This window comes from Lygodium microphyllum, chromosome 3, assembly GCF_053477565.2.
Source record: "Lygodium microphyllum isolate KBCC chromosome 3, Lygodium_microphyllum_v1.1.10, whole genome shotgun sequence".
NCBI lineage: Eukaryota > Viridiplantae > Streptophyta > Polypodiopsida > Schizaeales > Lygodiaceae > Lygodium > Lygodium microphyllum.
The window spans coordinates 74,199,997-74,344,175 of NC_141137.1; the positions used below are offsets into that span (position 1 = coordinate 74,199,997).

Sequence of the window (144,179 nt, forward strand, 5' to 3'; positions counted from 1 at the left end):
CAACATAATGGAAGGGAGGGAATGCTCTTGTATTTTTCATTGGGAGCAAAGTTTACAAAAGCATACCAAGAAATTAGTCACTACAGATAAACAAATGCATTACACTGAAATGTATGAAGCATGGAGGCTAGCAAAACAACAACTCATCAATAGGCCTCCCTTCATTCCTCTACTTCTATCAAAGCTTGGTGGGCAAAACATGTAAACAATGACAACATTAAGGCTTTGGAAGGGTGGTTGAAATGGTGGAAGTGAAGAATTGTCCACTACTGGGGAGGAATTGAATCTCATGTGGGTGTATCATTTTTCTTAGGTCATGTTTGGAAAAGCTAATAAATCTATTCTTGGATTTAACTTTGCATGATAAGAAAAGACCTTGGGAACGTGCTCAAATTCCAAGCATAAATGTTAGAAAGTGTCCATGCTAGTTGGTTAGCAAATGAAGGTGAAAAATGAAAGATATCACTTTATCATGCATGTGTTAGTGATGTTTTGAATGCATATATTCAATGTACAAAGAGATTGGGCTATACCATGGGCAGATTTACGGGATATGGGCCTTCTATGGACTCTTTGTTGGCTAATGCTAGGGAATCACCAAATCCTGCCTCTATTGCACATGCATTGCAAGGTGTTGTAGTTGGCAATCCTTTTTATGAGGAGCCCATAATGCAAGGTGATAGGGAGACCATGCATAGGGGAAAAAAGGGAAGTGGAGCAATTATAAGTTTTCACAAACCAAGATATGTGGTGGAGTCAATGCAATGCAAAATCAAGGGTCGCTGACCATGGAGTATACAATTTGATGATGGAAAGATGGAAGAGATATATATCCAAGATTATGATGAGGATGAAGAGATACCATCAAGCCCTTTACAAGCGAAGTAAGTGAGCCATGTGTAGGAACATTTAACCTATGTAGAAGAGGTAGAAGTGGCACGGGAGGAGTGGGCTTTATCAAGGTGCCACCTAGCTATGTGAGAAAGTACTTTGGTATGGAGGGTAGAAAGAATTACAGAAAACAAAATACAAAGTCATAAAGCAGGGTTAGGCATACCATGTTTTTGGTCTAAGAGGGTCTATAAGGACAAGGCCATTGCACAATGGATATGGTTCTGTAATCATGACGTCAGGCATGCAAATTTTGTGCAAAAACAAGTGATAGTATCACCAATTGTTCCATCTTTGTGGCCAGTTGATATAGGAACAAATATATTGAAGGAAGAGTGTAGTAGCCTAAAATAGGCTAGTTCAAGTTTTCCTTCTTTGCAACATCACCAAGGAATGAGAAGTGCAAACCTCCACCTTCTGCAAAAGGTGGTTCAAGATGAAGGAGATGCAAGTGGAGGCATAGAATCTCTAAAGATGCACAAAAGAGAATAGAGGCAGAGCTACTCATTGCATGGTTGGGACCTTCTTGGAGGAGAAAGTGTAGCTTGAGAGGCAGCATTCAATATTTTCAGTCTTGAACAGAGAGTTGTTATAATGTACACATCAAAGAAGAGCCTAGGTGCACTTGTCCTAATTTTCAAAAAAGAGAATCTACCCAAAAGGCATTTCTTGCATGTAAACATATGTATTATGTATATGTATACATACTTGGCCTTCAACCTAAGGAGCACATGGTCATACATTTGCATGCACTAACTCCCATTAACCTTGCCTTTGTGTTAGGACACACAGGTAAGATATGCCCCGTTATGTGTAGAAAGCCCAAAGTTAAGCTAACGCACTTATTGTTTTGGCCCACTTGTCATCATGCACATCAATAGGGTGTGACATGTCATTTTTATTGTAAGACCATTAGGGGGTAGCAATCTTGGAACCTTTCTAGATATTGTACTCTTTTTGGGTAATATAGAAGTTTGGAATATTTTCTTTTGTAGTGATTATTTAGTATTGTTACTTCCTCTATTTTGGATAGTGTATGAGTCATTGGGAGCTCCCAAATGGTGATTAGTTTCATTGACTAGATGCTCCATCGACTCTTTGTGGTTGTTTCAAAAAGCTCAAAAATTATTTTTAATTGCAAAAGCACAAAATTGTAAGCTCTCAAAAATAAGACACTTGGATGACGCTATAACTATGCCAGCTATAGGTAGATGCAACAAACTAAATATAATAAGTGATAAGTTAGTAGCCATGTGAGGATCATAATGACCACCAAGGTACTAAGTGTAGATGTGTGTACCTATCTAACTAGGTGATCCATCTATGTTTGCACATGTTGAGCTTCCCATCTCAACACTTCCCCTTAAGCTCAACTATATCTTTGCAACTCCAAGTAAGCTTTGAATTTTTTGAAGCTTCTATGCACCCAACTATCTGATCTTGTATACTAATATATGCCAAGTTAACCTCCTCTGCAAATACCTTCTCTCTCACAAAGTGCTAATAAACCTCAATGTGTTTTGTCCTAGCATGGAACATCGGGTTTCTAGCTAATTTTATGTTGCTCATGTTGTCACAATGAATTACCTCACATGCTTACATGATGCCATACCACCTCTGAATATGGCCATAGCAACACCTCTATACTCAGCTTTTGTACTTTAATAAAGCAATTTTAGGTTTCTTTTTACTACTCTACGTAATTGTTGCACTACTAATAAGTAAAGACATGAATCCACTGGTAGATCTTTTGTTGGACATACTACTAGCCCAATTTACATCTGTGTATCCAAACACATGTATATCCTTACCTACCTCATAAACAAGTCCATAATGAAAAGTGGGCTTCACTTACTCAATATACATCTAATAGCATCCAAATGAGGCTTTTTAGGCATCTGCATAAACTAACTGACAAGGCCAACAACATAACTCAAGTTTCTCCTTCTTATAGTCATGTAAAGTAGATCCCTACTATCCTTCTAAACATAGTAAAATATTCTACCTCATCCCCAATATTAGCACTAAACTTCATATTTTGCTCCAATGGCACTGAAAGAGGCTAATATATTGTCATACCATACTTGGACAACATATCCAATTCATACTACCTTTCGGATAGCCATATACCATTATCATATTTGATCATCTCAATACTAAGAAAGTACCTCACCCAAATCCTTCATCTCAAATATCTTCTTCAAAAGATCCTCGACTTTAGCAATCTCATTATCACTGTCACCTATAATAATCAAGTCATCCACATAGATGACTATGATGACCAAGCCAGCATCTCCTTTTCTCACATAAAGTGAGTGATCAGTATTAGAATCATATAATCCAATGTTGATAAGATACTCTCCGATATTGTTAGACCATGCCCTAAATGCTTGCTTTAGCCCATAGAGTGCCTTCTTTAGCCTGCATATATATGTGGGATGCTCTAAATCCTCATAACCTATTGGTTTATCCATATACATTTCACCATGCAAGAAGGCATTCTTGGTATTCATTTGCTGCAAACTCCAACCTTTGGCTTTTGTTGCCAAAGCAATCACACATCTCACAATTGCCATCCTAGCAACTAGACTGAATGTCTCTTGATAATATATGCCCTATGTTTGAGCATAGCCTTTTGCAACAAGCCTAGCCTTATACATGCTAACATAATCATTTTCACTATGCTTAATTTGTAGATCCACTTACAACCAATAGCTTTATTGGCCTTAGGAAATGGTACTAGAGCCCAAGTCTTATTGGCTTCTAATACAACCATCTCCTCATCCATTATTGTATCCCAATGAGCATGACCAATAGGGTCCTCAAAAAAAGTGAGCTCAACACCCTCAACCACCTTTATCATATAAGCATAATGGTGAGTTGCATAACCTTCAAAACCAAGTATTTTAGCATGCTCTCTAACCCCACTACACATGGTGTCCTGATTGAAGGAATACCAAGCTCATCATCCAAACTCTCTGAATCACTAGAATCTCCATCAAGTCCCAAATGACTAATAGATGCATCATTACTATCCGATACTTGCTTCTTCCCTTTGTCTTTACATGCGAAGATGTAGGGCTACTCCTTAGTCTCCCAAACCAAGGGCTAACTGTAGAGGTAGCATCAAATGATTTTTTTGATCCACAAAGGCTCCATGATTATTGTTTTTCTTTCTACACATAATAATTATGATCATCGTTATCATCTAATGCATGCATACCAACAACTACCCATCTCATAAAAAATAACATCCCTTCTCATTATGAACTCACTTGTGAGATATGGTTATAATAATGATACCCTTTCTACTCTAAAGAATATCCAAGAAAAATACATTTTTTAGCCTTTAGATCAAGCTTCTTTTCCAACTCATTTGGTACATGAATATATGTAATACAACCAAACACTCTCAAGTGCGACACATCTAGCTTCTTCCTTGTAAAGCATGCTTTGAGGGTCATTCCATTAACTATAGCTATGGGAGTTTTGTTCGTAATATAGATAGCAATATAAAGAGCCTTAGACCAAAAATATTTTGGTAATTTTTTTAAGGCACCAATACTCATGCAACTTCTATAATATGTCTATTTTTCATTTCTACAATCCCATTTTGTTATGAGATATACCTACAAATAAAATATCTTTTTATCCCGTGAGACCTCAAAAAGTCATTAACCTCATCAGAGAGGTCCTCTCCCTCTCCATCTTATCTCACCTTGAAAGTTTTGAAGTGCTCAAATATATCACTCTTTTTCTTCATGAAATATACCCACCACTTTCTTGAACAATCAATAAATGTGGCAAAATATATGTTGCTACCAAGAGATATGTTTTGTATAGGTCCCCCAAACATCTATATGCACAACATCAATTATATTTTTACTCACATCTCTATCATGTTAAAAAGGTTATTTAACCTACTTACTAAATTGACACGCTTCACACATTTTATGAAAATCTATAAATCTAAAAGTAGGCAACCCTGTAACCAACCCTTTGGACTGCATTAATTTCAACCTTTGCACATTTGCATATCCAATACATTTGTGCCATATTTCAAAGTCTGCAACCACTCTTTTTTCATTAGCATTCATATCAAGAATTTCATCATCTAAAGTGAATATGCAACTAACTCTACTTTCTTTTGTGGCCAACCTACGCTTATCATTAAATCTTCCACAAAGCATCCTTTTAAATTAAATCAAACCTACAATCCTTGCTCTACCGTTTGACCAATAGACACTAAATTCTTTATGATGGATGGCACATAAATATATCTCAGAGACTCTTTGTCTGCAGGATAAGAGAAATTTTTCGATGTGTAAACTTACGTTGTATGAATTATCACCCGTCTACATATAACCTAGATTTTGTAAATATTGCATCTCTCTAAGCTATTTAGTATGACTAGTTATATGATCAGATACACCTGAATCAACATACTATATATCATCATGTGTTTCCTTTCTTGTAACAACATTCATCATATGTTGTATAACAAACAGATGCTCGTTTTTATTTTCATTCTATTCTGAAGATGATGCATAGTTTCCTTGTTGTAATTTACAATTGCAGATATCATCTTTCTTAGCATAATAATGGGCTACAATATGATCTATTTTACCATAACAATTATAAATAATACCAAAATTTCCAGAACCATTGTTCTGCTATCCACCTCTTCCTCTAGAGTCTCCCCCCACCTCTAAAGTTTCCACAAACTCCTAAAACTTATATTTCATTGAACTACTAATTTAACATATTTAACTAGTTATCATCAACACATCCCATACCACTGCCTCTTGAAGAGGATCTACCATGTCCCCTTCCTAAACGAGTCCTAAAATTGAGTAAATTCTCTTCAATGATCATGAGAGAGACCAACTCATCAAAATCTGAAAATAACTTTCGTATATACACAAAAGTAACGAATGATTTCCAAGCCTTTTCATTGCTAAGACCACCCAAATTAGTGGATGATACCAAATCATCAGTATCAAGTATTACATCAATCATTACATCTACAGTGCTCCTCACCTTCAAAATATACTCATTGACAAACAATTTTTCTTACTTCAAAGTATTCAACTCTTACTTGAGCTAAATCTTCCATACCTTTGTATTCACAAAAAATATATTTTCAAATATGGTTTATACTACATGTGAAATTTTTACATTTGTTATATAACCTAGCATAGTATTATCAATGACTGCAAATAACTAATACATCATCTTTTTATCTTTTACATTGCATTCTTTCCGCACCTTTAATTCATCTGTAATCATAGGGTCACTCAGTTGTGGCTTCTTTTTCTCACATGAAGCAAACTCAAAAAGACATTTTCCAATAAGGAAGTTCATTTCCATGATGGATAGTTGTTCTTGTCCAATCTCAAGATGGGTTTTCACTATTCTCTGCCATGATCACAAAACGGATACAAAATAGCCAAGCAAGTCTTTTGTAACATTTCACAACAACTGCATAGCAATACACTAAGTAGCCTTTTTCACTAGTTGCTCAGTAGTACATGTAATCAGCAATCTATTTGCAAATAAAACTTGTGCTTTGTTCTTGATAAATATCTTAGAAATTACAAATTTAATATTATAATCTATGCACCCACTTTAGGTCAATACAACCAAAATCACAATATATTTTGAAAGTGTTATCCATAACCTTGTGGATCTAAGTCAAGGCGTAAAACAAAAAAGTAGCAGACAGCTCTAAATGGCCAATTTACAGAATTTATAGTGCTCTACTTATGCACCAAATCTCACTCAAGAGAAAGCTCACTCAAGAATACAAGAAGAGAGATGGTCCAGGCCAAAATGTTTTCTTGCTTGTTTCTTCTTTTTCTTTTACACACAATACAATGTACACAAAGTATAGATAAGATACATCATAAAGGAAAGTGGCCTATAGCTGATTATACTAATCGATTTTAGCACTATAACTATGCTAGCTATAGGTAGGTGAAACAAAATAAGTGATAAGTCAATGGCCATGTGAGGATCATAATGACCACCAACATGCTAAGTGTAGACATGTAGACAAATCTAACTAAGCGGTCCATCATCAATATCCACACATGTTGAGCTCGCTATCTCAACATTGATGGATATAAGTCTTCTCTAAGTCTGTTAATATCAAATGGTTGTATCAATTACAAGATGAATAAGAAACTCGACCCTTCATTCATACCAAAAAGTAGACCCAACCAAAATGCACTAATAGTTGGGTCTATAGAGAGGGAGGTTAAAGGCATTAGGCTCAAGCTAGAGCGCATTTATGTATGAAAACATACTATACACACACTTTTTTAATTGTCTTCTTAGAACTACCAAGCCTAAAAGATATTACTTTACCCTCCTGGCATGATAAAAAAGAGTTGGATATTAAGGATCTCTTTCACTTGTTTTACTACATGATTATCCAACTTCCCTTTGTTGTTATGGTCAAGGAAACCCATCTATCTTACTCATCAAGCCTATTATAATTTACTATAGACTCAATGGAAGCACCATGTATTTTGCACTAAGAAGATGCATCCATAGACTAGAAAGATGGAGAGCAAAAACATGTAGTGGAGCTGGAGAGTAAACAAAGAGAAAATCCAAGGGATGCAGAATGGAGGGAAAGGAGGAAGAAATGAACACTAAAAGATTTCAAACAAGAGGGTTCCACTACCTTTTTTTCCCTCAGTAAGAGAAAGGGCTAAAATGTGATAACAAAACATTACTATCTGGAAATGGTAATCACTCCAACCCATCTCAGCAAAACTAATAATTAATCCACTTTAGTACTAAAAAAGTGATAATTACTCTAGCCATTTCAATAAAATTTACCATTTTAAAAATGCTAAAATTATTTTTTTTAATATCAAAATATTTTTTATTATAAAGTTTTGTAACAAAAGTCGTATCCTCATTGGTGGAGCACACACTCTCTACATGCTAAAATAGTGAAAAGTGATCTCAAATTCTTACTAATGGAAAACTATGCAAGCAGATACTTGACATAAACTAGAAGTGGACAAAGACTTTCCTCAAATTAACCCAAGAAAAAGCTAAAATAAAATTACATGAAAAGTAGACAATATAGCATCAATAAGCATAGGGCCAAATGAAGGCACTAGGTAGCAATCTTTGCTAGCTTGATAGGAGCTATTTGGACTAGGTAAAGAATGAAACACAAAGATTATGCAAAACAAACCTATTAAAGCTCTCCAACAACCTAGGTGTGACATTACTCAAAGAAAGCAAGCACAAGGTGCAGTTGAAAGCATACAAGTTTTTCATAACCAAACAACATGAGCTCTTTAAAAAAGAAGTAGCACTAATGGCCCATACCCACACATATATGACTCCGAAGAACTCAAAGCTTAGCTAGGGTTAATCTCAAATCCTTTGAAAAGCATGGAGGAAATCAAAGAAATCATCCTAATGAACAAGAAACAACTAAGAAAAACCTACTCTATCACTTAAGGAAGAAGAGATACAAGAAGCATGAACTGAAAGGCATAGATCTCATACAGCATGGCACACCTGTGTCAACCTCTTCCATCACTCTAGAGCTATCTACTCTCATGACGCCCTCTATCGACATGCATGACCTACTAGAATTTGATACAAGGGAGCCAAAAGAGCAAGCAAAAGGAGACCTCGGGGATGTACCTGTAAGAAATCATCTGTATAATGTGTGTTCAAATGGTATTAAGAAATACCCTTTTTTACATGCTATAATACCATCAAATGATCTCTTTTACTATATTAAACTTACATATTTTCTCAAATTTGTTGGTATGTCTATTGTTGCTATATAGTGACAAATATACACTCACTTATTCGACATGCTTGTTCTAAAGAAATATTTCAACACATAATACTAATGATGTGGCAGGTTAACATCTATTAACATTCTCACATGTGCTTTTGTATAAGTGTTCGCTAGTATATTCCTCATTTATTGTAGTGTTAATAGCTAGACAAGGGACAAGCCTAGCATGCTTGTGTGCTAGTTTGTAACATGAATGTAGATTCTATTTGTTCTTCCAATATTCAATCTCCGAGCTAATTTTAAAAGTCGAATTTTAATTCCATCTTACATGTTCATGAAAATGGTCGAACAAAAGAAATATTGCATGGTTGATAGCAACAAGATGATCGAGAGAGAGAGAGAGAGAGAGAGAGAGAGAGAGAGAGAGAGAGAGAGAGAGAGAGAGAGAGTGTGTGTGTGTGTGTGTGTGTGTGGGAGATGTTTTAGGAAAGGGTATTTGCTCACAAGTAATATGGTTATTTCATTGCCTGTAGAGAGGTTGAGCCTCATGTCTAGAAACATTGTGCAATGCCAAACGCTTTACATGTTTGAACAAATATGTTCGATAATTGACCATGTAGAAAAGATTATTCTTAAATGTTTGGGAAAAACTCTCCAAGATCTTTTGTTTGTGACCATGCACGAGTATGGCAACCGTGTGTGTAAACAACATTGTTTGATCCAATTATCAATATCCTCCAGTCAAAGTGCGGGCAGCTGCACATTAAGACATGTGTGAGAAACTACAATGTAGTAGATAACAATACAAGTGCATGGTTAGAGGACTTATTAAAGAACTAACAATTGTGTTTTCTTAACGAAGGAATGTGTCGATTGCTAGAAGGACATGGTTAGAGGGCTAACATTAGGTGTATAATCACTAAATAATAGGTGTTAGGAATTTACCTTGTCTTGTGAGGGTGGCATTGGTATCGCCAGCTAGGTTCCAAAAGTTGTAACCTCTCAAGCCTTTGCCTTTGAGGTAAGAGACCTTGGAAGCAATGGTGGCAGCGTCATCAAAGCCGGCCCAGATTGTCTGCCCGGAGGCCGTCAACCAGAAGCAATAAGCAGACTTTGTGACTGCGTCTTGCTTGCAAGTGCCATGGTTCTGCTGGGATAAAAGCATGATCTGATCATATAGGTATACGGGCCCTGATGATGGGAGCAACCCAACACAAAAAAGAAAGAAATTCAGAATTCTTGTATTTCCGATATTGGAGTTCAAAATATAACAATAATAACCAGAATTATCTACAAATGGAGTCTGGCTGTACCTGAATTCGTCGAGGGCGCATTAACACCATTGACGGAGGGGTTGGTTAGATACCACGTGTAGCCATAGGCCGCCAGGCCCAGCACGCCGCGAGCTGGCGGCAATCCGGCGGCCAGCCAGTGGCGGACGCCGAAATTGACGGTCAGGATCTGCTGCGCCGTGGAGTCGAAGAGAGCCGTGTGCTCGCCCGTTTGGGCAGTCTCCCAGCTGCCATGCAGATCGTAGGCCATAATATTCACCCAGTCCAGATGGCGGCCCATGGCACGGGCGGGGTAGGTCCCGGCCCCGCCAAAAAGAATGGTGACGTTATACTTGACGGCGGCAGTCAGGAGGAGCGGCCGGCGGGGGCTCTCGGCGGTGACGGCGGCTCGCCACTCGGCGCACAAGAGGGCCAGGTGAGCCATGTCGGTGTCGGACTGCGGGAACTCCCAGTCGAGATCCAGGCCGTCAAAGCCGTAGGACCGGGCGGCGGAGATGCTGGCACGGATGAAGGCGGCGCGGGAGGCCGCGGAGGCGGCCATGGCGGAGAATGCGGTGGAGTTGGAGTTGCCGCCGCCGATGGACAGGAGCGTCTTCACGCGTGGGTTGCTGCGGTGCAGCGTCTTGGCGAACGTGGTGATGGCACCGCCGTCGTCTGCAAAGGGGGACACGGCGTACGTGGCCGGGTCCATCTGCGCGAAGGCGTAGAAGACGTGCGTGAGGGGCTTAGCGTCTATTGCTGAAGCGGCCAGCCCAGATCCGTAGAAGTAGTATGCAGCCTTTACGGGGTCGGAGGCAGCCGCGTCGGCTCCATGAGAGCTACAGTAGAGCAGCCAGGAGAACCAAGCCAGGAGAAGCAGCATCTCTCTCTCTCTCTCTCTCTTCTCTCTCTCTCTCTGAGACCGAATCTAAGCTATACGCCTCTCTGTGTGTGTCCCTCTCTCTCTCACTCTCTCTCGCTGCCGGGTAGTTATATAAACAAGCTCCTGAGTCGTCTCCCCGAGTGTTCTCTCTCGTGGACTCCGCGGCCTTTTATCGTCCCTCCCATTGAATCCTTCAACTCTTCGTAAGTCAACCAACCTGCTCTGCTGCCGGCCAGCAGTCATTGCTTTCAGCTTTGAAATATCATACTCGCTTTAGGGGCCGTGAAAGCATGGCAAATCAGCATCCACAGACATAAATAATATGGTAGAAGATTATATGACCACGCTCACATGTTTTGACTTTACCAACTAATAATAATTAGGGGAACTTGTGAGATTCATCAAAGTACCCTTCTTTCTGGAAAATAATCCCTTGACTTGGAGAGTCGGCATTTGTGGACTTACCATGCATGCTCTCTCACTCTCCTTCAGCAATGTGGAGTGTCAAGACTCTCTTCTACACACTCTTAATTTAGCTATTTGTACTTGCATCAATACTTTATTTACCTAAGCAGGATTGGGCTTTTGGAGCAAATGCATGCACATATCAATTGATTGTATGCCCCTCGGGACTATCGACTACAAGGTCTTTACGAATGCCTAAGAATTGGGATCAAGAGTCCCATTTCCACGTCCCATCATTTCGTGATGTTTTAAATCTTTTGCTCTAGTACAATATAGGAATTAAAAGCTTTAATTTTAGTTTCCAAGGCATAAATGACTACTATAACATGTGTAGAAGTGTATCTAGGTAAATGTCCATGGAGATAATTTAGTTTATAATCCCCAAAATCCTTACAATACATGACTAGTTTATCATGGCCCCACTTGCATGACTTACATCATGTTTGTTTTGAAACAAAACAAAACATTGTTGTTGTTTGCCAACAATATGTGACCCACGACCACCATATGGACACAATTACACAGCGAAACTTTTGTCTTTTTTGTTTCACTTGCTTTGATTCCTAATTTTCTTTTGATTAAATAAAGTTGCTTCTTATTAATAGTTTTAGTGCTTCTCGAGTTCATTTTGTAAGTAAGGCTATCTTTATTGAGGTTTTATATTTATGTGGTGTGTAAAAAGTATTCATCATGCTAGTTTACATTTTTATTTCTAATGTCAAAATACATTCGTCTAGACTTCCAAGCTCTAATTGACACTTTTATAGGATATTCTATAAAACAAAATGTGAATAATTTCTTAAAGTCATGGTTTACCATTAGATGAGAAGAATATTATTTGGAAAATGCCTCCTCAATGAACTCTAATGTACTACCTCTCCTTTCATCCAATTTTTTTATAGCAACATAGGTGCATTAGCGCGCGCACACACACACACACACAAATATGCAAGTTTTTATGTACTTGCCTATGTGTCATTGCATGTTTTGTTAACTTGGTCAAGTGACATCTCATTTTTTTCAATTGCTATCACTTTGTTTGATTTTTTCTTTATGGATTTATTCTCAAACTATGACAAAGAGTTATGTACAAATGGTTATCAATTGATCATGGAGTTCAAGCAAATAAAAGTAGACATAGGCTCATTGAAGAAAGAGGTAGAAAATCACTCCAAATCTTGTATAGAAAAGTCAATAACAACTCAATGCCATGGTTTTTTTTTTAATGGTAATGCATATTATATTCAAAGTAAATCAAATAAGTACCTACATAAAGCATCAATTAGATGCCACATGGCACTATGCCATGGAAACTTTGATGAGAGAAGATACAATTGTCAAGATGCATTGCATGCTATAAGGTACTTGCATATAGTTAAGATTATAAATAAGTGGGAAAGACATGTGCATAAAGTGAGCTTGGAATTAGGAAATGGGAAACTTCTACAACGTGAAATATATTTGATTTCTTCTTTTTCTTAGTTTTTGTTTTACTTCATCATGTATGATCATTTTATAAGTGGTGTGGTAAAATCTTGATGTGATCATCAAGATGGACTACTATAAGCTAATCAAAGCTAACAAATCTAATATCTCTAGCAAACATCTTTTCAACTAGTTCCTCTTCATCTTATCTAAGGGAGCCTCCTTGTCTAACACCTCTATGAACCTCATAAGCTTGGATTTCAAGGCTTCTTTACTTTTTAGGAGTGTGTGGCATTTTTAATTGTATCTCATTTGCATCTTAAAGCCACACCAATCCTAATGAATCATTTCCATCACTCTATCTACTCTCATGACGCCCTCTATCGACATGCATGACCTACTAGAATTTGATACAAGGGAGCCAAAAGAGCACTCTATACAAGAAGAGGAAGGCCTGAAGCAAAAGGAGACCTTGGGGATGTGCATGTAAGAAATCATCTGTATAATGTGTGTTCAAATGGTATTAAGAAATACCCTCTTTAGGAGTGTGTGGCATTTTTAATTGTATCTCATTTGCATCTTAAAGCCACACCAATCCTAATGAATCATTTCCATCACTCTAGAGCTATCTACTCTCATGACGCCCTCTATCGACATGCATGACCTACTAGAATTTGATACAAGGGAGCCAAAAGAGCACTCTATACAAGAAGAGGAAGGCCCAAAGCAAAAGGAGACCTTGGGAATCATATGTATAATGTGTGTTCAAATGGTATTAAGAAATGCCCTTTTTAGGAGTGTGTTCAAATGGTATTAAGAAATGCCATTTTTAGGAGTGTGTGGCAAGCCACACCAATCCTAATGAATCATTTCCATCACTCTAGAGCTATCTACTCTCATGATGCACTCTATCGACATGCATGACCTACTAGAATTTGATACAAGGGAGCCAAAAGAGCACTCTATACAAGAAGAGGAAGGCCCGAAGCAAAAGGAGACCTTGGGGATGTACCTGTAATAAATCATCTGTATAATGTGTGTTCAAATGGTATTAATAAATACCCTTTTTTACATGCTATAATACCATCAAATTATCCCTTTTACTATACTAAACTTACATATTTTCATTTACTTAGCAATACATGGTCTATTAACAAACATATCAACTCATAAAGCCACACCCATCCTAATGAATCAGAAGCACTAAGAGTCATTGTTTTGTTAACACATAAACTCATAGGGCCACACCAAACCTAACAAATTAAAAGCACTAAGATTCATTCTTCCATAGTAAGTTACCATGAGTCTAACATGTCTTAGAGAGTTGCATGCATGCTTTTTTGAGCATTTATCCAAAAATTGACCACCAAATGTATACTTAGTAGCTCCATGAATCCTAGATTATATCTAGTGAAAAGGCTCTTCAAGCCTAATAAATGCATGGGGGAGGGGAGGGCACTCCCTTTGAACTCTTGTAGAGAGGGGCTCCACCCCCCTTTTCTCCTCCCTCTAAGAAGTCAAGTTGGAAAAAGTCACAGCATGAAAAGCCCTCCAAATAATAATGTAGTGTAGTAATGACTCCAAACATGTATTGTAGCCAAGTTGGTAACACATCATCCTCCTCTAGGATTTTTCTCAAGGTATTTAGCCACATTTGACCACCGTCCAATGTTGAGATTACTAGTTCTTAGTAACTGTGCTACTCATCATAAATTCATTTTTCTCATTGGGGGGGCAGGGGTGTGGTGTCATGAAGAAAGAGTTAGCTAGTACGTCTATAGTCAGTTAAGGGTGTAGCATTGATCTCCAACACTCCTACTTAATGTTTACCCCGAAGATGAAGTACTCCTTTGGTTTAGTACCAAGCTAATGAAGATGTCACCTCACGGTATTTCTCCCAAGAGCTTTTGAAAATGTCTAGAGAATTGTCTTTGGTATCAAAGTATTGCAAATAAACATCTCCATCAATGATAAGGTCTCACAAGAATGCTACTAAACTTCAATGTGGTTTGTGTGGGCATAAAACACAAGGTTTTTGGCAATTGCCAACCAATTCCAATCATCGTATAGGAATTTTGTAGCCTCCTTCTAAACTGTCTTGAAATTTTTCAAAATCCTTCTTAACCATAAGGCCTCATATGAGGTAAAACATGATATACTTAACTCTAATCAAAGAAAGAGAAATTATAGGTTTCTTATTATTAATCCATGACATGAGACAATATCCTAGTTAGAAGCATTAAGTTGTCACTCATCTCCTACCATCTATGTTGCTTCTTATTAATCCATGACATGAGTCTAGATCCTAGTTAGAAGCATTAACTTGTCACTCATTTCTTGCCATCTATGTCTCCTATCCCATTTGAGTGACAATAGTCAATCAAAGTGCTCTTAGAACCTCTACATAGCTTCTACCTCACATCCCACCATTGCTTCCCTCTCACTAAGGTATATTGTAGGGACTTTGGAGTATGCAATAGGGTAGAGAGAGAGAGAGAGAGAGAGAGAGTTATGTGGGTACAAAATGAATGACACCCATATTCTTTGTTATCTTCACTTATATATGACTGTACATTATGTACATATACAAGGGGTGTTTCCCAACTATAGACTATTGTGCTTTACCCCAAGAACCCTCATGTAGAGGCCAATGTCCCTTTATGGAAGCATGAAAAGAAAGTGAATATACGATCCAATGCCATCAAAACTCTATAGTGTGAAAAGTACTTAGAGTGTTAACTTTTCATGAGAAGATCTATAAGGTTATCATTTGTATGAAACTTGGCAAGTCCAATGCACTTATCCTCAAGCATTTTTCTAATGAAATTGTATCTTATCTCAATTGAATGGCACTTTGATTATCACAATGCAACGTAATTGTTGGGGGTACAAGTACCTATGAATATGCTACCTTGTATTTACTTCACACACCATGACCGCACACCTGTAAACTATAGATGGGATGGGTGCCCATCATTATCACTTAATTTTTAATTCTTTCAATGACTATTGAAGAAGGGAAGGCTAATCATACATTGTGACTATTGGAGTTTCCACATATGGTGTCTCGCTCTCTTGCTTTCTTGCTCCATCCACCATAAATCTTGCTTTGCTCTTTCTTGCATAAAATCAACTCTATACTCGGATGGTATGGTTTATGCTTTTGGAATGCTATTTGGATTTTTTTTAAATAGCTTGATTATTTTAGTTTTACGAAGCTTTATTGCTATCATAATAGTTTGGATAGCAAGCATACAATAGTGAGATTCATGCTTTAAACGCCTATTGTGTCTACATGATATTTTGGGTATGCTACATGTCTATGATGATGTCTAGCATTGTTGTATAAGCCTAGATATGGGTATGACATGCTTTGACACTTGCATTTGAGCTAAATTTGATGTAATTGGGTTTTCCTCAGTTGCTTTGAGCTTTTATGCTTACTCACTTATAGATATTCAAGCTTCATTTGACACTTATGCTCTCAGATGTATTTGTGATATGGTTGGGCTTTTTGAATGCTTTGATATATATGCCTTGAGCTTTGCATTCTAGATTTTCTTCTATTGGGATACACTTGTACTTACTTGGCAAAGCTTAGTTCTTTGAGACAATGGGACTCTTGGTTCATGTATATGCTCTCTTGTATGCTATTGGATGCAATTACTTCCACTAGTGGGCTGATTTGATTGTGTATGCTTTGGACACTAACACTTATCTTTGTCAATAGTTTTTCAATGATGTATATACTTATGGGATGTATGATTTACTGACATTTTAAGCTCGTGACCATCTTTAGTACTAGTGGTCTATCCTTAGTAGAAAAAGGTGAGGGCTTTGAAAACCAAGAGTTTAAAGCCCAGTGAAATTGATCGAGATACTTGGGATGAGTTGGATGAGCTATGTAAATCCACTCTTATATTGTCATTATCTAAATAAGTTTATTTCAATATTGTGACACCTGAGGATAATGCTTGCTAGTTATGGGAGAAGATATGTAATCTTTATGAAAGCAAAGTCTTGCTTCACAAACATATTGGTTAAAACAACTCCTCATAAACCTTTCAATGGTGGAAGGGACTAGTGTATTTGTGAATTTGAATGAGCCACATTTGATTTTCAGCTGGTTAACTTTGCAAAGCATTGAGTTCAAAGATAATTAGAGAATTAAAAAATAAATGTAGAAAAAGAAAATATCAAGAGTTTGGAAAGCAAAAAGCATGAAAAGCAACAATAAAGAGCAGGGTTGAACTACTATAAATGGTTATAAATAGAGTTCTTAGCCTATGTTACAATCCTCAATAAGTAAAAAAGTGATTTACTACTATGATTAACAAGGCTAAATTAAAAGAAAAGTGATTCTACCTCTTTATGGGTGCCTTTAGCCTAGAAAGGCCTACTTGTAAGAAGTCATTTTTGGGATAGATCTAAAAAAGTATTTACTTACTACTATAGGTGCAGACTGAGAGGTGTTTTATGTGGCTATAATTGAAGAGATCACACAAGGATTTACTAAAGAAGAAGGAATAAAGTGATTCTGAGTTGTTCTATGCATATCTGAGCTATTTTAGTAAGAGTATCCTACAGTATTTTCAAGTTTTCCTCTATTCTTACTGTTGGAATTTCTTTCAGATTGAAAGAGTGGTGCTAAGCTATCATCTTAGATAGAGTTTACCCAAGCTATTATCTTAGGCACTATGTATTCATCTTGAAGGAATTTATTGCAATTATACACAGTTTCCAAGAGTAATACAATTTGTTGTTGGGTTTATATGTTTCTTGTGCTCTACAATATATTCAAGAGTTCTTATTCCAATATTTCTTTATTTCATATTTGTTCTATGCTCCTTGGCCCCTAGATTATGTAGGCCTAGACCTTTGCAACCACTAACATTTGGTGAACTCACGGATTTAAGCCTATCTCATTATCTACAAGATGAGAGAACTAGTTGAAGATGAAATTGTTGTCAAGAAAATAGATATCAAACATTTCACGAGGACTTATGAATTGATTAAATGTGAACATGTTGTTACCAAGGCTTTATAAGAAGTGATTGTAGAGCTGAAGAAGTTTGATAGTAGAATTAGTTCTAGGTATCTTTGCTTCTATGTGGAGAAGCTAGAGTTAGCAAGTGTACCAGCGATGATATGCCAAGATGTTTTACCAAGGTTGTTTCTTATCAAGTTTGGAGCTGCATAGAGTCCATTTATATAGATTATGGAAATATATGTGCTAGTTTCAAGAGAGCCCTAAAAGAGAAGTATTTCATAAAGAATGTAGATGGAGTAACCAAGCAACTTTCCTAGCGTAGACTCATAAACCTACAAAGGGCTTTTCCACTCTAGAGCTATAAAGAGAGTTTCAGATGAAGTTTGATCAATTGAAAGGTAGAGAAATTATCTTTGCTTATAAAGAAAGTTCTTTTGTTTTTATAGGCTAGAGAACTTCCACTGTAGCTAGAGCTAGAGAAGTTGTTAGATTGTGAGAGTGGGATATAAAGAGTGAATGGAAAGGAATACAAGATGATGTATCTAAACTAGTGAAGAGGTAGAGAAGAAGAAAGCTATTGGCCATGCTTAGGCCTATGCCTGGTCAATCATGGGTGTCAGAGCCAATGATTAGACAATTGCCTCCCATGCCTTCTTTTGATTCTTCAAAATACAATGCCATGGATAAACTTATTAAAAAATATGTAGGATTTATAGATCAAGCTTGATGAGTTAGAAAAATCTTGTACTTTGAAGGCCCCACCTAAGGAAGATTTTATCTGCCATTGCATATTGTGTGATATAGAGCATGATTGAAACAAAGACTATCAATCATATAAAGGTTCTTTAAGAAAGAATTTGATCTTTGGAAGGATGGGAAGATTCATGGAAATGAAATTGGTATGCTCTTTTCTACAAACTTTGGGAAGGAAGGTATGTAAAAGATTCCTAAAGATCTTGCAATGTACATATGTAGCTTTAGATGTTGCTACCTACAGACTACAAATAGATAGAGCTCCAATTCCTAGTATATGAAAGAAAGTAGAGTTATAGACCCATACCATATAGACGATAGATAAGGGTAAAGTATTGAAGATTGAGCTAAATGATGTAGGTCAGAGTATTAGAGAGAAGACTAGATGGGATTTCCAAATGGATTCCTATTCTATTTATATTTATTTGGTAAAGCAACAAAACACAGATATAATAGTGGAAGATAAAGAAAAAGAGATGATGAGAACACAATGACCTCAAAGAGAGTTACAAGAAGGTGTGGCATGGTAGAGCCTAACCAGCCTATGCATCGTACTAGGCCCAGTCCAAAAGCAGAACATGGAAGATGTAGAGAATAAGAAAGAGAAGAAAGAAAAAAAAAAGGGAAAACAACTAGGATACAAGCTACTCAAGAGCAATGGACTTGCTTTTTAATGGTTAAATAAGGACCTGTTCATCAAAAAAGAAAAAGAAAATCAGATGGCTACCATCAATTTTGAAATTTTTCATCAATTTTAATTTTGTCGGTCAACATTACCATCCAGTTTGAAAATCCCATCATCATAGCCCTATTTGCTCCATGGTCAACTTTGAAAATCCCTTCGATGTGGTCTAGATTGCATCCAATGCCAACTATAGTGCTCTCCTCGTGCTTTGAACTTTTAGCCCCATGCCTATGGCAAGCTTTCCACTTCCAAGTTTCCACAAATTAGAGCTTTGAGGACGTTAAGCAAAGCTGGTGGGGTTTTCTGTCAAAAGATTTGGGTAGATTTCAAGTTGAATGGCGATCATAGACTTCATTGAAACAATGAGGAAAGGTCCCGTGTACTATAATGGAGGATTGTGCCAAGAAAGGAGTATTTTCCTCTTGAGAGGCACATGGGGAAAGTGAAGAGGAAGCAAATAAGAAAGTGGTGAGGTAGCAATGGATCTCAATGCAAGGGAGTAGATAATCAACCAAGATGGGATCTTGTGTGTTAGTGATAAGGAGTAGATATGGAAGGGCACATTCCAAGGTGTAGCTCGAGTAAACTACTAGCCCACTTCCTCCTCTTTCTCTAGGGCCATAAAGAAGATCCACTTGAGCTTAGTTAGCATTGTTTTGATGTGCGATCCCAATAGGAAGACGGCCTTTATGCCATTCAATACATAATTAAGCCTTTGCCAAATCCATCGTTAAAATGGTCCTTGAATCTATCATTACTCCTTTTGTCAAATATAATTTGTTTTGATGTGCAATCCCAATAGGAAGATGGCCTTTATGCCATTCAATACATCATTAAGCCTTTGCCAAATCCATCATTAAAATGGACATTGAATCTATCATTACTCCTTTTGTCAAATATAATTTTTAATTTGCTACCTTTTCCTTTCTTTGTCTTGTTCATTTTTTTTCTGCTTTGCTTCCTTTTGCAAGTATAAGGATGGGTTCAAATGGTGGGGGGGGGAGTTGTCGAAGTTGATGGTTGGGAAATGTATTTCCGAGTGGATAAGATCCACCTAGAAATGGTTGGGATGGGTTCAGAAGTTGATGGTCAAGAAATGCATTTCTAGAAAGGGTTGGGATGGGCTCAAATTGTTGGGGAAAGAATTTTTGGGTTGATAAGATCCCAAAGTATCATTGTGATTGGCCTTAAGTTCACACGACATAGGTGAAAAAGACTTTGTTTACTATTCTGTCACCCTTATGTTCACATGATGGTAGTGGAACATCAAAGACTTGATTTACTTTTTTTCTTCCATATTCTCTATACATTGATCTTGAAATCTTGTTGCGCCAATTATCCTAGAACCAATGTCATTTGGCACAGCTCTACCACCACCTTCGTCACCTCTTTGTGTTCGCTCCATTGCATCTTCTACTTGGATCTACTTGGACGATGAATTGCTTGTATCTCAACCATTTAGTTTGTTGTTATTCTTTGTTCCTCTTCCATTGAGCTACCAAGTTGCACACTTGCCTCAACCTTACGTAACCATTCCATGTCAAAAGAGTCACCATGGCGCATATGCAGTTATATGTCACATCTCTTTAACAATCATTAGGGGAGTTTTGAGGTCTTGAAAATGCCCTGTAAGTGATCCTAGAGAGAGAAAATATTTTAGGAAATAAAATTCATTTTTTATTTTTAAAAACTTTTATATAGATTGCTAAAAAAAATTAGTCAAAACCTATAAGGCACTGCTTTTGTAATTTGACAAATTCAGCATGTTTGTTATGTAAGATATTAAGAAATGTAAGATAAATGAAATGAATTAAAACTTTATGCAATAGAGAAAGCATGAAATTCCAAGTCTCATCCATCAAACTTTGTTTAACATTCACAACTCATGAAACACAAAAACAATGATTCAGACTACCTCACAGTCCACAAAACCGTGTTTCACACGTCACCTATACTAAAAAACTTGATGAATTCATGTTTTATACATCCTGAAAATTTGAACAAAACAATGAGTCAAGAACATCAAAACCCCATCGTTTAACATGTGTACCAGACCAATATTGATAGAAAAACAAAGTAAAACCATTATAGAATTTCTCTTTCTCCTCTTAAACCAACTAATATCTTCAATGCCTCGAAAATTACAAAGAAAATTATTAAGAAAAGTTTGATACCTGATATTTGCAAGCCTTGCTCCTGAGAATAAATGGTTTCTTATTAGAATATGCTTGGTTTGTCTTGTGATCCTCACAAGATAAATAGCTAACTGAAAATAAGACAAGATATGCGAAAGAAATAGTAACCAAAACCCAAACCCAAGTGTTTATATATATATGCCAACGGTCACTGAACATCTGATCAAAAAGTACGTTGCACTAATTCGAAGGAGGTGCGCTTAAAATGAAAAATAAAATGGCAAAAACTTAAAAATCGAAGCCATAAAAGTACTATCATGCGGAAAAAGTAAGTGACACATGGCACAACTTCCCAGGCAAAGCGGTCTGCAGTTGCACATGTGAAATTAACTACGCATTACAGTAGCCGCACATATAAACCAACCTCCTTATAAACCCGATTTCTAAACCGCAAAAGAGTTTTTTCGAAGACAAAGCCCTCTCTATGCTCAACCACACCAACACAACGCTAATTTGATCACAATACAAAATCATTCTTCCACGCAAGACTACTAAAGAAGGTTTCATCACCTAGCATACGCACCGAACCCTCAAGAATGTAAGTTTTTTGCCCAAATATGAGTAAGCTCTTAATCACTTGAACAATCCTACCAAATCATCCCCAAAAATGTCAAATGTATGAAATGTGATGGGTGCTAGGTTTCTCTTGTCCATGTGAGGGCTCCTCATGTTTCATACGACTAAGGCATGCATTGTTTCTATTGTGACAATGGGTGTAAGCTTTCTCTTGTCCATGTTAGCCATACTCGTGTTTCATACGTCATGCACATGCACATGCAGGTTATAGAACTTTGAATATCCTATATGACCTTTAACTTCAAGCTTCAAGTAAATAAATGAGTTGAAGTGAAAGAATCTCTTTGAATCTTCCAAATGCATTTGTGTTTAGTGGAACAACATATATTACAAAGTCAAAAAAAAATTTAAAAATCAATGAAGAAGGATAGAGATGGTTAGGGTAAATATTGTTACCCAAAAAGTAGTCTAAAAGCTTAATGAAACAATAAAAGTTCAAATGTAAATTCCTTGAAATATAAATTTTGCTACCTGATAGTGAGATGGAAAATGTTGCTAGAAGGTACTAGGTGAAGATCCCTTGTAGAATAGATGTGTTGAATGTTTGTATGTCATTTTCGAATCTTATAGCTTTTGAGGACCTTTGCAAGAGAGAAGTATTATCATCCAATCATGGAGCTTTTAAGTAATTGGATACCACATATTGTTCTTTGAATGTTATAGCATGAACATGCATGTAGGAAACGCGATGGGTGTTAGGTTTCTTTTGTCCATGTGAGGCCTCCTCCTATTTCATATAACTAAGGCTTGCATTGTTTCTGTTGTGACGTATGAGACACGATTGGTGTTATGTTCTCTTTTCCATGTGAGGCCTCCTCGCCTTTCATACAACTTAGGCCTACATTGTTTCCCTTGTGTCATATGAAACACGATATGGTGTTAAGTTCCCTAGTCAAAAAGGCCTCCTCGTGTTTCATAAGTCTTGTACATTGTTTTATTGAAATTGGATTTAGACTATGTGATTAGTGTTTGCTTGCTACTTAGTGATTGTAGATAAATTGATATGAGAGACTTGGAGATCTTTCCTAATTTCTTTGTGTTATTTATTTTTTTGGATGTTTCACATGGCTAGAACTAAGGCCACTGCAAGGAAGTAGAAAATTAATCTTAGAGGTCTTACTTCAAAGATCCATCAGTCCTCCAAGCCTTCAAAACTTATAAGGAAATCAAAGCCAAGAAGAAGGTTCTCACAGCATGTAAGGTGCCTTAAGGAGATTAGAAGTGCAATGAAGGCTTTGAATAATGCAATTCCAAAGTTGCCTTTTCAGAGGCTTATCAAAGAAATTTGTGACAAGCATAGTCTACATAGTTTTAGATGGACAAGGGTAGGTCTCAACTGTATTCATGAGGCTACAAAGGATTTTTTGATTGAGTTTTTCCAAGATTCTTATATCTGTGCTGCTCAGGCACATAGGCTTACGCTTATGGATACAGACATGATAATTCTCACCAGATTGAGATATAGGTTTTCAAATGTCCTTGATCCAGTCCCTCTTTCTAATGTGAAGGCTTTCAATATTTTAAATGTGCCTCCATATAGAAAGAAGAAAAATGATCCTGGTTTGAAGGTTGAAGATGTTACGCATGTAAAGGACACAAGACAATGTGAGAAAGAGGAAAATGCCACAGTAGAGTAGGGAGATAAATGGAAGGAGTATAAAAGAAAGAAAGAAGAAGAAAAGGAAGCAGAACAACTCCCATCTTTTGAAGAGGAGTTATCTACCCTTCTTGAAAGGGCTAACCCTAAGGGCTTCAATGTTTGTTGTTTTTTACCTGGTGATATTAACAAAAGATCTAATATAGTATTTTTGGACTCTGATTGTGTTCAAATTCTCAAGAATAAAGTGAGAGAAGTAAATGACTCGATTATTCTTACTGGGATGAGGTATAGTACACCAAAATTTGTTTTTACTCACCATATTTTTCTAGCAATAGACTTTCATGTTGATACTTACTATCTCCATTCCTTTGTTGCTAGGTGTGTATTGCATGAGCTCCCCTTTGATATACAACAAAAGATTGAGGTTCTTGATCCATCTATCTCATACTATATGAGGAGTGAGCTTGATGCAAGTGCTTTTGACCATTGATTCAATTCAATTGACATTGAATCTTTGGAGCTTCTTCTAATTCCATACAATGAAAAGTAAGTAATTTGATATTTTGTTAGATTTTATGAGATCTCGTTTTACTAGATTATTGAAATATTTTTGTTTTCAATTCTCATTGGAACCTAATTGGAATAGACTGTGTGGAGAGGCAATGTTACCTCATCAATTCTATAAAAGAAAGCCATGGAAATGCCAAGGGTCTCCTTGATATTTTGATCTTTTTGTTGCAGGTACTCTAAATATTTTGACCTTTTTTTTGTAATAACTCTAAATTTTATTACCTTTTTTGTACAAAGTTGTAAAAGGATTGATTGAAGTGTTAGAGAAAAGGCCTCCCATGCCTTTTGACTTACTTGCAACAATGCAATATAGACAAGTTGCAGTAAGGTCCTGATTAATATGGTTGGAACATACTAAGAAAATTTATTCTAAAAACTACCTTAAACAAGTTTCATAGTTTTACTTTATATTGTTGATTGAAGTGTCCTCATCAGGATGATAGTTACTCTTGTGGCTGGAGAGTAATTGTAAATGCCAAAAGATTGGTTCAGTTTATTTATCTCAATAATGATAAACTTATAAAGGTAATGTGAAACATACTAAACTTTAAGATAGAGTTTTATTGCAAAAATAGTCCATTGTAAAAAATAACAATGAACTAAAAATATTTCTTACAAATGTATGACAGTTTACAAGGGATTGCTATACAAGCGAGCACGTTTGGTATATAAGAGCAAAGCTCATGAAGTACATAATAACCAATTGTATACAACTAACAATAATGGACAATAGTGGGGGTTTGGACATTGAAGGAGAGGAGGTGCATGTAACTACAGTAGGTGAAGCTATGCCTTCATCGACACCCAAGGTAACCAAAGCATCAAAGATAGACAAAAGGACTCCTAGAAAGGATGTCCCTTCTCCTAAGAAAAGTTCCCAAAAAAAAAAAGCTTTGCCTCAAATTGTAAGCCCTTGTATATAAGTCATGGAGATGGATGACAAAAATTTGTACATGTATTTTATATTAATAGTAAAGAGATATTTTCTTCAATATCCTTGCATTGTATATTCTACTCTCTCCTCATTGATATCTATAAAAAAAATGTTACAAATTTTTATTAATCAAATGAGTATGGTAGTTCAATATCTTCATTCTGTAAATCTATCCTCACTTGATGTAGCGTACATGATGATCTAACCCTTAGGATTGCAATAATGTCCTCATTGTACAAACATCAAGATCCACTCTAGGATCTTTGCTAAAATTATCAAGATTTTGGTCTAAAGCGACCAGACTACCGCCAACATAATGCCATCTACTATAATAAAAGCTAAGGATGAAATTTTGAGTAGCAATCATATATTTACAAGCTATAGAGTCTTGATCTATCTTACATATGATTTTCCCTTCTGTCCTAGTGTCCCATCCCGCATCAACAAATTGTATAACATAATCATATGTTAGTCTCTTCACTGAAAGCATAGCCTTTGATTTTCTTATCTCAACATTAGAAAAGAAGTCAACAAATATATTAATAGGCATGAACAAAGTAACTTTTCTTAGCCTACTTGAGATACTAGGTTTTAATGATCTTTGTATCTCAAAAAATATTTTACATCTATAGCCCTCACTAGTAGCTGGACTTGGCAAAGGCCACTTAAATCTTGAAAAATCTAGCAAAGGAAGGGGGGATATTGATCCCCATTGGCTACACTGCATGGGGACAATATAAGAATGGTCATAGAAGAATATTCCATTCTCTGCAAGCTCTGTCTTCTTTCTACCTTTGTACATATCTTCCCCAATCAAGCCATGCATCACATCAATCACATTAACAATAGACTCGACCGATTGCCATTCCTCAAGATTATAGAGATAGGCATCTACAAGACAAATGAACAAATGTTGTAATGGAAAACCTTAAACCAAGTTCAAGAAAAGAGAGTCTTTAAGAATCAAATCCTTACAATTTGGTTTATGCATTGGAAGAATTGAACTTCCAGGTTCCAAATATAGCTCTCTATGCATAAACACATGTTGCACCAAAACCTCTTTTATGCTATTCTTATTTACTCCAAGCTTGAAATCTCAGATTCTACCCTTCCAAGCAGAGATGAATGAGCTCTCATATCTTTGCCTTTTCCCGTGTTTTTCTTATTGCACGGTGATCCAACTGCCTTTGCTATTGATTGTAGGAATCCATCTTCCATCTTTTTGAACACTGATATCGATGTGATTTGGGAGCTTGGATGACTTGTTGAAGGTCGAATTTCTATATCCATAGCACACACAAACACACACAGAGAAGACTAAGCTACCACAAAGGAGGGAAAAACACGAGAGGGACAAAAGAAAGGAGGGAAAAAAATATGTGCCAAGATTTTTACTAATTTGAATTTAGAGTAAACATGTTATTATCATTTAATCCAGACATATCATTAAATAAAAGTGGCCAAGACTATATATCATTAATGCAAAGAATGTCATAATCATGGATATAAGAGGCTAAAAATAGATATTGATAATACAAATTCGTAATATTATTATATATGTATCTTTTTGTAAAATAAATTTTTGCCTTTTTTAAAATAGAAGTTTCGTTACGGAGGCTTTACTCCTATTGGTCTAGAGCACTCTCTTTCTATCTCCAAGGCTTTTTCGAGACCTCAAAACTCCCTTAATGATGTGAAACTTTTTCTTTAATATACCAAAAGCTTGCTCCACTAGCATTCTTGTACTAGATTGTATAATATTCCAATTATCTTTCATGTGTGATAAGCATTCTTTGCATCCTTTGAATGGCACTACCATGCATCAGGCTAGCTAAGCACAATCTCCTATCAAACACAGTAGTTACTCAAATTGCCCTTTGCACATCATTGATCTAGCTCACCTTTAATGAAGTTTAAGGAGTCATGGATTGACTCAACCCAACCTAAATCATAGTTCCATATATAGAACAATTTGCTACAACTATTAATTACAATAGAATTGAGTGGAACCCTTTACTATTAAAGTAATCTCCATGATTCTCATTTGTAGCAATGATAGGAATATGTAAGCCATGAATTGCCCCTATGACATAAGGGATACCTCTCAAGGCCTCGAATTCCCTAGCTAGCTTCTCAAACCAAGCTTGAAATGGCCACTTAATATACGCATCCCTTAAGTCCCAATGTGAGGATGGCCTTACAAAATTCTATGACTATGCCACAAACAATGCTCTTTGCACACCCATGCAAATATACTAGGACCTCTAATGATGTGCTAGATGCCAATTTATGAAGAGCAAGACAAACATGCATCCTAATACTAAGAGTGGCATGCACATTTGTAAGTTTCTTTTCTATTTGTAGAGAAAGCTTGCCACACAAGTAATGAAAAGTCTTTCTGTTGATGTGATGATGCTACTTGAACATACTTGTTGGGCAAGTAATGTTCAAGGAAATGTTGTGGACAAGGATAAGCCCAAGCCTTTCTATAGTCGCAGCCCTTGATATGGTTTAACATTTCTTGAATGGCCCATACACTAAATTAGATGCAACCATATTTTTAGCATGGCATTATCAATGTGCATGTGGGTTGGTGCAAGAAGCTCCATGATTGCAAGGAGCACAACCATGCACAAAACAAGGCCATTCTTTTGGAGATTGCCATTTATAACTTGCATACACACATCTATGTTACTGAGATAAATTATCTCCTTTTAGTAGATTTTTAATATTGTGAAATTTGTAATAAGTAAATAGATCACTTTGATAATGTAGTTTGATTATACAAAAAAAATTTGATAGCACAAGTCAGTAGCAGCAATAGATAGTTTCTAGTGATAACACATGTTAAAAGCATAAACTACTGTTGGTAGCACAATTTAGTAAAGATTCAAAATTTTAAGAAATATTAACTCATTTATCTTGATCAAGAAATCTAGCCATGGTGGCATGGAATTGTTCAAGGATATTTAGGTGGCTACTCTCTAAGGCCTCTTATCGAAGTGAGTCTCCTTGAGATAATCAAGAAGTGTTCGACCAGTTTTGGCCATGTTGGCCAAAGAGTCCTCACATTTGGGAGTGTTATAGCAAGATGAAGATCAAGAATATTGAACTTTGCTTTGATTAGTTTGGTAGTCTCCCTCAATAGGTGTCTCACCCCTCGTAGCACCCACATTATGGTTAGAGGTAGTAGATGTTGCATAGGACACACAGTTGTTAGATGCCATATTATGGTAGTACTCATCCACCATGTCATACCACTTGCAAGTGCAGCATCTTTCATTTTCAAAAATTGAATTGTGAGCCTTATCAATCCTATATTGGCCTAATACTACAACCCACTTTCTTTTATATGCTTCTACATCTTTGTCAAAGTCATTATAGGTAGAGGATAATTTTCCCGCTATTTTAGCCCAAAGGTTTACCCCTTATTTTTGGAGGTTTCCAAATTCCTCATTCATGCCACCCTAGACATAATCCTTTCACTTACCTTTCCCCTTGTTGTCATTATTGTCATCATTGATGAGGTCCACCACACCTTTCTTCTTTGTAGTACGTTGCTTCTTGGATGAAGCAACTTTTGGCACTTCATTGTTGAGGTCTTAAGCCTTTTCCTTTGAAGGTTTGGCATGGGATTTGTGAAAGGGATACAGGAGATACAGGAGAGAAGAGCACACACAATGTAGGTGCTATCAACAATGTTATGATAGCCTTATTGCACTTTCGTATATATATGAATAAAGAATACGGGCGGTCACTGTACACGGGCAGGCCAAGGGCCTTTTACCCCAACAACCTCCCACTAAAAGGCCAATGGACCAAGGAGTGAAAAAACAAAACAAAAGAAAAGAGACAGGGTGAGGAATCATGACATCTCACCCAACGCCCAATCGGAAAGCGAGCTGTGCAATAAGTGGCGGGAACCTCCTCACAAGAAGAGTCAAGCATCCCTGAGTCCATGACATCCAGGAGATAAGCGATCCCATAGCTCTAGACAATAGAGCAATCCATGATTGCTTCCCATGAAGCAAGCAACACAACTCATAAGTGCATGGCTGTAAAGCATCAGAGTGGTGCATAGCATCAGTGTAGCGCATAAAAGAAAGTGGAGAGCATACAAACTCTCCAAGGTCAATCATCGAAAGAGGGCCAGCATCCCAGACAAGTTAAACGGGGTCTCAAGACAGTATGCGGCCTCAACAAAGCGGAAGACTAATATACGGCTATAGAATCAGTCATAAAGTGCACTGAACGCGCATCAAGAGGCCTGAGAGGTGTCTGCATCTCATAAAAGACAGCATGATAGCTGCGTAGAACCTCCTGGACATCTAAATCCCAAAACTTGTAAGCCATAAAGTCACCATCTCCATAACCAAGGATTATGCATCTATGTGACATAGGCTCATGTGGCATACTGACAGATGCCTGGCAACCAAACATCCTCAAGTGATCATAGGAGGGTCTCATGCCACTCCATGCCTCATGCGGAGTAATAACATCCAAAGAGAAACATGACGTCTGATTAACCAAGTAGATTGTCATCATAAGGGCCTCATCCCAAAAGCCATAAGACAACCTAGTTGTGGTAAGCATAGAAGCAACCTTTGCCTGTAAAGGCAGGCACATGCCATGAGTAATCCCATAATATCGTGGGCATAAGAAATCAATGCCGTATTGCTGACAAGAGATCTGTAAGTTGGGAGAGATAGCATAACTCTCATAATCCATCTGCAAGCATCTAGGCCTGCTACCAGCAGAATCCATAAACCTGCAAGCATAGTAACAGCATCCTCAATCCGTACCAAAGGGTAAGCCCAAACACGATGGGTAGCATGATCCATGAGAGGTCAAAAATTACGACGCTCCACCAAGTGACTGGAAAGATAGGTCCATATACTGCAACATGGATTAGATCTAGAGGAGCATGCCTCACACGATTGCCATAAGCCAAAGAGGCTCTACACGGACCATGAGTACAATGAGGGCAAGTAGCATGGGGAAGAGCAGGCAATAAGCCCATATCACATATAGCATCCATCTCAGTGTGTCATACATGGCCTAGGCAACAATGCCATAACAATGCATGTGGTATCTGCATAACTACAACCATAGAATCTCCCACATGAGAGACATGCACTATATAATCACTGCCATATCTAGCACCTCTGGCCAATACCAAGCAACCATGATGGATTTTCCATGAAGTATCCCCAAGAGAAACATAATATATTGCACCATGCAACTAATCGAGCTCTTACTGAGCGTAGGTATATGCAAGACATCACGGAGCATAAGACAAGACCCATTTGGCAAAGCCAAGTGTATATCCCCTATACCAATAACATGACAATCCTGCTCAACGCCCAAAGAAATACATCCATCAACCTCCCTGTAAGAAGAGAACCAAGCTCTATGTGAAGTAACATGACAAGATGCCATATTTTCTAAAAGCCAATCAAAGGTATAGGCTGTATCAATGAGCAAGTAATCTGCAGGGTAACATGATGCCAGGAGCCTAGGCTCAGATGCATCATCATGGGTAACTACATACACCATACCGTTATCAACAGTGGTCTCACCTACTGTATCATTGACTTTGCTCTCATGTCTAGTGCAACGCAATCTTTTCTTCTCTCTAATCCACTTGAAGCATTTACGCTTCACATGCCCTGTCTTTCTGCAATGAAAGCAAACAGAACCTGTAAAACCTGTAGAAGAGGACAATTTGCTCAGTAATAGCATGAGTAGGAGCTCAAAGAATCAGGGGAAATCTCATCAGAGAGAACATGCTCATCAAGAGGACTATCTGCATGACTAGAAGAGCTAGAATTCATCATAGCATACTGCAAAGGGGACTCATCCAAACCAGAAGGGGAGAACACAAAGGCATCAACCACGGATGCAAAAGCTCCCACACGGACAAGCCTAGCAAACAAAAGCATGACATATCCAACCACTGTAGCTCACAGCCATAAAAGCATAAGCATGCCTCAGAGCCATAAATGCATAAGCATCTCCGAAACATAGGAGTATACATAACTTTGCAGTGTCTCATACCATGTACGTCACATACATGTCCAGCCAAGAACGGCAGGTGGCAAATAAACCTGCAAGAATCAAGCTCCAATAAAAGTCCAAATATCTATGTAAAAGAATCTAGTTAAGAGGCTCTGTAAAATACATGGCAGCAGACCATGTGCATACACGGGTGGCCATAAAGATCAACTGCTCCCTGATATACACGGGCAATAGCAGCCCAAATAGCATAGATGCCATACAACAGAGAAGCAGGACGGCCATAATTGTAAATCCCAAGCACTATCCAAGCCCACTGATCAATAAGTATCCCGCATATCAAATGCAAATGAGCAATCACAGCTCAATAGGCAACTGCCAAAACAAGGGAGTAGTTCACTACTCAATACCTGTAAGTGCATCCAAGTAATAGCCAAGATCTATAGTCAGAGCATCAAATCCCATATAGCATCCAAGGTCGTAACGGAAAAAGCCAAGTCAATGTCCAACTGCTCAAGGGAATACTCAAATGAATGTCAAGATGAGCTCAAACAACTGCCATCCACAGCCAAAGCATAAAGCATTCACCAAGACGTCATAACCCGTACTGGGTAGCCTAGGCATATACCATGTCATAGATGAAATGACAGCTACAAAGAAGTGACTGTCAAACCCAAATTGAGCTCTAATCTCAATTCAAAATCATTCTGAAGCATAAACAAGACCCAAATTGAGCTCTAATCTCAATTCAAAATCATTCTGACGTCATAACCCGTACTGGGTAGCCTAGGCATATACCATGTCATAGATGAAATGACAGCTACAAAGAAGTGACTGTCAAACCCAAATTGAGCTCTAATCTCAATTCAAAATCATTCTGAAGCATAAACAAGACATGTGGCATAGTCCAAATGCATCATGACATCATACCGAGTAGCTGGGAGCACATCGTGACCAATAGACATAACCCAACTGTAGCATAAATAGCTTCAGCCTTGAAGTTTCCAGCAAGAAATAACAGTCCAAAACTGAGTAAAATAATGCACAAACCAAGCTCAAATAAAGTGCCAACTCATAGGCATACATTCCCAGACATGTAGGCACCAACTGGGCATAATCGGGCATCAAATGACCATGTAGCATGAGCATAAAATGTAATGACAAGGGGCTACCCTATTTTCGACTGCCTCTGGACGATGTAAAATAATCAATGGATGAGCAAGATCAGCTCCAAAACCATCTCACATGATAGGCATACATTCCCACATCATTCGGGGAGCATTCCGGACCAACCGGGCAACCAATGTCAATGCCAATGTGGCCCAAACATAAAATGCTAATGTAGCTTGCTATAAACTATCTGTGAACAGTCCTAGACTGAGGTAAATCAGCCCACAAATCAATGCCAAGTCAAATGCCAAGTGTTAGGGGGTCCAATGGACCAAGATCAAGTGCCAATGAGTAGCCAAGTGGGTGGGGGAGCTAGAGAATGATCACGTGATGTCTAGGGCCTGCCAAAAAATGGTGCAAACTATCATGAAGGGGGCTGATCACGTTTTTTATGAAGGGGGGGCTCAAGGGAGCCACAAGGGGACTCAATAGGTGCCAATGAAGGCCCAAACTAATACCAGTTGAAAGGGATGCATGAGACATGGGAGAGAAGAGCACACACAATGTAGGTGCTGCCAACAATGTTATGACATCCTTATTGCACTTTCATATATATATGAATAAAGAATATGGGCGGTCACTGTACACGGCCAGGCCCAAGGGCCTTTTTCCCCAACAATTTGGAGGGTATATGACCATTCTCCATGCTTTAGGAAGTGAGTGGAAATCAAGCTTAATTTTAAATTTGAGCATCATGCCCCTTGTCTTCCCACAAGAGGGCTTCTGGAAATTCCTCCCACAAAGACACAAACTTTAAGTGTCAACATAATAGTAGAGCATGCTAGCTCATCCAATTCCTTCCATAGGTCTACTTCAATGTCCTTAGGCTTAATCTCACTACATTTGATTGGCTTCACCTGCTTCTTCTAGACAAATACCCAATTACAAGCTCAACATAGACCAACAAATTGCAAATGGAGTGCCTTGCAAAGCTAAGCAATGGATATCCACATATAAACTAGTATAAAATTGATGAAAAATGATATTTCAACACTCCTAAAGCCATATGAATTTGATGCAAGATTTCACAAGTATTCTCGCTATCTTTTGAGTATAAATTAACCATCAAAGATCAAGTATATGCAAATTGCCTTCACAAATCAATTTTAGGCTACATAATCTGTGCAAAATGATCATAAACTAGTGTAGTAAGTCCCTAAAGTTGATAAGTTCATCAAAGTCTATGTGCAACTTGAAGTGGAGAGTAATCCAAGAGTCTCTGAGTACAAACTAGTCATTGTCTATTAATGTTAAAACCTTACATAAATGTTCTTGTTATAAAATAGATACCATGTGGCTTCCAAAATATCAAAAGGCATGTAAAAATGGTGTGACTAGACTAATTGAGTAAAATGCATCGAGACAAGTTGATTTTAGCATAAACATCCTCTTTGTGCATCCAGATCAGTAACAGTCCATAGACATCCTGATCTCAACAAATCATTAAGTTTCTCTCCCTTTTATTTTCTCTTTACAAACACAAGTAGAGACTCTACTTAAGGCCCTATCTTGAGCCCTCTTCTTCAAGTCCCTTCTTGCAATAAGTAGGTCCCCCTATTTCCAAGAGATGAGTTGTCCCTCACACCTAAGCAAGCCATGTGCTTACATACATCAAAACAATGTACCAAGATCTCTTCCCAAGCATCCAAATCCAAGCTAATTTTCTTCAATTCCAACCACTAATAGCTACTTGATTCAATGTCAAATTGGGTTATTTCGCCTCAAATCTAGCCTCAATGGCTCTAGCACCTTTTGGACTTAGACATAGATCTCGATGGTGAGAACTAGTATCTTTATCAAGGTGTGGACAACAAGCATCAGTGCCAAAGAAGAAGCTTGAATCCTCAACCTTCATACGGTCAAGCTTCACTGCTCATACTCCTCACTCCATGCACAAGATCCCAAGAACATCAAACACTAATCTAATACTAGTTGAGAGGGCATCAATGGTAGGATGTGAGGTAGAGTCTATGGAGTATAAGGGGGCTGAGAGAGAAAGAGATAGAGAGAGAGAGAGAGTATACAAGTTATGTGGGTATAAAATGAGTGATACCCTTATATTTTGTTTTCTTCACTTATGTATGACTATATGGTTTGTGTATATACAAAGGGTCCTTGCTCAGTTATAGGACATTGGATTTTCTAAATAGATCACTATCAACAAATGCATGCGTGTCTTCTTGAAAGATTCAAGTTAACTTCAAATGGAGTATTATTGACTTATAGTCTGCCATTCCAAAAGCTTTAAGTAGCTCACCAACATACTTTCTCTAAGAGGTGAAAGTCCTATTTAGTTCTTTCCAAATGTCAATACCTAAAAGAAAGGGCATAAGTCCAAGTTGGGTCATGTCAAAATCATTATATAAAGCCTCCTTTTCTAGAAAAATATTCTCTCTATGATCCTAGAGAGAGTGATATCATCTACATATATTTTAATGAGCATGTACCTACCATTGTCTTCAAGCTAGCAAACAAACCTATTATATATTTTAATGAGCATCAACCTACCACTCTCTTCAAATACATACAAACTAGCATTAAAAATACCTATTTTATGACAAATACTTGTCAAGTACCTATCAATGGGCCAAGTATTGCCTTCTAAAGTCTAAAATCTTTGTTTGAGCAGATGGAACTTCAAAACTAGGTGATTGTTATATATACACTCCTTTCTTGAGATATCCATTCAAGAAGGTTGATTTTACATCCATTCATGTCATTGCCCATCCATACGTAGCAAGGCCTAGAATGGTATGAATAGTAGTCAATCTAGCTATGGAGGAAAATTTATCATTGTAGTCACAACCTTCTATTTGTGCAAATCTCTTTTCTACAAGTCCTACCTTGTAATTATCAAATGATCCATTGGCCTTGTAATTAGCTTTGAAAGCCCATTTGGTTACCAATCACCTTGTAATTCTTTGTTCAATCTACAAGATCATTGGTGTTATCACACATGATGATGGAATCATATTCCATTGCATAAGTTACATCCACTTTGGATCCTCCATAGATTCTTCTAGGCTACTGGACTTTTGTACTTTCTTCAATTTTGTCATCAATGCATAATTGATCAAGTATACTCAAGCTCTTCTTTTCTCCTCTATCCTTTGAGATTAGTGTGGCACACCTTGAGCTTCTTCATTTATCCTATTGTTAACTATAAGAAAAAATGATTAACACAGTTTTGAAAAAGGGAAAAGGTTTTGTAAAATTTATTCCATTATAGTGTTTAGTGTTGGGCTACCTCCCATGTAGATTGTAAAGGAACACATGAAGCTTTGATTTTACAGCTTGTATTTGTCAAATAATAAGGCCTAGAGCATGGAATAAGAGCTATGACAAGTCAAAATGTCACAAGGGGTAGGATGCCCATGGCACAAAGGAAAACCTAACCCTAAATTTCATGTAGGATGAGAAGTAATAAAATAAGATATTCATATGTGTTTAAACTTTGGTTTCTTGATTTCTTACAACCTGTTGCCTTGAGAAAGAGAGTGAAGGAGAGACAGTGTTGGGGATAAAATGCCATATGTGCTTAGCCACCTATATTTACTTGTACTTACCATCCACACTCCTACACACTGCACATGGTAGCCACCCACCATTACTATCACTCTATTATTTACTCTTATTGTGACAATAGAATAAGGGAAGGTAGGTCACACATTGTGACTATTGAAGTTTCCACACACACGTGTCTCTTTTTTCTACTTGAACATCCATAGCTCTTAGTTCTACTCATGCTTTCACTTCTAATCCTCCTTTCAACTAGTATTAAAGTGAGCATTCGAGGAGCTTCATCGGTATTTGCTTCAACCTAGAAAGAGAGCTTTACTTCAAGCTTAGATGGCAGCCATTCACTCATACTCCCCAAGGTATGCATTTACCTTCTCCATCTATTGACTCATTTCAACGTGTTCCTTCCTTGTAAAGAAGCTTCTCCAAGACTTTGTGAGCCTCTCTAGGTGGACATTAACCTCAAATATCAGCCAATGAGTAGTAGTAGGCTACAAGATTTACACATAATGTGTTGCCCCCAATCCTAGCTTGGATAATCACTTCCAACTCCTACTTGAGCTCTTGGGTACTTAGCAAACATCTTGGCATTGTTCCCCACATTGAAAACTTGGTTTAGTGCATCATTTGGAGTGACATTGGTTAGCCATTCACCTATCATTTGAAATAGGTCTAATATATATACTATGGACAACATGTATTCAAATGCTTGGGGTTCATATAATGCTTATGGGAAATTTTTGTAATTCCTGAATGTTGGTTTGATGCTTGGGTAAGCTTCTTGGATTGTTTACAGCTCGAATAGTTAGACATTTGGTTTGTTTGTTGTAGCAAAGTCTAGACAAAAAGCATTTACTATGAAGGTCTATTTATTGCATGCCTGCAAGCACTTCAAGAATTCTATATGTATGTATTGACGCTTGGCACTGATGTATATGACCAAATATGCTTATGATGAGCTCAAAGCTTCATATTTGAGCTTAATTGAATGCATTTTGGTAATGACTTATTGATACAGTGATCCTTTGCTTGCGGGTCAAAGGCCTATTTTGGTTTATGCTCCGAAATGTATTGACCCATGTCTTTGGACACTCAGATGCTATGTACTTGATGTATTGAGCCTTATTGTGCTCTTGGGTATTCCACATCCACTTCTAGTAGGAGACATTTGTACTACTTACATTGGCTATCTTGGTTCTTTCATTCAATGGGAGACTCATTATACAGTCTTAGTTTATGCATGCATTGTTCATAGTAAAGTTTAATTATTCTAGGCTAATTTTCTTTTGAGCTTGGATATCTTGTACCTATCATTGTTAGTGATTTGTCAATATTACACATTGTGGTATGCATCTATATATTTGACACCTTAATATTTTAATAGTTCTTAGTACTTGGCTACTACACTACTAGTTGCTTTTAGATCACGGTTGCTACTACCTGGATCTCCCTAACAGTGGGAGCCCATTCTTTTTTGTTATTTGCCTCCATATGTATATTCATTTACTATAGTTTCATGGACAACAATGCTAAAAATTGTTTTTGAGCAATTTCTTTGAGAGCAAACACTTTGTGTAAGCACTCTAATGCCTCCTAGTTGTGGATAGCTATATACTCTTTAGTTCCCACTTCTTGTCCCTCACTTTTGGATCAATTTTGGGACTATTTTTCTATGGTTATAGCAACTTATACTTGTGTACTTCATAGTCCTTTGCTAACATTAATAGCAAGTGATTTACATGCATCCAATGATAGTGCTATTTTCAACATCGAGAAGTTGGATGGTAATAACTTCTAGTATTGGAAGATGAAAATGGGCAAGTTTTGGTGCAAAAGAAGCAAGTTAGGCCATTGAAAGTTGAGGATATAAAGCCAAAAATTTGGGATAGAGATTATTGGGATGATCTTGATGAATTATGCAAGTCTACTATCATACTATCTTTGTCTAAGCAGACATATTTCAATGTTATTTTGACTGACAGTGGTGCCTATGATTTATTTAAAAATATATGTGATCTTTATGATAAGCTTGCATCTCAATTTGATTGGTTGAAGAAGCTTGTGGATCTTTGCATGAAGGAGGGCACTCTTATGTCTACTCATTTAAGAGAGCTCCACTCTATTTTCAACCAACTTATCTCACATGGCATTCAATTTGAGAATAGCATTAAGTCATTGTTCTTGCTTGTCATACTACCATAGTCATGGGATACATTCCAAATTGCTATGAGTGTTAGTTCTCTTAAAGATGGCTTTAAATGTGGTGATATAGAGCGTGCTTTATTACAGTGAACATGAAGAATATTGATACATCCTGCACTTCTCATGCACTTATAGTTAGAGTCAAGAATGGTAGAAATGGAAATAATAATTGTGGTAGAGACTCACAGAAGTCTCAATCCAAGTCTAATGGGTAGTCTTTGAGTAAGTCCCATAGTCATAAGTCCTCTTTGATGTGTCATTATTATGGGAATCAAGGTCACATTAGGCCATGGTGCCATAAAATATGCAATGCTAAGCATAATGAGAAAGGCAAAGGGAAAGCATAGGATAATGCCAAATCTTATGATGATCATAGCATTGTGCCCAAGTCCAATGTAAAGATAGAGGACATAAATGCCTTGGAGTATAGTTTCAATGATTACATACTTGTTGCTTCATCACTTGATGCTACTCAATTGACCCATGCTTCGTCTTTTTACTCTCAGTGTTAGCTTCTTGATTCGGGGGACTTCATTTCATGTTACCTAGAATCGTCATTGGTTTCATAGCTACCGTACTATTATGGGTTCCATTAGCCTAGGAGATAGACACTACATTGGATATTATTGGTATAGCTAATGTTAGATGCAATTTAATATCGGTACTCATTTTGTGCTTCATGATGTCTATCATGTCTTGACTTTGACTAAAAGTCTTATCTTAGATAGATAGTTAGACATAACATGTACCATGTCTGTTTTGGTGATTCTTCATGGAAGATCACTTGTGGTAGTCTTGTTTTTACTTAAAGTACCAAGGTTGGAAACATCTTGCTCATCTCTCGATTTTTTTACCATGTTTTCGATGTGATCAATCTTTCGCATGTCTTTATGGCATTGTTGCCTTGGGCACATGTCTTTGAAAGGAATGACAGTCAGTACTCATTTGTAGTATCTTTCACTTCTCGATTACTCATGTTTCGTGTGATCATTGTCTTTATGGTAGATAGACATATAACTCTCATAAAGACTTTGGCTCTTGTGCATTCAAATGTGTGCACCCATGCCTTATCAGTGTCATTGGATGGTGGCGCGAAGTACTTTGTTACATTCATAGATTATTATTTGCATAAGTTTTGTTCCTATCTTGTTAAGTAGAAATTGGATGTTTTGCCTAGTTTCAACACTTTCTTACTATAGTAGAGAACCAATCTAGGCATAGGATGAAATTCCTACAATTTGACAATAGGGGTGAATATGTCTCTAAGGTATTTGAGCAACTTTGTGATAAGAGGAATATTAAGCATCAATCGATCACCCCATACATCCCACCCTAGAATGGTGTTGCAAAGCACATGAATCATATTATTCAAGAAAGAATTCATAGTATCCTTGGTCATGTAGGCTTACCACAACATTTTTAGGTTGAGGCAATTACTACTATTATTCATCTCATATATAGATCCTCATACACTGCTCTTGGTGGTAGAGTTGTAGAGGAGATATAGTCTAGTAAATCTTCCTTGTATGCACTTTGTGAGTCTGTAAATGTGAGCCTTTTTTCCATATTCTGAAAGACAAGTATAGTAATTTGGATCCAAAGTCCATTAAATGCATCTTGCTTGGATATGGTGATATATATAAGATTGGCTATCATCTTTGAGATCCACAAGGAGTCCACAAGCTAGGAAGGTTATCCACCAATATTATATTCCATGAGGAAAAGATGCACATGAGACTAGAGCAGGTGAATGAGGTATATAAGGTGATCTTTCAACAGGAGCCTCCTATTGCAATGTAGCCAACCCTGGTTAGACAACCTACTATAGCTCTATTATTGATGTAGTGGCCCTCATGATGTTGGATAAAGAGGATAGGCCATACAAGCTCCATAACCAATTTTGAGATGCTCTACTAGAGCCTCATGTCCTTTTGATTTTTGAGCCCTTTATGATTATTCATGGTGATAGATATTAGTGAGCCTCTCACTTATGACAAGGCTATGCATAGAGGTGATAGTCACTCTTGTGAGAGGGCTATGTAGTTTAAGTATGAGAAAAATCATATATGAGATTTGGTTCCTTTTCTCAATGAGAAATATGCATTGCCATACAAGTGGGTGTACAAGTTAAAGAATATCCCTGGTCACCCCAAGCCAACATATAAGGCTAGATTGGTTGCTAAGGGTTTTAAGTGGGAGAAGGGGGCTGATATTGATGAGATATTCTCTCATGTGATCAAGATGACTACCCTACACTTGGTATTGGCCTTGGTTGTGCAAATGGATCCGGACTTGTACCAAATAAATGCAAAAATGGCTTTTCTTTATGGGGACTTGCATGAGGATAACTATATGTAGTAGTCTATGTGCTTTCATAAAAAGGGTAAGGAATACCTAGAGTAAAAGTTGAGGAAGAGTCTTTATGGACTTAAGCAAGCACCTAGGAAACACTATCATAAGTTTGATCCCTTTATGCATTCATAGGGTTATTCTCATAGTGATATAGATCTTTGTTTTTACATGAAGAAGGCCCATGATTGTAGCCTTATCATTTTGGTGCTATATGTTGATGACGTGATGATTGCTAGGAGTGCTCATGATGAGCTAGATACTTTGAAGAATTAGCTCAAGAAGAGCTTTGAGATGAAGGAAATGGGGTATGCCTCTCATATATTTGGTATGTGTATTACTCTAGAAAAGTAAAAATATTGAAAAAGTTATGTCCAACAATAAAATGTATTGCACTTGAAAACCAAGCAAAGGTGAAGAAGACACTCACCTCCCAAATCAACTCCATCCTCCACTTAGCTGCTCTCCAAAGCTTCCCACACTCCACACACACCAAAAAACTCACCCCCAACCTATGACCATGCCTCAAAATAGGTGGTATGATGATGAATGCAAAGAGCTATACAACCACCTCTAGATCCTCAGAGGACTAGGGTCTATCATAGAGGGAGAGAGAGAGAGAGAGAGAGAGAGAAACCTGCAGGAAAATGCAAAGCTTGACTCATCATAAACAATAGGCATATGAGGATCCTCAGAGGACTAGGGTCTATCATTGAGAGAGAGAGAGAGAGAGAGAGAGCTGCAGGAAAATGCAAAGCTTGACTCATCATAAACAACAGGCATATGAGGAGGCACATTATTGGGATCTATACCATTTGTTCATGAGTGAAGATGTAGCCACAACATGGTGCAAATTGCAAGAGCCACACCGAGATCCAAAGAGAGCTAGGGTCTATCACAGAGAGAGAGAGAGAGAGAGAGAGAGAGAGAGAGAGAGAGAGAGAGAGAGAGAGAGAGAGAGAGAGAGAGAGAGAGAGAGAGAGAGAGAGAGAGAGAGGCCTGCACAAGCAGATGCAGATCTCGACTCATCATAAACAATGGGCATATGCGAAGACGCATGTTAAAATGTACATGGTGCTAGAGGCACATGTAACCAACTCCCATAAGCAAAGAGAGTAGTGCATACCCAAGCTGAAAACCTATAAAGGGATGTACTTGCTCAACTATGAATCTATCAAGTTCTTCTCCATTCCATTATGGTCTCATTTTCGTCCTTCTTCTTCCCTTCTTAATCTCCTATCCTTCTTGTGCTCTACCATGTTTCTTAACATGGTATCAAAGCCAAGTTGTGGGAAGCTTTCCTAGCTATGTCTCAAGGTTTGGGGATCCAAGTATTGGTGGCATTGCTATCTAAGAAGCTCTTGGAGTGGAGATTGAAGGCAGGGAGCTACAAACCCCATCAAGGAAGGTCATCATCATCAAGGTATAACTCGTCATGTTATTTGGTTCAATTTGAAGGCATTTATTACTAAGAAGAAGGGGAGTGGCAGCCGTTACAAAAGTTGTATGTGGTCTACTTAATGGCCTTCTCTATTGACCATTAATTGAAAGGGGGTAGCTTGCTGAGGGCCTTCTCATAGAAGCCAAAGGGTTACTTCATTCGAGCTAGGGCTTTAAGGGGCTTGCTCAAACTGGGGCTTTAAGGGGTCTACTTAAGCTAGGGCTTTGAGGGGGTCTGCTTCATCAAAGATAAAGAAGAGAAAAGGAAGAGAAGAGAGAGAGCTTGAAAGCTCCAAAATTTGGGCGACAACTGCAAAGGAGGTCGCGTATCCATTTGGCATTTGCATCGATATATTATTGTCCTTGGCAGGTCAACATCGTTCAAAAAACAACCGTACTACATTCATTTTAAAGATAAGCCTTTTTTTTTTGAATTCTTAGCTACTAACGTTTTAAAACTTAAAACATAAAGCTTTATGTTTTAAACCTTAAACATGAAGCTCTTTTCACATTGCCTTCTCCACAAACCAGTTCTTCACTGATCCACATTCACTCTATGATGTTCCAAACTATTTTTATTAAAGCCCATTCACATTGTAGTTTTTGCAGTCGCATTCAAATTCTTTCTAGTGATCGATTTCTCTTAAAGGCTTGAGAATCATAAAAGCATAAAGAATTATTTGTATGCAAGTTTTTCCATTAATTGAACTCTCTTGTAATCTCAAAAAATATCATCTTCCCTATTTCTAAATCGAAGTTAGACAATGCTGATGTGAGTCACCATTAAGACCTCTTCATTCCCAAATGTTCAAAATCGAAGTAGTGGAAAAGTTCAATGGCAAAATGTTTCACACTTGGAAAATGAAAACCATGTATCATCTAATGAGAAAAGACGTTTAAGAGATTTTTCGAAGAACTTAAAGATCCTAATGAACCAACATGGAAGAGGAAAATTAATAAATCTCTCGAGAGAATAGCTTAGGGTCTATTTGATGATGTCCTACACCACATTTCAGGAATTAAAAATGCAAAAGATGCGTGGAATGAGCTAGATAAGATATTCAACTCTCAAGTAAAGAACTCTAAAATAAATCTATTAATGAAATTTTTAGGCTTGATCTAAACTAGTATGACTCCTTGACATCTTTAATGAACAAATTTAAAAGTCTAAAAGTGCAGCTTTCTTTAATAGGCAAAGATATAGAAGAGGATGAAGCAATTGTGGTACTACTCAACAATGTAGATAAGCTTAACAAAGGCTATGAACAGGTGATAGCAACACTAAGGATTGTACCTAATAGAAACTCAATGTAGTTGAAGCCGCCTTATATGAGCAAGAAGAAAAACTTAAGGAGAAAGCCCAAGACTATACACCGAGCTCTATAGTAATTGCACTTTACAACAAACGCTATTCTTCAAGAACTGTTTACAGGATCTACAAAAAAAATAAACACAAATAGAAAGATTGTTGGAACAAAGGGAAACCAAGGTGCAAAAGTTGCAACAAGTTTGGATACACCGAGAAAGAATGTTGGGGCCAGAAGGAAAATTTTGTAAGGGAAACAAACTCTGAAGAATCTACTAAAACTCTCTTTGAAATTGCCTACACTTTGTTTTTGCATGAGCCAGAGGTCTTGCAAGAATTTTGGGGGGGCAACCTACATCCTCAGGTGTAGTTATCTAGATGGTAAGCTAGCACCCAAGGGGGTATATGTTAAAATGTATGTGGTGCTAGAGGCACATGTAACCAACTCCCATAAGCAAAGAGAGCAATGTGTACCCAAGCTGAAAACCTAGAAAGAGATGTACTTGCTCAACTATGTCTATCAAGTTCTTCTCCATTCCATTATGGTCTCATTTCCGTTATTCTTCTTCCCTCCTTACTCTCCTATCCTTCTTGTGCTCTGCCATGTTTCTTAACACCACACTATTGGGTTTTATACCATTTGTTCATGAGTAGAGATGTAGCCACAACACGATGCAAATTGCAATAGCCACACCACCCCACACCCACGAGTGACCGAGAGACATGGCACTCCTATGCAGAGGGACTATATGATGTACCACACTAGCCACCAATTCCTCACCCACTAGTACCTCGCCCTACCACATCCACCTTTACACATGATATGGTGAGGAGAGTGATAGAGCACCTATAGCATGGATGATTGATGGATCACGCATGTATATAGGGTGAGCGCTTCATTTATGTAGTTGCCATTTTGGCTCCTCTCCTTGGTTTTATATTCAATAGGACCCTAGCAGAAGGCTTCTCGAATAAGTGGACCATGCATACCATCGTGCCCATCCACAAGTTTTGTGACCCCCTAGATCCAACTCCACGATGGCATAGGCAGCGAGGGATCGGCCCACATGAGGATACGAAACGTTGGCCATGATGGAGAGACAATGCCACCAAGCACACTTCCAGGAGCCTTGCACACAAAGGTGGCACACTAGTTACACCAGCCATGATGTATAGTGCACCTATTTGGACCCTTACTTGGCTACATACCTCTAGGCATAAATTGAGAGACCACGGATCATTATGCTCTCACGGACAAACCATTAATATCGCATGAGTTTATTAAAGTTGAGTTTGTTGCACCACCCATGAGGATGGAGACTCTTTTCCAAACTCTCACCTTCATACACAAAGTATGTGACATGCACCCATATAGGTACTACCTAGGAAAGACTTCAAGGCCTCTAGGCAACTAGCTAAGGTAGGACAAGAGACTTCATAGTATGCACAGGTCAAGCAATAGCTTATAGAATATGAGATTGACATGGACCATCTCCCTCGCTTTCAGTATGACCTTGACTCCCCCTTCATACACCTCTCCCACACACAAAGGAACTTGGTCATGTGGTAAGACTTTTACCAGTTGTACATACATCATACATGGACTTAATCTAGGCAACCCCTTCCCCCAAAGATGTACTACAAAGACCACTTCATGAAGACTACAACAAATGGCTTCATTGAGAGACCTAGATACCTAGACGTATACATGCCACATGAGGAACAAGTAGCCATTGGCCAAATCAAGGTATCCTCTCACCAACTTGAGATTGAGATCAGGAGGACAACCCACATTTCCCAAGCTGAGTGAATTTGCAAGCTATGTGAGGAGGTGGACATCAAGGAGCATTACATCATATGCAAAGCCTATAGCACAGTCCAAGCTAGGTACCCTCTACTGTTTGATCACCTGAATGTTTGGATACTCCCTCTATTGGAGTTGGGAAGGGGAACTGTTGAAGTGCAATCGATGCAAATACATTATTTATTTAGAGCAATGTATAACCTTAAGATACTCTTGGCTACGAAACTGTAGATGACTTCTTAAGGAACTACAAGTAGTGCACCATTGTGGCCTTAGAGAGTAAGGTATCTTGCAAGGTTTTCCTTTTTATAGGTGGAAGGTTGTTCCATTAGCAATATTTGTGTAAATAATGGGCGCCAAAAATTGAAGAAATGGTAATATATACATACCAACTAACCAAAATGTATACGTCTAAATAATGTATACATACCAAAAAATGGTAATATATACATACCAACTAACCAAAAATTTGAGGCATTTAAAGGCTAATCTCTATTAGCTTAATCACATTGGATCATTCAACGGCATGCGCCCCTATATCCAACCTTGGTAAGAATAGAAACCAATTTACTTGTTCGCATAAATGTTGGAGTTATTTGTCTAAATGTGATTCAAACCTCATCACATGCTATTGACTCTCACTTGTATTGGGCCCTAGGGCACCCTATATCATCATTGGCCTTGCTTATAGTGAAAAAAGGGAACTTTAGGAGCTATTAATTATGAAGTATAAGTTAGGACTGATTTAATGGCTACATAGATGCAAGGAGTATATTAAAACAATGGAGAGTTGTGCAAAACGCATACACAATGAGACCGGAAGTATAATTTCCATGCTTAACAGCTGAACTCCTAACGTCACAACATGCTTGCAAGCTAAAACTGAAAGATAACGGCTCATTAACTTTGCATTTGCTTTGAAAAGATCTTTGAGATCCAAAATAACGTCCTGGACTGCAAGACCGAATTCAGCCAACATGCTTGCATGAAAATGGCCAAGACTGAACATTAGACAGTTGATACAAATAATTCCTACCATTTGCGTTTGCATAAGAAAAGGATTATGGATGTAGGCATAGCTACAAATGAGCTCGGGGGAAAACATAGACCACCTTGGTTGGACCGACAGACTTGGTTGGACCGACTGACCATCTTTACACAACACCACAGAAGGTTCAACAGCATGCTTGAATGCATCGAACGATCTAGCATCCCCAGTCTATAAGCACCATCTTTTCTAAGACTCTGAAGAAGGGTCTGGATAACACCCGAACACATCTAACAATCCAGCACCTCCCAGTTTGAGTATTCTCTGAATCCAATTAATATACACCTTCTCTAACCCTTTGAAGGACTTTAATCGCACAAAATAAAAGGTCATATCTAATGATGCATTTATTCTCCAACAGTTGTGGATAACTTCGAGGTCAAAGTCTTTTTGCAAGATTAGTGCTTTATCAATCACCCTCTTCAACAGAGAAGTCTGGTTCGGATGGCTTCCGAAGTTTCAAGCTCGAAAGGCTATCCTCTGCTGCTTGCAACTCCCGCAGTCTGTAGACTCCACGCATAGCATTTGCCGCAAATCGAGATGCATAGAGGGCTGTCCCAAGGCTAGTATTAACTGAAGTATGACTTTCTTGCACTGCGGATTGAAGGTTCTGCTGCTCCTCTCGTCTGCGAAGTTCTGCAATCTTACGTTGCTTAAATCTGCGCCATGCCGCCTGAATAGAGCAAGCCGCCCAAGTTTGCCATTGTTGCGAATAGTGACGGAAAGTATGTTGTACTTGTTTACTGTGCAAACGTCTAAATTGAGTGGCAACAAACTTAAGATCCTCAGCTCGAAGTGCAAATGCCTCAACTTCAGTTTCAGCCCTCACAGATCTGGTTGAAGATGGAAGATTTTCTCCAGACTTTGGGTCCAATGCCCAGGTTAACAGCTCTTCACCACAAAAATGTCCAGGTTCCAATCTACCAACGTTTAAAAATCCTGTTCTGCCTCCATTTGTGGTCTCACTCTTCAAGTGCCCACGAATAACAAAAAGCATTTCATTAACCGGATCTCCTTCACAAACAACATCTGTACCAGGAGTAAAAAGAGTCGGTTGCAGGCGCTCACAAATAGCATCAAGTAGCCTGTCATCCATACTTGCAAACAAAGGGACCTGAGAGTAGTTGCAGTTCAGATCAAAGAAACTGTTAATACAAAGATGCCTCTTACAATAGAGTTTGGGGACCTGAGGTACTACTTACAATAGAGTTTGGGGATAAGTAGTACCTCTTTCACAAGGTTTATACAAAGATGCCTTTTGATATCTCGGCGAAGATCCTTGGGTAAGCTACTTACTAGCTCCTCCTCCTCAACACCCCTTGTTTCTTGCCACTTGTATTGTTCATAGCTACGAACACGTGAACGCAAATCTGTTGGTAGCTGACGATGCTGCATCCACTGCTCCATATCATGGCGTTTGAGCCTCATCTCCTCTAGTCTCACTGTCAAAGATTGCAAATATGTCTGAACAGAAGGAGAGCCATCAGTACCACAGAAACAATATCATCCTTAATGTAGCCTATAATAAATAAGAAGGGGAAGTATCACTCTTATACAACCACGCACATAAATGAGTTGTGCAACAATGCTACTTTTGTGGTCAAGGTGCATTACACTACAATGTTAAGTTCAAGGATAGACAAGACCATAAAACTAACATTTAAAAAACCAGATAAAGGGCTGGTTTGTAATTGAGAATGTATCCAATACTATCCAGTAAATATTAACTTGATTGTAATTGGTAAAATTACCTGCATATTACCAATTAAGCGAGCAAAGAGAGTAAGCCCAATTATAGCAATGAATATAGAGAAAACCACTTCCCACACATAGGAGCTCGTCGTCAGTCCCTGTCCAATTGTGCTGCAAGGAATTAAGACCAGTCTGAATGTCATACCAGTTTGAAATTTCAATTGATCTCTATACATGTTCAAACCTTGCTATGAGGCAGACCTCCCCAAAAGATTCTAATATGTAGAACAGAAATCTTAGGCAGGAGAGAATGTGAAGTTCTACCTTAGATTCCGCAAACCCCACCACAAGCAGTAGAAATACTTGATAAAGAACCTCTTTGTGGTAACAACGTCATTAGTTAAAGCATCTCCATAGATTCCATACTGGAAAAAGTTGTTATTTGGGTCGCATGAACTTTGAACAAATGAGCTGTTCCAGTTATTTCTCCCAGTTTCTTGTAAGCTTCTACAGTCCAAATAGACTGCTTGAAAACTGGTGGTATTTGCACTTGCTAATCGCCAGCATGTATCTTCCCGTTCCACAGCAAGCAGATACCAGCAAGCACCAAAAAGCTACAAAAACAGTGACAGGCTTTAACCTGAGGTCAAGCATATGTTGTACAGAGATTCAAATAAAATGTTCAATTTCTGGTGCAACCTCTCCCTTAAACTGTGCATTTTGGCCCTTCTGGGTACGTATTATCCCCACAGGGACTTCTTTATAACCTTTGGAAACCTCACTAATTTGCCAGTATTCATCCATTACTATTCTGGAGGCTGGTTTCCTTTTGAATTGAACACTATCTTGGTATTCACACATTATAGTGAGCCTTGCACTGCGGTGCTTAGTTCATGCATGCATTAGCATTATTAGGGATGGGAGTGAATACCACATGAATACAATCTAATAATAGGCACATTTTCATAGCAGGTATTCACCTATTTCAGGGTGCAGGTTGAGGGGAGCAATAGAGGCAGCAGTAAATCTACTTCAGTTGTCAGTACTAGAGGTAGTCGTCACTCTGTAACCAGTCCTGACCCTGCAACAGACGTCTTATCATGCACATAGACCTATTATACCTGTGCAAACTTGCTGTCCAGCAGACCTGCTATCAGGAGTGGGCAGCCTTCAGCACTCAGTCCCACTGCAAATAGTTACAGTCAGACAGATTCAGCAAATTTGCTGGGCAAAGTGGTCTGCAGTCCACTTGCATGACCTGCAGCAGTTCTGCATGCCCAGCAGACACTGTGCCTTGTGTGGCCTGAGGTGCGTTCATGCACGAGCCCACACACACACACATTCAGATCAATGCTGACAAAGAGATTGTGGGAAAAAAGAAATGGCTGACCTTGACGCAACCTTCATAGACAATGTAGTGGAAGCCCGTGGTCCAAACTCTGCAAACTATGGAACCATACGTGCCCTCTTATGCGCAGGCTACTTGTACTCATGATTAATCTCAGGACTTGGAGCACCTGTTGGAGTTCGCCAACACATTGTTGAGTGAGTAATAAAGAAGCATTTTCTAATCAGGATAAAGATTATGTCTTGGATGCTACTATGGATACAAAGACTATCTTGCAGTCTTTTTTTATTTTCCATGAAAGAGAAGTTATCCTCTTTTTCATAGGCAAGATCTGATGCTTTCTTGGATCCATCAGTGGCTACTATCGATACAAAGATTGTCTTGCAGTCTTTTTCGGTGTTCCTTGAAAGAGGAGTTCTCCTCTTCTTCACAAGCAGGATACTTCCTCTCGTAAAAGGCCTACTTGGCAATGTCTAACTGTCTTGGAATGCATCCTTTGTGTTTTCACTTGAAATGGGGCACTTTTGCCAGCCTTTGTTTCTCCTATGGGAAGTTGGGGGATTTGATGGCTGTGTGCCCAGAGAAAAATGCAGCTCTAGATGTGCATGGATTGCTTCGCCCATCAATGATGATCTGATGGTTAAAGGCTCTCAAGATGATGAGGTCCCTATATTGAAAACTTTGGATAAGGGGAAAGCTACTGCAACCTTCGGATCAACCTAAACATGGTTGGGTTGATGTTTGTTCTATAAGGGCCAAAAAGACTGATATTGACATAGCACCTACTATGCCTACCACTTTGCAAGACTCTTTACGTACCTATGTGCAGCAGAAGAAAAGGCCGTCTTTTGCACATGCTACTAATGACATGGTTTTTTCTACTCCTCAAAAGCCTGCCACTAAGAAGATATCGACTAATCACTCAAGGGATCCACCTGCCAGACTTGCTTTTGATATCAGAGGCAAGGTGATTACTCCCTAGGATTGTCATTATCCACAATCCGCTCCAAGGACGATGGCTATAGGCCTACAAGCCGCTTGAAGGCCCTAAAATCCATGAGAATTTTTCTAACCATGGTTGCAAATCTTTGACATATCATATAACTAGAACACCTAAGTGCTTTTTCCCTCTCGTTGGGCACATAATCCATGGCCTAGCTACATAATAAATCTTCCAACCACCAAATCAAGCAAGGTATAGTGAAAGCAAGTTTTTAGGCCAACCCATCCCGAAAGTTGATATATGGTCTCATGCAATGTATGCAACTCAGAAGAGCAAAGTTCCAAAGAATGAATTGATTCATGCAAGGAGAAGCGTCTATGACATGACTGATTGGGACTCACTAGTTGACCCTTAATGTATGTGTACCTAGCTAAAGTGCATAATACAATGAAAGATAAGAGATGAAGACACTACATGGACATCAAAGAGGGTGACACGAACAAGTTCTGAGTAGCCAAAGGCTTCAGTGGAGTAGGCCTATTCTTGAGCATGTAATGAAGGACGTAGCACAAGAAAGAAAGCAGCATGGGTAGTAGCATGGGAGGAAAAAGGGTCCACCTCTAAATCTAAGTGCCAGAGTCTAAATTCATTTGCAATGCTGGCTGATTTCCTTGATGAGAGTCTCCTTCACATTTTGGTTGAAAGAGTAAAATTGAGGCAAAATCAGCCTCGAACCTAATTTTATTCTCCTGATGCATATGAAGATCACCACTTGGAATGTGTGTGGAATTCGCTCTCGTAGCAAGCGACATGACATGTGGCATATTTTGCATAAGAACGAATGGGATGTACCATGTGCTCTTGAGCATAAGAGTCATGGTGAAGCAAGGAAAATTGTGGATTATCATGGGTTTCACTTGTTTTATGCTGGTGGTTGCAACAGCAAAAGCTGAAAAGGCAACAGTTTGTAGAGAGGGTGTGTAGTGATGGGTTAGGCACGGAGATCGAGACAGTCAACCGTTACGCGCAGTGAGAGATAGAGAGAGTGAGACAGAGCAGAGTAGAGAGTGAGCATGTTTGTAGCTACAATGACAAGTGTGTACCTTTAGGTTTTTAGATAGATATATATGTGTAAGTACAAGTGCTAAGGGTGTGTTCACACCCGAGTACATTAAAAGGTACGAGGGCCTTTATTCCCAACAACCTCCCACCGAAAGGCAATGTCCCTGAAGAGGAGAAAAGAATCAGCTAAGTCTAGGTATATACAAAGCTGAAATACATATATCTATCCAACTCCCATCATCTATCGGCAATGAGCAAACCGCTCTGCTGTGGAAGACCCTACGTGAGAAAGTCTGCAGGATTATCATCTATATGCACTTTGACAAGCTCAATGCTCTTGCTGTCAAGTACATCTCTAATGAAGTGGTACTTCACCTATATGCGCTTTGTCTTTGCATGAAAAACAAGATTCCATGATAGCACTCTAACTATCACAATGGAGAACAGGTAACTCTGTGATGCCAAGCTCTCCCACCAAACATGAAAGCCATAAAGCCTCCTTGCATGCCTCAATGCCAGCCACATACTCTGCCTCTGTAGTAGACAATGCAACACACTTTTGTAGCCTGGAGATCCAAGAGACTGCTCCTCTTGTCAAAGTAAACACATACCCAAAAGTAAACTTCCTGTAGTCCGCATGACCAGCATAGTCTGCATCTGTAAAGCCAACAACAGATGCCTTCTGCTTTCCAAAGTAGATGCATAACTCCTTTGTGCCTTTGAGGTATCTCATAGTACCTTTCACTGCATCCCAATACTTCTTGCCAGGGGTTGCCATGTATCTGCTAACCACTCCCACTGCAAAGGCAATGTCAAGACGTGTAGCAACCATAGCATACATCAAACTGCCAATAGCTAAAGCATATGGTATCTAGGCCATTTCAGCCTTCTCATCATCAGATAAGGATTGTCCTCTGCACTAAGTTTCACATATGGAGGTAATGGAACCCCAATTGTTTTCCCCCCCTCCATATTGAAATGCTACAAAACCTTGGAGATATACTCCTGTTGAGATAGAAAGAGTAAGAATTTCGATCTATCTCTGAGTATTCGCATGCCAAGAATGTGATTTGCATCACCAAGATCCTTCGTGTCAAAGCTACCATGAAGACTTTGCTTCAGTGAGTCCAAGGCATGAGTATCCCTGCCAACAATCAGCATGTCATCAACATACAAAACCAAGATAATCAGGCTGTCGTCTGCTACCTTCTTGGTGTACAAGCAATGATCCACATGACTTCTATGAAAGCCTTGGGACTGCATGAATGTATCAAACTTATGATACCATTCTCTTGGTGCTTGTTTCAGCCCATACAAACTCCTTTTGAGTTTACATACCATCTTTTCTTTCCCTTGTTCAACAAACCCTTCACGCTATTGCATATATATGTCCTCATGCAGAACACCATGTAAAAATTCAATCTTTGCATCCATCTATATAAGGTCCATATCCTCAACCGCAACCAAGCCCAAAATGGTTCTCAATGTAGTCATCTTGACTACAGGAGAGAAAATCTCATCAAAGTCAATTCCATGCTCCTGCTTGTACCCTTTGCAACCAATCTTGCTTTGTACTTTGGTGAGGAACCAGAAGTGACCTTCATCTTGTAAACCCATTTGCATGAAAGTGTTTTCCACCCCTTAGGCAACTGCACCAAGTCCCAATTGCCATTTTTCTCAAGAGATTCTATCTCTCACAACATGGCTTTATACCATTTCTTGTTGTCCTGTCTGTCTATTGCTTCCTTGAAGCAAGACGGTTCACCACAATCTGTCAACATGACATAATCAATCACATTGTTTGTACCAGGAACAAATCTGTCAGGTTGTCTAGTAGCCCTAGACGATCTCCTAATCCAATGGTCATTGTTTACTGATTGTTCCTATAAATTTCCATTTTCAGCATGTTGTCCTACCATTTCAATCTGCAAATCAGCATTAACAGCTTGTTGTCCTAGCTGTTCCTGCACGAATAGTGGCTCATTATCATGGGCAATAGCTAGCTGATCATTTCCAACATCATATCCTGCATTTACAGGTTTCTTTATAGGAGGTATTTGCTGCTGTACTGCGGACACATTTTGCTATCCAAAAGGTATTTCTACCCGAAATACAACCCTACGGACCTCCTCAGTCTTTTCGGGCTGTTTATGCATGCGATCTTCCCAAAAGATAACGTCATTGCTACGTATTACTTTCTTTTCTCGGGATCCCACAATTTATACCCCATTTCACCCTTGTCACCATATCCTAGGAAAATGCATTTACAGGACTTTGGCTCAAGTTTGCTGCATTTTTCTTTATGAATGTGCACAAAAGCCTCGCAGCCAAACACTTTTAGGTAAGCATACGAAGGTGGCTTGCCCAACCACGCTTCTTGGGGAACTCCCCCCCCCCCCCCCCCCCCAAAGACTTGTTTGGTGACCGATTAATTAAGTGAACAGCTGTCATAACAGCCTTTGCCCAAAAACCATGGGGTAATGCAGCATGAGACAACATCGTACGGACCTTATCCTGTATGGTCCAATTCATATGCTCTACAACTCCATTTTGGGGCAGATTATGAGGGGCAATGAGCTCCCTCTTTATCCCTTTGCTGTCACAAAATGCTTGAAAGGCCTTGGACACATATTTTCCACCATTATCAAAGCGAAGACACTTAAGTGTCTTATCTATCTGATTTTCAGCCAATGCCAAGAATTTTTTAAACTTGCCAAGCACTTCATCCTTGCTACGAATAAGGTAAACCCATACTTTCCGTGTAGCATCATCGACAAAGGTAACAAAATATTTCTTTCCCCCTAAAGATAATCCTAGCATTTGACATGCATCCGAATGTACTAACTCTAGAGGAGAAGATTTCAAAGAAAGAGACTTTTTATGAGACGTCTGTGTATGTTTGCCATAAATACAATGATCACAGTGCTCAAAATCAACATAACGAAGACAAGGCAAGTAACCCAAACAAGAAAGCACTTTCATTCATGTTTGACTCATGTGTCCAAACCAGCCATGCCACAAAGAAACGCTTGGCTACTCGGTCACAGCAACAACATGGTTACGCACACTAGATACATGAAGTGGATACAAAGTATCACTCTTGCAACCTCTAGCAATAACCCTAGATCCCTTACAAATCTTCCATTTTCCATCACCAAAGGTGGTATGAAAACCATCATCATCTAGCTGCCCTGTACTAATCAAGCTCTTCTTGAGCTGAGATACATGCCGTACATGCTGAAGTGTAAAGACAGAGCCATACTGAAACTGTAACTGCATACTGCCAATACCTGCAATCTCACATGCATAGTTGTTCCCAAGATGGACAATACCATGTCGACCCCCTGTATAGGCGGAGAACCACTCACGATGAGGGGTGACATGAAAGGAAGCACCTAAATCAAGAATCCAAGTATGCATGTCATCATCTGTATCTGCAAGTAAAGCATGTGCACCAAAGTATAAAGAGACAAAGAGTACGTCACTCCCACTATCGCTGTCATGAGTGACTACATTCACCTCTTCAGTTTTTACACTGCTCTTCTTAGGCTAACTGTCCTTCTCTTCCTTACTATCATCTGTCTTCTTACCTTTTCCTTTCTCTTTCTTCCATTTGTAGCAATCACGTTTAAAGTGACCCCTCTTGCCACAATGATGACATTCAACATCTTTGCCACGTGATTTGCTGTGTCCCTTGCTATCATATTTTCCCTTTTGTTGTGATCTGTCCTTAGTATGCAAAGCACTGGAAGACATACTGGATGCATTGTTCAGCCGATTCATCTCTTCCATAAATAGAGCACTCTCTACATCAGCATACAAAAGGATTACATTAGAATTACTCATAGCAGTCCTGAATGTATCACAACTCTCTGGTAGAGTGCAAAGCAAAAAAGTAGCCTTAAATTCCTCATCAATCATGAACTTCAAGGCAACCAACTGGCTGAAAATAGAGTTAAACTCACTCAAGTGAGTAGACATTGTTGTACCCTCTTTCATACGCAAATCCATAAGCTTTTTCAGCCAATACACTTTGCTTGCAGCACTCTTTTGTGCATACAGTTCTTCCAGTCTAGTCCATATAGCATATGCAAAATCCAAACCTTCAATGTTGAACAGCAAGGCATCAAAAATCCATAGCTCTATGGTTGAGCGTGCAAGCTCATTTAACTCATCCCAATCGTCCTGTTCCATGTCTGCGGGCTTTGCCCCTTTGGTTTTAATCGGCTTTGCCTGCTTCTTTTGCAACAGGATATTGTAGCACTGCTTTTGCCAAACTACAAAGTTATGTGCGCCTTCAGGCTTCTTTATGTGTATCAGATTACTGCTGTCATTGCTGCCAGCCATGATTTTCAGCCCAAATGTGACCAAAAAACCAAATGCAGGCCAAACTGTCACCCAAGTGACCAAGGTACAAACAAGTACCAACCAGCAATAAATAACCACGTAGAAGCACAGATTTCAGATCTGTAATTAAATTTTCAGAAGCCCCAAACCATGTGCTACAGCATTCCACAACTAATTACAGCTGTTCCAAGGGCATATGCATCACATTACATGAGAAATCCCAAATTTTAGCTGCAATTTCTGTTGTGCATGTACTCACGGGCATAAAATTTGACACGAACGATCAAAAGCCCCAAAATTTTTGTGCTCAAAGCATCAACCACACATCTGCATTTTCTCTATCATGCATAGAACAGGCCAATTTTGCCAAAATAGAGCAATTTCAGCAAAACCCCCAAATTTTACCAAGTGTTGATGTCCAAATTGCATGGAATTCAACCTGCATGTACATAAACTGACCAAATGCTGCACAGATTTTGCCCAAACTGCAAAAGCCCCAAATTGCATGGTGTCCAATGTGCATCAATGTCGAGAAATTGGGTAAACTTGAGCCCAATTTGTGCATGTACATGAAAAGCCCCGAATATCAGGGACAAAATGTCATAAATTCCTGCAATTTCTAAGACAGATCTGCTTGTCTTGCATCAAATTCCCCAAATTTTATGGGTCCAATGTTGAGAAATTTCACTCAAATGAGCAAAATTTCAATAATTGTGGCGAAACTCCCAATTCAAATGCGCACAATGTCTGCAATTTCTGATGCAGATGCCTCAATTTTGCATGAACAGTACTTAGTCTGGAGAAGCCCCAAATTTTTGGGCCTAAACCTACATAGATTTGCACACTGTGCTTGCGCGCGCGAACCCTTGTCGAGCCAAGGGAAAATTCCAAGAGAATTTTGAAGAAGAAAAAAAAACGAATTTGTGGCCCAAAATGATGTGACGAGGTCCGTCGACCTGCCAATCACGACCTATCCTTCGGCCCATCAGTCACGCAAGACTGTCGCCCGCCACGCAATCCTGTCGCCCAGGTCGTCGTGCAGCCCTGTCACATAGCACCGTCACGTCACCTACTCCGTCTGGCGCTTAGCTACCGTCTCGTCGGCACCCTGAACCTGTCGACTACCTCTTCTGCACCTGTCGACTGCCTCTCCCGCACACGAGCATGCCTGTGACTCTCCTGCTCGCCTGTGAGCTGTCTCGTCACCACGCTGGTCTTCTGCCTCAGCTGGTCTCGTCAAATCTCGGGAAGCGTGCAAAACCTGATGGCTCTAATACTAGTTTGTAGTGACGGGTTAGGCACAGAGATCGAGACAGTCAGCCATTACGCGCAACAAGAGACAAAGAGAGTGAGATAGAGCAAAGTAGAGAGTGAGCACGTTTTTAGGTACAATGACGAGCGTGTACCTTTAGGTTTTTAGATAGATATATATGTGTAAGTACAAGTAATAAGGGTGTGTTCACACCCGAGCACATTAAAAGGCACGAGGGCCTTTATTCCCAACAGGGTGAGGAAAGTCGAAGCCATATGCAGCATGATGGAGATGGCTGACTACTACCTCATCATGATAGAAGCTAAACAACAGTAAGAGTGAGGCTTGAAGTTGAAATACAGCAGTCAGCATACACAGCACTCTCACAGTCTTGGGATGGAGGGGCGGCAGCACCTGAGTGATAGAGACAGCAGGGTGGAAGCTTGAGACAAGAGAGAATGGTGTAATGACGGTGATGCTGATGTAGGCAGCACAAAGAGGTTGAATGGCTAGCACTAATGTGGTAAGATAAGGGATGAAAGTGGCAATGACCAAAGATCCCCTTCTAGGGAACTTTTTTAACCAATTCTCATACCAAGATCTAGATTCTTGTATTTAATGTAATGTATTGTTTTAGCCCACTCTAGCATTATCAAGTACAAAAGCAGAGTACATGGGTGCTGATATGGCAGCATATGCGGTAGCTTGGATATGAAAGCTACTTCATGATTCAAGAATACTAATAGACAGGAGATCTATCATTTATTTTGACAGTAGGAGTAGCATACAGTTGGCAAGGAACTTGTGTTTCCTGCACACACAAAACAAATTGAGGTTCATTATCATTTCATCAAAGAGTGATTCTTGGCAAGTAACATTGATCTCATATATGTAAGCATAGAGGAGTAGGGTGCAGATATTTTCACCAAGGCCCTAGGAGCAAAAATCTTTGAGGATTTTGAAGCTTTCTTGGAGTACAAGTCATGGAGTTAAGCTTGAGAGAGAGTGTTGAGATGTCAAACTCAACACAAGTTGACACTTACGTTCTTGGATGATCATTTCCGCATTCAGATGTGGTTGACACCTACATTGGCATATACTTCCAATGATACTTTAGAATTAGGCATTGGTTAGTTCACCTACACAACTTATGGGATATCTATCTAGTCATCTTTCTAGTTAGTGTGTTCGCACTATGGACTGTTTCTATATTATATATGTTGTACTTTCTCTTTATTTTGGGAGACTTCGTATGAAGAAGAAGAATTAGAAAAAATACTACGTTTTTCAACATAGTGGTCATGAGGTGATTTAGTGCAAATGCACTAAGGGCATTTCAAGGTTCGGGCAACCAAGTCCTATTTATAGGACTCAAGGCTCTATTGTGCACATTTTGTGTGATCACCACTCTTGGACTCTTGGCCCATAGGCAAACATGTCCATACACCAAGATGGTGTGGACTGGTGGTAGGGGATGCTAGTCCTTGGGCTGTGGTTGTGACCCGAAGTGCTGCTAGCTTCTATGCTCGGGGGTAAGCTCGTTTCGCTCTATGGCTAGGAGGTGAGTCTGATGTCCAATTCCTTTATATTCATGGATATAACTTGTCTCGTGTCTCGTGTGTAGGTTGGATCCTAGGAGGATGTTTCACCTTCAACTCCATTGGTAGATGGTGTTAGAGATCAGATCACTGTGCAGTCGGACAGGCAGAGTGCAGTCGGACTGCACAGTCGGACTGCCACGTGGCAGTTCGACCTGTACAGTCAGTCGGCTGCATTTAATGCAGCCGACAGGGCATTTCTGGCGCCCTATTTTCTGGCAGATCTCGGCTATTTATACCCGACACTTTCAGCAGTCTGGGACACACTTCTCTGACGCAGATTACAGACCGGTGACGCGCAGATTCTGTCTCTGTTCACAGATTTCAGACAGCAGACAGTGCAGACTGCAGCAGACTTCGAGGTGGACAGCAGGTTGCATCGTCGAGGTGGAGACACGCAGTCTAGCGCACTGCGCCCGTGTATATATCTGCATATCTTTGTATTCAGCATTCTTTATACAGCAGATCTTCATCGTCCACTGTCTCTTTCTCTCCCTTCTCTCTCTGCGTTCTCTCTCTCAGTCCTACGCTTCCGCACCGCTGCACTCTGACAGATGGTTATATAGGTTTTGTGGTACTCTAGAAACATCCCAATCATGGGAGCACGTATAGAGAGGTGGGTTTCTTGATAGACTGAACAGATTAAGATTGAGCACGTGATATAATCACTTGGAGATTCATTACAAGTTTCATCTTCACCTAGGGCACTAGTGCTCTTGCTTGGAGCAACAAGAGACAGCCTCTTGCTACTCTCTCCAACAAAGTATAGAGTTGCTTCTTTAGTAGCTAATTTAAGGGACTCCTTTCCTTTGCGATTTGCCAAAGTGTGTGGTTTACAAGACATAGGCTAATATGATGTTTGATTGAGGCAAATGTTAGGTCAAATCAACTTTTCACTGAGATGGCCAACAATTCTCCATTGTGACAGCACAAGTGGATTGAAGCCAATCTTGAAACTTGGTCATGAGAGGGAATGAACCATGATCCTATTGAAAAGACTACTAAAACATCACCCTAGGAAAGCCATATCCATAACAAAGAACATAAAAGAAATGGACATCACACTTGCCTCCCAACCATAGAGACAAAGAAACTCACCTCCAAGCCTAGGAGGTAGCAACAACTGGGCCACAACCATACATCTCAAGAGCTAGCATCTCATACCACCAACCCATACTATCCCAGTGTGCATACGCATTCACCTTTGAGCCAAGAGTCCAAGAGTGATGATCACATAATGATATGCGTAATAGATAAATAGGATTCAAGGTCCTAACCCTAAAGTGCACCTAGTGCATTCGCACTAAGTCACTTTATGACTATTGTGACCAATGCTACTAGCACCCATCCACAACTCCAAGGATGTAACACTTCCTCCCTTAAGATCAATTGCTTTCCTCAGCAATATCCTTAGGGATGAAGTGGAAAAAACGACTCTTCACTTCACGTATTGACTACCATGTAATCTCCACCTTGAGGCAACACTAAATATTTTGAGTAAACGGTCCAACGGATCCTTTTGTCCTATAGTTAGCAACCAACTTGAGTTCCAAGGAAATGTAACAAGCAATGTCTTCAAGTTGTGGAACTTCCTGAATCGGAAATATCAGTTCATCTTGCCTTAGCCGTTTTTTTAAATGACTCGCTGGAACAATGGAACACCAAGTGAACTTGGATATCTAGAGGTAAGTCCAACTCATAAGACATGCTATTATCTTCTCGGTAATCTAGAAAGCACTCCAATACCTCAAAGACAACTTATAGCACTTGATGGTAATTTTTGAATCGAAGTCCTTTGGGGCTATAAGGTAAACCCACGTGCCTTCCTAGAGTCTTTAAGGAGCACGATTCTGGTTAGCACACAATGTAGCACAATCCTTATTTGTTTTAATATGTTCTCTCTCAATTGTCAAGATCTCTTGCATATCGTGAAAAAGTTTACCATAGACTGCAATTTCACCCCCTTGAGCTCCACAAAAATCAGTGGTTTCGGCTCATAAACATACATCAACCTAAACAAGCTATAGTCAATAGCCAAATGCCAAGCACTATCATAAGCAAACTCAATCTAAGGAAAACAATACTCCCAACTAGATTATCTATAGGAGACATGCATATAGCATAATCCTTCATGGCCCAATTTTTCCTCTCGGTTTGTTCATCAATCTCAGGATGTTTCGAGGATGGCATGAACAATCAAGTCTCCAAATTTTAGAAGACTTTGAAAAGTGAAATCAAGTCATGGATGCTTGTCAAAAAAGGCCAATGAACTTGGGATCACGGTCATTGACTATTTCCTCGAGCAAAGAATAAAGTTTATATAAGTGCTTAAAGAGACTAGCCAATTTGCGACTTTTCACAGTTGTCTTTGTCACAAATTCCTAGCTTTTAACAATGGTCTTTAATGAAATGAATCAAGTCATTTTTGTCTATCAATCAACCACGACTCAAATTGCATCATGATCTCAATTCATACGAAAATCCTATTACAAAATCCATAGAAATGCTACTCCACTTCTTATCTGAAATTTGTAAAGGATGTAGCATCCCCACTTATTTGTGTATAGTTGCCTCCGTACATGGTATGAACGTCGTAACTCATAGTTACCAAGGGTTTTTGAAACAAGAGGTATGAAACGGGTTTCATAGATTTCATATGAGTTTCATCTGACATTAGAAACCGGTTTCATTCGAGATGACAAAGAACTACAAAAGTCTATCTACTTCTATTATATGAGTCATCTAACGTAGTAAACAAAGATTGATCATAATTCATGATTCTATACAATGCAAATGAGCACTCAACATAACTTCAATATTTACATACATCATGATCCATTATCCAAGACCAACATTAACTTTAGCTATAAAAGAAGCCATCATAAATGCAATTATCATGGATAACAACTCAAAGAAAATTCCACCAATCAATGTCAATATCCATGTCAACATGGCAAATGAATCCATGATAAACCATGATTACAAAGGTTTTAAGATATTTTTTAGGGTATGACTTTTTTGAAATTTTAAATAGGTGTTTCATACATTTATGAAATGCTTGGGTATGACATGAGTTTCCTAACCTTATCAAAAGTTGGCAATTATGCAACCATTTCAATATTTGAAACATTAATCAAGCTCACTAGTTCAAACAAACAGTTGACTAATGAGCTGCTTTTTGCTTCGGATATTCTTAAGGAAACATGACTGTACTAAGCAATTTGAGCACAGTCCTTGGCAAACTTTTGAAAGAAACTAGTAAAACCTAAGAAAGATGTCACTTGCCTTACAGTCCTCAAAATAGGCCAATCAAGCACTACTCGAACCTTTTCAAAATCAATTTGGATGCCATCACCTTAGATAACGTGTCCAAGGATGTAAAGTGACCAATGCTACTAGCACTTATCCAAATGTCCAAGGATGTAACAACTATAGTCTCAAGGATTCCTTCTACATTGTTTGAACTAATAAGAGCACCTTTGGAAAGACAATGTGCGAGGTCGAGGACTTCAGGAGCAACGGTAGGTTGCATCAGCATCGAATTGTCTCTTTCCATCGGGGGGGGGGGGGGGGGGGGGCGGGGGGAAAGAGAAGTAAATAGGAGGGCAAAGGCAGTGAAAGGAGGAGGGAGAAGATGGGAGGCAGCCTGACTGAGTGGCATGCCTTAGACAGCATGTAGCCAATGTGCTGGGCTAAGGAAAGATGGGGGAGCAGGAGCTGTGGCAAATGATGCACAGAAGGGCACTGAGGTCAAGCGGAGGCAGGCTCCAAGGCATGGGAGGCTAAGGAGGTGTGAGAGGCTGAGGAGAAGGCAGTGGCAGCAAAGCAGTCAAGGTAGGAGCAAGGGCAGCAATGGTGTGTTGTCACAATCTTCTCAGACCCAACGATGTCAATTTATTTTCTTCGAAGTCCTCATGAAGATTTCTAATAAATAAATTCTGCATCTTAATCCTAATTAGCAGAATAAATTTTCTGCTTCTTTCAGCATATGTCAATGTGTTGCCTTCAGAATTCATTGCTGTGTGCAAATGACCATTTCTAATAGCAGGGGCATATTCTCACAATCAGCAGAGCAGGTTACTTCCAGACTATGACAGCAGCCAATCTGCAAGACAGTTGGCATGTAGGCAAGCAGGCACGTCATACAGTAGGCAGGTTACACTCAGATTTGAAGCAGTCAAATCTGCAAGAATAGGAGTGGTCGTTCACATGCTGTGCGGGACACCAAATGGTAGTCACAACAGCAAAATGATAGGTCAGATGACAGTTGCAACAATTTACAAAACTATTCTTAAGGCAGGTATGACATGGCTGGGCAATATGATTCTCTATTCTCCATCAATCTCTTTCTGCACCCTCCAGACATTATATCAGGATGGAAGTGCAGCTAAGCATGAGCAGAGACAATACCAGATATACTTCAGATTTGCTCCTCAACTCCATGCAAATTGGAAACCTCTAGTGGGAAAATATAGGTCCGTGAGATCTTGTATAGTCTTGTAAGTCATTTTAGAGTCTTTGCTAAATGGATAGAGACACCTCCCTCCCTCTCCCACAGTTCGTCCCCCCTCTGACCCCCCTCTCTGTACCCAAGTGAACCCCCCTCTTCTCTTCCTCCTCTCCCATTCCATCCCTCCCTCTCTGTTCCCCCCCGCCCCCCCCCCCCCCCGGGAGGCCCCACCAGCAGCCGAGAAAGAGAACTTCCCTTTCTTCCCATAATTTGCCACCCTCCCTTCCCATCCATTATTTCCTGCACCCCTTTCGTCCCCTAAAACATATCGTTTACTCTATGAAATCAAAACAATACTTACATGGCTTATTAACATATAAAGAAGTAAGTTGTATGCAGCTCCTCCCCAAGCTGTCTCACGTGCCAAACCAGAGGGCTTGCTCCACTGTTTTACTATTATAGGAATGAGCCTTGGAAATAGTTGAAGTAGAACAATCAGACGCAATATATTTTTTGTACTATCTGGTGTTTCTTTCAAAGGAGGAAGGACTACCCATACAATAATCTGCACAGGGCCCACAAACATTGGACATGTTAAAAACTTTGTTCTTTTCACCACAACTATTGAAAGCACAATTTTTCCTGAAAAGTCTTAACAAGTCGAGTTAAGGTTTTTTCCTTTTTCCAAAAACAAAGGTAATAACCACCACAGTCAAAAGAAACCAATGTAAAATACACTACAAGCCCTCTGTAGGACATCAATGATGCACATGATACAGTAATTGACAATCTAATCCAAAGGCTGTGTGAAACACTAATCAGGATGCCTGCATTGCGAACTAGATAGAAGAAAATCCCAAAATCTGCAGCGTACTTGTCAATATTTTCTGAAACAGGTTTCATTCAACTTTTGTAAAACGTTAGAAATTCTCATTCGAGATAGGAAATAATCTACATATGGAATATCACTTGCCTGATGCTGCTTACACAGATTGATGATGATTCATGATTCTATACAATAAAGGTAAACATTCAACATAACATCCATATTTATGCATCATGGCCCATTATCCATGACCAACATTAAATTTATCTATAGAGGAAGCATAGATGGACAACAACTGAAACAGAATCCTTGCAATCAATACCAATGATTAATAATAATCATGTCAACATATCAAATGAATCCATGATAAATGTTAAACTTGTTGGGAATAAAGGCCCTCGTGCCTTTAAATGTGCTCGGGTGTGAACACACCCTTAGCACTTGTACTTACACATATATATCTATCTAAAAACCTAAAGGTACACACTCGTCATTGTACCTACAAACGTGCTCACTCTCTACTCTGCTCTATCTCACTCTCTCTGTCTCTCACTACGCATAACGACTGACTGTCTCGATCTCCGTGCCTAACCCATCACTACAAACTGGTATCAGAGCTACGGTTGAGTCGTTCGTGCTCCTCGGAGTCTGTGCGAGACATTTCTAGTGTTTCGCTTGCGCGAAATCATCAGGTCGCCACTGATCTCAGGCACCAGTGTGTTCTGCACTATCAGTCGACAGTCCAGAAACCTCAACAGGTCGTTTCTTAACCAGGCGACAGCAGGCAGTGGGCAGCGGCAGACGTGACGTGCAGGCAGTGGGCAGCGGCAGACGGCAGTCGATTGCAGCGAGATGGGCTGCGATGTTATTCCTAGTCAGACACAGTCCACGCGATCAGGCGATGGACTGCGACATCATTTCTGGTTAGACACGGGTCACGCGATCAGGCGACGAGCTGGAAGCTGTAAAAGGGAAAGATTCGTCATTTTTTCCTTTGCAAAAATTTTACATTTTTTCAAAGGTTCCCTGCAAACAAGGCCTTTGCTCACTGATGGGCATTCATGCGTGTAAGCACAGTCAAGATTTTGGGCAGATTTAGGCCCAGAAACTTGAGGCTTTTCCCAAATTTGGGGATACTAACGCAAAATTGGAAAATCTGACTCAGAAATTTCAAAGTCGGTGCACATTTGCCCGGGGATTTTGGGGTTTTTCACATTTTAGTGAAATTCTTTCAATTTCACTGAAATTAGTGCACACAGGACTTGGAAAATTTGGGGATTTGTCTAGATTTGGTGCGAGCAAGATGCAATATTGATATCTGTCTCAGAAATTGCAGGAATTTGTGACATTTTGTCCCCGACGTCTGGGGCTTTTCATGTATATGCACAAATTGGGCTGAAATTTACCCAATTTCTTGACATTGATGCACATTGGACCCCGTGCAATTCGGGGCTTTTGCAGTTTGGGCAAAATCTCTACAACATTTGGTGAGTTTATGTACATGTAGGTGAAATTCCACGCAATTTGGACATCAACACTAGGTAAAATTTGGGGGTTTTGCTGAAATTGCTCTATTTTGGCAAAATTGGCTTGTTCTATGCATGACAAAGAAAATGCAGATGTGTGGTTGATGCTTTGAGCACAAAAATTTTGGGGCTTTTGACAGTTCGAGTCAAATTTTATGCCCATGGGTACATGTACAACAAAAATTGCAGCTAAAATTTGGGATTTCTCATGTAATGTGATGTATATGCCCCTGAAACAGCTGTAATCAGTTGTGGAATGCTGTAGCACATGGTTTGGTGCTTCTGAAAAATTTATTTACGAATCTCAATTCCGTGCTTCTACGTGGTCATTTATTGCTGGTTGGTACTTGTTTGTACCTTGGTCACTTGGGTGACAGTTTTTGGGCCTGCATTTGCTGTTTTTTTTTTTGTCACATTTGGGCTGAAAATCATGGCTGGCAGCAATGACAGCAGTAATCTGATGCACATAAAGAAGCTTGAAGGAGAACATAACTTTGCAGTTTGGCAAAAGCAATGCTATAATATCCTGTTGCAAAAGAAGCACGCAAAGCCGATCAAAACCAAAGGGGCAAAGCCCGCAGACATGGAACACAATTATTGGGATGAGTTAAATGAGCTTGCATACTCAACCATAGAGCTATCGATTTCTAATGCCTTGATGTTCAACATTGAAGGTTTGGATTCTGCATATGCTATATGGACTAGACTGGAAGAATTGTATGCACAGAAGAGTATTGCAAGCAAAGTGTATTGGCTGAAAAAGCTTATGCATTTGCATATGAAAGAGGATACAGCAATGTCTACTCACTTGAGTGAGTTTAACTTCATTTTCAGCCAGTTGGTTGCCTTGAAGTTCATGATTGATGAGGAATTTAAGGCTATTTTCTTGCTTTGCACTCTACCAAAGAGTTGGGATACATTCAAGACTGCTATGAGCAATTCTAATGTAATCCTTTTGTATGCTGATGTAGAGAGTGCTCTACTTATGGAAGAGATGAATCGGCTGAAAAATGCATCCAGTATCTCTTCCAGTGCTTTGCATACTAGGGGCAGATCACAGCAAAAGGGAAAATATGATAGCAAGGGACACAGTAAATCATGTGGCAAAGATGTTGAATGTCATCATTGTGGCAAGAAGGGTCACTTTAAACGTGATTGCTACAAATGGAAGAAAGAGAAAGGAAAAGGCAAGAAGACAGATGATAGCAAGAAAGAGAAGAAGGACAGTCAGCCTAAGAAGAGTAGTGTAAAAATTGAAGAGGTGAATGTAGTCACTCATGAAAGTGATAGTGGGAGTGACGTACTCTTTGTCTCTTCACAAATTGGTACACATGCTTTACTTGTAGATACAAATGATGACATGCATACTTGGATTCTCAATTCAGGTGCTTCCTTTCATGTCACCCCTCATCGTGAGTGGTTCTCCGCCTATACAGGGGGTCGACATGGTGTTGTCCATCTTGGGGACAACTATGCATGTGAGATTTCTAGTATTGGCAGTGTGCAATTACAATTTCAGCATGGCTCTGTCTTTACACTTCAGCATGTACGGCATGTACCTCAGCTCAAGAAGAGCTTGATCAGCATAGGACAGCTAGATGATGATGGTTTTCATACCACCTTTCGTGATGGAAAATAGAAGATTTGTAAGGGATCTAGGGTTATTGCCAGAGGTTGCAAGAGTGATATTTTGTATCCACTTCATGTATCTAGTGTGCATGACCATGTTGTTGCCGTGACTGAGCAGCCAAGTGTTTCTTTGTGGCATGGCTAATTGGGACACATGAGTCAAACAGGAATGAAAGTGCTTTCTCGTTTGGGTTACTTGCCTTGTCTTCATTATGTTGATTTTGAGCATTGTGATCATTGTATCTATGATAAACATGCACAGACGTCTCATAAAAAGTCTCTTTCTTTGAAATCTTCTCCTCTAGAATTAGTACATTCGGATGTATGTCAAATGCCAGGATTATCTTTAGGGGGAAAGAAATATTTTGTCACCTTTGTCGATGATGCTACACGGAAGGTATAGATTTACCCTATTCGTAGCAAAGATAAAGTGCTTGACAAGTTTAAAAAATTCTTGGCATTGGCTGAAAATTAGACAGATAAGACACTTAAGTGTCTTTGCTCTGATAATGGTGGGAAATATGTGTCCAAGGCCTTTTAGGCAATTTGTGACAGCAAAGGGATAAAGAGGGAGCTCACAGCCCCTCATAATCCACCCCAAAATGGAGTCGCTGAGCGTATGAATCGGACCATACAAGATAAGGTCCGTACGATGCTGTCTCATGCTACATTACCCCATGGTTTTTGGGCAGAGGCTGTTATGACAGCCATTCACTTAATTGATCGGTCACCAAAAAGGTCTTTGGGGGAGGGAAGTTCCCCAAGAAGAGTGGTCGGGCAAACCATGTTCATATGCTCATCTCAAAGTGTTTGGCTGCGAGGCTTTTGTGCACATTCGTAAAGAAAAACGCAGCAAACTTGAGCCAAAGTCCTGTAAATGCATTTTCCTAGGATATGGTGACAAGGGTGAAATGGGGTATAAATTGTGGGATCACAAGAAAAGGAAAGTAGTACGTAACAATGGCGTTATCTTCCGGGAAGATTGCATGCACAAACAGCCCGAAAAAACTGAGAGGTCCGTGGGGTTGTATTCCGAGAAGAAAAACCTTTTGGACAGCAAAATGTATCCATTGTACAACAGCAAATACCTGCTGTAAATGAACTTGTAAATGCAGGAAATGATCAGCCAGCTATTGCCCATGATAATAAGCCACTACATGTGCAAGAACAGCTACGACAGCAAGCCGTTAATGTTGATTTGTAGGCTGAAATGCCAGGACAGCATACTTGAAATGGAAATTTGCAAGAACAGCCCGCAAGCAATAACCATTGGGTTAGGAGATCGTCTAAGGCTACTAGACAACCTGAGAGATTTGTTCCTGGTGCAAATAATGTGGCTGATTATGTTATGTTGACAGACTGTGGTGAACCGTCTTGCTTCAAGGAGGCAATGGACAGACAAGACAGCAAGAAATGGTGTAAAGCCATGTTATCAGAGATAGAATCTCTTGAGAAAAATAGCACTTGGGACTTGGTGCAGTTGCCTAAAGGGCAGAAAACCCTTTCATGCAAATGGGTTTACAAGATGAAGGTCACTTCTAGTTCCTCACCAAAGTACAAAGCAAGATTGGTTGCAAAGGGGTACAAGCAAGAGCATGGAATTGACTTTGATGAGATTTTCTCTCCTATAGCCAAGATGACTACATTGAGAACCATTTTGGGCTTGGTTGCAGTTGAGGATATGGAATTCATACAGATGGATGTAAAGACTGCATTTTTACATGGTGATCTGCATGAGGACATATATATGCAACAGCCTGAAGGGTTTGTTGAACAAGGGAAAGAGAAGATGGTATGTAAACTCAAAAGGAGTTTGTATGAGTTGAAACAAACACCAAGAGAATGGTATCATAAATTTGATACATTCATGCAGTCCCAAGGCTTTAATAGAAGTCAAGTGGATCATTGCTTGTACACCAAGAAGACAATACATAACAACCTGATTATCTTGGTTATGTATGTTGATGACATGCCGATTGCTGGCAGGGATACTCATGCCTTGGATTCATTGAAGCAAAGTCTTCATGGTAGCTTTGACATGAAGGATCTTGGTAATGCAAATCACATTCTTGGCATGCGAATACTCAGAGATAGGTCAACAGGCTTACTCTATCTATCTCAACAGGAGTATATCTTCAAGGTTTTGCAGCGTTTCAATATGGAGGGAGGGAAAACAATTGGGGTTCCATTGCCTCCATATGTGAAACTTAGTGCAAAGGATAGCCCTACATCTGATGATGAGAAGGCTGAAATGGCCAAGATACCCTATGCTTCAACTGTTGGCAGTTTGATGTATGCTATGGTTGCTACATGTCCTGACATTGCCTTTGCAATAGGTGTGGTTAGCAGATACATGGCAACCCCTGGCAAGAAGCATTGGGATGCAATGAAAGGTATTATGAGATACCTCAAAGGTACAAAGGAGTTGTGTATCTGCTTTGGGAAGCAAAAGGCATCTGTTGTTGGCTTTACGGATGCAGACTATGCTGGTCATGCAGACTGCAAAAAGTCCACTTCTGGGTATTTGTTTACTTTCACAGGAGGAGCAGTCTCTTGGATCTTCAGGCTACAAAAGTGTGCTGCATTGTCTACTACAGAGGCAAAGTATATGGCTGCCATTGAGGCATACAAGGAGGCTTTATGGCTTTCACGTCTAGTGGAAGAGCTTGGTATCACAGAGTTACCTATTCTCCATTGTGATAGTCAAAGTGCTATCATGCTAGCACGGCATGCTAGCACGGAATCCTGTCTTTCATGCAAAGATGAAACACATACAGGTAAAGTACCACTTCATTAGAGATGTACTTGACAGCAAGAGCATTGAGCCTGTCAAAGTGCATATAGATGATAACCCTGCAGACCTTCTCACGAATGGGCTTCCAATAGAACGGTTTGCTCATTGCCGACAGATGATGGGAGTTGGATAGATATATGTATTTCAGCTTTGTACATACCTAGACTTAGCTGATTCTTTTCTCCTCTTAAGGCATATTGCCTTTAGATGGGAGGTTGTTGGGAATAAAGACCCTCGTGCCTTTAAATGTGCTCGCATGTGAACACACCCTTAGCACTTGTACTTACACATATATATCTATCTAAAAACCTAAAGGTACACACTCATCATTGTAGCTACAAACGTGCTCACTCTCTACTCTGCTCTATCTCACTCTCTCTGTCTCTCACTGCGCGTAACGACTGACTATCTTGATCTTCGTGCCTAACCCGTCACTACAAAACTGCAACAGTTCAAAACCTGGGGAAGTTTAGAATAGGTATTTCACACATTTATGAAACACCCAAGTATGAAACAATTTTCCTAACCTTATGAAACATGTTTCTTGGCAACTATGCTCTGAAGTGTTGAGAAAAGCATCTCTCCTCCTCGTGCGCCTGGAGTTATCATATAGTTTCTCCCACCTCTTGTGGACCCTATGGATGATCTCAATTCATATCCTAGAGAGGGCCTATATTGTTCACACACAGAGATGAAACAAACCCCCTTTGGGTCATGGGTAACTAAACCCATGACACAACATAAGAAAATAGTGATGGGAAGGTCTTATCTCGAATAGAGGTAGTGTCTAATCCCATACAACAAATTCTAAGGAGATACATAAATAAGAGAGATGCAACATGAGCATGGTCATGACATGGTCTACCGATAGGCTCAAGTAATAGAGGTAGGACATGGTTTGGACAAATGGCTTAGAGGCTGATTTTGAGAAATTTGGGGTCAGATTTTGAAAAGCCCCAAAATTTGAGTTACAGTGCTATTCGTCTTTAATCCTTTGAGCACATGAACAACCTACTTGAACATGTCTCTAAAAGATGAATTATGAAGGTTTAATAACAAAGTCAATATCAAGCAACTTGTAAAGGCTGCATGTTGGGGTGCTTGCACAGTTGTGGGATGGCAAGGCCATGGAGAATGATGCATAGCTGCAAATTGGAAGAGAGACATGTCTGATACAAATGTCAGGACGAATGATTGTTGCGGAGGCAATTGACGTTCAAGTAGGTCAAGTTGTAAAAGGCATAGCTAATGTCATGGCAGATGCTGGTCAACAAACTAAAGACGGCGTGATCAAACTGTTAGCAATTCATGCAGTTAGCAAGTAGGTAAAATCAGAACAGGCCATTGCTGCAACTTAAGGCGGTAGTCAAAAGATGATGGTAGTGAGCTCGAGCAAAGCATTTAATCCTAGGCAATGAACGAGATGCTTGGCAAGTGGCACTCAATGAGGGTGGCGCTCAGTGAGAAAAGGCACGGAGGATGGGCGGTCATCATCATCCTCTTCTTCCTCCTCTTCTTTTGTTGCAATACCATGAGCAACAGGTGGCTTCACAACTGAGCTCCGATACCATTGTTGGGTGGAGGATCTTGTGAAGGATGGACAATCTCTAAGGCAGATATGGAAGTGAGAGAACAAAGAAAAAAAGATATGTAAGCATCTACTGAGGCCAAAGTCAACCTATGAGACATAACCATGTACAATGATGATTGTCACCAAATATCAAAGTGTGATGTGGTAAAATGCAATGAGTGATGGTGATATACATAATATAGGGCAAAATGAGACTAAAGTGGTATACAAGAGAGGATATAGGGGGTACAATAGAAGGATAGTAGGGGGATATGTGGAGTTGTGTACATCTAGTTGTGCAGCTGGGTATGAAGATACAATAATCACTAGCTTCACCTAGTCAAAACCAACGACCAAAAGCACCTACAATCAATCGAATCAAATCCTTTCCTAGCAAAGCTACATGATTTTCTTTTTCGGCATCAAATTAGAAGCCATTCCTTTGGCACCGCTAGCAAATTCTACCGCTTTTAATTGTGTTTTCGAGACAAAGGTGAGCAAAAAAAAAAAATTACAACAAAGATTGCTATAGCGACAAAAAACTCTAACCATTACATGGGAACAAGCTCGATGGAATTGACCTAAAACTTTTTATCCTCCCGGGTTGCTTGGATTCAAACCAAAGCAGCAACTCTTGGTACTATAGCCATGGGAACAATCCGGTTTCCTCCAAACAAATGCAAAACACAAGCAGTGTAATCCCAATGAATGCCACGAGCATTTATAATTAGTTGAGTCCCAAAAGCTAAAAAACACTTTTTTCCTCTTTTTTTTTTCTTTACTTTTAACAAATTTCATTTCAATAAAAGCGTGAATTCTATATCATGGTAAACATCACCTCCGATGTGTCCCAATAGCAAACAGCAGCTGGAATCTATCTCGAGATGCATGTCGGAGTCTCTAGGACAAAAAGCCCCGAATTTCTTGCACAAATGTCGATAAAATTGTCCAATGCCAACATTTCCAATGAAGATTCGCAAGTGGGACTGCAAATCAAGCAAAAGCCCCAAAATTTTTGGCGGGAATGTCAAAGAAATTGTGATTGGTTGTCAATTTGAACTCCAAGAGCAAAAATTAACAAAAGCCCCAAATTTTGGGTAGCATGATCTGAGATTTGCAAAGAGATGGCCAAAATGGATGGGAAATTGCAGAATTTTTTTTAAAAACGCCCCAAATCTGAAAATTAGGGTTTTTGCACTTTTTAGGATTCGCAAGAAATCGCAAGCAAGGCTGAGAATATGACAATCGGAGGTAAGAAATAAGGGGCAAAGCTGAAAACAGCAGCAGCTCCTTCAAAACAGTAGCTCCTTGGGCTGCAAGCAGCGGGCTGCGTGCGGGATGTGTGCAGGCCTGCACGTAGGACTGTGCATAGGGCTAAGCGCAGGCTGAAAACAGCAGCAGCTCATCCTTCTCTTCCTCAAGCAAAGAGCTAGTTGACAGCAACAAGACCTTAGGCGGGGCAGCACCGGCTAACAGTGGCTGAACTGAATCCACGTATAGAACTTGCTTTGATACCAAATGTTGGAAAATGACAACCAGCTATGAAGGAGAGAAAAGAGAGACAATGAAAGTGTGTTGAAGCAAAAGAGTAGAGTGTACTTGTTGAACTGAAAGAATGAGAATGAAAGGTACAAGATAGGCCTAAGATAGACCTAGCTCTAACTCAACTAGAGTTAACTGACTCTAACTCTAACTCTAAGAGTGGTGACATAACTTATAACTTTAGTTGTGTTCGCACTAAGAACTGAAAAAGAACTAAAGACACTAAAACATTGGGCACTACCCATAGAATTGGCAAATTCTAACACATGTGGCATCAAAGTGCCAGGCATGGTCACTCTGGATGTATGTCCCGAAGGAGATGACTGACTGGTGGATGGTCCAGATGCCACAAAGGTGTAGGATGGCCCACTATGTAATGACATGTTGGCAAATTGTATGGCCACCTATGAGATGGGAGAATAGGGTGGAGCTTGAGATGTGTGCAAAGGATACCTATACGTATAGGTCCCCATGGATGGTTGGATTGGAGGATAAACCCCCACTACTTTGTTGTCTTGTATAAGCAAATAGACCAAATCAATCTCCCCTATATGGAGTCTCTCTCTAACATAAAAATAATGCAGCTCAATGTACTTTTTTCAAGCATGAAATATTGGATTTCATGCAACTACCAATGCACTCTGACTGTCAATATAGATGCATATAGCTGATGGAAGTGCAATATGCAAGTCTAATGAAAGGCATCTAAGCCAAACACACTCAATTGTAGTTGTAAAAGCTGCCCTGTATTCAACTTCACAACTCGAAGTGGCCACTATAGATTCCTTCTTGCTAAGCCAAGAGATGCAAGCATCAGCAAGTAAGAAAAAGTTTCCACTAGTGGACACTCTTGAGTCAAGACATTTGCTCAATCACTATCTATAAACGCATGCAAGGAAGTAGAGGTACTGCAAGGGTAAAATAGCCCCAAAGCCTATGTGCGTTTCCAATATCGAAAGACGCGCTTAACTACTTGCCAATGCTATGAACCTAGGCTATGCATAAATCGTCTCAACTCGGATACAACATATTGAATGCTTGATCGTATATTGCACAAATAGATCAAACACCTAATCACCTACTAATAAAAAGAAGTGTCACAAGCATCACCAACATCCTCAAGAGAAAAACGAGAACCTGACTCAACTAGAGTAGAAACAAATCTGCAATCCTCAAACTGAAAGCATTGCAATAATTGTCCAATGTACTTGGACTGCCTCAAAACAACACCCCCCCTCAATAGTATCAAACTAGATACCAAGATAGTAGAGCATGTGGCCAAGATCTGTCATAGCAAATGCTTGCTGTAAATTAGTCTTCAACACTGAAATATTCTGCTCATCACCCCCAATCAAGAGCATATCATCAACATACAATATCAAAACAAGGGGAGCATGCCCCTTGTCTAATAAAAAGGGTACTCTTAGGTGGGCTGTTTTGAAAGCCTAGGCCAATCAAGTAAGAATGACCCTTCTCACACCATGCCTGTGGCGTTCGCATCAGCCTATACAAAGCTTTCCGCGAATGGCAGTCTTTCTTTTCCATAACCCCCTTGACAAACCCTGGTGGTGAGCTCACATACACTTCCTCATTCAAGTACTGGGTATGGAGCCCATGTGTGCGACCAACAAGCAATGGCAGATGGAACTCCGTGAAATTTGGGCGGGGGGGGGGGGGGGGGGGGGGGGAGAGAGAGAGAGAGAGAGAGAACTCTTGCAAATACACAAACTAAACAGATAGATTGATAGTAATAAGTGAGAGTTGTGTGATGAAAGTGCAAGTGATAGGTCCTGAATATATAGGCTAAGTTGTGTAGCTAACCCTTTCTGTCACGGGAACATGAAATTTTGAGATGCTTTAATCTTGCTGACAACATTTGATTAAGTTATTAATCAAATGTGCAAGGTTGTTTAAGCACATGTGATGCACATGGCAGTTTTTTCATGGTAACAGGCCAAGGACCCCGAGAATGCAGTGGGTGTCAAAGGCAAAAGTTATGATAAGTTATGTCGACTGGGTTTTGGTGGTTAGTTGGTATCAGATGTGACCCTAGAACAGTGGTTTGACCAATAAGTGTCAATGGTGACACTAGGGACTAGCATTAATCAATTCATTAATGCCAGTCTAAGGGTCAACAAACCACTTCAAGTTGCAAATGGCCTAGCCAATTAAATTATGGATGGACACATTTAATTTTAGGCAAGGTCAGAATGACTGAATTTAATTTTCAAAATTGTTTTATTTTGAAAATTAATTAAATGGCTAGATAATGCTAATAAATGGGTTTAGAAGGCTGTTGCTTGGCAAAAATGCCCATGCAAGACTGAAAAAAGTATTTGGAGGCTGAAAAGAGGCATTCACTGCATTCAATTTGCAAGATAGAGGGAGGAGATGTTGGGATATAAAGGCCCTTCTTCACCTCCGTGTATAGTACACGTGCATTATTTATTTGTACATGTGAATGTACCCTTACGTGCCCTAAGTATAAATACATTTTATTCTTTGTGTACTAAGACACTGTTGGTACACCCAAAATCTATTCGTACTTTCACTCTTTCTCTCGCTCTTTGTCACTCTCACTCCTCAAACTAATGCTCACTCTTGCAACTAAGTTCCAACAACTGGTATCAAAGCACAAGTCGTGCACACTTCCCGAGCTCAAACCGGCTGGCGACATAGCTATAGACTAACAGTCGATATGCACAGCTAACAAGCCATACGCAGTCAATAAATGAATAGGTCGTGAAGAAGACCAAAGCGGACTGCCGAGCAAAAGACTACTCGAGACGACCAGCAAGCGTGTGGCATGACTGGGCTACACCAAACAACGAGGCAGTAGCAAGCGTGATGAACCTGCAACCTGCAACCAGCACGTGTGCTGGCGATCAGGTGTAACCTGCGGACGGCGTGCAACTGGCGACGGAGGGTAGTAGGCGGCGGGCAGCACACGTGACGAGACGGGCAACGAACTCGGACGGCGAGTCAACGGACCCTTTCTCCCGTTTTTTTTTTTACAGAAATCTTTTTTTAAACAAAAATTTCCAAAATTCTCTCATTCCCATCCCCTAACGGTAGTTCGCGCATGGAAGCACAGGTCTTAGACTTGTGCAAATTTGAGCTCGAAAATTTGGGGCTTTTCCCAAATTCAATCCCGTTTGTGCTGCTTGGCAGTGACATTCGTGTCAAAAATTGCAGACATTGTGCGTGTTGACCTCAATCAAATTGGGGATTTGTCAATTTTGTCGGAATTTTACTCTTTCGAGTAAAATTTCCTGACATTGGACCCTGAAAAATTGAGGCTTTTCATGCATTGGTGTCATTGATGCAGATTGGGCCAGAGTTAACAAAAAGGCTGTGGCTTACATAAAGATGGGTGTCATTGATGACATTTTGAAAAACATTAAGGATTTAGATACTGGTTATGCAATATGGGAGAAGCTGAAAACTACCTACGGGATCACCACACCTGTTAATCAGGTGCATTTAATGCACAAGTTAGTGAATATGCAATTGTATGAGTCAAAGCCTACAGCTGGCACTTGAGTGCATTTACTGGTATTTTAAATCAGCTTAAGGATGCAAATATGAACTTTGATGATAAGTTGAGGGTGATCTTTTTTATCATGACATTGTCTGATTCTTGGGAGACATTGGTGGTTTCTCTCAACAATAACCCCAATCTCTCATATGATGGTGTGAGGGGTTCAATCCTGAAGAAGAAATTAGACGTATGTCTAGTGGAGAAGGCAACAACTCAGCTTATAATGTAAGAGGCAGGCCTGAAAAGAAAAATGCAAATGGTAGACAGAGAAACAGAAGCAAGAGCAAAGGAAAGGAAAAGAGTGACATTACTTGCTATCACTGTGGTCGGAAGGGCCACAAGAAGCCTCATTGCAAGTATTACAAGAATGAACAAGAAAGAAAGAAGAATGCAAGAGACAAAAAGAAGAAAGAGGATAAGACAGATGCATCTGAGACAGCCAAAGGCAAGAAAAAGGCCAATGTGGCCTCCAATGTAGTCATAGAGGAGCTTTCGAATACAGAGGCTGATGTATTATGTGCAGTTGATTATGATGCCCTTGTATATCACATGCAAGATATGCAGATTACCAAGGCTGATGTGATTGATGCACTTTTATCAATTGATGATGGTGTCACTCAAACTTGGATTATAGACTCTGGTGCCTCTTTCCATGTAACTCCTTGCTTGGAGTGTTTCGCTATGTTCAACGCAGGTAGTTATGGAAAAGTATACCTTGGAAATAACCATGCTTGCAGCATTGATGGGATTGGCACTGTACACCTGTCTTTAGATAATGGTCAAGAGCTTGTGTTGAAAGATGTCAGATATGTGCCTGGCATCAAAAAGAGTTTACTATCTGTTGGTCAGCTTGACTTGCATGGTTACACTACACTGTTTGGTGGTGGTTTGTGGAAAATGAAAAAGGGTTCCATGCTGATTGCAAAAGGAACCAAGAAGGGCACTTTGTATCGTTTGCAGTGTAAAGCTTTGAAAGGACTTGATGTCCTTACCTCTTTGAAGAGGGTTGATGGAAAAGGCTCTAAACTTGACTTTTGTAATGAGTGTCAATTTGGAAAGCAAATGAAAAGTTCCTTTTACTCTGGTATCTCTCGGACTTAGTGCATTCTAATGTATGTAGTATGCTCGTGAAATCGCTGGGTGGTGCTGCATATTTTGTTTCTTTTATTGATGATTGTTCCAGGAAGATTTGGGTTTACCGGTTGAAAAATAAAAGTGAAGTATTTGCTGTTTTTAAAACTTTTCATACATTTGTGACCACTCAAACAAGTAGAAAGTTGAAATGCTTGAGAACTGATAATGGGAGTGAGTTCACATCTACTGAATTCAAGTCCTTTTGTGACTTGCATGGAATTAAGAGGGAGCTTACAGCTTCTTACAGCCCTTCTTCAAATGGGGTGGCTGAAAGATATAATAGGATTTTATATGAAAGAGTGCGGTGCATGCTATCCACTGCTAATCTCCCTCGTGAATTTTGGGGAGAGGCACTCAAAACTGCAGTTCACATTTGCAACCACTCTCCAAACAGGTCCTTAAATAATGGCATCCCTGAGGAGGTTTGGTCTGGCAAATCAGCCTCATATGACCATTTACGCATATTTGGCTATGATGTTTTTGTGCATGTTCGAGATGATCTAAGGAATAAACTTGACCCAAAATCCACCAAAGGCATTTTCATGGGCTATGGTGATGAGGGTGAATTTGGCTACAGAGTGCGGTTACCTCAGTCCAAGAAAATTATTCGCAGCCGTAATGTTGTGTTTAATGAGGTAAAATTGCTGAAAGGTACTTTAGCCTTTAATGAAGATATGAAAAATGTCAAATTTCAAAATTTGAAGCCACCTATTACTTCAGATGATGAGCCTCATGGTACTGTACCATAGGCTGAAACTGATGATCAGCCGATTATTTTTGAGCCAGATGATGATGGATAGGCTACAGCAAATAGAAGCACAAGGAGGTCATGGACAGCAAGATAAGACTTGCTGATTATGAAAATGCAGGTACTGGTAATGAAAATAAGGGTGTTGTACAGCATGAACAGCATGCTGAAAATGCCTTACAACAACCAATAAATGCTGAAAATAACATACCTCCAAATGTAGACCCAATTCTTGAAAATGTAGATCATTGGGTACGTAGGTCTACACGTTTAAGAAGGCAGCCACATAGGTATGACCTCTCCTTGCATTATGTGATGCTTACAAATAAGGGTGAGCCTCTTACATATAAAGAGGCCAAGTCATGAAAATTCAACAGTAAGTGGGAGCTAGCTATGCAAAAAGAGATTAGATCTCTGTATGCTAATGATACTTGGGATCTCGTGTCATTGCCCAAAGGAAGGAAGCCTCTTCCAAACAAATGGGTTTACAAAGTAAAGACAGTTAATGGGAAACCCAAGTACAAGGCAAGACTGGTTGCTAAAGGGTATGCACAGAAGGAAGGGATTGATTTCCAAGAGGTCTTCTCACCTATTGTGAAGATGACCACTCTACATGTGCTTTTTGCTCTCACTATTGTATTGGACTTAGAACTGTACCAAATGGATGTAAAAACAACTTTTCTGCATGGTGACATTGATGAGGAAATATACATGAAATAGCCTGAGGGCTTTGTAGTTCCTGGAAAAGAGCAGATGGTGTGTAAACTAAAACGCAGCTTGTATGGGTTGAAGCAAGCACCATGATAGTGGTACAAAAAGTTTGACACATTTATGCTCTCTCATGGGTTTACACATAGCCATGTAGATCATTGTTTGTACATGAAAAAGGATACAGATGGCAGCCCCATCATACTTGTTTTGTATATGGATGATATGTTGCTAGCTAGGAAAAGAAAGACTAGCTTGGATACTCTCAAAAATCAGCTGAAATCAGCTTTCTCCATGAAAGATTTGGAAAATGCAGAGCATATATTGGGCATCAGGATTCGCAAGGATAGAACACAAAAATTGTTGCTTTTATCTCAATAAAAGTACATTGAAAAGGTATTGTACAGATTTAACATGGCTGAAGCTAAGCCTTTTGGGGTGCCCTTACCTCCATACCTTAAGCTTAGTAAAGCCAACAGCCCAAAAGATGACGTAGAAGCCAATGCTATGAAGGGAGTCCCTTATGCATCAGCAAGAGAAGACCAATCTACAACACGCAATAGCAATTTTTAAGCTTCCTGGAGCTGGTGACAATAATTTGGGGCCTCCTAGCAACTGACGACAACATTAAATGCTAACTCATACAGGTAGCAATCAGATTTCACGTCTTTTTCGTGAAGAATTCCTGAATTTCTCTCTCTTTTGGCATTCTCTCACCTTCTTCAGCTTGTGCTCAGTCAATCTCAACATTTCTCAAACTTTTTTATCAAATTTGGTGGATAGTAGAAAAATCTCTACTATAAACCCTAAATTTCTACAAAAATTAGAGTTTGACAGCCACCTCAAGACCCGTGCCAATTGATGAAGACATTGTATACTGAATTCAGCACCTGAAATTTGTGTAATTGTCAAGGAATTCAAATACCAAGCCATTCATTGCAATTTGGGGCAGCATTGGGCTCGTTGGAGGTTCCATTCATACAAATCTTGGGTAAAAATTAAGGGGCAATTGGCCTGAATTGATTGCTGATTGTTGCTACAGCAAAGAGGCTTTTGGAACAGCAAAGGAGATTGTAAATCTCAGCTTGCACTCATTCCATTAGCAATCAAGTTAAAGAAATACCAAAAGGGGTGCCAGTTTTGAGACCAACAAGGTATCCAATGTCCAAGATTATTAAGGTAATTTGTGCATTTTAAGTTATGTTCATTTGTTGATTGCAGTAATTAAGAGCTAAATTAGGGAATTACCACCCTTTCCAAGAAATAAGGCTAGTTTCACTTTGCCCCTTATTTAATGCCAAGTGGTGTAAAAGGTATTCCCACCTAAACATGCACTTTTACACACGATAATGTGCGTTTACACACGAGACAATATCTAATCCCATACAATGATTTTGGAAAAGAAGATACATAACTAAGAGATGCAACATGAGATAGATCATGACATGGTCTACCAACAAGCTCAAGGACCCAGTTCAGAGATGAGTGTGAATGGCTCAAAGGCTTATCAAAAGCCAACGTGGCTCAGAGGCATTGGGCACATGACCAAAGGCCAAATACACGAGTATAGCTTTCGTGATCAACTCAGAGGTCACGCACAAAGCAGAAAACCCCACACAATTATTTCATATTTATGTGATGGAAAAGTCTTGCCATATGTGTGAGTATGGCCAGTGTCTAATTCCAATCACATTTTTTATATTAAATTTTAATTTATATTGTTATATTTCTAATTTTATGGAATTAAAATCTCCCCTCAATTTTGATGTCAAGGACATCACAATCAGTGCCAATCACATGTGACGACATCACCAGGCAATCAACGATTAGTGCATCATTTTCCGCCCAATGTCAAAGGTGAGCATCCAAGCAACTGCCAATGTGTCGTTGAACGCCTAGATTGGATGCAAGAGGATACCAACATAAAAAGCCTCAAATTTTTTAAAATGAATTTTGAGAAATTTCAATGGAATCGAAAAAGCCCCAATATTTTATGTGACCATGTGAACTGTCTTTTTGAGAAATAATCAAACCTTTACAATTGAGGTTTAGCAAAAATTCTCACTTAAAATTCGACTAGTTAAGATTGTGATGAGTTGAACGTGGATGATGAAATCAATGTTGCAAATGAGGAGTAGCTTACATGGAGCAATCAAGTAGATGATGCGACGCAAGGACGTTAGATTGAAGCCCTAGTAGACAGACTATGACATGGCATACATCACGTGGCAATTGGTCTAGCAAGGATGAGACAAGTAGCGGATGATAGGAGGATGTTGGACACGTGCAAGCGATGCAATCCAAGATGGGTAGAAGAGGTATAGAGATGAAGGAAAGGCCACAACAATCCTAGAGATGTTGGTTGTCACCAGGTAGGTCGGTCAAAAATTCCCAAATTTCTGAGCGTCGGGCGCGTAAAACCGAGAATTTCTTTGTGATTCAAGATGAGGTGAGCAAGACAGCCCAAAGATTGCAAAAATTTCTAAAAACCCCCAAATTCAAAAATTAGGGTTGCTACACTTTTGGGGTTTCTTAAATTTTCCGCACAGCTGAAAATGGCAGAGATGGGCAAAGACAAGCCCGAACATTGCACAAATCTCGAAAAACCCCCAAATTTTAAAACTAGGTTTTCTGTGTTTTCTTTCAGATCTACAGAAAATAGCAACACAACTGATGAGGAGATGGCGGGCAAGGCTGAGAGAGACTGTGTGAAGGGATGAGTGCAGGACTGCACCCAGGACTGTGCATGGAACTGCATGCAGGCTGCCTAGAGAGAGAGGCTGTGTGCAGCCTACACAATGAGAGAGGGAGCAGCAGAAAATGGACTGTGATGGCTGGAACAATGGCAACTGCAAGAGGAGCAATGCTATGAGGGACTTTGTGCATCAGAGTTGGCAATGGAAGAAGTGCAGCAATAGCAGCAAGGCCAACGGCACAATGGCTTTGATACCACTGTTGGATCGAATGGACAGCTCGATGGACAAGAAGTGGAGCAAAGAGTGAGGATGAGAGTAGACACACAAAGAAGCGTGCAAGAGTACCTTCATTAAATTGAATCACGAGAATGAGAATACAAGGTACAACCCTAAGGTTATATAGACCTACACACTGAAATGTGTTCACACAGGAAAAAACCCCCTCCCACACAAGAGGGTAAAAAGTGCCCATGGATAGGGTGTGTTCACACCAAAACACCTCAAAGGAAAATACAAGGTGTACTTTAACAAACTCTAGCAAATTTTCTCACTTATAGGGAGAACCCTAGAATGATAAAGGAGAAGAAGGTGCAATAGCCCCCACCTAATCCCTCCGGTATTGAAAATGCCTTTGTTATTTTCTTTGATGGTTCTTACAGGAGAGTCCACAAGGAAACTTTTATGATTCAAAAGGAAAGTTGATGAGGAAGCATGAATTTAAGTTTGATGTGCAAAGCAACAACGAAGTAGAATTGCAATGTTGAAGAAAGCTTTACATATGGTGTGTGATCTAGGATGTAAGAGATTGGGAATAAGAGAGGATGCCTTGATTGCATTGAAACAAGTTCTCGGGGTATGGCAAGCAAAGGATATGAAACTCAAGTAGATATGCAATAAGATTAGAAAACTGTTACAGTTTGGAAGCATGGAGTCTCAAATGTATTGGTAGAAAAGAGAATGTTGTCGCTCATGAAGCGCCGCAAGAAGCTATTGGAAGCATGGAGCCTCAAGCATACTAACAAAAAAGAGAGTATTGTTACTCATTAATCAACATCTAGCCTATATATTCAAGCCCTATCACTTGTACTTTCATCCCATCTATCTCATCAATCTATCTTTTTATGTGTGCGTACTTGCAAGAGTACTCTCTCTCTCTCTTTTTTTTGGTAAAAGGTAATTGTATTAATTACGAAAAAAAGGTACATACTCTCTCTCTTTTTTTTCGTAAAAGGTACATACTCTCTCTCTCTCTCTCTCTCTCTCTCTCTCTCTCTCTCTCTCTCTCTCTCTATGGATTCCATCCACCACAGCCTGCTGGTTGGTCACACACATGAGCTCCATACCCAACATCAAGAAAGAGAGTTTTTGGATCTTGAGATGGAAAAGAGCATGGAGTATTTTTTCATCAGAAAAGCCGGAAGGTATGTAATGGTGAATGACAACTTTTTCATGAAAGGACCAAATTTGGTATTGAGGAGGGTACCATGGAAGAGGAGATTTACAAGATCTTAGAACACAACCATGAAGGGGCTTGTGGAAGTCGTTTTGCGTTCAAGATCTTCAAGAGATACTGCAGAAATGATATGTATGGCCCAATTTTTTACCAAGAGATGTCAACCCTTGGTGTAAATCATGCTTGCAATGTCAAAAGACAAGCAAAGGAGTTTTGAAGTATGAGCTTAGAAGTTCTATTTTGGATCGTAATGTTTATGAGAAGTGAAGAATGGATGCCATTGGACCCTTGCCAATCACATCTAGAAAGAAGGTGTACATCCTCACAATAGTGGACTATCTCACGATGAGCAAAAGCTAGAGCCATTACTAGCATCATGACGAAGGATGTAGATCATCTATGAGGACATATCTTGTAGGTTTGGAGCACCCTTAGAGATCTTATCAGACAGAGGACCTATGTTTTGAGGTGTCTTGGTGGATTTTCTATGTGAAAGTATGAAGATAAGTCATAAGTATAACAGCCCTTCGATCCTCAATGCAATGGTATGAATGAAAGATTCAATGGAAAGTTCATGTCTACTATGACAAAAATGACCATGAGACAACCAAGTCTTGGATTTGGAGCTACCAAGTGCTCACTGCTTTGTGGGCTTACAAGACAGTAACAAAGAGGAATACTAAGTTCTCACTGTTCCAATTTGTGTTTGGAAAAAAGGCTCTTCTCCCAATTGTAGTAGAAATTCCATCGTCACATGAAACAGGAACATATAGATGGAACCAAACTTCTTTTCGGAATGGAAACGAGCGCACTAAATGTATTTGGGAATGCCTCATCTCTATGATTTCTTGACAAGCTTTGGAACGTAAGACAATACACGGCCCAAAACATATAACTATCTCACTGTTGCATTGCACAATACTCTCATATGATTGAGAAGTGACTTCAAGTTTTAGATTTCATCCATATAAAAAGTTCCTTAAGCCATGGAACAAAGTTCCATGTGACTATGGCAAATTCCCTCATTGAAGCTATTGATAAAGATGTATGATGGAACCAGAGATACTTATCAATAAAGATTCTGGAAATTACAAGAGGTGCAGTTGGACAGAAATCTTGCCTTGGAACATTATGAGCAGGTGCAAGAAGAATCCAATCATGAGATGAAACGAAAATACAAAATACAAGGATAAAGGGATAAGTGCAATCCATCATGTGATAAGATATAACAGCAAATTGGATCATACATTCCAAAGAAATTCTTGGTAAGGAGGGAAGGACTGTTCAAAGTTGTGAAGAAGTATGCTAATGGAACTCATCACAATTGGTAGACTTGGATGGGGAATTGCAGAAGAAGAGTAAATGGATACAGGTAGAAGAAATATGAATCTCAAATTTTGACTATGGTGAAAGACAAATCAACAAGGAAAGAAGAACCTATGGAGGCACCTTTTTTTGTTGAAGGTTCTTTTTCTAGTCTACTAAGGCTTTTTGCCCAATGAGCATGAATGCTCTATTGGACCAAGGGGGAGTAGGCTAACTATGTGGGCCTTTTCCTAAGCCTACATTGGACCAAGGATGGAATCATTTCACATGGATTGGCTACAGTGAGCAGCAACACGACTGGCTTTGTGCCTTTTGGCAAGATGGTGTTGGATAGTTTTAGTACCTAGATTTCTTATGCTTTTTTAGGAAAGAGTTCCAGGAGTTTCTCCAATGACTACTAAGGTTTTTGTTGGAACTATGAGTATCTATTTTGAGGCTTTGATTTTCTTGGAGCTGTGAGTATCTATTTTGAGGAGTTTCTCCAATGATGACTACGGTTTTTCTTGGAGCTATGAGTATCTATTTTGAGGAGTTTCTCCAATGACTACTAAGGTTTTTCTTGGAGCTATGAGTATCTATTTTGAGGTTTTGATTTGACTAGAGCATTAACATCTCGAGATTGGAAGCAAGTGTATCAACATGGAGTTATTTGGAATAGCATGAAGGGCCAAATATCATGCCTATGTGGTCAGTTTGGATACGAGAAGTTGGGTGACTCTGTGTAAACTCTTTTGATCAACAAGGCACTAGGTTTGTGTTCTAGGTCAGTGACCGTGGGGTGTACCCCATGGAGGAAAGCATGGAAGATGTGGGAGGCAGCCTAGTGGGCCACCCACTTACTGATTTAGTATGAAAGTTGACATGGCGTGGACCTTGAAAAGGAAGCGAAAGCAAGGAGGTGATGAAGATAGCACCCAAAAGTATAAAGGCAGCAGCAGCTAAAATCGTGGGGAGAAGGTGGCGAGGTGGAGCAAAGGAGTAGCGGGAGTTGGATGCTACTACAGTGATTGTGAGGGAGGAGACTACAAAAGCAATGGCACTAGGAGGAGAGGAGGATATGAAGAGATGTTGTTTGCAAAAGTGTTAAAGGTTGATATTGGAGAGAGTGTGCTGGTGGTTTTGTGGTGTTGGTTTTGAGGGCGTGGAGCTGAGAAGTCTGGACTCTGTACATACTTGTGTCAAAGGCCTGGTGACTACTAGCGTGCTCATGGAAGTGTGGAAGCAGCTCTTGGAGTTAAGTCCTTGCAAGTTGGAAGTGTCTCAAAGTTGAGACCTCCCCAAAGGTGATTCAAGGGTTTCTACTTGCCCACTTTGCTTGGAGTTGCAGAGGATTACGATGTCAATGCTCTTGGTGTACAAGTCAATGCTATTGGTGTATAAGCTTCGATTTTCTTCAATGAGGACTATGAGTATGAAGGTGCTATTATGTTAGATATGCGGAGAGTTGCTTTGTATTCACTGTTCCCAAATAGAAGACTTTGCCATAGAATTTTTCTCCCAGAGTCGTCGACATCAAATTCATTAAAGAGTGAGTTGTAAAGTGGGTGTGCCCTTATACACAGGTCATAAAAGCTGTAGTGTTGTATCCTGTTTGGTGCTACAATAGTCTATGGGACTACCTATGAGATTTCTATAGATAAGCACTGACCCTTATTTCATCGTTCTTTTGTCTTAAGGTGTGTGGTGTTTTCAGTGCCTTTGGAGTTTTTGTTTGGTGCATGGGTGTTGGGTGGTGTCCACCAGTTATGATGATGTTGTTGGCAACAAAAGAGGGAGTGAAACGCACAGCGAAGTGCCAAGGGATGACTCTATGCACCAAATGTTGGCAGCTCCATAAGCACCAAAGTGTGAAGAGGCATCAACTGGCTATCCTCCTTAGGATGAAAACACAGGCTGCTGCAGAAAAACACATTCAGCAATGATGTCATACACACAGACAGCAGCTGGCAACAATCTCCAAGGCTGGGCGATGATGCAGATCAGTGGGGCGGCAACTCCAGATTGCTGGCGATAGTGGCAGCAGGTTGGGCAGCAGCAGCAACAGCTGGGTGGACCTCCTCTAGGCTGGGCAATGACCTCCAAAGGCTGGATGATGCAACAGATTGGCTGGGCAGCAGGGCCATGACCTCACATGCTGGCAATAGCCTTCTCCAAGGCAAGGGCAAACTCAGAGTGAAGATTGATTGCTGGGGTGAAAAGCAAGAGTGCGGGATCAAAGCTGACACCCAAAACATGCCCTTTTACAGGGGATTTTCAGACGTCCTACTGTCCAAAACTAAAGTCTTTCATGTTAAATAAAGCTTTTTGGGGGGTTTTTTAAGGTGTCAAATTAGGCATTAATGTATGATAATTTGGTATTAAAGCATGTCTTAATTTTGGTGGCCCTTTAGTATTAATGCATGCCTTAATTTTGGTGGCTCTTTAGTATTAATGCATGCCTTAATTTTGGTGGCTCAATATCCCTTTGCTGTCCAAGTGTCCTAGGAGCTGTCTAAGCCAATGCAAAGCCTAGAAGGTGCCCCCTTGGAGAAGATCCTTTCTTAAGAGAAGTATGCAAACACAATTAGCAGGTTACCTTTCTTGGTACTAGGCAGGTCAAAAGTCTGAGGTCCAAGCTGAGACTCATTAAGAATTAACCCCTTGAATGTAAACAACATTCTCCTCTTATACGACAAACAGAGAAGATTTGAACATCCTAACATTGACATTTAAATGTTGCCATGGTAAATACCTGAGGTAGAGGGAGGACAGCAATGATATCTGTAATAAAACCCCTTTTCAAGTACTGCTTCGCAATCAAAACAGGATCGACGACAAGGTTCCCTCTGCCAAGGACACCTGAAGAGGGAACAATGTAACCTGTCCTAAACTGAACCATTATATGAATCAAGTATATTAAATCTGTGATACTTCGCAGAACAGTAAATATAATTGCTAGCCGTGTGTCTGTCTCCAAACAGACTTCATCATTCACTACTGGCAAGTAATAGAAAAGTGGATCAATAAATAGTGTTGCCAAGCATGAGCAAAGAAACACATTATTCCACAAATTCAAGGTTCTGTTCCTTGGATCCCAAATCTTGCTTTGCTTTGATTCATATCCTTCTGAATGTACTTTTGTAGCTCCAAAAGATAAAAACTTCTTGAAACTGTGGCGGCCGTTTAAGCCTCCTCCTGAACTGTTTTTTACATTGCCAGACAATGAGCTTTGATTTTCAATTTCAAATGGAAATCTGCTGTACTTATTGCCGTTACTTTCTGTCTCATTATGAAATCTGATCCAAAACAGCATAACACACGTTAAAAAGTTTGAAAAAGGTGGCCCATAAATTATTCAAATCAATCAGTATCTTTACCCTCTCAAACAATAGTTTCACCTTCAGACCAGAACAATATGATTTCAGCACCTAACACTGGAAAACACTAAATATTCCCATGCCAAAGATCCCAAAGAACAACTTCCAACGGGACAGTTCAAGATAGAGTCAAAACTTAAATGTATCCAACCCTTCAACCACAAGCAACAAAACCTCAGGAATTTGTCTTAATCAAGTTCAATGAATTTTACTTTATGGCTACAATATTAGGCTGTTCAATTCTTGTATAGCACCCCTTGTGCGTGATTAAACCCTACCCTCACAGAACAGGAAAACACCCCTTATTATGGAAGGGACTCAAAAGAGTAGCCTTAGGGCTGTTTTATATATTTTAAGAATTATTATTATTTAAAGAATAAGAATAAGAAGATAATATTTATTTAATATTAATATATAGAGGACACTGCATGTCTAGAATCCACCCTATCATTTGTGATTCATGATGCATAATAAGACATGAATTAGGGAGGGCCAATGAAATTGTTGCAAACACTACAGTTCTCAAGGCATGTTATCCATGTTTATGAATGGCTGGCCACTGGTGTGGTAGTTTCTCCATCTCCCCCTCAATCACCAGTTTGGTCATTACCTCCCTTTAGGTTAGTTTCTTAGGAGTCCTAGGCCATCCTTAGGAACCTTAGGCTAGCTCCATTTCATTTAGGCTACCATAGGCTTTGCCATCCTTTCGTATTTTTTCAAGTCTTCCATTGCATCCTTAGTCGCTACTAACTTCATTTACCTCCAGTGCGTCTACACTCACTTAGCTTTATTTTTCACTTTAGCATAGTATCCAAAGCATCTCAATATGAAACAACTGGTATGCACGTTTCTTTTCGGATACTTACATGCTGGGTTTTGTATTTTAGTTTAGGACTAACATTACACGTCCTAAACAGGCTGAAGATTTGGTTTTTCAGTTCTTGCGTTGGTGAGCATTACCTCCATCAGCATGGAGACAGAGATAGTATCTACTCTTCTGAGAACAAGTCTTGGACATCTTTTCCCTTACCATGGCATCCATTGATGGGTTTTCTTTGTCAGCCTTAAAAAGGCTTTTGTATATGATGTGCATTATGCTTTCCACTGGTAGCAGTGGACAAGTCCTTAGGAGGCACAATGATAAACACTGTTAGAAACCACTTGAAAAGAATTGTAGCACTTGATGCTGACCTTATTTTATATTCATTTCTGTCATCAATCTAGAATATCATATGTGCTCCAACTGCAGGAAATGACGAAGCATAAGCACTATACCCCTTTGGGGTGAACTAGTATACTTGAGACTCCGAGATACTAAGTTTTCAAGGAAAGAGTTTGAGTAGGAAAGAAAGAACAAGTGTAAGAGGAGGAAAAACAACTATAGAGGGTATAATTGAAGTGCTCTGCCGACTCCCATCACCATCTTTCTTTATTTTCAATTGAGGTGTTTTTTTATAATTTTTACCACCATTTACTCACTACTAGCTTGTTTCTTTATTTCATGTCAGGCAGATTGCTACATTAGTGGTTGTGCCTACACCACTTGGTCAGCATTGGAATCGTTACCCGAGAAACGTACCGGCTTGTCTCAACTACCTTCATGGCACTCTTCCAATTGCAGAGTGTCAGGTCTTCCTTCTTCATTCATTAGGTCTATTTGCATAGTGGCTAGCTATCTTGGCAATTCTCAACTAGCATTGGAGTCCTCTCCTATTGGGGCTTAGCTACACCACTTGGTCAGCACACAAGTCCTCTCCCAACATTGAATATGGGCATTTCTATGAACCAGACCGTTTATCCTTCTTTGGCTCTTCCAATTAAGCGATATCAAATCTACCTTCATCATCAGACTACCTCATCTCATCTTGGTTTTTAGCACCACACAAAGTCTGGTATCAAAATCCTCCTCCTTCGACATGGACATTGACATCAATGGTTGAGAGGGGGTTTCTAGTATCTACCCTTCATTTGGTAACTTCAAGTTTCAACATCATCTTCAAGTCTTCGACATTGGCAACCCTTCTTTGTCAAACCCCCTTAGCGTTGCATGATCATCATCATCTTTGCGAAAGGACACTTGGGCAAGTGAACAATTTCCCCACAATGAACACTGTCCAAGTCACACCCTGCTGCATGCACATTTTCATTAAATAGCATTACTCTTTACATCACTTTGCACAGGGCACCCATGAGCACCTTGCTCACAATCACATCCCATGTAGTCTCCACCTATGGTTTTGTCACCTCCATACCTCTATACACCATTTTCTTCATCATTGACACCCTTGCAAGTTGCGGATGACTTTATCCATGCTCTTTATTTTGCAATTTGTGAGCCAATCATCCCTCTTTCCCCCACAGGCACAATTGCTTTTTTTTTCCAAGGTTCCAAGTGGTTAAAACATTGCTTTTGCAAGTCCTTGTAGATTATTAGGCAGCTGACGAGTACCCTTTGTCCAATGCCATGGCCTCTCTAGGATGGGCCTTTTGACTCCTGATGTAAGATAACCATGGCCTCTGTAGTCTTGGTAAGTTCTTGGGAGCCGACATGCACCCATATACCAATGTCCTGGCTGCTTTCACATGGAAAATCTTGGGGTACACACGGGGTGAGCTGCACTTGTGGTCCCTTTCTAGTTCCAATGTTGGGCCTAAGAGGAGGTATAACAGTAGGGTGCATTACACATTAAACTTTCATTAGCTCGTTAAAGAGCCTAAAACTCAAATGCACTCAGTGTGGTCCAGAGTCCCATAAGCAAACTCCCCACTTTTTGGTTAGTTCCGCATCTATAAGTAGAGTGTGTTATATCACTTGCATCCCTTGTTTTGCAAGTTACCCCATTTAATCCCTTATCACCACATGGGTGCCAACTCCTCCTATTGCTGCCCACTCATTCCTCATCATCTCTCGTTGCTGCCATGATCACCCAAAGGCTGCCCATACCTCTCTTTCGTTCCATCCGATGTGACCATCACTCCAATTCTCTATTTGACTATTACAGCCCATGTTTGAGTGTTCCCAGCTGCTGACCTAATCATTAATGATTAGAACTTGGTGCTGCTATTCATCATTTGGAGCACGTTTCAGCATCGGTCTGATCTATGTTTGCATCTACAGCAAGTCGTTTTTGCATTTTCAGCACTTTTCTTCATTAGCCTCTACTCTGACTGGTGGTTACTACAATAGGGATCCATCTCTAATGGACGACACACATTATCGCCTCCCTCAGCCTGCTCCCACGAGAGCCATTGACTGTTGGACATCTCTTCCCTTAAGCATTCTATACATTTTCATTCATTATTTAGTTATCTTCATTTTTGTGTTTTTTGTGTTCTTGCACTTTTGTGTTTTTTGTATTCTTGCACTTTCATGCTTTTGCATTAGCATTTGACTTCATTGTGTTTCAATCATAGTTGTACACTATGTTTTCTTTTGCAAACCCTAGCATATCTCCCACCCCCAACCCAACCTTGGACTTTGGTCCTCATGCGCTCCTTGTCTTCGTTGCGTATGGAGCTTGTGTGTGACCAGCAAGCTATGGCAGATAGAACTCCATGGATGTGAGAGAGGAGGGAGAGTTCGAAAGAGAGAGAGAGTACTCTTGTACTACACAAACTGAAAGAAATAGATTGATAATAATAAGTGAGATGCAAGTACAAGTGATAGGCCCTTAACATATACGCTAAGTTGTGTAGCCAACTCTTTGGTGCTTATTTAATGCTAAGTGGTGTAAAAGGTGTTCACACCTAAGCACACACTTGTACACACAATAATGTGCGTTCAAACATGAGGATAAATAAAGCTAGTAAACCCCCCTTTGGGTCATGGGTGATCAAGCCTATGACATAAAACATACGAAAAAGGAAAAGGGAAGGTCTTACCTTGAAAAGGTAGTGTTTGATCACGTATAATGATTTTGAAAAGGAGATACATAAGTAAGAGAGATGCAACATGAGGTAGGCCATGGCATAGTCTACCAAGAAGCTCAAGGACTTGAGTAGGGCATGGTTCAGAGGTGCATGTGCATAGCTCAAAGACTAATCAAAAGCCGACATCACTCAGCACATGACCAAAGGCCAAATATATGGATATAGCTTTTGGACTCAACTTAGAGGTCACACAGAAAGTAGCTACAATCCCCCCTCAAACATAACTCCTTTGCAAATCGAAAGAAAAGGAAATAGAAAGAAATACAAGTCATTTTGGATTAAAATCTGGGTAGAGAACCCCTTAATAAATGATGGAAAGGTCTTAGCACATGTGTACACATGGCCAATGTCTAACTTCAATCACATAGTTTTTAACTAATTTCTTTTTTTTTTACATTTTTTATTTTTTAAATTTTCAACAAGATTAAAATCCCCCCTCAATGTCAATGTCAAGGATGATGTGGTCACTGTTGACCACTTGCAACATCGTCGCCAAGCACTGGACACTTGGCGTGTCTTCTTTTCTTTTGCCCAATATCAAAGGCAAGTGCCTAAGCAGTTGCAAATGTATCATCAAATTGGTAGATAACGAGAAATTTTGACAACAATCAAAACTCCCCAATTTCGTGTGAACTGCCCCTTAAGAATTTTAAAACTTCAATTAATTAAGATATTAAAGATTACGCACGTGGACTGTCGATGCTTCGTTGTGATGATGACGTGGATGCTAGTCAACACAAGAGATGGATGAATTGATGCACCATTAGCAAATGAGAGAAGCAGCTATGTCAAATCACTTGTGATGGGTAGGTAAAAATATTGATGAGCAAATAGGCCGGGCGCAGTTCGGGGGGCAAGTTGAGCCACGTAGATAGGTGACAAAGACAGATTGGGAGCAACTTGCAAGGTGACAAATGCACATGCCACTGAGTCACAGCTAGAAACTGCAAGTTTCCAAGAAGGCAAACTAGTCGAGTTAAGTGCAATTGGCAACAACTAATATAGAGCAGGACTCAATGGGTCGCATCTTTCTCCTCCTCCTCCTCCTCTTCTTCAATTGTAGTATGCAAACATGGCAAAGTTGCTATACTAATGTTAGTGTCAGCTATTCTAGGCACATAGATGATGATGAGTGAGATGTTGAGTTGAACCCGCTCTCATATCACTGTTGGATATGGAGCTCACATGTAACCGGCAAGCTATGAAGGATGGAACTCCATGGAGGTGTGTGTGTGTGTGAGAGAGAGAGAGAGAGAGAGAGCACTCTTGCACTACACAAACTGAAAGAAATACATTGATAATAATAAGTGAGATGCAACTACAAGTGATAGGGCTTGAATATGTAGGCTAAGTTGTGTAGCTAACCCTTTGACCCTTATTTACTACTAAGTGGTGTAAAAGGTGTTCACACCTAAACACGCACTTTTATACACAATAATGTGTGTTCACACATGAGGATAAATAAAGCTACCAATCACCCTTGACAAATAGACTCAATACAACTTTCCATTCTCTTTCTAAGTTGCCATCTCCATCTAGTGCACAACTAGAAGTGGGAGGGCGGATGGACCCACTTTCTCACGAGAACCTCTAGTCCAACAGATCATGGAGCCTTCTCCCTTACTCAAGCCAAATGTCAGTGTCACTCTATGATACCCTACCACTCTTCCCACTAGTAGGCCTAGCTCAAGTGTGTATTCTTCTAACATCCCTTACTCAAGTCAAATGTCAGTCACTCTATGATACCCTACCACTCTTCCCACTAGTAGGCCTAGCTCAAGTGTGTGTTCTTCTAACATCTCTTTAGCTCACCTCCCTATTGGGAGTGGAATTCCTTTCTACACTAAATCCTAAAAACACAACCCACAGACCCATAAAAGCACATAAAAGCACTCTAATTGAAGTTGGCGTATGCATGTTCTATGGTCTCATGTAGTACTTATGCTCCTTAATTGCGCTTTAATCTTGATCAAAGTAGAGACTAGGATAGTTCGGCACTTTCTATCTCGATTGTCCTTCTTTGGTTGGGCTTCACACACCGGACTAGCATAAAGGCTTCTTCTCCCGAGGCCAAGTTACAACCTTCCCTGAGGCCACTGTGGAAGCCATTCATTTCACAAGTTTTGGTCAAAATAGGGGGCAGGAATGGAAGCAAGAGACATTGCTGCAATGGGCTCCAAGAACACAAAGAATGGAGAAGAATACTGCAAAGAACACAAGAACTCAAACAATGAACAAACAAGCAATGGAATCCATAGCACAATGCAAGAGATGGAACCTACAGACCACATAGGTGAATGGCACGTGCGGTGACCACCAATACCTCCAAACTTGCTCTCTTCAAGTGGATGTGATCTCAGACTACAAGAATGGAGTGGAGTATATATAGACACTAGGGAGAGACTCCAAACAAATGAGAATGGGTGATCAATACATTAAAATATACACTAGTAGGGAACAAGCAGGGAACAAGCAACCCCAACGAACCATCACCATGTCCCACAACAATGATCTATCAGAACCTGTACCACCATAGTAGATATATCAATGATGAAGGACGCTTGAAAAATCCAAATGTACCGACTCTAGCTCTAGGTCATGACTCCCAATCTAGAAGACATCTAAGAAGAAGCACCAAGTCAATATCGATCATACTCGAACCCTAATCACAAAAAGTGGAAATAGTCAAATCTCTATCTATCACTAGTGCCCTGCAAAAGCACACCATGTCCATAGATTCCCCACCTTTAGCCAAATTGCTGAACTGGCCCCTCATGTGAGCTCAAACTAGAAGCAAAGGCTGCTCTCTACCAAACAGCCCACCTTGAACTTGTTAGCAGTCATGTATCTTGCATAGTCATCTCTTGCTTGTAAGCCTCGACGAGGACAATAGGAGCTCTAACACTCAATCTAATATGTGTTTCGATGGAGAAGCATGCATTTCTTTTTCAGTTGGATTTAGGAGTGTTCACACTAGTTGGTTATTTAACAGCTCTCGGTGCATTTCTTTTTCAGTGGGTCTGGACTATCTTCACACTAGCCATGATGGGCAAACCAGCATTTACAATGGCGATCTTCATTTTCTTGATTGTTTAATTCATGATGATCACTTGGCCAGTATATTTTTAGCCTACTGTAGCAAGTCGGCCAAATTTGGCTTACTATGGCTATTTATAGTTATCCTCCACACTTGGTCGGTCATTCACAAGTTCATCCTTTGCAAGTTTCAGCACACTCCAATATATAGGGACTCTTCTCCATCTTCTAGTGCTGCCTTCCGTCAGCATCCTGATCCAATGCCCTCATTGACGCCTTGGGCTGCATGCAGGAACTAATCAGTCTTCTTTGCGTTCAGCATTCTCTGGGAGTTTCAATGCAGATTTTCTTCTTTCATTGCATTCTTTCTCTTCCCTTCTATCTCTGTGTTCATGTTTCCTCTTCCTTTGCGCACTCTCACATGGTATCAGAGAAAAAGTGAGGCTTGGAAGTTCTACAAAGAGAAGACTACACTTAGCTTGCTTTTTGGAGGAGATCTGTCGCGAAGAATGCAGATTTTCTGCCTTGTCCGAGCCTTCTAAGAAGGGTGCGGAACAACTACAACTGTCTTTTGAATGGTGTAGCTGATTTACCCTCTATTTGGGCATCCTAACACCAACATGCAAATTTCCTAGTGTACTTGCAGGTTCTTTAAAGAGTTATGGACTAGTAGCTTGATAGGTCTGATGACTCAAATGCGGAGACCATTCAATCTTCTCCCAATAGGCAATCACATCAATTTGACCATCGCAAAGAGTGACAACAAGATCGACATTCAAAGCCTCATTCTTGCTCTGATAGATCAAGATTGGAGTCCCCCTACTTCCTCTACATTTTTCACATAGGGCCCATACTATAGGTCCTCATATAGCCGTGATGGCTCCTTCCGTTCAGGTGCCCATGATTCCTTCTCATCCAAAGAAGATCGACTTGATGTTGTGAACTACTCCCTTTGGTCCTACAAAGTGCAGTGTGTCTGTGTGTCCTTGACACCTTTGACTTGTGGAAGTTTGTTACTACCCCTATCCCCCGTCCAAAAGAGGATTCCCACATTGGTTCTACAATGGACCAAGCAGCTATTTGGGATCTGCTCAATTCTAAAGTGTGATATTTTCTCTTTATGAGTCTGCAAGGTTTTGTCCTTGTGCTTGTGCGTAAACTTTAGACCGAAACATAGGTGTGGATGAAGCTCTCCTCTCTACCATCAAAAGAGATTTGCCCACTGTATCACCATAGAGAAGCAACTCTAGATGCTTTTTATTGATGGCTCCCCTTCTATGCAAGATCACATCAAAAGGATGGAGAACGTGTGGGAGGTGCTTGCATCCCTTAGCACGACGATCTCATCAAAGAACATGGTGATGATTCTCATTACCCAGTTGCCATCTCTGAAGTATAATATCTTCTACACCACCTTGCTTATCTCCAATGTTTGGAAGCTTCTATGCAAAGAGCTAGCCCCACTTGTTTTGGAGCACAAAGAGCAACCCAAAGAGATTAGTACTAGGGATTACTCAAGCTTTTCGAGAGGGGGTAACAAGAAGAACAAGAAGGCCAAAAACAAGAAGAAGCAAGTTAAACATTCAGAGTCTTCCTTGGGCTCTGAAAAGATTTAGAGAAGCCTAAATGCCCACATTGTGGAAAAGGCACTCATCCTGAGAAGATGTGTTGGAAGAAATACCCTCACCTTCATCCAAGAGAAAAGGAGGGAGCTAAAACGTATGAGCCCTCCTTTACTTCTACTCCAACTATTACATATGAGTCTGTGTTCCTTCATATTCATGAGATGGAGGAGCCTTCTTCCTTGGCAACAAAGAGGCCCTGGCTTTATCGAGAGCAATGCTTCAAGTCATATGACTCCTCCAAATTTATTGCAAAATCTTTATCCATCAAAGGGTATAGTCACCATTGGTGACATTTCTTCAGTACCTATTAGTGGTATTGGCACTTTGCCATTATTATCTAACCATCCATCGATAAGCTCTATTTCAGAAGTCCTACATGTTCCTATGACTTGGGCTTCCCCCTTTTCTAAGTACATGGCCTTACTCGACTTGGTACCCAAGTTGTCTTCATAGAGCATGCCATCTTTGTTGAGGATTCTATTGGAGGAACTCTTTTAGTAATAGGTTGGCAGGATAGAGGGCTTTACAAGCTCCATTTCCCTTTCCTCATATAAAGTCCTCCGAGGCAACTTTCCATCACCGCACCTATTCTCAATTGTGCACCATCTATCACACATGTTCCATCCCATGCCCCACCATCTCCTATGGTGGTTCCCTTGTACCTCTTATCCCTTTCAGAGGGGGAAAATATCAAAGATGTGGCTATGGATTCCCTTATATTTCAGAGGGGGATTCCTAAGATCGTGAGGAGCTTATTTATCAATAGACTATATTGACGAACTTTATCAACTTTAACACTTCTTCTGCCACCCTTGGATCCATTTTGTCTTCTTTGGCCTTCAACCACATCCAAGATCTGAGGGGGTGTTAACAGTCGTGTGCCTTGCACAATCATCTTTTGCTTGTGAGCCTCAATCTAAGTTGTAGATGGGAACATTAGGAGCAGTGGCACTTAGTCTGTCATGGAGGAGCATGCATTTCTTTTTCAGTTGGATTTAGGAGTGTTCACGCTCCCTAATTATTTTCCAACTCAATGCATTTCTTTTTAGTGGATCTAGATTGTACTCACAGTGGCCAAGATGGAGCAACCAGCATTTATGATGGTGATAGGGTTGCATTCCGTGTGCCTACGATATGTTTCATACAGTACCGTACGTTCGTTTCGTATGGTACCATACGGTTTGCATGCGTTTGAACTGTACCAAAAAAATGTCCATTTAAAATATCCATTGCTGCATTTTTTTGAAATTGCTCTTTTTTTTGCATGTTACACATTCAAACTTCTCTTCTTTTACACTCCTCCCTCTTTCATACTCCTTCCTCTTCTCTTCTCCCTCACCTCAGCCCTTATAAAAGGGCAGTCCCCCTACCCCCATCTCACCATACAAATCAGCCTCCATCTTCATCAATCTCCCTCTCTTGAGCTCGACTCTCAAGCCACTATCTTCTTCAATCACCCTACTCTCCCTCTCCCTTACCCTCTTCCTCTCCATTTCCCTCACCTTCTCTTCCTCCTATCCATGTCCCTCTCCCTCTCCCTCTCCCTCTTCCTCTCCCTCTCCCTATCCCTATCCCTTTCTCATCTTCTCTTCCTCTTCTCTCCCTACCCCTCTCCCTCTCCCTCTCCCTCTCCCTCTCCCTCTCTATCCCTCTCCCAATATCTCACTTTTAAGTTTCATTCATACATATTACACCCTCTCCTTTTCCCAAATCCCTCTTCCTCTCCCTCTCCTCCTTTCTCCTCATTTTTCTCCACAATGCCTAGGCCCCTTCGTGATCTATCTTTAAGTTGCACATTTTATATGTATTTTTTAATGAACGCACAAAACGACTTATTTTATTATTAAAATTTTTGTGTACATTCCATACCGTGCATATTTGTGTACTGAACGTATCGTATTAAACATACAAAACCACCTTGGATGGCAATCTATATTTTCTCTATTATTGTATTCATGATGATTAGTCAGCCATCATGTTTTTTGGCCCACAATAGCAAGTCGGCCAAATTTCACTGATTATGGCTATTTATAGCTGAAATGTCTCCCTAGGATCCAACCTACACACGAGATACAACACAAGCCATATTCACGAATATAAAGGAACTAAACATCACCACCGCCCAACCATAGAGCCAAACAAGCTCACCCTCGAGTCTATGTCACAACTCTATAGAAACAGAATTTGTATCCTTTTTCATTAATTTGTCTATATAATGATTTATTAAATTTGTTTCCTTTGCACTAATTAGATATAAAGAAAAGTGCATTGGAGCTGGCCCCACTGATGAGTGGTCACAGGTTATGGTGGACCCACGCGGTGGGTTAGAGAAAAGATAGTTCAAACTTTCACCTATATGGCCCGATTGGGCGCCTGTGACCAGAACTCACGCATATCAGGGTTAGACTCGCACATAGAAAGGATTGATGCCTTGAAGAGTGGGCTAGATCTGCCAGAACAGATAGTTACAATCAACAAGATGGCATGATCATGAAATGCTTGTACAATGTGCATGTGTGGGCTGAAAGCTTGAAATGCACATTTCTTTACATAGGAAAGTCACATGAAGATTCTGATACCGTTTTTGCGATGTACACGGGAAAAGCTTTCATATGTCACCCATATTGGGGGGTCCCTAAATTTTAGGAGGTCCGTAAATTTTAGGAGCCTCGAATTAGCCTAAAAATGCTAGTCCTAAAAAATAGAGATGTCATTCTAAAAATAGTAAATTCTGTACTCTGACTGTGCTTACTAAATTTGGTTGTTTCTATTCTTGACAGTATTCAGCCCAAAAAGGAAGGCCATAGAGAAGAGACAAGTGTCACTTGTCGCACAAGTTTCCAAGTGTCCCACCACTTGTCACATCTCATGACATGTGGCTGGACACTTGTCTTGTGCTACTCCACTTTCCCCTTTTGTACTAGCTCTTCCCTCTCCTATAAATAAGAGCTCGTTTTTCTTCATTCAGCATCATTTTTCTTTGCTGTAAACTCATATACAGCACCCACAGATAGCCAGAAACTGGCCCCATCCATCCCCATCATCATCCCCCACTTCTCCATTATCAAATTCCTCCATATTCCCTCTTCTATCAATGCTGTTTTACAGGACAGCAAGCCTGTAAATTCATTACAACACCTCCTTCTCGAGCTCTTTCTTCCATTTTAGCAAAAAGAATCAAGCCCTATCCATGTATTGCTGATCAACGATGGAGAAAGGCTGATTTCCCCTCTTTCTTCTCTCATACTGTAAAGAAATCAGTTCTTATCATTGCATAATAGATAATGCATATGTGTTTGTATATCTTTGCATGATCTTGTGAGAGTGAGAATTACTTCTCCTCACTCTCAGGTTGATTGTAACTGAGCTCTTCCCTAAGGGACTTGGGTTGAGCAGAAATACATTCCTTCGGAGGGAGGTTGGTTGCCCATCTTCAACTCTCAATCTTGTCTCCATTACTTTTACATTTTCATGGCTGTAATTTTGTGAGTAATTTTCATTTTCAGCTTTAAGTGTTCATTCTCTTTTATATTAAATCTCGAAAACAAGCGAATATCATAATTGTTAAGCATACTACGTTGTTCGGGGCGTTTACAATCTAGGAGCTAGTAACACTCCAAGTCATGGCCATATCCCAAGGGTTAGCCTCTTACCACCAATCCACACCATCCCAAAGTATGGATGTATCGGCCAACAATCCAAGAGTCCAAAAGTCATGATCATACAATGATGTGGACAATAGGGCCTTGAGTCCTTTAAAAACAGGACTCAGCTACCCTAAACCCAAAGTGTCTTAAGTGTATTCGTACTAAGTCACTTCATGACCACTATGACCAATGTTGCTAGCACCCATCCGTATGCCCAAGGATATAACAAAACCCAAGCACATGCACAGGCAACATCCCAAAGGATATTCTTCTATGAAATCTAATGGATATTCGTTGCTAGTGGCAATTCTCCAAGCTCAAATCAAAGATATGCAATGGCAATTGGCCTAGATACGCACTCCCCATTTTCCATTTGTACACGCAATCATGAGGACGTTGCCTTTTCAATTCCAACATGATCCCTTTAAAGGGGAGAAGAAGGAATGTGACGAGACCAACATCAACTCATAGCTGGCCAAATGGATGGCTTATTTTGATTTGTATCAATTCAATGATGCTCAAGGTATCGAACAGATACAAATCACATTTCAAGGGAAGGTGTATGCTTGGTGGGCAGGGCTACGGGTCCCAAGCTGGAAACATGGATAGATTTTCAATCCGTTTTTCAAAAGCATTTCATAATCGATGAACGGATTAAAAATTTTCATAAATTATTTGAGCTTGACACGAAGAAAGACCCTAGACACACATTCATAGGAATTCAAAGATCTTCACAAAACAAAATCTTTGGATGATCCTCCAACGTTACTCTACATGCATTATCTTTTCAAATTGCCTCAAAGATCTTCACAAAACAAAAGCTTTGGATGATTCTCCGGTGTTACTCTACATGCATTACCTTTTGGGATTGCCATCAAACTACTAGAATGAAGTGCTCCACAATTCATTACATTCACTAGAGGACATCTACAAGTATACCAAATAAATTTATAATACTTTGGCTGCAGGTAGGGACAATCAGTCGATGGATGGATCCCATCGAGCTACTTTATATTATATCCTTGGACATCCAGATGGACACTAGTAGTATTGGTCACGATGATCATGAAGTGACTTACTGAAAATGCACTAAGGGCACTTCGGGTTTAGGGCACCCAAGTCCTATTTATAGGACTCAAGGCTCTATTGTGCACATCATTGTGTGACCAGTACTCTTGGACTCTTGGCCCGTTGGCTAACACATCCGTACACTAGGATGGTGTGGGTTGATGTGGTATAAAACACCAACCCTTCGGATGTGGTCAAGACCTGGAAGCACCCATCTAGATATCCAAGGATATAACAATAGCTATCCTCCACACTTAGCCAGTCATTCATAGGTTCATCCTTTGTAGATTTTAGCACACTTCAATGTACAAGGAATCTTCTCCATCTTCCGATACTGCCTTCCGTCATCATCAGCCTAATCTAGTATCCCCATTAACGCCTTGGGTTACATGCACTCTTTGTACTCAGCATTCTCTTGGAGTTCAATGCAAATTTTCTCCTTCCACTCTCTTCTTTCACTGCCATCTTTCTCTTCCCTTCTCTCTACATGTTTATGTTTCCTCTTTCATTGCGCACTCTCACAAAACTTGGAAGTTAATCACAGCTCCAAGATTTGAATTGCTAGACCATATTGATGAATGTAGAAAGCCTCCAACAACATCCATCACATCATATGAATGTAGTATTTATCTTCCCTTGAATGGCATAGCCAACATCAAGCTGTCATCCCATATATTGATACCCAAGATCTACAAGTTCTACCTAGGTTGAGGCCTTGGATGTTTCATCCATGACTCGATGCCTATGCCTTTGCATTCTTACTAGCATGGAGACACCGATCGAGCTAGTCTAGTGGCTTGTCTCCCGAGAGAGAGTTTGGGCACCATCATCACACCTTGTCTATTATTCTTTCTTACAACCTCCTTTCAAATGCAATATTTGGATTATGGGGTGGAAAATGTCTCTCTCATTCTTGTTGAGACACCTTTTTGGACCTTAGAGGGGGGTGTTGAAATACCAAAGTCAGTAAGTTCATTGTATGCCTATAATTCTATCATTGGGAGACGTGAAATTTTAATATGCTCTAATCTTGCCAATAACATTTGATTAAGTTACTAATCAAATGTGCAAGGTTGTTTAGCACATGTAATGCACATGGCAGTTATTTTATGGTGACAAGCCAAGAACCTCAAATATGCAGTGGGTGTCAAAGACAAAAGTTGTGATAAGGTATGCCAATTAGGCTTTGGGGATCACTTGGTGTCAGTTTTGACCCTAGCACAGTTGTTTAGCCAATAAGTATTAGTGGTGACACTAGAGACTATCATTGATTAATTAATTATTGTCAGTCTAAGTGTCAACAAAGGTTAGGAATCACTCTAGGTTGCAAATGGCCTAGTCAATTTCATTATAAATGGGCACATTTAATTTTGGGTAGGGTCACAAGGGCTGAAATTCATTTTCAGGATGATTTAATTCTAAAATTTAATTAAATGGCTAGATAATGCTGAAAAATGGGTTTAGAAGGCTACCATTTGGCAAAAATGCCCATGCAAACTGAGAAAACGTTTTTGGGGGCTGGGTCTCAGCCATTCAGTTAGTTTACAACCTGGGAAAGAGAGAGAGAGGGAGCTGCTAGTCCATTCTCTGATCAACGAACAGCAATTTATTGCAGAAGATAGCTAGTTGGGGGCCTCAACATGCAGGAGACAATAGGGAGACACCTTCCAAGGGCTAGCAATAGCATTGTTGATCAGGTGCCAGCATTTTGGAGGTGCTTTGCAATAGGTGACTGCATTAAATGCAAGCTAGAGCAAGCAATAGGCAAATTTTAGGAATTTCTCACGAAGAAAATCAGATTTCTCTCTCATCTTAGCTTTCTCTCACCTTCTCCAATAAAATCTCAAAAGATCTCAACATTTCTCAGCCAATCTTAACAAATCTAAGCCAAATTCGATGAACCCTAAATTTCTACAAAAATTAGGGTTTGACAACCACCTTGGGACCCATACTGAAACCAATTTTCCTTCTTGGATAGGGTGATTTAACCTGATTAAGCACTTAATTACAGCAATCAGCAAATTAACATAAACTGAAATGCTCACTTTATCTTCATAAACTTGGACAGTGGACACCCTGTTGGCCCCAAAACCGGCACAGCGGCGCCCCTTTCGGTATTTCTTTAATTTCAATTGCTGATGGATAAATTACAAGCCGAGATTTCACGATCTCCTTGGCTGATTCAAAAGCCCCTTGCTGTTCCAATGATCAGCAAAGCATTCGGGCAAATCGCCCCTTGATTTTCACCCAGTACTTGCTCTAATGGAACCCCAACTGGTCAAATGCTGCCCAAATTCACAATAGATGGGCTGGCATTTGAAATCCTCACAATTCCACGAATTTCCGGTGCTGATTTCAGTGTACAATGCCTTTGACTGATGGCACGGGTCCCAAGGTGGCTGCTAAACCCTAATTACTGCTGTAATTTAGGGTTTACAGCAATAAACTCTCTGCTGTCCACCAAATTTGGCTGTACTTTGCTACCAATGGCTGAGAATTACTAAGAATGCTTGAGCATAGACTAAAGGAGATGAGAGAATGCTATCGAGAGAGAGAGAAAATCAGCTGAAATGTATCTTTTGATTCGTAGCTCTGATGACAAATCTGATGGCACCAACAGCTTCAAAAGGGGGATAAAACACTAGCTCCACTGGCGAGCCCTCCTCTCCTACCGCCGCATCTCTTAAGGCGGAAGAGAAAACCTGCTACCCCCTGTCCTGTCCTGGCACGCGATCAGTTGTCGACGCCTCTCAGAGCCAAATCTGATCACCTCCTCTCCCTCCACCAAGCTCAAAATGGCTGCAATTCAACTTCCACCACACTCCAACAGCCTTCTTCCTAGTTGCATGGGAAAGTTTTGCCAAGTGGCAGCCTTCCTAATGCATTTTCAGCCATTAAATTAATTTTTCAGAATTAATTAATTATGAATATTAATTTCAGCCCTTTTGACCTTGCCCAAAAATAAACATGCCCATTTGTAATGAAATTGGCTAGGCCATTTGCAACTTGGAGTGTTTCCCAACCTCTGTTGACCCTTAGACTAGCATTAATTAATTAATTAATGCTAGTCCCTAGTGTCACCACTGACACTTAATGACCAAACAATTGTCCTAGGGTCCAACTTGGCACCAATTGACCACCAAAACCCAATTGGCATAATGTTGAGAAATCAAATGATGTATGCCTAGAAGAGGCTTTGTATAAGAGAGATGACAAAAGTTGTATGCTCTAAGAAGAGATGTCAAAAATCCCATATGCACAGTGAGGTACAGTGGTACTATCCAAAAAGCTATAAAGGCATGTACTTGACACTCATTTCAATGCAATGACACTATCAATTTGAGTCACTCAAAACTGTCTTTATGAGTCCAAGCTAATCTATCTTGGAAACTAATTCATTTGAGTTACAATCTCTCACTCTGATAATGTATCGTGTGTTTGACTTGCGTCCACCATAGCCAACTAGCTCTAGATCCGTGTTTCTCAACACATAACTTAACACAACTTTTGCCTTTAACACCCACTGCATCCTCGGGGTCCTTGGCCCGTTCCCATGAAGTAACTGCCATGTGTATCACATGTGCTAGACAACCTTGCACATTTGATTAATGACTTAATCAAATGTTACTAGCGAGATTAAAGCATCTCAAAATTTCATGTCCCCGTGACAGATACCAACAAGAATAGGCATTGTACACTGAAATTCGCACTTAAAATTTGTGGAATTGACAAGGATTTCAAATGCCAAGTCATCCAATGTAAATTGGGGAAGCATTTGTTTAATCAATAGTTCCATTTGTGCAATTTCTCGGTGAAAATCAAGGGGTAACTAGCCCAACTTGCTTATTGATTGTATGTACAGCAAGGGGATTTTGGATCAGCAGCAACTCGGGACGATGCATCTCAATCTGAAAATTCACAATGTTAGGAAAAATGCAATGCCTAATCTTGGACAAGGTGGGCAACATGGACAACAAGCTGATAATGTTGGTTTAGATCAAAATGTGGGTCCTTCTAGGCCTTTAGAAGCTAATGATTAGCAAGAGAAAGAGGAATTTGATGACCGGTTTAAAGATCAACTAAGGACAACAACCGAAATGTTTATGCAATTGGCAAATGATCCTCAATTTATGCGATTTTTGAACCCTTAAAGGAGGACAACAAAGGCAAGAAGAGGAAATCATCTTCAAAAGCTTCGAGACAGCAAGACGCACCACCAAAGGAAGAGCCAATACAGCAACATGATGTTCCAAGTGTGGATAGTGAGCACAAGCAAATGGTACTAGTGGGGCAATTGATGCATATCCAAGGCCAACTTGGAAGTGCCAATCCAATGCTTTTTGGATAGCAAGGTATGTATACAATGATGGGCAGCTATAATACTTTGGTAGTGACACTAGTTTCCATGCTATGGTGGGTTAGGGACCGCATATGGGGATATATGACACAACTCCTTATCATATGCAACAAACAATGCGTGGTGTGCAAGGCCCAATGTATCCGAGTATGGTTGGCAATATGCATAACCCTATGTATAGCACTATTGGCATGATGCTGGGACACAAAGTGGAAAGTTTGGCAATGCATAATGCAGCCCAATGTGTTTGGGACTCATGGTATTAACACTAGTCATGCAAATGCTCTGTATAGTATTCGTCATGAGGAAAAATGCAACTAGTAATGCATACAACATATGGGAAAATGTAACTTGGTGTGGCTGGTAGTATGCAAATTCCCATGCACAATCACATTCCAACAGTCCAAAGTATGCAAACAAGAATGTTTCCTAATGATTTTGGTGCTTCTAGCATGTCAAGTCATTGTTACCTGGAACGGGGAACGGGAACGGGAACAGGACCCCCTGGAACGGGGGGAATGTCCAAGGTCAGGGAACGGGGGGAACGGCACATGTCTTAAGTGCCCCAAATATGCCCTGCATGACCCAAATTGCCCCAAAGAATGTCCCTCTAGTTGCCCCAATACCCCTCAATGCTTGAAATTGACCCAAATGTCCCAAAATTGACTCGATTACCCCCATAGCTCCAAATTGCCTTGAATTTCCCCAATTATCCCAATTTCCCTTGAAATTAGACAATATAAATGGATGAATACCTTGGAATTGAGGATAGGCTGAAATTTGATTCTGATTTGCAAGAGTTGATAATGCATCAAATTTGAAATTTGCATGGACTCCTAATTAGCTTGTGGGTTGTCTTGACACTTTGAATCTTCAACCACAGAGAGAGAGAGAGAGAGAGAAAGAGAGATTAGTGTGTGCACATTAGGCAATGGAGATGGGTGAATATGTGGTAGAAGGACTGTGACCCAATCAAAAAGAAAAAATGGGAAAAAACGTCAATTTTCAGTTAACAAGCCTGGAACGGCCGTTCCAAACAGTGAATGGAAAGGGGAACGGCAGGGAACGGCAAGGAACCGGTAGGGAACGGCCTTGGGAACGGCAGGGAACGTTCCCTGGCCGTTTCACCTCCTTGGAGGGTTTGGAACGCGTTAGGCCGTTCCTACAGGCCGGAGCGGCCGTTCCCTTTTTCTATGTGTCAAGTACACATGAGGGGCTAGTCAACTAGATGCAATGTTGCATGTTAGTTAAGTTGAAATTGCAACAATGTGAAAGTATAAAGCATTGCAATGCTTAAGGGGAAGAAAGACCTACAACCTAGTGCAGGTTTTGAGGCAAGTAAAGTTAGAGGTAAAGTTTCCGTATACTTCTTGGTGAAGCTTCAGTATTGTTTCAATAATAGATAATAGATGCAAAGTGGATGGAAGAGGATGACTTAGCAGACTATCCTCAATTGTTGCGACTTTATCGAGATGCCTTTTACTTAGAGCCGTTCGGGCTCAATCAAGTTCAACAGAGCAAGGGTTCGGAGTATTGCCTGATACTCAAGGGAGAGGTAGCACTTTCACTCCACTAGTTGTGGACAGCTCTTGTAGGTAGTGGATCTCGGATATATTCAACATGCATCCAAGGTATTTTGCTCACAGTATGTCTACCATGAGGTCACTACTCAGTGTACTAGTCACTGTGAGATGTATGCAGATGAGTATGAGTTTCACCTGGACATTGAAACTATACTTTTGCATCAACTTATGATCAGTTGAGTATGAGCTTTTGCCTTAGTTTTAAGATCAAATTCTGATCAATTTCAGCTCAATTTTTTATCAGTTTGAGAACTGTTTATGGTCACTTTTGGGATCAATTTTGCATCACTTTTTGCATTGATTGCTGATCAATTTTTGCAATCAGTTTGTGATCACTTTGAGGTCACATTTGCAGTAGTTTGTGATTAATTCTCAGATCAGCAAGTGATCAGTTTATGCTCAGTTTTCAATGGTTTACAGCTGGTTCCATGGACAGCAACATGTTAGTAAATACTATAGATCGTTTCAACCATGGTTTATGCTGAGAATATGCTTTATTGTGGTTCTGAAGTTAAAACAATTGAGAAACATCAATCATGGATACATCCAATGGGTTTCTAGCAATAGTTCTAGGCTAATTCTCAGTATTATCTGATGTTTATGCTAACTGGAAATTTTCAGCAAGGTCTGGTTCTTTTGGCACAATGTAGTGCAATCAAGGACGATTGCAAGGATTTCAAGGAGGAGGTCTATCACGGGGACGTGAAATTTTAAGATGCTTTAATCTTGCCAATAACATTTGATTAAGTTATTAATCAAATGTGCAAGATTGTTTAGCACATGTGATGCACATGGCAATTATTTTATGGTGACAAGCCAAGGACCTCGAGAATGCAGTGGGTGTCAAAGGCAAAAGTTGTGATAAGTTATGCCAATTAGGCTTTGGGGGTCAATTGGTGTCAATTTTGACCCTAGCACAGTTGTTTAGCCAATAAGTGTCAGTGGTGACACTAGAGACTAGCATTGATTACAATTGATTAATTAATTAATGTCAGTCTAAGGGTTAACAGGGACCACTCTAGGTTGCAAATGGTCTAGCCAATTTAATTATGGATGGGCACATTTAATTTTGGGTGGGGTCAGAAGAGGTGAATTTTGGGTAGTGTCAAAAGGACTAAATTTTATTTTTTGGATTATTTAATTATTTAAATTATTTAAATGGCTGGATAATGCTGAAAAATGGGTTTTCAAAGCTGCCATTTGGCAAAAATGCCCATGCAAACTAAGAAAACATTTATGGGGGCTGGGTCTCAGCCATTCAATTAGTTTACAACCTGGGAGAGAGAGAGAGGGAGCTGTTGGTCCATTTTCTGATCAACATGTTAACAGATATGTCAGTTCATGTGTGAGTCTATGCATATAGAGGCTAGGCATATTAATTAGGATATTTTAGGCATTTTTTATGGTCTTCATTTTGGTCATATTTAGCATTTATTGCTGGCCAGCCTAATCATATTGAGGACATATTTTTTTCCTATATATTCAAACTCATCCTCCTCACTCAATCACTCATCTGCCATCACACGTCTGGAAACTCCGTGGAGAGGAGCCAATGCCAATGCGCACGCAGCCAGTGACTCACTATTGTATGCAACTGTCTTGTGTTGGATATATGGATTCCATTTCCCGAGCATACATCTAAGTTCTCATCTATATTGCGTTCTTCAGTGTTCTTTCTTTCCCTTTCACTTTTGTCTTGTGTTTCAGCAGTTTATTACAGCATATGTTCACGTTTCCATTGCTGCTCCACTTCTGACATTGTATCAAACTTCAGGTTCTATGCTATTTATGCCGTGATTTGCTGATTTCATAGTAATAGGAAACAACCATCCCGAGAACCTGGAACGCGGGAACGCCGTCCCGAACGGATAGGCCAAATGGAGACCCTGAAATGGGACAGGGGACGTCCCCTATCCCGTCCCCAAAAGCCATCCCGGCCGTCACCTTGTCACATCTCCAGTCAGGGGACGTTTTTAACAAGGAAGTTTTTTTTTTTGGGTGGTGGAGTCTTTTAGGGGGTGGTTTTTTTGTGGGTTTTTTTGTGGGACTTCTTCCAAGGACTTCCCCTTTTGTAACACATACACATATAAAATCAACATATTTTGTATGAAGTCGAATCAAATTAGCCCACATTACACATAAGTTCTTTGGTAGTATACATTCACCCACGCACACAATAACATGGGACTGGTTTTGGGGACGGGGACGGGGATAGGGACAGGAATAATGAATTGCCATCCCCTGTTACCATGAGAGGAGGCTCTAACATGGGGATGGGACTGGGACGGGAAGCTACAAAATAGGCATCCCCTATTACTATGCCCACACATCCATCCACCACATCACATGCATACATTTTCAAATGCTATTTATGTATGTCGTTCCTTTCCACGTCCCACCCCCCATCCCCGTTCCTTGCTTTTAGCCATCCCCCGTCCTCGACCCCGTCCCCGTCTCTGTTCCCGTTCCATGTCACTATGGCTGATTTCAGGACTGATTATCTCTCTTGCTGATCAGGCGACAGCCGCTGTCCACCATTCAGCCTATGACCTGTCCTACATCCCCAACTGCCTACGTTTTTGCCCAAAAGGCTACGTTTACAGCTGGTGACACCTTTCAGCCTGCAGGCAACATTATTGCTGCATTAAATTTCTGCTCAGCCTGCGTTTTTACATCTGCTGTCATCGTTTTGCGACAGCATCTTCTGACATCAATCAATTGCCGAAAATGGAAAACAACAAACAAACAATGCCAGATGTCAGAAGATGCTGTCGCCCAGCAAGTGGCAGGCATTAAATGCTGAAATCGCTGTAAGAAAGTACTCAGAAAATTAAAAAACGATGACAGCAAATGTAAAAACACAGGCTGAGCAAAAACTTAATGCAGTAATAATGTCGCCTCTAAATCCTCTACCAATGGCTCCTCCCTGCACATCCACTTATGATAAGTTACATGGACTTGATTATCTTACATGGAGTGCTATGATGAAGGCTGATCACATAAAATACTGCATGTGATCAGCCTCTAAAAATCCTCTACCAATGGCTCCTCCCTGCACATCCACTGATGATAAGTTACATGGACTTGATTATCTTACATGGAGTGCTATGATGAAGGCTTGATTTATATAAAAGTGGTTATGGTACGTGGTTTGCATAGCTATTGAACATCCTCGATGGCCTTCTCCTGTTCCACCTGATTTTAATGAAGACAACCATGAGGAAGCACCGCTTGCATGGGATTCGGACGATGCACGTGCTTACTCAGCCTTGCTTCAGTGTATTTCCAAAGATGTCCTACGAGCAGTTACCTCCTACATGACCTCTTATGAAGTATGGACGAAGTTGCAGGTGATGTGCGTGGCACCTTCCACCATGAGGGTGGTCACTCTTTATGGACAGCTCCAGCACATTACGTTTGAGGCCAAAGATACTATTCAATCTTTTCTACTTCGTGTGACCCTGATCCAAGACTAGCTTCGGCAAATGCAGTCGTATTGGCCTCCTACTCTCCAAACTCCCTCCAATGTTTGATGGAGTGGTGAATACTCTGAGGGCGTAGACATCATCGACTCCTGTCAGTTTTGCACATATGACCTCCATGCGACTTGAGCATGAGGTATCATTGCAATTAGAAGGGAGACTTTCGTCTGGTTCTAGTGAGGCTCTTGCAACTTCAAAGAGGGGTTCGAAGAACAAGAGGTTGAAGACCCAGTGTTACCATTGTGGGAAGAAAGATCATTTATGGAAGGACTGCAAAGAGTTAGCAGCTTCCAAGAAGAAAAAGGAGAAGCAAACGAAGTGAGATGTGGACTCCTCTGATAAGTCATCATCTGTCTCAAACTATAATCCTACGGCCAAGGAGAAGTCCATGGTGCGGAAAGGCTCAGCTTCTTCAGATCGCAAGAAGGGCTTGATGGCCCCTTCCTCAACTGCTTTCTAGTGGTGGTGATGATAGCATCCCTCACGACTCTCCAATGCCAAAGAGGAAGTGTGAGAGGGTGGTGAGATGGGGCAGTTGCGCCTCATCTATACATCTATACAAATGCCTAGAATCTAGAGAGGGACTTCCCTAATGCATTGATTAAAGTCTGGCAGGTTCAAATCATGGAGCTAGGATTAACATCCAGGTGCATGATGGGCTGTTTATTTGACAAAGAGCGGGATTGGTTCCTAGTCATGAGCTCACGTGAGGGGACACTTTGGCGGTCTTGGCAAAGCCAGGGAATCCATTGTCACATATGTTCCAGAGGCATTTTTGACAAGATGTTCATGTATACTACTGCGAGACATTGGGACAAACACAGAGATATGCTATGATCTTCTCTGTTTTCAGGAGTTGGTACGATCAACCTCGACATCAGGTTATCTTCAAGGCACCTTCGTGGTGGCTTGATCACTGCTTGGGTATCCATGGTTCTGCTTGTGGTTCTATGTTGTCTAGTTTATGATTCATTATCATTGTACCATTGTATCGTATCAGATCACCCACGATCTGAGGGAGGGTGTTAGTAGATATGTCAGTTAATGTGTGAGTCTGTGCATGCAGAGGCTGAGCACATTATTTAGGATATTTTAGGCATTTTTTATGGTCTTCATTTTGGTCATATTTAGCATTTATTACTCGTCGACCTAATCATATTGAGGATATATTTTTGTTCTATATATTCAGGCTCCTCCTCCTCACTCAATCACTCATCTGCCATCACACGTGTGGAGACTCCGTGGAGAGAGGAGCCAATACCAATGCCCACACAGCCAATAACTCACTATTATATGCGACTATCTTGTGTTGGATATATGGATTCCATTTCCCGAGCATACATCTGAGTTCTCATCTATATTGTGTTCTTTAGTGTTCTTTCTTTCCCTTTCTCTTTTGTCTTGTGTTTCAGCAGTTTATTACAACATATGTTCACGCTTCCATTGCTCCTCCGCTTTTGACACAATGATAAGCAATTTGTTGTGGAAGACAACCATATGGGGGACAATAGGGAGCCACCTTCCAGGGGCTAGCAATAGCATTGCTAATCAGGTGACAGCATTTTGAGGTGCTTGGTAGTAGTAGGTGACTGCATTAAACAGGCTGGAGCAGGCAATAGGCAGATTTTTGGATTTTCTTGCGAAGAAAATCAGATTTCTTTCTCATCTTAGCTTTCTCTCACCTTCTCCAATAAAATCTCAAAAGATCTCAGCATTTCTCAACTAATCTCAACAAATCTAAGCCAAATTCAGTGGACAACAAGAGGATTTCTACTATAAACCCTAAATTTCTACAAAAATTAGGGTTTGACAACCACCTTGGGACCCGTGCCAATAGGAATAGGCATCATACACTGAAATTAGCACCTAAAATTCGTGGAATTGATAGGGATTTCAAATGCCCAAGTCATCCAATGTAAATTGGGACAGCATTTGGCTAGTTAGTAGTTCCATTTGTAGAATTCCTGGGTGAAGATCAAGGGGCAATTGGCCCAACTTGCTTGTTGATTGTATGTACAACAAGGTCAGCAAAGGAGATTGTGGAATCTCAACTTGTACACTATCCATTAGCAATTAAAGATAAAGAAATACCGAAAGGGCCGCCAGTTTTAGGGCCAACCAGGTGTCTATTGTCCAAGATTGTTAAGGTAATGCATGCGTTACAATTTATGCTCAATTATTAATTGCTATAATTAAGTGCTTGCACAAGTTTTACCACCCTATCTGAGGAGGAAGGCTGGTTTCAAATTCCTATTTTGGTTTCCATTTACAACCCCAAAACATCTTTATTTGTATCATTTATTAGTATTTGAGCACCACCTGAGACAATTGGAGCACCACTCTAGACACTTCAATGACTCATATGCCTATAAATAGGGCATGGGCATTCATCCCTCTTCATTCCACTGTTACTCTCTCATTCATTCCTTCATTGTTTCCCCGTCATACTTTCAGCCTTAGCCCTCTACCATTGCTATCCAGACCCCTACCTGTTGAGAAATGACAAATGATGTATGCTCTAAGAAGAGATGTCATGAATCCCATAAGCACAGTGGTGCAGAATGCTACCTACCCAGCTACTATAAAGCATTGTACTTGACTATCACTTTCATATGGAATGAATACAATATCATGATGCTTTCCTCTTTCAATTAGTGTCATTGTCATTGTAAGTCCATTACACAAGATTGTCTTTATGAGTCCAAGCTTCCATCTTGGAGCCTAATTCACTTGTGTAACAGTTGTCTACATTATCTATGTCAACATGAATCTTGACTTCATCTTTCATCCTCTTTAGCTCCTGCCATGCTCTAGATCCGCACTTTTCACATGGTATCAAAGCCCAGCTAAGCATGGCTTAGCTCCTCTCCATCTCTGCTCAGCTCAATTTGAGTATTGGATCCCATCTCCAACTTCATTTGCATTCCTACCTTCAATGAAACTTCCATGGCAGTCATAGCCAGCAGCACCCTATCAGCTTGAAGCTTTCATCTCTCTATCCACATGCCAAATCTCTCTGAACTTCCTTCTGGAGAAGTGTTTCTCTGCATCCAGAGCTCCTCCCTCGCACCTCAATCATTGACATTGGGCAACAATAGCTTCAGCATTGCCTCTTTTCAGAGTCATTGCCATAACTGTGTTTGTGGACAACAGCACCTACCTGACTTGGAGGAGTTGGATCTCCACATACAGGCCATATCTCTCCAAGCTCTTTTCTGGGAAAACATTCCTGAACTCTCTGTGCTCCTGCTTGGCACATTACAGGCCTCCCAGTTGCTTAGCATTGCATGTTTCCTGTCATGCTGTCAAAATTGCGCCTAAACGTGGTCATACAGTTGTCGTCGTCAGCTTGCTGCGTGATTTATCTTGCAGCTAGAAGGCAATTGGAGCTCCATATCCAAGCTTACTCCCCACCAAGTATCACTTCGAATCATCGACTGTATGAGCTGCAGCATACAAAAGTTCAGTCATCTGTCAAAAACCCTAGAATATGGCAGCCATACCTACTCAATTTCAAGCTCATATTTCACTTTACTTTTTCACTCCTCTGAGCTCAACCAGGTCTCTGCCCACTGACCTGTTGTACCACTCAAGTACTCAGCTTTGGAAGAAGATTTGGAAGACCATCAAGCAACACTCAACTCATCAAGCAAAAAAAAGATTCAAGCTCAAGACCAGACATAGTATCTCTTGATACTACAGAGTGTCTTTGCACTACCTTGCACTTGTGTCTCTTGATACATTGAAATACAACTCTTTTGCTGGTTAATTAAAGCTTATCAACATGGCAGAGCTTGAGCAAATAGCAAAGTTCAATGGAGAAAGTTTCCATGCCTGGAAGAAAAAGACCATGTACTACCTCATGAGAAAAGACCTCTAGAATCTCTTTGAAGATGATGAAGGTGATGCAAATGACCGGAAAGAAGATTCAGAAAGCGGGATCCTTGCAGTAGCTCCATCAAAAACCAAAGAATGGAAGAAGATGAATAGCAAGGCACTAGGTATCATTGCCTGGGGACTAAGTGATAATGTGCTACATCATATCTCTAGCATTAGAGATGCTAGAATTGCTAGGGAGAAACTTGACAGGATGTTTAGTATCCAAGCAAAGAATTCAAAGGTAAAATTACTCATGTAGTTTTATAAACTAGATATAAAAGATAGTGCTTCCATAACCATACACATTAACAAGTTCAAGAGCCTAAAAACCTAGCTTGCAACTCTTGAGAAGAATATTGATGAAGATGAAGCAATAGCCGTACTGCTTGCAAGTGTAAATAAGGATCCATATGAGAATCTTGATTCCACCCTAAGTAATGTTTCAAGCCTCTCACTTAAAGATATCAACACCGACAACAAAGATCCAATGACATGTCATTATTGTGGTAAGACTGGCCATATAGCTAGTGAAAGAGCACAACAAATGCAAAATGGTAACCACCAAAATCAATTTATGAATGCAAGAGAAGAAGAATAAGAAAAACAATATGCTTCCGCTACCATCAACAACTCTGACAGATTGTTCTAAAGAATTTTCATTGCATCTTTCATATGTTTTTCCCATAATGGATCTCTATGTTTCCCTTAGTGGATTTGCTTTACAAAAACCCCTGCCAAAGATGTAAAGTTTCAAGCTTTAACTTGACTAGGCTGCCTATGAGCTAGTCTCCTGGGCCATGTCACCACATAGAGGAGGCAAAAGCCAACAAGTGTAGGAACTCATCATTTGAGGGGGGGTGTTGAGAAATGGCAAATGATGTATGCTCTAGGAAGAGATGTCCTGAATCCCATAAGCACAGTGGTGCAGAATGCTACCTACCCAGCTACTATAAAGCATTGTACTTGACTATCACTTTCATATGGAATGAATACAATATCATGATGCTTTCCTCTTTCAGTTAGTGTCATTGTCATTGTCTGTCCATTACACACGATTGTCTTTATGAGTCCAAGCTCCATCTTGGAACCTAATTTACTTGTGTAACAGTTGTCTACATTGTCTATGTCAACATGAATCTTGTCTTCATCTTCCATCCTCCATAGCTCCTGCCATGCTCTAGATCCACGCTTTTCACACTACCATGGCTAATATCTCAGATCATGGTGCTACTAGCAAGTGTCCAGCTCCAAGCAATCCATCTTCTCAGCCCAAATTGCTGCATTTGCTGCTGGCGACCCCTCTACAGCCTATCATTTATTAGTGTCCAAGAGCAACCTGAGAGAGTTGGGGCACCACCCTAGACAATTGAGTGACTCATGTTCCTATAAATATGGTATGGGCATTCATCCATCTTCACTCCACAGTCACTCTCTCATTCCTTCGCTCATCGTTCCCCCATCACACCTTCAGCCTCAGCCCTCTAACACTGCTGTCCACAACCCTATCCTAGCAGATATCTCAGTTCATGGTGCCACTAGCTAGTGTCCAACTCCAAGCAATCAGTCTTCTCAGCCCAAATTGTGTCTCCACAGATTACTAGTAGTCACCATCATCCTTTGGGCCTCCAAACAGTTGTGTTTGCTGCATACAGCTCCTCCTCAATCTGTTCGTGCAGTTTCAACAGTCCTAGGCTTCTGCAGGCAGACAAGAGGCTGTGTTTTGCGCTCCCTACTATCACCATCATCTTCTTGATCACATTCACCTTGCTGTCCACTATTCCCAAGCTGCTACTGCCTCGATCAGCCTGATCCAGACACACAGATCTGCGTTTGCATCTGCTGGTTACATTTGAAGGCTGCTTGCAGCATTCAAGAATCCATACAAAATATGACACTCTCCAACTCATCTCTTTGCCCCGATCCTCCAAAGACACAGGAATTTGAGGTTTTGTATTCACTCTACATAATGTGTTCACTACATTGAGCATCGTATTCATTCATCATTCTTTTGAAAGGGGGACCGCATGATAAGAAGTGACGGTAGCAATGCCTCCCAAAACTTCTTCTTGTACTGCTCAAGATTCTTGCATTACGATGCATCCAACTTATGCCAAGCAATCTTGACATATACTTAAAAGGTACTCCTCAACCAAGATGAAGCAAACAATTGCTTAAACTAAAACCATGTTGACAGTGCTCTACCTTGCATCAAGAGTGATGACCATGCCTACAATGCAATCCCCTTCAAGAAAGTGGCTACCTTTTGGATCTTCGATGACTTGGTGAAGTTCCCTCCTAAATTTAGGCCACATCAACCTACTAATGAAAGTCAAAGCTTTCAGTCTATCTCACAACTAAACACTTCAAACTCCACCCCTTTGCCACCCTCATCGTAATCTTTTGCTTTGCCCTTTGCTACTAAATTGCAATACACTAGTGGCTGAAAAAAGGGTACATTTGCTACACTTCCCTCACGGCCAACACTATCGGGAGCATAGCCAAGCCTAGAGCCAGGTTCATATAATCCCCTTGATTTATATATTTTGTGTGTCATAAACACCCTTCTTTGTTACTGCAGGTGTACAAGATCTAGATCTAAATCACCATGGAGACCATGACTCATGTGAGTATGTTAACATCCATAGAGAAGGCTCTTGAGCAAACACACATCTACATGTATACCTAATACAATACCTTCAGTTTCATATGAGCATGTTGTTAGTGTTCATCAATCACAATTTCCTCCCATCCCTCCCTCCTCTATTCATAAATTATATTGACTTTCTTTTGCTTTTAATATCTTAGGCTTATCTACATTTGCATTAACCAGAATAGGTTTAGAACCTTTTGTTTCCGTTTCTAGTACATTTTCTTTTAGTTCCACATGCTAGTTACCTACAGGTGAAAGCTATTATGCACCTTGGTACATCATTATCGAGAATGTCACCCATACACACAGTACTCCTCCTAGACATGCATCTCCAACCATTTCAACACATGGATATCCATCCTCTACTTATGGTGTGCCTCTGCACATTCCCTTGACCACTCAAGCACAAGGATATCCATCCTTTGCTTATGGTGCACCTTCACAAACTCCATGGACCAGTCCAATACAGGGATTTCCATCCTCTACCTTTAGTGTGCCTATCCATCCTCCTTGGGCTACTCATACAATTACCATGCCTATGTCTAGTCAACCCACACACACACATGGATTCACTATGCACACGTCTCAAATGCATGGTGGGCACTTTGGGGTCAATCCCCGGTATACTTTGGTCTCCCACCCTACTCATCACTCAACGCTAACACTCCAGTTGCTATGGTCAAGAATGCCTTTATGGATAAGACTTCTTTTAATGAGTCAAATTCCACAACTTGGTCTAATCTTATACAACACGTGCTTAAGTCTCGTAGTCTTTGGGACTTGGTAGTCGATCTCTAGGCTATGCCTACCCCATCCTAATCATTTATGTCAATGGAGGGCTTGCAATGCTATAGCAAATATTGAGTTGATGCAAGGGCTACTTTTTAAGTTTCACTCCCAATTACAGCACCCCCCCCTCGCATCCTATCATTGAAGTCATCTCATTGACCGCTATGCAATGAGAGATCAAACTCCATGTACAATCTCAATCATAAGCTATAGCAGTCTTCCATTAAGAAAAATGATGATTTTCTATTAAGGAAGGGGATAATCGGAGATGACTAAGTATAGGAGGTTACTTGCCAGGTTCACCACCACCCTCTCACTAAAGTCAAATGACAATCCAGTGACATTATTTTTTAAAAAGTTCTCTCCTAAATACTTCCACTTAATGCAACAACTCATTTCATTACCCTGCCTACAACTCCTAAATACCAAGGCCCAAGGTCTAACACCAAATCATCATTTATAGTAGGCCACAACTACATCCATGGGCAGTACTTCTCCTAGACAATGGAGAGAGGATTCTCCAACCGTTGCACCTCCTACTCTCACTCCTTGTGATACCTAGCCAACCTCAATGGCACACCATTGGATGTGTGGCATATGGACAGCCCCCTCTGCCCCCATCTTTCAAGACTCCTAAAGGTTTAGGTGATTAGTCTACCACACTTGCACCCTTAGATTTCTTACCACATACACTCCTAGCCACTATTCCAAGGTCTCCTGATGCAACCCCCACTTAGATCTACTTCTTTACCTTGCCACAAGTTTCATTGTCATACCTACCAAGGGAAGTGCGAGATGGTGGCCACACCCCTAGACTAGCACTTTCTAGGTCCCATAGAGTACACTAGGCTAGTCTAGCATTACCTAGTACTCTTCATTAGGCTGACGTGTCCTTTAGGCTACTTAGCTATAGGATTTCTCATTTGTCTTCCTCTACATACACACCCCTTTACTTTGTTGCTCATTCTTTTTAATTTTAGCTTTGCATTACTTTTTATTGTTTAGTACTAAAGCATCTCAATGAAGCACTAGTATGCAAGTTTTGGTCCTTTCTACTACGTACATAGTGGGTTTTGGATTCCAGTTCAAGACTAATACACGGGTTTATACCAATCCCTCCTTCACTAAAGACATGGATTGTTAACCCTTCTTCTCTTGATGCTACCACAACAACAACTTCTCCTAAACTCTTCCAACTAGGGTGCTTCCTCATCCTTCTTCATGGTTCTCGGCACCACACCTCCTCCAACATCAACATCTATGGTGAGAGGGGGTTTCTACCCTTCATTCCATACCTACAAGTTTCAGCATTGTCTTCTTTTCCTCAACATCAGTATCTTTTGAATGTGTACTTACCCTTTGTATTGCATGACCATTGTCATCTTTGTAAAAGGGTGCTTGGGCAAGTAAACAATTTCTCCACAAGGGACATCGTTCAATTTGTGAGCAACTACTCCTTTTTCCCATTGGGCACAGATTCATCCAAGAAAGATTCACATTTCGCTTCTCCAAGAGTGTACAAGTATGCCTTTGCACTTGCCTGGGTTAGTCTGCTGCCATAAGCTATCAAGTAATTAGGTAGGTACTTGAAGGATGGAAAGTTGAACCTTATTATGCTAGTTTTGAGTGGGTGTTTGAAGCCTTTCTCAAGACTGGCTCTCAATCTCCAACAAAGCATGCTTAAATGTACATAAGCCTAAGTTGACTGCACCATCAGTCAATGAAAGAGGAAGACCACTAGTAGGGGGACATGTAAGCCTATAGAGGCAATCTATGTCCACAAAAGTTTAAGGGTGAGTGACTGAGCATATTTATTTGTTGGTCAGTCAATCAAACAAGAAAGTAAAGAATCTGTACGTGAGAACTAGAATAGCTTGGCAAAATGTCTACATACTATACGATATACTTCCCAAGTATTCCAGGTTTTGAACTGTGATGGAGTTCCTTAGCAAGCAAAAAGTCAAGCTTTTATATGGCTATCTATATATGAGAAAGTGAATCAAACAAGAAAGTAGAGAATCTGTATATGAGAATAGTAGAATAGCTCGGCAAAATGTCTACATACTATATGATATACTTCCCAAGTATTCCAGGTTTTGAACTGTGATGGAGTTTTTAGAAAACAAAGAGTCAAGCTTTTATATGGCAATCTTTAGCTTCTACTTTGTTCATGTCACAATGGAGACATCCACCTCTATTCTTATAACATTTTGGTTCACAGTGACATGGACTCACAAAGGTATGCAGCACACTTTACACAATTCAGTCTATTTTAAACAAGATTAAAAACACTATGAATGCTACAGTAGTACCTGACAAATCGTTTGTTTCGCCCATCCATCTTTTGAAACTTGCTGTCAAACAACATATTTCAGAGATACGTCTTGCTGAAAGCCAGGGTCTCTCACTTGGTTCTGAAGTGCAAGCTCTGCTTCAAATTTGGCACCTCATGCCAAAACTGCAGTACCATATAGATAGAGGAACAGCACAATTTAACTCCTTTGACTGGAACCTGTTAACCAGAAATAAGAAAATGTTCAAATTAAAGGAAAAAGCATCCATCTGGCTTTAGAACTTGCCATCTCACAATGCAAAATGCATAACTGTGGTTGTATCCATAAAACTGAGACACAGGATCCAGTTAATTTCTTCGACAGTATGCGCATGCACCACCGCAGGTAACTAGAAAGAATGAGAAAGAAGGAACGGCTTGTGTTTACTTGAGCGATGCAGAAGTTTTGCAGCCTTCATGTTCTCATGGTTACAAAAGCGGCAACAGGCGGAAAAACAAGGTTACTGATTCTCTGGACTTCGGAGAAGATTTTCAATGATAGACCAGGCAAGGCCAGATTCGATGGCAAAGCATCCTGAGGGAGGCCTCCATTGATGCTCGAGGCTCTAGACTGCAGCATGATCCATTCTCATATTCTCTCTCTCTCTCTCTCACTCTCTCTCTCTCTCTCTCTCTCTCTCGTGTGCTGGCTTACGATGACGGGCGCAAAATTTGACACAATCCGCGCTTTCGCGGGAGCTGATCCATCTTGTAATTCCGCGATCGGCTGACCGCAGTGAGATTGTTTGACTCTGTTGACCGATAGTTTTCACGTTTACGCCACCCGTGAAGTCTGGTCACTAAAACTAGAGACAAATAAGTTAAAAACAATGTCACTTATTGACTGCCGTAAGACATTTGTTTCGCATGGATGCATTGCCTTAGGGCATGGCAGGATGTACTCTCTCGCTTAAATCTCCAAGGGGATGAGCAAGAGACGTTAACATGATGGCAATTATATCTGCAATGTTGAGGAGATCGTAAGACATTTGTTTTGGATGGATGCATTGCCTTCATGGCATGGCAGGATGTACTCTTTCACTTACATCGCCAAGGGGATGAGCAAAAGAGATTAGCATTACGTATGGTGGGTAGTAAAAGGATCAATAACAATTATAAGAAAATCAATCATCAAGCCATGAGAGTTGTCACCTTGCAAGAAATTGAGAAGCAAGATTGAACCTCGTCTTTGAGCAAGTCACAATTAAAGTTAAATGGGAGGAGACAACATACAAGTCTAGATGGTTTTGGGGTATAACTTGTAAGGTGGGAAAACTTAGGGGGAGTGACTTGGCCAAAGTTCCTAAAATTTTGGCCTAACCTTATCCTTTCCCTAAACTTTTTGTAATTACGACTTTCTATAAATAGAAAGTCAATCTTTTTCACATCTAAATAACATGTCATGTAAGTTGCAAGGTTTCAAAAACTTCTACTCGGTCTTTAATATTATGTTACCTTTAAAGCTTGAAACAAGTTCACATTTACATAACAAGGCCAATTCTATACAATAGTAGGTTCTAACTAATTTGTGGCAAGTTGAAAGGTATGCCAAATTACCTCTTGTGGAGACTTGCCATGCCAATTTCTCATTCCTACCATGGGGAATCATTTGTGTTCTTTTCTCCACGTATCTCTTGCTTCACTCCTCTCATTGTCCATCACAAATAGAATGTTTTCTATAATACTTGGATCAATAGCATAAAAAAGGAAGGAGAGAGTTGAAGCCTACTTTGGTTATAAGTTGGGTGTGGTCTTTCCCAAAACCAATGCAAAGAGAAAGGAAAGAATGTAGTTAGTTACATGTTAGAGAGATTAACATAGGCTTCATAAGTTACCTACATGTGTTAGATTATTGAGTCTAGTTTTGAAGGAAGGGAAAAGCCCCTAATCTCATTAGAGAGATCCTCATATCTTCACAAGTTACCTAAGTGTGTTAGCTTATTACTTCCATTTTTGAAGATTTCACAATCATTTATATGGTTTCATCCAATAACCACTCTAAGGAAAGCTAGCACTAATGGATCCATTGCTAGGGCTTTCAAAGCATTGGGCAAAAGTGATGCCTTTTATTCTCATGTCAATAATAAGATTCCCCTCCCTTTTGTGCATATTCTAGAGGCATGGAAAAGTTAGTCTAGTTTGCAATTGCTTCTTTGTTAGCATAATAAGTCTCCCTACTCTTATCCATGGAAAGGTTAATTTAAGTTGCATGTGGATTCTAGTGCATAGCTAGTTCTTGTCAACATGCCTTGAGGTTGCAGTTAAGGTGTGAAAGAGGAGCCCTTATATATGTTTTTGGTAAGCTATTTGTTCAAATATATTGTTCACAAATGCCATCATCCTTATTAGTAACTTGATGATCAAGAAAGTCGTTTATGCCATAATGATTATCTTGATTATCATTAGGTTGATGATTTAAGAGGCATATCATTCTATTAACCTTTGAAAACAAAATGATATTGATTACATAGGATCCTCATACACTTTCTAAATAGTTAAAAGAGTCATTGTGAAGGTAATGGAACATCCTCCATAAAGTCGTAATCTAGAGCTTGTGTTTAGTGTGTTCTCAAACAAGGAAAAAAGTGATCAAAAGCAATAACCTTACGTAAATAACAACTGGAGTTTATTTTTTATGACATCATGTAGTTACGATGTTTTTGGATCGCAAGAAAATTGGAATGCCTTGCCTATGCAACTTCACTAGTGACACATTGATAGTAAAAGGTAATAAACCTTGCTAAACACATTCAATGAATATTTTTAGAGGGTGGCTAGTGGAGAGAGCATGGGAGAGCTATGACTAGAGTTAAATTTTTCCAAAAGGCTTGCAATACATGCTCATCTTCCTAGTTGCATGTGATTAGACATGTAGTAGAAGAGATCTTAGGACCCTATTTTTCCTTTTGATGTTGATAGTATTTCCAAAGCTAAGAAGATTGTAGATGTAATGGACCTCAAATATGTTACTATCATTTGGAACGAACAATATGATATGTTGGAAATGGAGAAGGCACTACGATCAGATTTTTGTGTCTTTAATGAGAAGATTAAGAATGAATATCTAAATAGTAAAAAAAGGGTGTGGATAGCTCTAGCAACATTGTCTCTTTCTCATCTCAAGCAATGATAGACAACCTATACTATTGTAGGTGTTTTCTTATGCTATTCTCTCAAGGGTTTCAAGTGAATAGGAGTTTAAGAGATGGCTTCCATACCTATAAATTGAGATCTGTATGTCAATTTAGATTTGTGGGGACTGGGTTTTTCTTTGGTTTGCTTGCTTCTTCTATTGTAAGGGATTGTGTGGAATGTAGTGAAGTGGGTTCCCAATGGGTTATAGAGGTGATTATGGCAACACCATTCCATGGACTCCTAGCTTCACACCAAAGAGCATTCTTCTCTATGAATGCCTTGTTTGGGTTACTTTTCCTACTCTACTAGACTAGCCTGAAGGTGAGGTTGCTAATATTTCTAAGATCATTGAGAGGGTTTTGTAAGCACCTAAGAATCTATGTGGATGTCATATTTGCAACGTTTTTTGAATGTTTGCTATGCATGTAGGGAGTCAAGTCACTTTGCTAGAATGATTGACCAAAATTTTGGATGAGAAGAAGGAGGATATACATGTGCAAGCCTTCGTATCATCCAAAGTCTAGTTTGAGAGAAATGTCTTTGTTGTTCTAGGTGATTTGGATGAGGAGGATTATTTCAATGCTTACTCTAGCATAGATAAATGAAGTACTTAGAAGAGTCATTTGCATGTCCTAGAATATAAGAAGACTTTGTTTAAAAGGTAGATAAAATATGGCTTTGTTTAAATGGTAGAAAAAAGGATTTGGGAGCTTGCTAAAGAAATTTTAACTAGATGTTATTGCAATCTAGGAGATAAAGGTGGGAAAGAGACAAAAGCAGGCTCTTTGCTTTTAGTGAATGGAATTTTGAGGCCCTTTAAGATCTAGATCAATGGTTGAGGACATCTGGTTGTGACATAGATTCATTAGTTGGTAATAGAGTAGATGAATTTTTTGTCTATGCTTCTAATGTCCCACTTGGGAGAGCGAACTATTGGAGATTTCTTGAAGGGAAGATCACTTAACTCTCAATTATCTTATTGGGTGACTGGAATATGATAGTTGAAGTGGTTGATACATCTCATGGTACTTCTTACATTATTTTGGAAGAAGCTCACACTTCAGTATTTCTAACCTTGCGTCATCAATTAAAGGATGTTTCTTTAATGATGGTGAGTAGTTGTGTAGCTTTTACTAAAGGCTTAAGCATGATGGAAAATTATGTGTACTCTTTGAAGTGCAAGCTTCAGATTATGTTTTTATTATGATATCTACTTAGATTATTTATGCCAAAAGATCCACTAATGGACTTAGAGGAAAGCAATGGTGGGATGTGTGATAGAAGCTGTGGAGTGCAAGAGGGTTGAGAAGAGAGGAGTACACAAGAGAGTTTGGTGAGTATAACAAATACAACTTACCTCTCTTACAAGAGTTTACCCTGGCATTTAACATTCCTCTCACAATGAGTCACTAGAGTTCTTTGACCCTGCATTGTTCTTTCTATTCATCTTCTTATTGAACAAATTACTCTTAACATTAGCAACTATAGGACCACATATAGGTATAGAGTTACTAATAGCTGTCCTAAAAGTGTCCCAAGTCTCAAGTAGCATAACCAATAAGAAAATAGCCTTAATTGAATCACGGAATCTATTCTTCTATAATGTCAACTTGCTAAAAATAGTATTAAATTCATTGAGATGGTTGGACATAAAATCCCCCTCCTCGATGCAGAGATCAATGAGTTTTTAAAACTAGTAAACCTCCAAAACAACGCTTTTGTCACCAAGGTTTTTCTGTACACCAAATGCACCACCTTTTGTATCCTTAACATTAAAATATATAGACTTCAAGAGTGTTAGCATGACAGTGGAATGCACCAATTGATCCATTTCTTCTTGTATATTAGCATCCATACTCTCAAGCTTAACACCATTATATTTAAGTGGTCGTGGGAGCTTTCACTCAACTGCCAAGACCTACGGACCATTTATTGCTCAAGCGTTTCAAGTCGAATGCCAATGACTACCTCTTACATAGTTGTACACGCTCTTAAGCCTACGAGTGTAGTGAGCTTACCTCAATGCCCAATTACATACCTTTCTCTCTCAAACACACCGGTAGCTCCACGATCCAAGATGCGAGCTCAAGCAACCTCAATCCTCCACCTTCAAGCTCCATGCTCCATAGCCATGCACGCAAGACAAAAGAAAACAAGAGAAGAGAAGAAGAGAGGAGAAGATGGAGAGCTTCTCCACCATGGTCTCTCACCCTCACACACTCACTCCCTCACACTCCCTCCCTCAAGCACAAGCACACGACAAGCAAGTAAGAAGAAGAAGAAGAAGAAGAGCCACTTTTGCCACACACCAAGAATGAGCTTCTCTATTCACTTTTTGGCTTTTATACATGCCCTTATCCCTATGGTCACCCATCCCCCTTTTTGCATGACCAACCATCTTGCCAAGGCCCTCTTTTCCTATTCGCTTCTATTTACATTATGCCTTCACCTACGCCCGTCTACTCTTTACAACTTGCACAGGAGGGAGCTTAGCATTCTTTTACAAAAAATTTGGGGGTGCCTTTACGTTTTAAAATGCGCCTTTTCCTTTGCCTCAACTTTTAAGGTTGCCCTTGCGCTTTTGGCCTTTTCTCCTCTTATCCTTCTTTCGGGCCCCCTTTTTTCACTTTCCTTTGTATTTTTAACTTTTATTGAATTTTCTTTTGCTTCCCTTTTCTCTATCTTATACTAGGCTTAACATTACCCCCCTCCTAGTCAAGTGCTAGTCATTCCATGGCACTTGCAGGACTTTGTTGATGAGAGCTTGGGTGATTGAAGGGTGGTAACGTGAGTCGATGATGGGGTTTTTGTGGAGATTAGACATGGAAGAGAAGCGTGTCGAAATGGTTGATGTTGTGGAGACCAAGGGTACATTGTGTGGGTGACGGGGTCCTTTGAAGTCAGTGGTTAGGCTCGGGTTGTCGGATTCATCTAAGAAAGAAAAGAGAGTGCACGACCTAGGGGGTGTGCCTACCTCACCGTGCAATTCATTGTGTTCGTGCCAGTGGAACTGGGAGTTGGAAGCTTGAGGTTTTATCCCATACTTAAGGACCCAGTTCATGCATAGGGAAGGTGCGGTGGGTATAGTTTAGGGAGACAGGTCTAGCGAGTGTGACCTCCCTAGGCATGTCCTACCCTTGATGTGCCCTAAGCGTGAACTGGGAAGCAAAAGCACTAGGGGGTTAGGGACGGATCCGGCCAACCAAGGCCACCAGTGGTGGACACACCTAACTTGAGGACCCCTAGGTGCAGTGATTGTGGCACTCATCAAGTGAGGTGTGTTTTCCTACTTTCTACTTGATTTTTCATTTCTTTCTTTCTCTTTTTTTTTTTTGAATATACACGAGGAACTAGTCCTCATAGTCCTAGTCGTGAGAGGAAGAAGCTGGGGGCTTAAGGGACTTAATAAGAAAGCTCTTACCCTATATGTAGCCTTTTAGGTTCATGCGTACGTTTAGGGGGGTTGTTGATAAAAATGGATGACTACATGTAGTAAATCGACTATCATTCATGTCCTCTAGTAGGGCCATGCAAAAGGATGGGAGGAGGGTGGCTCTCATCATGAGTCTGGCCATCACGCAACTATCTATGTCGGCATTCAAATCTAAAAACATGGGTAGTAGGCGGTATTCATGAGAGGTAGGATCTTGCTTAAGCAAAACTCTAAGTAGCCTAAGGTAGTTATAGGTTGTGATGAAAGCTGGATCAGGGCAAGAACAGAATTCACTAAGGAAATGAGAGATGGAAGGCCTTAGCATTTACATTATAGATTTTAGGAAAATCATAATGACCATGAATGTTGGGGTTAAAGTCCACTCCTATCCTTCTTGGATACATCATGTATGTTGGGTCATTTCTCTTGTAGGATAGGGTGCTACAAAATGTCATCCATGCATCCATGTTCCCGTCCCAAATTCTTCGCCCCCCCTTTGGCTATGACTCCAACCCCTTCACGGTCTTGGGCACCTCCATAACTTTTTATTCCCAATAATCATGTGCCTTCATCCTCCATAGTCCTCCACAGTGTTGGATTCTTCTCTCTTTCTACGCTCCACCGATCTCCAAGCCTTCTGCCCATGCTTATCACCTCCTCCACCACTTTAGGGGATAGCACTTGGCTTAGTGTGGATGTGAATTGAAAAGTAAGCTCAAAGGGCTTGCACTTGTTTTTCCCACAGTTCCCACATTGCAAGTTCTATGTTCTAGTTAATAGGAAAGCATTCTTCTCTTTTTGGAATAGGAGCTTCCGGGATTGCTAGGCGTTGCACTCTTAGCCTCCTTCGTGCTTGTTCCAACATCATCTTCCTCTTTTTCCTGGCTTCTGCTTTTCTTTTTGTAGTTGTATCTTCTGGTGGCGTTAGCATCAAAGGTCTGTAGGAACTTTGCGCACTTGTTGTAGTAAATAGCTTGTTTGACCTTCTCCATGTGCTTTCCCAAATTGCATTGCTTGACAAGCCGCTTCATGGCCAGTTCTTCCATGGCCACGTCGTACAAGTTCATGATGTTCCTGAACTTGAACCTATTGAAAGTTCTTATTAGGTTGAGTCGGTTTAGGGGCAACTGGTTGCAGTTTTGGACGGTAGACATGTTGAGGTTCGATGGGTTTGGTTTTTGACTCAAGCGAGTTAGCAAGTTAGGTGGCTCACCAATCTTGGGAGATGGTCTATAGCAGATGGCTGAGGGGCACGTGTGCTACTCTTAGTCTTAGGCACCCAAATCTAGTTATTGCCCTCATAGTAGCCTTGTGCAGGCAACAATGCCATAGGTACCCATCGTGGCTTGACTATTTGTCAAGTTCTAGAACACCAACTATGTCTCCTACGCTAAGGACGTGATGTTCGAGAGTTATGTGTCCATGAGGGTTGGCTCTTAGGTGGCAGCGATTGGCATTTAGGTATCCATTTTAGTTGGTGTTCAATGGTCTTGGTTGTGTTTCCCTTAGGTCGGTCTAGGCAGAGCGGGACAAGTCACGATCTCCCTCCTTAGACTTTGTGTTAGGTACTACTATCAGTGGTGCTGTGGGCTTGGGTGGACCCACGCTAACCTTGCTAAAAGCCATTACTATCCTCACATTGCCAACAATGGCAAGGTGAATGTGCTGTGAGTCGTAGTTGACATTGCAATGTGCCTGCTTCTTGAAAGTGTGCCCTAGCAAGTAGCGATTTCTTACCTGTAGCCTTGGTGTTAGGTAGCACATAGAAAATCATGGGTAGGCTTTTAGTCTCAATAGAGACCGCTACTTGGCATCTCCCCAGCAGAGGTAGGGTTGTTCCCCAAATGGATTGAGCTCAGCATTTGTGAGTTGCAATTGGGGCTGACCAATGAGAGTCCAATGCTCGCGAGTAAGAATGTTGATGTGAGCTCTCTCATCAATGAGCGCGTCAAAAGTGCATTTCTTTTGAGTAGCAACTGTGATTCGTAAATAAGCAAGTTCTACTGCCTCCTCGTCTGCATCCTCGATTTTTGTGATGGTGGCTACTCTCACATTGACAGACGGCTGTGGCATTGGCGGCATGTGCAATGGATGGGTTGGGGGGTAGTACTTCTTGAGACAACTGCCGTTAAAGAAGCCTATGCCCTCCCCCTCCAAGGTTTGAAGATCTGCATTGCCTATTCGACTAATATTGCGGACTTTGAAAGGCCCTAATCCTCTAAATTTCATCTTCTACTTATGGCCCTTCACTAAGTATAGCAATACCAGGTCACCTTGCTCGAAGTCATGCTATTTGACATGCTTGTTGAACTAGCTCTTGCATCTTGCCTTCTCACAGATTAGTGCATGAGTAGTCAGTCCATGCTTCTTTCCCATCCCATCACTCCTGCACTCCTACTCTCAAGCTAGGGACGAAAAACTCTACCAGTAAAATCGTTTCGGTTCCGTAGGTCAACTTGAAGGGTGTTTGCCCAACTTGCATATTATAGGTTGTCCTATAGGCCCATAGTGCTCCCATGAGTTTGTTATCCTGGTCTCGCTGCACGAGAGGTAGAGACTACCTTAATCATGATATTTACTATTGTCTTGTTTGTGGACTCTACTTGACAGTTCGCCTGAGGGTAGTAAGGTGATGATTTTCTATGGATGATGAAGAAGCTGGAAAGCAAGTGGGCGATCACTTCATTAATGAAATGAGTGCCTTGGTCACTAACTAGTTTGATGGGGAAGCGGAATTGTGAGATCACTTGCTTCCAAAGGAACTTAGCCATAGTTCTAGTATCATTCTTTCTTATGGCTTGAGCTTTGGCCCATTTTGTGAGATAGTCCATTGTCACAATGATGTATTTGGCTTGGGAGTACTATGCTATGGGACTGATTGGCCCAATGAAGTCAATGCCTCATTTTTTGAATGGTTTGTGTGCTATGACTAGGGTCAACTCTATCTTGTCTTTACGAATAAGAACCTTAGTCCTTTGACACTCGTCATAATGCTTTACGAATTTAACAGCATCGCGCGGAATAGGGTGGGCCACTACAATTGAGATTGTAGCACCTTGCGGGCCATAGCATCTTTGCTAAAGTGTCCTCTAGCAATTCCACCATGTGCTTCAATCTACACATCATGCATTTCATGCTCACATATACATCTCTGCAACATGCCATCTTGTCCTAACCTATAGAGTTGGTATGTGATCAATTGATAGGGTTGAACCTTAAGGATAAGGTGCCTTAGCCTAGCCTTCTCAATAAGTCTCTCTGGTAGTCTGTGCTCTAGGATCTGGACTATGTTGTTAGCCCAATAAGGCGTCAATTCCTCTTTGAGTAAAGCCTTTTCACTAGACATGCTAAAAGGTGTGCATCGGGTAGGTCATCTTTAATGCCTTGTCTAGTGGCCTATCTACATTAAACACTGAAAGGCAGCAAGTGCGTTACGACATCGCACTTTATGGCGAATGCTGTCTTATGCCAGTCACATCAGGGTGCACTTGAACTTGGTTATAGCCAGAGAAGCCATCTAGGAAAGTGTAGGCCTCTTTTCCTACTACTCTCTCAAGCATGTGCTCCGTGTAAGGCAATGGATAATTATCTCTCTTAGTTGCTGCATTGACTTTCTTGTAGTTCATACACACTCAAATTTTTCCATTCTTCTTTAAGATGATCACAATGGGTGACACTCAATCTGTGTGCTCAATCTCATAGATGAATCCTGCCTTCAATAGCTTATTGATCTCTTCCTTTACGGCATGAGCATGCTTTGGATTCATTGGGTAAGGTCACTGCTTTACTAGCATTGCGTTAGGAGCCATTGGGATGCTATGTGTTACGACCCTTGGATCGACTCCTTTGAGTTGTCTAAGGACCAGTCAAACACGTCTATATACTCTTTAAGAGAGCAATAAGATTAGCCTCTTCTTGCTTGGTCAGGTTGTCAGCTACAGACATAGGTTAAGGCCTCTCTCCTTCCCCTACTAAGTTAACTTCCTTGAATTTGGCAGATCTTTCTATTCGTTCACTTGTATGTCCTTATCTCTTTGCACCCAACAAGATCACTACCTTGTCCCCTTTCTTGAAATATTTAGTGAAGCGCTTTGGTAGGTCTTGGGGTTTCTTTTGTTGTTCGGCTTCCAACCCTTTCGGTTGTCCTCTCTTTTCCTCCTTCAACCATTTGCGCCTTAGGTGGATGGGCAAGTCCCCTTTGGTGTGTCTGGTTTTAGGTGGTTGGGGTATCTCTCGATCACTCTCAGAGCTTACTTATGATTTTGAGTTGAACTCACAATCCTTGCTAGAGGATGGAGATTCCCCCCGATGGTCATAGCTCTAAGGTTGACTTTGTCCTGAAGAGAGGCACAACACTTGGCTAGACTAGCCCTGCTTGCTCATAGTCTATCACACCTAAGTGATCCAACCAAGTGTGATTACATTTAGTTATGAAGATTCCTCTTTCAATTTTGAATGCGTTGGCTTTCTGGGTGGCTTGGAGTCTACCTTTATTTGTTTGATTACTCAGCCGCTATGAGTGTCGTACTCTACCATCTCGACCTCTTCTTCACTGCTTTCATTCGAGGAAAGCAGTTCTCGTACTTGTCATTTGAATTGCTACCTTTTGATTGCTCATCATCATCTAGGTCTCCATTCTCAACTCTCTTTTCATCCGTGATTAGTGTCTGAGGTGTAGTGGCTTTATGGGACTCACCGATTGTCCTTACAACTTGCTTATGATCTTCTTTCTCATCCAAAAATGGTAGGCCGATGGTTGCTAGCACATGCATCCAATCTTGCTCGTCTTTGGGGGGCAGGGAATGTACCTTGTCAATGGTCCACATGAATTCTTGGCTTGGAAGTCTCCTTTCAAGATAGCGGAGATGGCATCTAAGTCGACCGACGTGGTCGTCCAGATATCCATCTCAACTCTTATTGCCTTCAATCTATTATTTAGGAATATGAGGCCGTTATCCCAGTCTTCGATTACTCGTGTGTTTCTCATCCATGGTTGGCCTAGCAAAATATAATAGTCCACTCCCTTTACAACGATGAAGCTCACCTAGAACTGAATACCTACTATCTTCAAGGGCCAATCCTTCAACACCCGAATGGTTTAACTTTCATGCCATTAGCCAACGTGATATTTAACCTTGTGGTCTCCACCGACGGGTTACCTCAAGCTTGCAAAATTGCATGGCTAAGCACACTGACTCTTGTTCCTATGTCTACAATCCCCTTTCTGTGACATCTCCTAGTGCTACCACTAGTAGAACCACATGGATCTCTATGCCTTCCCAGAAAGCATTCACATGCAATGACTTAGGCACTGAGTCCAACGTGAGGCTGGGTATGTGCATGGATGCATCATGGTCATGCAAGTTAGCTACTCCGGGCTCGTTAGATCTCTCTACCCACTACTTCAATTCTTGCCATAATAAAGGGCTTTGCCTAACCAGATCCCCCATCGGCAACGTTACAGGGGCTGATAAAAATGTCTAAGCAAGCCATTAGTTGCTTGCCTTTTGTCTTGCCCTACACTCTTTTGCTACTAGTTTTGGATAGCTTGCCTATCGATGGTGTCTGAGCCTTGTCGTTGTTGTGCTACATGAGGTGTGGATGTATCTCTTGAGTTTATGTGTGTTGGCGAGACCGGTGTACTTACAATGGAAAACTCGTTGATCTCGTCTTCTAGGATGGGCTTGGCATCCTTTAGATGCTCTTGGGCTTCTCTCACCCACTCAACCTTATCGACTATTTCCAAATCACGCTTTGAATCACGATAGTTCCCAACTCCCCTTCTCCGTTTTTTTAGGTGCTAAAGTCTCAGCCTCTGCATTTGCCACTCGCTTCCCTCTTGTTAGTGTAGTAGCACTGTCTGTTTTTAGCATCACTTTGGCGTCAACCCTCTTTTTCTTCCTTTGGCGAGTCTTCTTTCCTATTGAGGCTGCATCTAGATTGCTAGGTCCTGGCAATGAAATATTGGCCTACTTTGTTTGTGCTCTAGTCATGATGTTCAACGAGATGGGAGTGGCCTCACCATCAAGTGTTCAACTCCAAACAACCCCAAAGGTACAAAAGGTATGATGGCTAAGCTAGTAGATGGTTTTTGCTTGGGACATTTGGCATATAAGTGAGTGATTCCACACTCGGGGCATTTGAAGTTGGTATTTTCTCGGTTAGCTTGTTCTCATTTGGGGCAATGAGATGAGATATGCCTTGGGTGGTCATAAGTCCGCATGAGATTGGGTCTTGGCTCTGCCCTCCCAGGCCTCTACTCCTTCCCCGACCTAACACTATCACCGGTACTTGTCTAAAGTCCATTAAGATGGGATTACCCTCATTGTCGTATGAGATATAAGGGTTTATGTATGTCTCATCCTCATTCGGCTCCTTTATGTAATGTATTGGAGCATCACTTAGTGAATGGGTCATGAAGGGTCCAAGTGGTCTAGATATTCATGTAGGGTTAATGCCCATTCTAGGGATAGTTGGCTTGGCATCATTAGGCACTGGGAGAGCTAATGGAGCTCCCCTTTTGAATTGTGGTAGTCTATTCCCCCCAAGTATTATGGCTGGTTGTAAAGCTGTGAATATGGTAATTGCCTTGATAATCAGCAATGCATAGCATTGTGACCGAACCTATAGCAGTTAGCTCATGGTCTAGATCTAGGATCCATGTGCTCGGTCGCGAGGTGGTTCCCTCACAATGGACACATTGCATGTGAGGTCATGCCACACGTCTTCTAATCATTTCCTAGAGTTGGGCTAGCTCTAGCTTTACGTCCGCCAATTCTTAGCTTGGGTCAACACTCTTCCCTTTCTCTTGGTTACTTTGACTAAATCTCTTGCTAGCGATGGTAACTCTCTTTAAGGCTCTAGAGGAGGGTACACTATCTCGGCTTGTGGCTCTCAAGCTTCTCTCCTTGGGTAGGTTGTCTACCCATATGGCTTCTTCAAAGACCCTAGCAGCATGTCCCTTTGCATATTTGAGTTGCGTACCAAGGCCTTGTAGAGCTCTTCGCTTCTAATTCTACTTATGTGAATACAGTGGTGATCGCTCGCTCACTAGGTCACTTTGCGACTGGGATTCTCTTAAAGAGACTTCGCATATGGGTGATGTAATCTCTAATGTTCTCATTGTCCTGCCTTAGAGAATCTCTTGATGAAGAGACTCTTCAGAGTATTGAAGTTGTTGCATTTAGTGTCATCTAGACTGGTGTACCACATCTATCCTTTATCTTTAAGACAAAGACCAAAAGCTTATGCATGTTGAGCAAGGTTTTTTAGGCCATTTACCTCGCACACATGCTCGAGCTGCTCTATGAAGCTATATGGGTTGTTGTCGAGCTGGTACTTGTTAAGTTGCTTGGCAACTACAGTTATCTTTGATTGGCTCTTTGAATTTGGAGTGATTCCTAGTTCTGTTAGCAATAAAGTTGCCAGGGCCACTCCCCTCTACTCTACAACTGTGTTGTTTATGAGTTGCTTAGTGAGAAGATAGATCAATGTGAGGTTGGCTTCTAGCACTCTTTTCCTCTCCGTATTGGGTCTTGTCCTATTCCGATTGGCAAGCGCTAAAGCTCACTAGACCTGTCGCATTTATATTTCTTGCCTCAGCCTTTAAGCTCACTGTTCCTGGTTGTAAGCAACTATGCCTTGCAATACCTTCTTGGCTAATCTTCACTCTTCCTCAAGGTCAGCGATGATATCTTCAATCCTACCATGATGCTCCAACTTGGTTTGTTAATCATATCATCATCTGCTGGATATCGACTAGGAACTCTCCCAAGTTGAATTGGTCATTTTCATGATTGGAGTTTGGTCCTCTTGATCCACTAGGTTATCGACCAAATTGATCAACTCAAGCAAGGTTGATTCCCTAATAGTGTCAGTCTTCTCACTCTCCAAGAGGCTTGCTTTTGATACTTGGTAGCCTTGGTTGCGTTTTTGAGATTTGGGGTCTTCACCTCTATTAGTGGGTTTGTTTAAGTCACTTATCTTGCATGTGAGTTCCTTGTTAGTTCAGTCAGTCCTCAAATTCAAGTGTGCTCAAGTGTTCGTGGGGTACTTCTTTTCATGTGCAGTGCGAAATCATGCTTTCAACTTTCTTAGTGCACTTCAAGTGATTATTCATGCAATGTATTGTGATGAAAATAATGTGATGCAACACACTTTTCTAGTTCGCTCCCTTAGGTGGTGGTCACTCTAACAAGTTCATTTGGGTCCTTGTTTTGGATGGATGGTCTGAGAGGCTCACCCTAAAACTAAAAATGAGCTCTCTTCACCCTTTCTCAGGGTTTTAGACCCCCTCTCCAATACTCCTTGGATGCCTTTTCTTCTTCTTTGCTGGATTTCAACTCCATTTTTGTTCGATTTAGGCTTGCTATTGCACAAAACCCTATTGTGGTTTTCTTTTTCTTCCCCTAATTTTCCTACCTAAATGCCTACAAATCACAAGCAAATGCTAATGCTAATCAAACCAACTTATCCAAACTTGAGAAATCCAAAATGCTTACTTGCAATGAAGATCAAACACCCTTTCTTCCTACCTATTTACCTCAAGCACTGATTTGAGGAAAACCCTCCAATGCTTGATTTAGAGTGCACAAGCACTCAAGGCTCAAATTCATTGGTCTTGGCAACGGAACCAAAATATGGGAGTTTTCACTCGACTGCCAAGACCCACAGACTACTTATTGCTCAAGCGTTTCAAGCCGAATACTAATGGCTACATCTCATATAGCCATATATGCTCAAGCGTTTCAAGCCGAATACTAATGGCTACTTATTGCTCAAGCGTTTCAAGCCGAATACTAATGGCTACATCTCATATAGCCATATATGCTCTCAAGCCTACAAGTGTAGTGAGCTTATCTCAATGCCCGATCGAGTACCCTTTTCTCTCAAGCACACCAATAGCTCCATGATTCGAGATGCGAGCTCAAGAAATCTCAATCCTCCACCTTCAAGCTCCATGCTCCATAGCCGTGTACACAAGACAAAAGAAGAGAAGAGAGGAGAAGATGGAGAGCTTCTCCACCACGGTCCCTCACCCTCACACACTCACTCCCTCACTCCCTCCCTCACTCCCTCCCTCAAGCACAAGCACAAGTAAGCAAGAAGAAGAAGAGAAGAAGAAGAAGAAGAAAAGTCACTTTTGCCACACACCAAGAATGAGCTTCTCTATTCACTTTTTGGCTTTTATACATACCCTTATCCCTTTGGGCACCCATCCCCTTTTTTGCATGACCAGCCATCTTGCCAAGGTCCTCTTTTCCTATTCGCTTCTATTTACATTATGCCTTCACCTATGCCCGTCTACTCTTTACAACTTGCATAGGAGGAAGCCTGGCACTCTTTTACAAAAATTTGGGGGAACCTTTACATTTTAAAATGCGCCTTTGCCTTTGCCTCGATTTTTAAGATTGCTCTTGAGCTTTTGGTCTTTTCTCCTCTTATCCTTTTGTTGGGCCGTATTTTTTCGCTTTGCTCCATATTTTTAAATGTTCTTGAATTTTCTTTTGCTTTCTTTTTCTTTGTCTTGTACTAGGGTTAATAGTGGCTTTACCTACTCCTTTTGAGCCAATACATTATAGATTTGCTCTTTTAGGTAAGAAAATTTGAAGCTAATACTCCAATTCAAGTATCTAGTAAAGCTAAATAATTGTTTAAATAGCATCAATAGCCCAAAACTAAGACAAATACACATGAAGCAACCAAGATACAACCAACTGTAAGGCCAAAAATTGTAAAAACAAGAGCTTACTACAATATTAAAGACAATACCAAAATAGTAAGAGTACTCTTTAGCACATATCAATCTTTTGCAATTCTTTTTCAGAATTCCCCAGCTATAATATCGAGCAAAAAAACCTCCGAAATACACATATCTTGATATTGTAGTGTAAAATCAATTCTAGCTCAATTGACCTTAATCTAAGTTTGTAACAAAGGGTTTTTTTAATGAAATAGATGCCATGTAACTTCTAGAAGATATAAAAAGATGACATGAATGGGAGAACATCTCGACACCCAAAAATTCATCAAAATAGGTTTTTTTTGTAGAAAAAATAGCCTATTTGTGCATCTGGATGAGTAACACACTCCATAAACATTGAGATATTAGGAAATCATAAAGTCTGTATGTCTCTCTCTTTCCTTTTCTTCGTTACAAATAAAAATAAGGAGACCCTTGCTTGGGTTCACAAGTAGGCTATGTGCTCCTTGCTTAATCCCTATGCTTTTGAGATTTTAGTGGGTATAATGAATGGTATCTTTATTCTTTGTTATCTTCACTTGTATATAACTGTACAATGTGTACTTTACAAGCTGTGCCTACTTAGCTATTGGCCATTGGCCTTTACCCCCAACATGGACATTCTCCTTTTAAGATTAATCTCACCTTTTTGCAACATCAAAAGTTTATTTGTGAGTTTAGTGGGGGATGTCCATGACCCTACTTTGTGTTGGTAGAAGTACATGCTACTTTGACATGTTATTTTAAACAATGTGGTTGCTCTAAATCTAAAAATTGAGATAAGAATTCTTTGCAATTTTAAGATTTTGAGATGCCATTCTAAGTACCTTGTGTTAAATCATGCCAACAATGAAGTTCTTTTGCTCACCTTATGAAATACTAAAGATTTCCTTTCAAGGTAGGAGCAACTTCGAGTTGACATTGTCAAAAAGTCTAGCTAACCTGATACTTCTAATAAAATTTATGCCAATGCACTAAAAGTTAAACATCAAAGGGAGTATATTGCTTCCATTCAGGATAAAGATGGCTTGATTGTTACTTATGATTGGGATATTGCAAGCAACTTTCAAATGCATATTTCATCTATAGTAGTTGTCTACCCAATAGTCCTTGACTATTGGGTTTGGCAAGTGGCTAATTTTTTGGATGTGCAATTTGATGGTGTGCCCACTGAGATCATGTTGCTTCTCGATCACCCTTTCTGTAAAAGAATATGCTTTTTATGAAAGGTGAGAAGGATCAAGAGAGAGAGCATGGAGGTGAGAGCTATGGTGGATGGAGCAAGAGCAAGAAAGAGAGAGACTCCAAATGTGGGAACTCCAACAGTCACAATGTGTGACCGGCCTTCCCTTTATTCAAATGTCACTGAAAGAGTAAAGAATGAAGTGACCGTGATGGGCGCCCGCCACCTATAGTGTGCAGGTGCAGGTAGTGTCAATGTAGTAATACACAGGCAGCTAGGCGGAGGCACCTTTACCCCCAACAACCTCCCACTTAAAGGTGAATTTGCCTCAGGAGAAGAAAAAAAAGGAAAAAAAAGAGATAGTACAATATGTACATAGATACAAGAGGATAAGGAAAGATGTCATCTCATTGAACGCCCATCAACTTCCTAAGGAAGGCAAAGCACTCTTTAGAGCGGCTTTTCGTGTGAGCAAGTCTATAGGATTCTAGTCAGTTGAGATCTTAACAAGGTCAATAGACTTGTCATCAACGACCCCACGAATGAAGTGATACCTCACCTCAATGTGTTTTGTCTTTGCATGGAAGATCAGATTCTTGGCTAACTAGATAACACTCATAGAATTTGAATGCAGTGTAGGGATAGCATCTGCAATACCAAGACTAGCAAACAAACGACCCAACCAAATGGCCTCCTTGCAAGCCTCAGTGGCTGCAACATACTTGGCCTTTGTAGTAGAAAGAGCTGTGTATTTCTGTACCCTGGACATCCATGAAACAATACCTCCAGCAAAAGTGAACACATAGCCAGAGGTGGACTTTCTACTCTATCCGTATGTCATGCATAGTCAGAGTCAGTGTATCCCATGACTCCTATATCCTTGCTGCCATAATATATGCACATATCAGCAGTGCCCTTCAGGTACCTCATGATACCCTTCACGGCATCCCAATGCCTCTTGCCAAGTGTAGCCATATAACATGCCACAACACCAAATGCAAAAGCAATATCTGGACGGGTGGCTATCATGGTATACATAAGACTGCCCACTACGGATGCATAGGGAATCTTGGCCATCTTGGCCCTTTGCTCATCTGTCTACAGACAATCGGCCTATGATACTTTCACATGAGAAGGCAATGGACAGCCAATAAGCTTTACATCCTGCATACGAAAGTGCTCAAGAACTTTATGAATGTACTCTCTCTGTGATTGATAGAGTAGTCCTTGATGCCTATCACACGTAATGCACATACCAAGAACATGAGAGGCATGTCCCAGATCTTTCATCTCAAAGCTCTTCTTGAGCTGAGCCTTAAGAGCATCTAGCTCATCATGAGCTTTTCTTGCCAAAAGCATGTCATCCACATAGAGTACCAAAATCAATAAAGATCCATCACGAGCTTTCTTCATGTACAAGCATGGATCCATAGCACTATAGCTGTAGCCCTGTGACTGCATAAATGCATCAAGCTTATGATACCATTCCCTAGGTGCCTACTTCAAGCCATAAAGACTTTTCCTCAATCTACACACTAGGTGTTCCCTGCTAGGCTTTGCAAAGCCCTTAGACTGCTCCATGTAAATCTCATCATGCAAGTTCCCATGTAAGAAAGCCGTCTTGACATCCAACTGATATAAGCCCAAGTCAAGTTGTGCAGACAAAGCCAAGACTAAGCATATTGTGGTCATCTTAACCACAAGAGAGAAGACCTCATCAAATTCAACACCATGTTTTTGCTTAAACCCTTTGCTACCAATTTGGCCTTGTTCCGGCCTAGGGTGTCCAAGGGTACTTTTCAACTTGTACACCCATTTGCAAGGCAAAGATCTCTTGCCACTAGGCAAGGAAACCAAATCCCACGTACGATTCTTATGCAATGAGTCAATCTTAGACTACTGCATAGCCCTCTCCCAGGAGTGACTGTCACCCCTGTGCATAACCTCATCATAGGTGAGAGTCTCTCCTGCATATGTAAACCAAGACATAATTTAAGGAGGGCTCATAGCAGTCAGGAGGTCGTCTATCTCTATTAGAATGCCTCAATGAAGATTGTGCTACCTGTCCAATATCATGTCTAACATCCTATGTAACATCCTATAATCTAACATTCTATCTAATATCCTGGCCATGAGGATTAGCTCGTGCAAGCGGTCTAGCTAGCTATGTGAGAGCAGGGGGCTCCTCTTGAAAGATAACCCTGAGTATCTCAACAAATTTCTCACGTTGTTGGATATGCATTTTGTCCTCATGGAACACAACATCATGGTTGCGGATCACTTTCCGCGCCTGTGGATCCCAAAGATGATATCCCATCTCACTTGCGTCTGCATAGCCAACGAAAATACATTTCACACTTTTAGGATCCAGCTTATTGTGTTTATCCTTGGGCACATGGCAAAAGGCTTCACATACCTCCTCTACAACCTGAAATTCAATACCACTGCAAGGTGACTTGTTAATGAGATGCACGACAGTAGAGATTGCATCGGCCCAAAAATTGCTATGGTAAGCCTACTTGGCTAAGCATACAACGGACCCTTTCCTGGATAGTCCTGTTCATATGCTCAACCATACCATTCTAGGGAGGGATGTAAGGGACCATTCTGGGGAGGGGTGTAAGGGATGGTCAACTGACCCTTTCCTAGATAGTCCTATTTATATGCTCAGCCATACCATTTTGGGGAGGGGTGATGGTCAATTGACGCTTAATATCCTGCTCGTCACAAAATTTCTCAAAGGCACACGAGACATTCTCACCCTTGTTATCGGTTCTTAGGCATTTTGTTGAGAATAGCAAAAGATGCTTGGTATGTATGCCCATAGAGGCTAAATGTGTGCCCAAAAGAGGCTTGCCCATAAGTGGCTTTGTATGAGAGATATGACAAAGAAGTATGCTCTAGAAGCTCTAAGAAGAGATGTCCAAAATCCCATATGCACAGTGAGGTACATTGGTACTATCCAAAAAGCTATAAAGGCATGTACTTGGTTGACACTCATTTTAAGGAGAATGGTACTTTCAGTTTGAGTCACTCAAGATTGTGTTTATGAGTCCAAGCTAATCTATCTTGGAACCTAATTCACTTGAGTTACAATCTCTTCTTTCTATCATGTATCGGTTCTATGATTTGCATCCACCATAGCCAACTAGCTTAGATCCGACATTTTTAACATGGTACAGAGCCATGGCAAGCTAGCATGGCGAGCTAGTTCTAGCATCATTAGTTAGCCACATTCTAATGTAAATGGATAGTAGGAATTGAACATACTTTAAGGCCCTTTGCCATATCCATATCTTAGTCCACCTACGGCCAAGAGAGAGGCTTAAAAATCCTTCTCTCTATTGGGCTTGATGAACGAACAGATTTTGGTTTTAGTTTTCCATTGTCCACTCAAAGAATCTACCCAACATCCCAGAAAAAAAGCTACAACCTTTCGTCTTTGTCATCAAGGGAGTCCAAGGAGGATTTCAGACTTGCTCCAAAGGGCAAAAACAGACTAAAGCCTATTCAGAAGACCTTTCAATAGAAGCAGCTTACCTGTCGCATCTGCAGGGCATTGCTGCCTATTCGAAGGTTGGTTAGCGAAGGCTGCACACCAGGAAGCAGAGGAGGGTAAAAAGGCTAGACCTCAAGGTCGATTCCAATCTTCATGGTATTACAAAGAGAGGATAATACATGGTGATGATGGAGGAAAGGCAAGTTGATACCGCAGGTCCTCAGAACACAGAGAACGCCAATTTGCGTGACGACGTAGCAGAGACTAGCCCTCCCCTCCATCTGAAGGTCGCGTATGGTCTTCGCCTACACGATGTTTCCATTCCTTGCTAGGCCACATTTGGAGATTTGAAACCTGTTCTTGAATGTTTGACTAGTTTACATCCGCAACGCAAAGGCTATTGTTTGTAGGAAAAGAGAGAGAAGACAGTGAGATCTTGCAATCTGCTGTTGTGCACGATGAGAATCTCAAATAGAGAGAGAAGCTGAGACAAAGGAAGATGGTGAAAAGAAGTCTGCAAGAGAAGCCCCGATGAAGTATCTTGTGAAGGTGGCTCTGGCGACTCCTTGTGGGCTCAGCAGTATAGGAGCTGTGATTACATCACGAGCGACGCCCAGCTCTTGCTCCCTCTCCTTGTCACAACCCAAATGCGTTGCTTGCAGCTCGACATTATCCTTATTTTGTTTTGTCTTTTCTAAAGTCTATTTTTTCATAAAGGTTAATAGTAAGATTAAAGACCTAGCCTTTAAAGTCCACTCACACCAGCTCATTTTTTCTCTCCCACACTTACTTATTCACACCTGCATTTCTCCAAAATCCATTGCCATGTCAAGCCCTTTCAGTGATTGTCTATCCATTAAAATCCAAGAAATTCATGTATCCCGAACTTCAATGTATGAAAGCGATCATTGAATTTCTCATGCACTTTTTCTTTCCCCTTTTCTTTGCACTTGTCATCGCACATCTTATGGCACTGCAACCGTATGTCTCTTGCTTTCCCACAATAATGGTATCTAAGATTAGACTTACGTCCATCGGACTTGCTGCATCCACGTGGCTTAGATCGGGACTTTTGAGAGTCCCTACCATGACGATCATGATCTTTCTTGCCACTTTTGCAACCTCTAACAGATAAAGCATGTGAACTATGGGAAGCATCATTGTTTTTCCTGTTAATTTCTTCAGTCAAAAGAGCACTCTCTTCATCTTGCAATTTCAGCCCATCAAGTTTGTTGGTATAGATTGTAGTGCGAAATACATCCCAAGTCTTAGGTAAAGTGCCAAGGAGAAACAAAAGGATGTAGATTATCCTGAAATTCAATACCCTATTGAAGCAAAATGAAACTGGCTAAAGTGAACAGACAATGGGATCCCCTCCTTCATACGGAGATCCATCAACTGTTTAAGCGAATACATCTGTGAAGCATGGCTTTGCTTTGCATAAAGTTTTTGAATATTTTCCCATAGATTCCATGCACTCTCATCTTCACCTTCAACAACATTATTATGGACCTCTTCAGAGAGTGATAAAATGATAGTGGACTTGCATAGTGTATCTAAATTAGCCCAATCATCATCATCCATATTCTTGGGTTTAATACCTTTGTTTCTTAGTGGCTTAATCTGCAATTTTTGTACCAAAATTGCCATATTTGAGATTTCCCATAGACATAGTTGGTGCCATCCAACTTGGCAATGTTAAACAAATCCGTATCCTTGAGATGACTAGCCATGATGAGTCAAACACATCCAGAATATGCAAAAAATAACATGCTATAATTAGCAGTAAACATACCAAAACAAGCTGAAAATAAGAGAAATTGCTAGAATGACTAGCTGTCCACCAAATAGTACCAAAAGTACATCAAAAGGACATGATTAAGCTCAGTAAATACATCACAGTCCACATAAAACAACTTGCTATAATTAATGACAAAACTTAGCAAATGAGAGCAAACAATGATCTAATAGAGATCCAATGACAACAGTGACTGCCAAGTCTAATCCTACATCAAGCGAGCATAACAAAGGCACTATGATAGCCAATGAACACGAGCCAAACACCAAAATGTGTCAAGAGAGTCTGTCAGTACAACCGATACATCCCCTGAGTAATAAGTAAGATGTACACACCATTGGCAAGACTTGACAAAGGTTGGTGTATGCTCAATGAAGATGGATCAAATTAGCTCATAAGCATCCAGCAATAGTAGACATGGAAGTATCTGCCAAGAAAATATCATAGTTAAGGACATGTAAGAGATCTCAGTCTCAAATCTCAAGTGTTAACCTCAAATCGAAATGGCGAAAAAATGAAAGAAAAAGCAAAAAAATAATGGAAAAAGAGCAAAGGTGACCTCAAAGCTAAACTGAGGCAAAAAGAGCAAATTTAAAGGAAAGGCACCTCAAAAACTCTAAAAACTCTTGTAAAAGAGCGCCAGGCTCCCTCCTGTGCCACTTGTAAAAGAATAGACGGGTATAGGCTTATAGGCTTAGGGCATGAAGCAAGAAGAGGGAATTAGAAAAAGGGACCTTGCCACAATGACCGGTCATGTAAAAAGGGATGGCCGCCCATGGGGGTTTTAGGGTTTGTATATATAAAGTTCAAAAAGTGAATGGAAGCTCATTCTTTGGTGTGAGGCTAACAAGAGTCCTCTCTTTTTCTCTTATTCTTTTCATATTGCTTGTGTGTGTGCTCTTGAGGGAGGGAGTGTGAGAGTGTGAGGGAGTGAGTGAGTGTGTGGGAGTGAGGGATCAAGAGGGTGAAGCTCTTCACCATCTCCTCTTCTCTCTTCTTCTCTCTTCTCTTCTCTTCTCTTGTCTCGTACGCAGCTATGGTGGATGGAGCTTGGAGATGGAGGAGGCTTGAGGATGCTTGAGCTAGCATATAGGATCGTGGAGCTACCGGCTTGTGTGAGGGAAGAGGCAACTCATTTCCGCATCAAGGTAAGCTCACTACACCTCGAGAGGATCGACGGTGCGTCAGTTAGGTGAGAGATAGCCATGAGAGCTCGCTTGGAACGCTTGAAGCAATAGGCGGTCCATGGGTCTTGGCGGTTGAGCAAAATCTCCCACATTTTGATTCCGTTGCTTGGGACCAACGAATTCAAGCTTGAGCACTCGGCGCCTCATATCAAGCATCGAAGTAAGGGATTTATCCTCGAACCAGAGCTTGAGGTAGGTAGGAAGTTTGGGTTTTTGACCTTCGAAACAAGTAAGTATTTTGGGTTATTTTGTTGGTTTGATGATTGGAAAAGATGGAGAAATCATTTCAATTTTTTGCCTTCGACCATTGTTGCATTTAGAGTAGGTTAGGATTAGGAAACCGGATAGGAAAAGCGTAGGGTTTACTGCTGTAAAACAGGGCACAAGTCATGCAAAAATGGCAAAAAAGAAT

General features: G+C 40.4%; 2 protein-coding genes across 2 annotated transcripts; both read right to left on the reverse strand.

The window, feature by feature from the left end:
* Nucleotides 1–9,057: 9,057 nt before the first annotated feature.
* Nucleotides 9,058–11,234, reverse strand: LOC148038507 (class V chitinase CHIT5a-like). The gene is made up of 3 exons (XM_087672850.1): nt 9,985–11,234; nt 9,617–9,862; nt 9,058–9,427 (listed from the first exon to the last, which is right to left on the reverse strand). The coding sequence occupies exons 1-3, from the start codon at nt 10,823–10,825 to the stop codon at nt 9,399–9,401; spliced, it is 1,116 nt and encodes a 371-aa protein (XP_087528976.1). The 5' UTR covers nt 10,826–11,234; the 3' UTR covers nt 9,058–9,398.
* A 34,472-nt stretch (nt 11,235–45,706) lies between these two features.
* LOC148038508 (protein CNGC15b-like) lies at nt 45,707–120,576 on the reverse strand. Its single transcript, XM_087672855.1, has 8 exons — nt 120,179–120,576; nt 119,771–119,970; nt 86,788–87,331; nt 62,925–63,128; nt 47,888–48,177; nt 47,623–47,734; nt 47,099–47,335; nt 45,707–46,985 (listed from the first exon to the last, which is right to left on the reverse strand). The coding sequence occupies exons 2-8, from the start codon at nt 119,824–119,826 to the stop codon at nt 46,281–46,283; spliced, it is 2,148 nt and encodes a 715-aa protein (XP_087528981.1). The 5' UTR covers nt 119,827–119,970; nt 120,179–120,576; the 3' UTR covers nt 45,707–46,280.
* Nucleotides 120,577–144,179: the final 23,603 nt, after the last annotated feature.

Excerpts from the sequence above, each read along its gene's own strand:
- LOC148038508 (XM_087672855.1), bottom strand. The coding sequence starts at position 119,826 with ATGTTGTTTGACAGCAAGTTTCAAAAGATGGATGGGCGAAACAAACGA. Across the intron at positions 63,129-86,787 it reads CTGTCCTCCCTCTACCTCAG|ATTATTGTATGGGTAGTCCT; the intron begins GTATTTACCATG and ends GGCCCTGTGCAG. Across the intron at positions 48,178-62,924 it reads TTTATATGTTAATAAGCCAT|CTTTTTGGTGCTTGCTGGTA; the intron begins GTAAGTATTGTT and ends CTGTTTTTGTAG.
- LOC148038507 (XM_087672850.1), bottom strand. The coding sequence starts at position 10,825 with ATGCTGCTTCTCCTGGCTTGGTTCTCCTGGCTGCTCTACTGTAGCTCT. Across the intron at positions 9,863-9,984 it reads TGCGCCCTCGACGAATTCAG|GGCCCGTATACCTATATGAT; the intron begins GTACAGCCAGAC and ends TCCCATCATCAG. Across the intron at positions 9,428-9,616 it reads TGCCACCCTCACAAGACAAG|CTGCCCGCACTTTGACTGGA; the intron begins GTAAATTCCTAA and ends CTTAATGTGCAG.